The sequence below is a fragment of the Pipistrellus kuhlii genome, unplaced genomic scaffold, assembly GCF_014108245.1.
Source record: "Pipistrellus kuhlii isolate mPipKuh1 unplaced genomic scaffold, mPipKuh1.p scaffold_m20_p_9, whole genome shotgun sequence".
NCBI lineage: Eukaryota > Metazoa > Chordata > Mammalia > Chiroptera > Vespertilionidae > Pipistrellus > Pipistrellus kuhlii.
In genome coordinates, this window is record NW_023425595.1 from 56,718,911 (window position 1) to 56,863,089 (window position 144,179).

The 144,179-nt window shown below is 38.8% G+C and overlaps 3 protein-coding genes across 8 annotated transcripts; all 3 read right to left on the minus strand.

The window, feature by feature from the left end:
- Positions 1 to 9,609: 9,609 nt before the first annotated feature.
- LOC118712751 (caspase-13-like) lies at positions 9,610 to 28,621 on the minus strand. 4 transcript variants are annotated; one of them, XM_045577516.1, is made up of 8 exons: positions 28,531 to 28,621; positions 22,558 to 22,809; positions 18,555 to 18,661; positions 17,514 to 17,687; positions 15,950 to 16,184; positions 14,962 to 15,105; positions 13,300 to 13,409; positions 9,611 to 10,900 (listed from the first exon to the last, which is right to left on the minus strand). In XM_045577516.1, exons 1-8 carry the CDS (start codon positions 28,535 to 28,537, stop codon positions 10,802 to 10,804), a joined length of 1,128 nt encoding a protein of 375 aa, XP_045433472.1. In that variant the 5' UTR covers positions 28,538 to 28,621; the 3' UTR covers positions 9,611 to 10,801. The 4 variants fall into 4 exon arrangements, with proteins under 4 accessions (XP_045433473.1, XP_045433472.1, XP_036282729.1 ...); XM_036426836.2 differs by having other exon boundaries at positions 18,555 to 18,670; XM_045577517.1 differs by lacking the exons at positions 22,558 to 22,809; positions 28,531 to 28,621 and adding an exon at positions 25,741 to 25,746 and having other exon boundaries at positions 9,610 to 10,900.
- A 6,201-nt stretch (positions 28,622 to 34,822) lies between these two features.
- On the minus strand, positions 34,823 to 48,198 carry LOC118713780 (caspase-1-like). 3 transcript variants are annotated; one of them, XM_045577513.1, is made up of 9 exons: positions 48,114 to 48,198; positions 47,294 to 47,557; positions 45,429 to 45,535; positions 44,407 to 44,580; positions 42,856 to 43,090; positions 41,828 to 41,971; positions 40,174 to 40,283; positions 37,715 to 37,818; positions 34,823 to 35,084 (listed from the first exon to the last, which is right to left on the minus strand). In XM_045577513.1, exons 1-8 carry the CDS (start codon positions 48,121 to 48,123, stop codon positions 37,720 to 37,722), a joined length of 1,143 nt encoding a protein of 380 aa, XP_045433469.1. In that variant the 5' UTR covers positions 48,124 to 48,198; the 3' UTR covers positions 34,823 to 35,084; positions 37,715 to 37,719. The 3 variants fall into 3 exon arrangements, with proteins under 3 accessions (XP_045433469.1, XP_045433470.1, XP_045433471.1); XM_045577514.1 differs by lacking the exon at positions 34,823 to 35,084 and adding an exon at positions 35,460 to 35,565; XM_045577515.1 differs by lacking the exons at positions 34,823 to 35,084; positions 37,715 to 37,818 and adding an exon at positions 35,460 to 35,565.
- Positions 48,199 to 62,020: 13,822 nt separating this feature from the next.
- Positions 62,021 to 94,103, minus strand: LOC118713781. Its single transcript, XM_036428667.2, has 19 exons — positions 93,975 to 94,103; positions 93,124 to 93,385; positions 90,169 to 90,236; positions 87,142 to 87,257; positions 86,350 to 86,523; positions 85,720 to 85,954; positions 85,170 to 85,313; positions 81,791 to 81,900; positions 81,227 to 81,322; positions 80,436 to 80,457; positions 79,071 to 79,154; positions 74,152 to 74,403; positions 72,327 to 72,442; positions 71,307 to 71,480; positions 69,885 to 70,119; positions 68,853 to 68,996; positions 67,226 to 67,335; positions 63,843 to 63,969; positions 62,021 to 62,127 (listed from the first exon to the last, which is right to left on the minus strand). The coding sequence occupies exons 1-18, from the start codon at positions 93,982 to 93,984 to the stop codon at positions 63,871 to 63,873; spliced, it is 2,451 nt and encodes an 816-aa protein (XP_036284560.1). The 5' UTR covers positions 93,985 to 94,103; the 3' UTR covers positions 62,021 to 62,127; positions 63,843 to 63,870.
- Positions 94,104 to 144,179: the final 50,076 nt, after the last annotated feature.

Sequence of the window (144,179 nt, forward strand, 5' to 3'; positions counted from 1 at the left end):
TTAAGATTTATTAAACAATCCTATATAATAAAAGCCTAGATGGCACCATGCATGACAAGATGGCTGTCACTACATTGTTACAAGATAACCGCTATGACATAGTCGCAAAATGGCCATCTCAACACCATCACAAGATGGCCACCACAAGATGATAATCACAAGATGAGGGCAGTTGCGGGCAATCAGGCTAGCAGTTGGGGCAATCGGGCCTGCAGTGGAGGGCAATTGGGAGTGATCTGGCCAGTAGGGGAGCAGTTAGGCATCAAGTAGGCCAGCAGGGGAGCAGTTAGGAGCCAGAAATCCTGTATTGTGTGAGGGATGTCTGACTACCCTGTGGGATCAAGCTTAAAACCGACAGTCAGACATCATCCAAAGGGTACCAATTAGAGAGGGTGCAGGCTAGGCTGAGGGACACCCCTCCCCCATGCAAAAATTTTATGCACCAGGCCAAATGACTGGTCATTATAATTTGCCCCAATTGGGGCTGTTTGGCCAGAACCCACCCATGCAGAAACTCATGCACTGGGTGACTAGTTACTTATAAACATACATAGAATAGTGCCTAATTTATAGTATTTGATGAAACAAGATAGTTAATTTTCCCCTACTAAATAAACTTAAGCCAACCTTTTCCCTCTTTTTCTTGATCTTCTTAGTTATCAGTTGTGGGCATTGTTTATCTATGTATTCATGTGTCTGTTTTTTAATTTTTATTTTATTTGTTGAATGTACAAAGGACTTCTATTTCATTAAAAATAATAGCTTCCCATTAAATTTAAACAATAGGAAAATTTAAAAAATAGAATAAGATCATCCACCTTTAATTTTACACTACAAAGGTACCACAATTATATGTTTTGTTTGCATATTTGTTATTTTTTCCTCTGCTTTTAAAAGACACTTAGTACTGATTTTAGATAGCCCAGTCCTTGACTTCCTTGGATCTATACTTCTGACTATGGACTGGCATTATAACTTGGTTTTGGCGAGCATGATGCAGTGGAGGGACTTTGTACAATCTGAGCCCAGGTCTTTGGAAGCTTGATGAACCTCTCCCTCATGGACCCCTGAGCCATCATGTGAATAAGCCTGGGCTAGATAGCTAGTGGATAAAAGATCACATGGAGAAAAGCCTAGTCATCTCTGCCAAGGTTATCCTAGACCAGCTTCAATTCAGATATTATTCCAATTCATGAGAGATCCATCCCCGCAGTGTCAGTAGAGATGACTACTCTACTTGCAGGTGGTCTTCGGTAGATGAATAGTCCCAGAAACAAGAAGAACCACCCAGTTGACTGATTGACTTGTGAACAATGGTAAGTGCTTATTGCTGTAAGCTACTAAGTTTTCAGGTACTTTGTTACTTAGCAATAGATAACTTACAAATTTGTGTTTACCTATACATTTTCCCCATATTATTAATATTTTTTAAATTTGGCGACAGATGACAAATATTTATAAAAGTCAACACTTTAAGAACTATCTCAATTTTTGATGATTGTGTAGTATTAAACCTATTGATACATTATAATTTTAAAATGTTTGGTCAAAGTAATAGATAAGGCGGCTTATCCAGTAGTACTGAATGGCATATAATGAAAAGTACATCCTTCACTATAACCCTTTCTATTTTCAAACCCACATGCACATGCTACTTATCATTTCTTTAAAACATTTTGGTTTTGTTTTCTAGTGGTAATTTTCAGAACTCTCAATAACATTCCTATTTTATCCCTCTATTCCTTAATATTAAATTCAAGCAATGCCTTTGATTACTTCATATAAAAAGTGAGATATAGTTTACTTATATTATATTACCTCAATTCTACCAATTCTGCCTAATATTTTATTATATGGCTTTAAATTATTCTTTTAATTAATTGTTCAATATTAAATACTATTTGACCCTTATTTCTTCTGTCATCAGTGTTGTTCAATAATAGTTCTCTATGTGAATTGATGATAATTATTAATAAATAAAAAAGTAATAAAAAATTAAAAAAATTAAAAAGAAAAATAACTAAATATTAAAAATAAAAAATAAAATAAATTTTAAAAAATGAAAAAATAAATAAATTGATGATAGATGGCTTCATACAGTTCCTTTCATTTTTCCTCATGTCCAATCATACCACCATTTTAACCTATATTTTTCTTTTACATTGTCTAAGTTATTAAAATTTTCATTCACTTTTGTATCCACAACCAAGTCTTTTGTGCTTTGTCCATGAAATAACTAAATATTAAGAAGATATAATAAAAGCATTTATATTAGTACTAGAGGCCTGCTGCATGAAATTCGTGTACGGGTAGGATACTTAGGCATGACCAGTGATTAGGGCTGATCTGTGGGTCGACTGACAGCTTGATCAAGGCCCCTGCTCCCACTCAACTTGGACTGGTGCCACCCACTTGATGACCCCATCCCACCACTGCCACCTGTCGGGCCTGTGGGCTGGAGACAGCTTCTGCATTGAGCATCTGCTCCCTGGTAGTCAGTGTGTATCATAGTGACTCGTTGTTCCACTGGTCATTTGCTGTTCCATCAATTTGCATATTAGAGTTTTATATAGATAAATTTGCTATGTATATACCTACCTAGCAAAATTATACTTTGGGTCTACATTTCCATCTCTTTGGGCCTGATCTCACAACAAATAATTTTCAATTCAGAGAAGATTCTTTCTAACCTCAAGATCTACCAGCTCACCATTATCAGGTCTCATATAGTTGGCTTAAGCTCCTAAAATTTTGTCAAAGGCTAAGCCATTGATTTTTTCTTCTAGTCATTCATTCTCATCTGGTGAAAGACATTGTTTAACAGTAATCCAATTTCTCTTCTACATGATTCATTTTCCCTTTTAATCATGTCATTATTATAACCATTAAAAACACAATAATTCCCCTTTATTAAAAAGAACTCTCTTGATTCTACTTACCCACAAATCATCAAAAGCATTATTCATCCTTACTTTTCCCAAATGTGTTTTTTTTTACTTTCTTCAACAAGTTCCAATTACTCTTTTGTTTCTACCCCTCCATCAAAACAATTCTTGTTAATGTAATCAGTGACTTCAATGTTGCTAAAATTAAGTATTTAGTGATCAATTATTTTTGACCTATTAGAATAATTTCACAGTGATTTTTGCACCTTCATCTGAAAACCCTCATTCATTTGTTTTTAAAATCACATCTTTATCTTGATTTTTCTGTTACTTCATTGCTTGCTATTCACATATTTGATCTTTGCTTTATTTTTCCTCACTTATCTAGCAGTGTTTCCAGTATCTTGGTTTTCAATACTGTGTGTGTGTGTGTGTGTGTGTGTGTGTGTGTAAAGACACTAAAATTTTTAGCTTCCAGCTTATGTCTGTTCCCTTAATGCCATTCTCATATAACCAATGTCAACTGGGTATCTTTTGAATGTCTGGCAGACATCTTATTTTGACATTTCAATCTCTCCAAACCTAACACCTCTGGAAGTGTATCCTATTTTATTATTTGAGTTATTAAAGCCAATTTTATGTTTCCAGTTATTCAGAGTAGAACACAGTTCTTTCTTTCCCAAAACTTCATTTAGTTCCATTGGCTATCCCTACAAAACTTGAAGGCTGCTCACTACCCTCTCTTCTATCATCCAGATTTGGACTACCATCAACTTTGAATTTTTGCAATACCCTCTAAGTGCTCTTCTGCTTCAACTTTGGCCCAATCATCCTCATTCTCATCTTTCCCTATGGCCAAAGTGACCCTCATAAACATAACTCTGAAAATTAAATTTATTATTTTCTCATAATTTTCTAATAGCTTCCTATCTTAGAGTAAAAATGAGAGCTATTTTATAGTAATGCCACCTTGTATAATTGGATTCTTGGTCACCTCTGCAATTTCATGTCCTAAAATTTTACTATGTTTGCCCTGGGATTCTAGCCATATTAATTTCCTTGTTAATCCTCAAACATACCAAACACATTTTCTTCTTTTATTATTATTATTATTAATTCTCACCTGAGAATATTTTTCATTGATTTTTTTTTTTTTTTTTTTTTTTTTTTTTTTTTTTTTTTTTTTAGAGAGAGAGAATGGAAAGGAAGGAAAGAGACAGAGAGAAACGTCCATGTGAGAGAGACACATTTCATTGATTGGTTGCCTCCTGCACACACCCTGACTGGAGCAGGGGATTGAGCACAATACTGAGGAACATGCCCTTGACTGGAATTGAACCCATGACCCTTCAGTCCAAGGGCCAATGGTCTAACCACTGAGCAAAACCATCTAGAGCTCAAGCACATTCTTATATCAGGGCATTCTTATTTACTTTCACTTTCTGGAATGTTCTATCTTAACATAGCTGGCTCTCTCTCTTTATTCAGGTTTTTTTTTTTCTGATGATAAATTATGTGTTTATTTTATTTATGATTATTATATTTTTCTTTCATATTAGACTACATGTTTTCATTAGGACAGAAACTTTGTTTTATTTTCTTTTAGATAGTCAATGTCTGGTGCAGAGTCAGGTGTTTTTTTTTGTTGTTGTTTCTGTTTAATCTCACTTTCCCTGGGCTTTTTTTGCAGAGAGGGAGAGGGAAAGAGAGAGAGAGAGAGAGAGAGAGAGAGAGAGAGAGAGAGAGAGAGAGAGAGAGAAAAGTAAAAGTGAGAAACATTGATCAATTGTTTCCCTTATGTATCCCAACCAGGGATTGAACTACAACCCAAAAATGTGCCCTGACTGGGAATCAAACCTGTGACATTTTAGTTCATAGGATGACATTTCAACCAACTGAGCCTCCAGAGCTAGGCTAGAGTCAGCTTTTGTTGTTTTGTGTTTTAATTTAAGGCTGATTGAATGAATGTATTTGCTGATCATGTGCATTGTAAAAGGTTCTTCCCCTCATTTCTGTAGCTTGTCTATTTTTTCTTTCTATCATCTACGAATTCACTTTTATTTATCATTTAAGTTTTATTGAGGTATAATCCTATATAATAAAAGCCCAGCAATCCAAAGGGCGGCACAACAAACAGAACAATGGGACCAGAATGACCAGAGACCAGAACAACTGCCACCTCTTGCCCTGGCTGCCCAACCCCCAAGTGGGAACACTGCAAAACCTTCACCAGGGCTGGCCCCTTCCCTCAGTAGGGACCCCCACCCCAATCGAAGGCATAGCCAGCCTGCAAAATGCCTGATGCCCCACAACCCAGGCATCCCCACTGGCCAACAGGAACTTCCACCCTGATCTGGGGCCCCCTCAGGGCAGGCCAGTTGGCCCCCACCCATGCACTGAGTCTCTATCCTATATAATAAAAGGTTAATTTGCAAATTGACCCTAACAGCAGAATGATCAGAATGACTGCTTGACTAGTCACTGTGAAGTGCACTTACCACCTATTGGTCCCCTTCCCTGGCCTGCATGCTCTGATAGCCCAATGGCAAACAGGGAACCGGGAGTGTGTGTGCGGGGATGCGGGTGGCACCAAGCCAAGGCCCCTGCCACACCAGTTATCCCACACAGATAGGGCAACCAGGGCAGGGGGGTGGGGCCATTGAGTGGGCAGAAAGGCTCACCTCTTGGTTCTTCCCCCAAGCCAGCAGGCTCCGATCACCCAATGGCAAATAGGGTCCTGGGGGTGGGTGGTGGCAGGGGATGGGGCTGAATGTGGGCAGCTGGGGAAGATGGCTGTGATAGCAAGACAAGCCTAGGGACATACTCACACACAAACTTTGTGCACCAGGCTTCTATTGTATTTATTTAATGTAGTTCTTTGATGAATTTAGAAATATACCTATACTCATGGTACCATCACACAAAGTCTAACATTGTACACAGTGATCTAAAATTTTATATTCAATTTATTCATGTTTCTAAGGCAGTGTGCTTTCTGAATCTTGTTGAAACATTTTCCTACATAAATATCATAAATATATTGTTCTATATTTTTTCTCTTAATAACTTGAAAGATACTTTTTACATTTAGGACTTTACTCCATCTGGTATATTTATTTGTATATGGCTTCAGGTACAAAATGTGTGTGTGTGTTTGTGTGTGTGTGTGTGTGTGTGTGTGTGTGTTTCTATAAAATAATTTCTTGAATCACTCATTATTTTACCTCTGCAACTTGACATATTTTATGTTGTTCATTTTGAGCCTTTGTATGATTTTCTGTGTGTCTATTTGTATACCCACGTACCAACTGGATTTCATGATCTGTGTTCAGGCAGTCTCCCAACCACTTTTTAATTATTTTTCCTTAGATATTCTTACTACTTGACCTTTTAAACAAAGAGTATAAATAATGTGTCAAGTTAAAAAAAATACCTGGTTAGATTTTCTTTGGTATACTATTGTGTTTATAGATTAATTTGGGTAGGAAAAAAAGATAAAAATATCTGAAAAATGATAATCTATCCTATATAATAAAAAGGTATTATGCTATTTGACCATCACTCCAACACACAAGATGGCTGCCCTCATATGGTCAAATATGGCTGCCCTCTGTGGACATAAGATGGCCTCCACAAATTTGCCAGCAGGGGAGGGCAGTTGTGGACAATCAGTCCAGCAGGGGATGGCAGTTAGGGGTGACTTGGCTGACAAGGGAGGGCAGTTAGGGGAGACTGAGCCAGCAGAGGAGGAGAATTTGGAGGAACAAAGCCTGCAGGGGAGGGCAGTTGGGAGGACCAAGCTTTCAGGGGAGGAAAATTGGGGTGAACCAGGCCAGAAGGGGAATGAAGTTAGAGGTGACCAGGCCTGTAGGGGAAGGCAGTTAGGAGTTTCTAGGCTGGCAGGGGAATGCAGTTAGGGATAAACAAGCCTACAGAAGAGGGCAGTTAAAAGCAACCAGGCCAGCAAGAGAGGGGAATAAGGGGTGACCAAGATGACAAGTGAGGACAGTTAAGGGTGACCAGGCCAGCAGGAGAGAGAAGTTAGGGATAGCCAGGCCAGCAGGGGAGGGCAGTTAGGGGCAATTGGGCTGGCAGGGGAGTAGTTTGGCAAAGATCAGGCTGGCAGGGGAGTGGTTAGGGGGTGATCAGGCTGGCAGGCAGGCAGGTGAATGGCTGGGAGCCAGCAGTCCTGGACTGTGAAAGGGATGTCTGACTACCCTTGAAGGATTCCAGATTGGAGAGAGTGCAGGCTGGACTAAGGGACACCCACCTCCCATGCACAAATTTCATGCATCAGGCCTCTAGTGTTTATAACATGCCAGTAACCAGGAACATTTTAATGAGCAGATTGACTAGACGTTATGTTGCCCACTGTAGCCAGTGAACCAGCCCAATTGGGAGGTTGGGCCAACCAGCCAAACTCTTGTGGCCCCTTCTCCCAGAAGGCCCAACCCCTTATCAGCCTCTCTCACCCTGACCTAGGAAGGGCATTCAGCCAAACCTCTACGCAGCCATTCCTCCTGGCTGACATTGCCCCTGCATATGTGAGTGTTTTTTCCAACTGTGTGGTGATGTGTGAAAAACTTTGTTATTGGCTTTTTAATATTATCTCTCAGTAGTAGAATTAATTCTCTATAATATATGCTTTTGGATCTTTGTGTTGTGTCTCATGTTTCTATACAAACAGTTAAGTACAGAAATATAAACATTATGAATCTTTGTAGTATAAGTTAAACATTACAATTCAAAATTCAGTTAAACCATATAATTCAGAACTCTTATAGTTTCTGCATTTCATGGCTTTGCAAAGACAATGCTCCACAGTGGTCAATAACTCAGATTTCAGAGAAAGTCAAATTGAGTTCAAATCATGGTGTATCCATGTTTTAACTGAGTAAATTTGGCAGTCATTTAAACTCTGTATTCTTTTGTTTTATTATATTATAGGTAGAAAGGAGATATAGATAGTAATTACATTATAGTGTTGCTGTGATGGTTAAATTGATTTCTTATATACATAAAATTCTTTAAAGTAATCAAAATATACAATTAATATTGTTTTAATAATATTAAATATTATTATTAACAATTATGTTAATAAATATTTATGATTATGTTTATATATGAAACCTAGATCATCTTATTTAAATTAATTTCAGCAATGTACTCAAATATTTACTCAATATTCTATGTATATATAACAGAAGTAACACATATCTTTACTTAGTAACTATCTGATCAGCATGGTGACAAAATTCCTCTCCCAATATTCACCTTTTCAGAAATTTTAATATTCCCTCTCCCATTGCTGACACTCCCCATTCTCTTTCCATTTTTATCTGATGATATTTGTATTTCTATACAAATACAGTAAGTTTGTCCCATTTTGAACCAAATTCCAAGTTATTTTAGACAATATCCAAGAGCTTGTTAAAGAATAAAGTTTTCCGGAAGTTTGGAAATACGCAATCATATGGAAAGAAAATAAGAAAGTTAATATATTGATAGAAAGATATATAGGACTAATTTTGTAAATTCATGGTTTAGTGATGAAAAATATTCTCTGAATCTATGATGTTGGTTTAATAATAAATTAAAAACTTCTCTGAACCACACTGGATGTGGATTGGATGAGGATACAGCTGAGGTGCTGACCAGGTTACAGTTCCTGTCTTCCACCTAGGCACAGCTGCTGAGGGACAGACACAGCCAGCTCTCTGCACTCAGGGAAATGCAGGGAGTGCATGAGTCCTAAGCTGGAAAATGCAGATAGCTCACTCCACTTCATTTCCATACACCCACCTTTTCATTGAAATGCTAGTCTATTAAAGGACCCAAAGATGCAGTTTATGTGTCTTCATTTTTTATTTAAATACAAATGGTTAAATATTCCTGTCATACTGAGAAAGGTGCTTCTAGAATTTGCTAAAGAAGGGCAGGACTGCCTGTAATTCCATAAAGAAGGAAAACAAAAAACAAAAAAAGACAAAAAATAGGAGGTGAGGATAGTAATTCCCAGAAGCCTTCAATCTGTCCCTGACCAACATTCCTCTTTCATCCTCTTCCATGTGCTTTTGCCACTAGTTTTGACCTCTGTGACCCTTGCAGTATAATCACCAAAAGTTCACAGGGTGATGTTTGTAAAACCTAATTCATTCTCATTTCTCTGTTCATAAACACTCAAATGGTTTCCTATCTCACTCTGGACCACAATTTTAGAGCAGTTACCATGTGATCACCAAGCCCATGTGACCAGACTTTTCACCATTTTCTGAATGTGTCTGCCATTCCCCCCAATGCACTGCCTTTTGGCAGGTCTTTAAAGATGTGAAGCACATTTCTGCCTCAGGGCATTTTTACTTGTTAGACCCAGGGGTGCTAGAACACTGTTCTGCAGAGAAACACAAGGTTCACTACCCCACTCTCTGTTCTGATTTATTTTATCTCTTCAAAGGAATCTTTCTTGAATAATATATCTATTATAGTAAGTACAACAACCATTTCTTTCATCATTTTATTTTATTTTATTTTATTTTATTTTAAATATATTTTATTGATTTTGTACAGAGAGGAAGGGAGAGAGATAGAGAGTCAGAAACATCGATGAGAGAGAGTCATCGATCAGCTGCCTCTTGCACACCCCCTACTGGGGATGTGCCCGCAACCAAGGTACATGCCCTTGACCAGAATCGAACCCGGGACCCTTCAGTCCCCAAGCTGACGCTCTATCCATTGAGCCAAACCGGTCTCGGCTCTTTCATCATTTTAACCTCATTTATTTTTCTTCTTAGTTCTTATCAGTCTCACATATATTTACTTGTTTGTGTATTTATAGTCTGTCTCCACTTACTAGAGTATGAGCTTTCTGAAACAAAGCTTTCCATTTATTTTGTATACTTGTATATTTCAATATTCTAGAACAAAACTTGGAATATAGTAAGTGCTTGATAAATATTAGTCAAATAGGTCAATCCCTAATGTGGTTCTCTAATACTAATTAGGCAATAAACACTATTCTGATGAACTATTTATGCAATTATTCCACCTGAAAATCACAAACCAGGAGTAGAACATGGTGGGTAAAGACTTAAAGTAGTGAGATAACTTTTACTATAAAGTATAATTTTAATCATGCTGTTGAAAGAGAGATTAACAATAGATTTACAATACAATGTGATATACAGCTCTTATGAGTGAGTAAATAATAAATAAGTCTAAATTCGTTGAACCCATTCTAAAATATATTTACCAAAACACAATAAATGTGTGTTAACATGGGTGCTTGAAAGGATTCAGAGCAGTAATTAAGGATCTGAGAGCACACTCTAAAATCTACTTTATGTGAACTGTCAGGAAGACAGAATCTGCATCAATACAAGAATTACAGTATATTTTATACTGTCTTGGTAGTTGTAGCTTAAGTTCAGTAATGTGACATCTGCATTTAAAGGACCAAAGTCTTGCTTCCTTCACAGTCATCTCCTCTATTTTCTGTGTTTTTGTTTTTATTTTATTTTTGCTTTTCAGGATCTAAGGCAATGTTTGGTAACTTGTGTGTGTGTGTGTGTGTGTGTGTGTGTGTGTGTGTGTGGTGAGAAAGAAATATAAAGTAATAGTGGAAGCATGAGTACATTTCTGTTTCATTAATTACTACATTGTGTCCTTAATTGTTTATTACTCCCTGTCTTAGTATGGCTTATCTCCTTGATTGGCTGACTGATTAATTGATCATGGAGATGAGGAGGATCCAGATTCATATAAGTAGAGAAAAAAATAACATCTAGTCACTAAACTATATCAAGAAGCAACATTAATTTGACTACCCATGCAATTGACTGTCATTAGCTGTTGAACCTCACCACCAGTATGACTTTCCCCTTTATTCTACGTGACAACAGCTTTGATCCTTAGTATTTTCAATTGCCAGGAAAGAGGTAGAAATGTCTTGACATGGATACTCGTTCAATGGTGGGCATCTGGGCTCTAACATCTGGCTTTTCGAATGATAGTTGTACCTTAAAAAAAAAAAAAGGAAAAAAAAGAGGTTCTAGATGAAACTTAAATCTTATCCACGCTCAGAAAACAATTTGCACCATGAGCCAAAACAATTCTGGGAATGATGGGACCAAGCCAATGGATATTCTAACTCTCTGTCACTGTTACCCTACTGTTTAGAAGTAGCTCCCATGTCAGAATTACTCTTTAACTCCGAATAAGCACTTCATGCCTAACCCAAGGCCTTTCAATCTTCACTTTTCTATTTTGGGTTTCAGGTTTACAAATCTTAACTGATCTCCTCCTGGAGTCAATTAATGAGAACTGGATCTCAAAAATGCTCTACCTTCAACATGAAAGGTTAATCCTGAATTCAGTAAGGCACAAACTCAAATATTGTTTCTAAAACTGAAACATAACAACTTTCACATACTAACCAACAAACTGACCTCTGAAGTTTTTTGTGATGGACAGATAAATGAGATTCTATTAATACCATTGAAATTGGCTAGTTATTAACAATAGAACAGGAGTAGAGGGGAGAGACAAGACACTTTAGGCATGTTATTTGGGCAACTTCACCAGAAAGCTGCAATTCACAGGCCCATTCCCTGTGGACCCCTGGGGGAAGGGAGCTACCAAATGGGAGATGAAGGCACACACAAGCAGTTGACATTACAAGGGAAAGAGCCTGTCAGTCAAGCCTGGGGAGCAATGGCTTTGTATAGACTAGCCAGGGCCATTGCTAGCCTTCACAAATTTGGGAATACATAAACCAGCTGATAAGAAAGCTCCCTCACTTGTGTGGTTCTCACGCTCCTTGGGCTTTATTCCTGTCCCTGTTGTCTCCATAGCTACATGTCCCACAGCCATGTGGACCTCACATGTAATGGGCTATAAATGGAAACAAAAATTAAGGTAGCTTGTTGCTCTATTTGATTGTGGAGACATGTACCAGAACTTTGGACACTGACCTTGATTTCAGAACTGCTGAAAACAAATGGTACTTCTTTCTTGGCAGGACAAAGGGAAATGGGACTTTGGGAACTCAGGGGTATAACTGCACTGAAATGAAGCTTCCTATAATGTATCACCTTACCATGTGAGTCTCAGAAATTTCCTTCTCTGAGGATATTGCAACAAACCCACTCCCACCAACAAGTGGTGACGGCGAAGACATCTCCCCACTGATCACACTATTCCTAGACTTCTCCTAGCAATGCTTTTGGAAGTACAATGTCTAATTCCTACTCATCCAACAGGACTTAATTTCCAAAGCTCTCATTCACGGAGATCCTTACTCATGTTACAATGCAATCTTCTCCTGTTTTCTAAAGGTGGGTTCCTCTTTGCCAATATTACTACTATTCTCTACAGTTTTCTATTTAAAAACAACCATACAGCCCTCGCTTGTATGACTCAGTGGATAGAGTGTGGCTCTGTGGACTAAAGCATCATCTCTCATCATTGATGCTTCTATCTCTCTCTCTCCCCTCTCCCTACTCTATAATATTAATAAAAATACATAAAAAGCAGCCCTACTGCCCCATCTTCTTAATATCCTAAAGGGACATAGGTATTGGTATTCATGCACTGATTTATTGAATGAATATTAATTCCTATGTGCCAGCATGTTGAGGTGTTGAGCAAATCCATGCCTTCATGAAGCTTGCATTAAAATGAGTAAGTATAGGTAAAAGCAAACAGAATGTATGCCTAATGAGTGGTGGTCAGAAAAATGGAGGAACCAAATTAGGAGGGAAGGGGGAATAAGGAATTGCCTGAGGTGGAAAAGGAATTTGGTCTTCCTTTCTGGACGAAACCATTCAAAGAATCCCTTCTCCCTCTCTCTCTTTCACCTGCCCTAGGTCTTTTGTTTGGAGCCTCTCACAATCTGTGAAGACAAATGTGTTTGCTGGTCTACTTGTTTAGTATCCATCTCTCTCACAAAATGGTCCTGAGTAGCCTTATGACACATATATGATTTACACTGGTGTCACAGAATAGCAATAATTACCAAGTACAATAACATGCAGTATGTGTTGTGTGTTTTTTCAATAAAGTAAGCCATACAAATCACCTCAAAATACTTTCCATTCTTTGACTTTAAATATATGTATAGCCCATAACAAATAAGCTTACATGTTATATTATTTTGTTCTATTTGGATTTCATGCAATTTTGGGGTAACATCTTTTTTTCCTAAATCAGATGACAACCCCTGGATAATGGAAACCAGGCACTGTTCTACTTTTCTTTGCCTGACAAAGCCTGTTATTGTCATTTAAAATAAGAATAAGAGCAAGGCTTTCTGCACACACACACACACACACACACACACACACAAACAGACACACACACACACACACACACACACACACACACACACGATTAGAAAAGGCAGAGGAAAAAAGCTTACCTTCCGAAATACTTCCTCGAGGTGAAGGCGCCAAGAATACTCTTTGAAGCATCTGATTAGCTGTGCGATGAAGGCAGAACCTGTACTAGGGTCTCTCCAGGATATGTTATCTAGGAAGATAAGGGATGGTCAGCCTTGGACTGTGCCTTTGAATGTTTTCTTTTATCACACATTTGTTTTATGTAGTTTTTGTGCTTTTTAAGCATAGCTTAGGAATTAACTTGACATGTTATAAGGAAACACTTATATCTTTACATTAACTAATTTTCCAAAAAGAAGAGAAAAAATATCAAAACACTGGCAAAGATTTAAATGAAGGGGTAACTCACCAGGATTTCACTAATGATTGCATTATATTCTTAGAACTGACTCTTACTATGTGCTTCATATTCATTCCCTTGGTTTTGAAAAGGGGCTTGAGAGATAACTGAAATGATCCCATTTTACAGAGGAAATAATAGATGCTAAGAGGATTAAATAACTTTCCCACGCTTATACAGTAAGTGACAAAAAATGGGTCCCTGTCTTCCAGGTTGTTTACAGTGTATACAGCAGACTGTCTTTCACAAGAGTATAAGCATGGTAGGTGAATAAATCCAAAGGAAGCTTTGAGAGGGGCATATAACTATGGCATAGATTGTGATGATGGTTTCACTGGTGTATATTATATGCAAACTCACTGTGTTATAGACATTCAGTATATACAGCATTTTGTATGTCAATGAAACCTCCATGAGCAGTGACTGGCGTTGCTCATTTAGAGCATAGTCTACACATTGGAGAGTCTCGGGTTTCATTCCTGGTCAAGGGCACATACCTGGGTTGCAGGTCAGATCTCTTCACCTTGATCAGGGGGAGTGTGGGAGGCAACCAATTGATGTCTCAGTCACATGGATGTTTCTCTCTCTCTCTCTCTCTCTTCACTTCCCTCCCCTATCCCTCCTTTCTACTATTTCAAAAATTAATGGGAAAAAAAAACTCTCACTCCTTGGGTGAGGATAAAAAGAAAATAAAAGAAAACAAAAATAAAACAAAAACCTCCATGGAGTTGTTACAAAAAGAAAATATTTAACACAAAAATTTGCAAAGTAGAAACATTCAAATGTCAGAGGCTTCTTAAGATGACTACCTAGAGGTCAAGGTCTAAGCACTGATCCCTATTGTTAGGCCTGCTAAGCCCAGAGTATAATTTTCTACCTCCTTTAAAGGATCTCCTCCTGCAGAGCCATGCAATGGCTCCCTCTAAAGAGCATCTAATGAGAACTAAGGAGAAAAGGAGCTGCTGTTGGTAATTTAAGGAGGGCAGCCAGTCCCAGGATCCATTAAAACCCCACTCAAAATGTTAAATAGATTTGATATAAAAAAAGAATCAAATTTGTTTTTTAAATGGTGTATGGGGATCCAGTTCCTTGTATTGGGTTGTTCTAATATTTGGTTTAGCTTTTACCATAAAGTGCAGCACTTGTAATAAAAGTACAGTTTTAACAAGTGGAAAATACAGATCCTCGGTTTCCATAGAATAGGTCAGTTAAATGTAAGTGGTTTTGAAAGCCCTCATAAAGTGTCTTATGTCTTTGCTGCATGGAGTGTATCTCAATATTCTAGACTCATTCCCAGGCTGCCATAAACCCACAAACCCTTGTCCGTAACTGGAAGACCTACGTGGGGTTGAGGAGCAGAAAGCAATGAAGTCCTTCTCCACGTGAGCTTTGGAAATGGCCTCTTCTTCCATGCTATCAGCTGACTGTAAAGGGTTGTCCATCACGGCTACTGGAGAGTCACTGACCCAAGTTTCCCCGCGGTTTTCTGTAGAGACATTAACTTTGTGCAAACTGTGTGCCTGCCTCAGTATGGCTGTCACATGGTCTACCTCAATCTTTTTAAATGTTTACTCTCACCAATTTCACACACACACACACACACACACACACACACACACACACTAAACCCTTGCCCGAAACACATATCTTGGCCTCTCTCTAGTGTCTTTGCCCAATGTGCCAATTAATAGCAGCAGCATCTTTTAAGCAAACAGTGATAGTACCAGCAAACTGGAAAAACCCCTTTCCTAAGAAGAGCAAAGGACATTAAAACCATATCTGCGTAATTTCAGAGCCTCCTTACCATTTTTTCCAGCTAGGCTATTTCTGCTTTTTTCTCCTAACAGTGCTCCATAATACTGAGGACATTGGAAGTCAGCAAAAACAAAGGAAATGTTGACAGCAATGCCAAGTGCCCACATCTCCCTACTCACTTCCCTTTCAGTAAACACCTGAGCAGAAAGGGTGCTGCTCCTATAGAACAGTCCCACTTTCCAAGGGAATTCTTCTCAAGCCAGAGAATGTAAGACATTGGCCAGTAGGGCTGTCATTAACATGACCTTATTCATGGTTTAAATATTTGTGTTCAGCTTTGATTTAGGGATTCTAAAGATTTCCTTCACCATTACTTTGGGTTAAATTGATTAGATATTTCTTAGCAGAAAAAAACAATTTCTCATGATACCAACACCCTGTGGAGTTTCCCAAGAATTTGACTCACTTCATTTGCCCTGAATGGGGTCTAGGCTTGTTTCCCCCACAAGCAAATCATACATCACAAAGCATTGCAAACCCCTCATACCCTTTGGATTTTCCCTGTCAGAACTCACCACCTCTGCAGGCCTGGACAATGATGACCTTCGGCTTGTCCTTGAGACTGGGGCAGTTGCGATTGTTGAATATCCGAAAGATGGTGTCATAAGGCAGCACATCTGGGTGTTCGTCGCTATGCCTAGTCCCACAGAGATAATCCAGGAGGCCATGCGACATGAACACCAGGAATGTGCTATCTGAGGTACTGTGCTCTTTTTGGGAAGCAAATGTCACCAGCACTGACTCCATCTCCTGAAAAAGGCCACAGAATGTTATTCTAAAAGGACCAGCATTACCATCAAACTGACCACCCATTTGTCCTGAGCAGTATAAATGTCATATAAAATGTTCCAGTCACTGTGCTTCAGATAGTGGTACTCAATGATAGTTTTCTTTGTCTTCCCACAATAGAGCTGGGGTTCAAGGACCTGCTCCTGCTAATATTGTATGAGCTGCCCTTTTGATGTATTTTACATTTGTTTATTTTCACTTACATACTTTTTTCTTTCTGTCTCTGTATTTTGTCTAATTAATTAATAGGAGGCATACATCATAAATGTATCATACCACTTCCCTTAAACAGCCATTGCCACTGTACTTAGAATAACATCAACCTTCTGACATATATGTACTCCTTCCTGCCACCCTCTCTAGGCTCTCCTTAGTCTAATCTTTTTGTATATTTCATGTGCCAGTTCCATATGTAGTTCAGACTTCTCATGGTAGTCATCCCTATTGGAATGTACTCCATTCGCATGTTCCCAGACATGTCCTGTTTCTGGTAGTCATCTGTGAGATCCCATACTGTCTCCTGACAATGCTTTTCCTGACAGTTCCATCAAAGCAATTACTCCCCATTCACCAATGCACTTTTCTGTTGTCTTTTCTTTTTCTATTTACTTTTAATTTCATTTTCACTATTACAGAAAGACACAAGACACATCAAATCTAAGGTGACCAGATGTCCCACTTTTGGCGGGACAGTCCTGATTTTTAATAATTTGTCTAGATTTGGGATTTCTTTGAAACACTGCGGGAAGTGGGGACAGATAGTTAAAAATTGGGATTGTCCCACTGAAAGCGGGATGTCTGGTCACCTTAATCAAATCTATGAAATTTTCTGTTTGGCATTTCATATGCTTGCCCCCACCACTAAATCTAAATCAATTTGAACTTGGGATTTGCTGTCTCATTCACAGATCTGGGTCCAAGTCAGGACTCAGTATTTACATGGTGAGTAGATTCCTTTTGAACATTCATTACTGTAGAATTTCCTGGGAATATTGGGTCTGAATCCCAATCACCTCACTTTTTAAATAAGAATTATGTGTATATAATTGCATGCCAGTCACTTTGTGTCTAGTTTTATGGAATTGAGGATATTTGGAGCTCAAAGGAGACAGAGAGTTCCCCTGTCTAATAATTTCATTTTATAAACACACATACTCACATGCGTGTGCACACACAGAGAGATATGTGGCCTAAGGTTGGTAAAGTATCTGGCTATCCTTATAAAGTTAATTTGTTAGCAGGAGGGTGTGTAGAATATGTGCTTGTTTGGGGTGGGTGAGGAGCCCCTACCTTGGCTGTGAGGTTCTCTTCCACAGTCACACTGTAGCCGAGGCCCACAAGCAACTCTTCCATCCCTGTGATGTCAAGTTCAGCCCCCTGCCTGGGCTGAAGATGACCAAACTCTCTGTTGCATATGATGAGAGCCAGGCGAGTGCGGCTTGTTTTCTCCTTTATTGGATAGATCTGCAGGAAATATAATAGATATGCAGTGAGTTTGATTTACCTTAATCTCTTTTAAACCTTCATATACTAATCTATGTTGCTTTGTTACAGGCTCATGGATCTGCAGTGTCCCCTGTACTATACCCGAGAACTGATTTTTTTCTTTGTAATGCATTGAACTGAAATAAGAGAGATGTGAGAATTGAAAGTGATTTAGAACTCTCATATTATATAAAAATAAAAAAGACTGAGAAACAACAAAAAAATGTTATTTATTTTCCAAGAGCCCAGAAGGGGACCTAGAACATATTTGGGATACTTTTCCAAGAAACTTGAAGAGACTAGCACAATTCCAGCCATAGCTTTCTCCTCACTCTTCTCCACCTGGACAAATAATTTTCAGTGTTCAAGGTTCAGATCAAATTTCACAAAAATCAGGAGACATTTGCTATTGACTATAGCTAAAAATAAATACATCAAAGATGCTCTGCTTTTGGTAACATCATTATTTCAGTATTATTTTTAACACATAAGATAAAATAGGTTTCAAGTTTTAATCATATTTAAGACATGTTTTGTGTCTAGGCTTTTCAACTAGTATGGAAATAATTACTAAATATTTTGATATAATTACTAAATATTTTGATACAGCTATAGCTTAATTGTAATAAATCTCAAATAGAACAAATAACTGAAGAGAGATCTGTATTTTGTCATGGGGTTGAAAGAAAATTAGAATCGGTGTGAGGTTACCTGAGTTCCTCCTTGCTCAAAACAGCTAATGAAAAAGATTGTCCCTGTCTCCACCCTACCACTCTGCAATTAGTGCTTTAGGAAATCCTGTCCTTAGTGAAAGTGTTTCTCTATTTTATGGGTAGAACACAGTACCTCTTTAGCCCTTTCTTTACACACTTTCAGGAAATCTTCATGAGGACAAAGCTTGAGGGTATCTGTAGTTTCTGCTGACTCAGCTGGCCCAGTCATTTCTGGAGGAACTGTAGGATATATCACATGGCATCACATGATGTAAATTTTAATATCTGCATCTGTTACCCATGATAACCTAAGACATACTGACAGAGAAGGTAAATCATGAGTTTTTAAAACACTTTTAAATGTAGAAATTTTCCTTGTATATAACCTCTGATATGAAGAGGTGTATTGTGATTGAGAAAGAAGAGGGATATTCTTGGTAGCAGATCCATCTATAAATGTAATAATAGATGATGATTATAATGAGAAAAACATCTTCCCTGGTGATTTGGGCCAAACTTAGCCATTTATATTCAGCTAAAACACCTTGAGTCTTGAAATATTTTACTCTAGAGCACTCACTCATCTAGGTGGATGGTTTCTTGTCACTGAGCAAGAGTATATTGAATAAATATTTAATAGAGGGCTATTCATTAGAAACATAATTAAGTCACATGTGCAATTAAATTTATTCTACTCTTTGAATTAAAAAGGAAAAACAAACAGATGAAATTACTTTAAATAATATTTTATTTGACATAATATATTCAAACTACCATTTTAATGTGTTAGTAGCCACAATTCAAGCACTCTATAATCACAATGTGGCTGGTAGCTATTATATTGGCTAGAGGCCTGGTACACAGATTCCTGAAAAGGTGGGGTCTGGCTGGCCCACCCTGATCTAGGGCAATTGGTCTGCCCAGCTGGGGGAGGGGGGAAGGGGCCATGGGCCCCATTCAGTTGTGGAACTCCCAGAGGAACAGACAATTTGCATATTAGCATTTTATTATATAGGATGGTATAACATCCCAAGCCTGCTCCTAATATATACAGAACACAGACACAGACACAGACCCACACTAAGCACCTAAAAGAATCCTGAATCCTGTACCATCCAGGCATTTTTTATTTTTAGGGACCTCAGCCTGAATTCTTAATTGTCCAGAGGAGATGGACTTCTAAGATTCCTTGAAAAGCTGGGGTTGAAAGAAATGATAACCAGCCACCAGAATAATGATTCCAGGGTCAGAGGGAGAACATTTTGCTCAAAGATTCTAACATGCACTAGATGCCCTTGCCTTCAAAGTTCTGATCAACCAGCACTAAATTTTCAACCCAACTTTTAAAATGTGAGGGAAGAACTCCTTCCTTTTGAAGAAATTTGTTTCTGACTCATCCTGACTCAATCCTTACAAAAATTTAAGTATATCTGTCACAGCTTGGCATCACTTGACAAATTTTGCAAGAGACTGGGAAAGTCTAGCACTCCTCCTTTCTGAGGAAGGAGTAAGAATTCATAAACAATAGTGGAGAGGTTTGACAGATCCAATTAACAAGATATTTGTCCAGGAACAAACCTTGAGATTTATTTACATGAACCAACCAAGGTCCTCCCTGATTTATTTATATTTTTACTTAAAAGAAAAAAAAAGATATTACCCTACATGAATGTTTTAGTTTCTATATTATATAACTTTTCTTATTTATTCCATTAGTTTTTTTCCATAATATTTTTTATAAACGTCTTTCTAAGACACTGAACCTCTGGAGATGCAGCAAATTTCTAGTCTCTAAGGAAACCAAGCTTTCAGAATATCTTTATAGAATAAACAGAAGCATGCTCTCCCTTCTCATTTCAGAAGATTCTGGTAGTATAAAGAAACCCTAAGTCCTGGGATAGTCCCTCATTAGAGGGGATATTTCTCAGCAAATTCCTCTTCTTTTTCCAGGTTATCTGCAAGTTTGGTGAATGCTCTAACTTAAGAAACATCATCTCCCAAAGATCGTTGTGTCTCTATATAAATATAGTGTTTGCAGTTGAGTTTGGCAATTAAGATTTCTATGTTACATCTAATAATACAAATTAGCATGAAAACAAATACTCTCATTACAATATAATAGATATTATAGTAGGGCCTGTTGCCCCATATGAGTTTCTAGCAGCCTGGGAATGGAGCAGAAAGTAATGGGAGAATTAGGAGTTTAGATAAACTTTAAAAAGCTCAGTTTACCCGTGACCTAAGGACATATTCAGGAAACCCCTTCAAAGGATATAAAAAAGGAAGGGACTGGTATGGGATGAGACAAACCCATATCCCTTGGTGGGTAGCAATTTGAGTGCTTATCTCTCTGATTAAATAGCAATTCTTGGTATATAGTATGTGTCTATATATGAGTTTGTTGAAATAAAATAAGCAATCAAATACCTTGTATTCTTTCTATCTCCCATACCTTACCCTCAATATTATACTAGGGACCTCAGAATTATACTATGTCCAAACTGCCTGGCCAGGACCTTACTTGTTCTAACAGCCCACCTCACCCAGCTCCTGGTCTGCTAGGTCAGCGGCCCTTTGTTGTCCTAGGGTCACCTTGAAGGCTCCAGGTGCAGATAGCGCCCAGGGAACCACAGAACACATCATCACAGGGTGTGTGCCTGCCTCTCGCCTGCCACTCACTATCTCTGACGATGAAGTTGTTTATCTCAGCTTGGTTTGATGCTTATTGTGATTCCTGTAGTTGCTAAAATTATTTTATAATTTATATTATTCAAATGTGACTTCTGTTTGCAAATGTTTTATTTTGGAAAAAAACAAACATCCAATTATTCCTACCTGATCCCAGATTAAAGAGAAAGTAAGAAACCTGCACAAGGAGCAGTGTGAATACTGAGAACACAGCTCAGGCCACAATGTTGGACATCTCCCAGACAAGTGTGTCCTTCCTTTGGGGCAGAATGTTCCTTCCACCTGGAGAAGGGCTTCTTTCAAAAGCTTGTACACATATGCACATGACCCATGGACACAGACAACAGTGTGGTGAAGGCCTGGAGGATGGAGGGGGAAAACGGGGCATATGTAATGCTTTCAATAATAAAGAGAAAAGGAAAAGGAAAAGGAAACAAAGGCTTATGTGTAATTGTGAGGGCTCTATAAGATATGTAGCCTTTTGTGCATTCTTTTTTGTTACTATTTATGAACTCTGTATTCAGGGTTGGGATTCTGGGTTAAACTGCAGCAGGCAGAGTCGGTCACTGTTGAACTTGGGCCTGAGGACATGTAGTCTCTAGTAGCATTCTTAGTTCAATCTAGGTCAAAATGTTTGAAAGATTTCAAAATATTTGAAACTTTTTAAGTATTACTGGAAAATTCCAAATATTACTATGATAATAATGATTATTAATATTTATTGCAAGCATGGTCTTAGTGTGTCTACTCATCTTATATTTATTATGTGCCTGCTTTGTGCCTGGCACAAAGAGCTCTTACTCATTGGTGAAGAGAACAGCTGCACTCTGGATTAAGAAAATTCTTGGATTATAGTTCCAATGAGATACAAAGAGAATAGATTTGATTGGGGGGCATGAGTGTATAATTTCCTTTATCTTAGGTGTGTGAAGCCAGGGGAATATTTGAGTGGAAATGGAGACCATGCTGCTAGAGGTCAATGTAACTGGAGCTCAGGGAAGAGTGCTGGATGAGAAATAAAATCTTAGGAGCTGTCAGCATATGCATACCACTCTGTTCTTAGCCTGATGAACCTTGCAAAATTCCTAAAATTGCCCCCATTTCACAGATTCTGAGACTGATGTCTAAGGAGGTAAAGAAACTTGAAGGAAGTCATATATATGTAGTGTCCAAAGAGACAGAACCAGCGCCCCAGATCAGGTATCCCTAACCACAAATTCTCTAAGTGAGCTATTTCCATGAGCAACCTAAACACAAACACTCATCTTCTTAGCTAATCAGAAACCAAATCTCCTCTCACAAAGGACAAGGAAACCCCAAAAGAAGGCAAGTGAAAATAAGATTTTAGGAATTAAGAATGGGGAATTACAGAGGACACAGGAAGGGCATTGAAAATAAACACATTCCAGATAATTTGAGATATTTGTTGTAAATGTCTCTATTCTTACCTTCATTGCAGATGGCATTTTTGTTTGTATTAACAAAGGCTTTGACAAGGATTTGACCTGCTTCAATGCGTTTCTGTCCCACAGCATCCAGTACAACCTGGATCTTGTCTCCAGGCTTGGCATCATTGAATTTTTTCTTGTCAGTTTCCTTCAATTTCAGAACATCTTTTGTCACCAACATATCCAAAACTCCAGCTAAGATCTCTTTCCCAATAGATTCCAAATCCTGAAATGGGTTTTTGTTGTGTCCATCTGTCAGAAATACAAAGACTCCTTCAACTATGGGCAAAATCTAAAGAATTTTGTACTATATCTAGAGAGCTCCCTAAAATGTGAAGTACTATTGAAATATCCTCTGACTATTTCAATGTTTCTTCATTAAAATACAAACCTTTTTCATTACCACCTGGGATGGTTGGAATTTTTATAGAGGAATATAAAAGTCAAAGTGATAAGTGATTTTTTAAGACTACAGCTATGACTTTGACATAGATAGGAAGGCAGGATATCTCATCAATTCTCAATTAATTCTAAGATAATTATTCAGTCCATCTAGATATAAGGATAGCCTGGACATAAAAATGACACTTTCTAAAGAAAATGTGCCAGGACATTGAACAAGAACTTGAGCCTAGAAACACTAGCCTCATTCTCCATGTCATCTTGAATTATTTCAATAAATGTTTATTTAGTAGCAATTATGAGAAAGAAACATGGAAATTACAAAACATAAATTAAATGTTACCTTATATCAATTAGCTTAATTGCAGCTAACATCTCTTGTCCACTTAAATTTATTGAAAAAGAAATACATATAAAGCAATGTAAAACATCATCATCACTATTATTATTATTATTATTATTATTATTATTATTATTTACATGACACTGTAGTAAATACAAACATTAATATGCCATAGCCTTACAATAATCTAATGAGATAGCCATTATTTTTCTCTATTTAAAAATCATTTGCCCCAAATCATACAGATTGAGATTCAAATTCTATTTTTATAGCACGACACCAGTAATAATAATTCATATTTATCAAGCCCCCACAGGTGCCTAGTGCTATGCCTGAATCTCCTCTCTTAAACTCTACCAAAACTCCATCTAACCAGAATGTTAATAATTATATTATATAACAAAGAAATGAGACACAGTGATATTGCTTAAGCAAAGAAATGAGACACGGTGATATTGGATAAGTAATTGACACAAATTGTATGTTTAGTGCACAGTATGTATAGTAAGTGGAGGGAAGGGAATCAAACTCAGGGGTTCAAAGTCAGTGGTTCAAAGCCTTCACACACACACACACACACACACACACACACACACACACTTAAATCATCAAACTACATTACTTGTTATTTGGTGAAGAATTACTTAAAATAACGCAGTGTTTCAGGGACTCAAGGAACACTGGGTAAATTTCTGCAGGTGAGACCACAAAGACTCGTTATAAAAGGTAATGAAAACATGGAGATAAAACATAGTATACAGATGATAGAACAGAGAGTTTGAATAATTGCAAACAGCATACAGTTAGTGTATGGAAGATTTAATCTACCTGAGTTCTGGGCTTCAGTTTCATTTATCTGTGCACTCAAGAAGGTTGTATAGTGTTCACTGAATGAATGGCATGGGGAGAAATGTGGTAAATAATACAACCAAAGTTTTGTCTTAGGTACTCTTTTCATCATCTCTACATCCTCATGGCTTCATTAGACATTACTTCCAAATTTATAGATTCAGCCCAGATGTGGATATTAAGATGTGGATATTCAGCCCATATATCTACCATACTTCCTCTCAATATACCAAAAGATATTAAACTTATCTTCAGAAAATTGATTTTATATATATATATATATATATATATATATATATATATATATACACATATATACACACACACACACACACACACACACACACACACATATATATATATATATATATATATATATATATATATATATATATTTCCTATCTAATACAAGAATAATATGCAAATTTACCATAACTCCAACATACAAGATGGCTGCCCCCATGTGGTCAAAGATGGCTGCCCCCATGTGGACACAATATAGCTGTCACAAGATGGCCAGCAGGGGAGGGCTGTTGGGAGTGACTAGGCCTGCAAGGGAGGGCACTTAGGGGTGACCAGGTGGACAGAGGAGGGAAGTTAGGGATGACTGGGGCCTGCAGGGAAGGGCAGTTTGGGGGACCCAGGCCTACAGGAGAGAGCAGTTATGGGAGACCAGGCCTGTAGAGGCAGGAAGTTGTGGGGAGACAAAGCCTGCAGGGGAGGGCAATTAGTGGTGACCAGACCTTCAGAGGACGGCAGTGAGGGGCAATGAGGCTGGCAGGGCAGCAGTTAGGCATGAGGCTGGCAGGGGAGTGGTTAGGAGTTGATCAGGCTGGCAGGCAGAAGCAGTTAGGAGCAATCAGGAATGCAGGCAGGTGAGCAGTTGGGAGCCAGCTGTTCAGGATTGTGAGAGGGATGTCACACTGCTTGTTTAGGCCTGATACCGATTATCTGGATACCAATTATCTGGGACCCCTCAAGAGATGTCCGACTGCCCTTTTAGGCCCGATTGTGAGAAGGATCCCAGATTAAAGAGGATGCAGGCTGGGTTGAAGCTCAGGCCCCCCTCACACAAATTCCGTGCTCCGGGCTTCTAATATATATATTTGAGGCCCAGTGCATGAAATACATGCAGGGGGTGAGGGGTGTCCCTCAGCCCAGCCTGCACCCTCTCCAACCTGGGATCCCTCTCACAATCCAGGACTGCTGGCTCAAAACTGCTAGCCTGCTTTCTTTCCTGATTGCCTCTAACTGCTTCTGCCTGCCAGCCTGATTACACCCTAATCACTTCCCTGCCAACCTGATTGATGCCTAACTGCTCCCCTGCCAACCTGTTTGCCCGAACTGCCCTTCCCTGCAGGCCTGGTTACCCCTAACTGCCATCCCCTATAGGCCTAGTTCCCCCAAATGCTCGCCCCTGAAGGTCTAAGTCCTCCCCCACCTCCCACAACTGCTCTTCTCTGCAGGCCCAGTCATCCCCAATTTTCCTCCTCGGGTGGCCTAGTCACCCCTAACTTCCCTCCCTTGCAGGCCTGGTCCATCTTGTGGTGGCCATCTTGTGTCCACATGGGGGCAGGATCTTTGACCACCTGGGGGCAGCCATCTTGTGTGTTGGAGTCATAGTCAATCTGCATATTATTCTTTTATTAGAGTCCGAGTGCATGGGTGGGGGCCTTCTGGTTTGCCCTGAATGGTGTCCTGGATCAGGGTGGAGGTTGCCTTGGGTTGTGCGGAGGCCTGGGCAAGGGGCATGTGGTAGTTTTCAGGCCAAAGCGGAGGCCCTGGTATCTGGGATTTATTTATCTTGTACAATTTAAACTTTGTAGCCTGAAGTGGAGCCAAGACAGGCAGGGCTGCAGAAGCTTGGCTTTCTCCATCGCCAAGGCTATCCCTAGCCTCCTGCTCTCTCCAGCTCCATGGCTGCCACCATTTCTGTTGGGATTTTTTAATCTTCTATAATGAAACTTTGTAGCCTTGAGTGGAGGCCTGGGCCCGCCAGGGTGTGTGGAAAGCTTGGCTTGCTCCATCATGGGGGAAACTCAGGCCTCCCTACTGCTTGCTCCTTGGCCACAGTCATCTTGCCAGGGGTTAATTTGCATATCCACTCCTGATTGGATGGTGGGCTTGGCTTGTGGGTGCAGTAGAGTGATGGTTAATTTGCATATTACTCTTTTATTAGATAGCACGATAGCAGGATAATATACCTGCTTTGTCCCTTTTACTAGTAAATGATATCTAAACACCAAGTTCATCACATAGTAATAGTGAATCTCTCCTGTTTTCTGAATAACTTATTTTCCATCTCATGTCAAATTGTATTGATTTTCTCTGCTAAATATTTACAGAATCTTCCCACTTCTCTCATTTTTAATTGCACATTATTACATTTCAGGCCAACATTCTTCCTTTTCTTAATTACTTCAGGAGATTTATAAATCTACTTTTGGATTCTTCTAATCTGTTCTCCACAATGAAGCAGAGTTAGGGTGCTAAAATCTAGATTTGATCATGAAACCTCTGAGCTTAATCTAATGTAGGTCTTCTCATTCATTCATCCTCATCTTCTGTCAGTTGTCCACCTTGCTCCTTACATTGTTTCCAGAAGGCCCTTACTTAGGAAGCTCTATGTGCGCAGTCTCCCACCCCCACATTCTTTCCTATTTCTCCACTCCTCCCTTAATCTTTATATCTCAGATGAGATGTCACTTCCTTTGGGAAATGATGCTCCCAAACTAGACAGAGTGTCAGAGGTATATGTTCCAGATGCCTTGTTTCTCAGGAGGCTAGCAATTTATTCATTGTCCTTGTTAATTGTATAATAATGGCTCACCACATTTGGTTGTTTATATTTATTGGGCCATTTATTTGTTTTTGTCTCTTGCCTTTCACTTTCTTACATCTATTATCTAATGATGCCCTGATTCCAATGTAATAATCACTGAGGCCATCCTGTGTGGCCAAAGTCTTATTATAGCAATGAGTGTGAGTTTTGCTCACTACTCTCCAGCCAAAGGCTTCATGAAGAAGACAAGAAATGAAATCCATCAATTTTGTATTATAGGAACTTAAGTTAAATGCCAAGAGATGAGTCATAAACTCTGGAGAGATTATACTATGAAGAGCACAATATTTATACTAGCAGCCCTGCACACAAATCCATGCTCCAGTAGTCCCTGCCACCCTCTTGTTCCTCCCTAGTCCCCACCCCTTCTCCTATCCACCCTAATAGCTCGCTACCCTGCCCCCTCCTGTCTTCTCCTCATCCAGCTTGTAGTTCATTGCCCCACCCTCCTGCAGATCTACAATCCAGTCATTATACCTCATGGTGTAACAGATAATTAGTATATTTCTCTCTTCTTATATAGGAGAGAGGTTAAATACAGTAAATATAAAATTTGCTTGTGAAGTTGAATTCATAGTTTTGTATTTTAGAGAGAGCAGTGGAAAAATGGATAAACATATGTTAAAAGGTGGAAAAACTTTTCTGAAATGTTCAGTCATTTTTAAAAAGGCAATAGGGAGCCTCAATGTAGTTTTGAGTAAGGAAATTGCATGTAGAGATATGAGAACTGAGAGACAACTAGTTACTCTTCCTAACTGTCTATTTAAGTTCCAGAAATTCAGGGGCAGGATCACATGAACATTTAAAAATGCTATAGATAATTCAGATTTGTTATGAAGTTTAGAAACTGATGACCTAGTTGAACCCCTTCCTTTACGATGAGGAAAATGAAAAAGGCTATGATGTGTTTGACTACTAGCTGCAAACATAGCTCATCTCATGCTTTTTCAGCTTCTGTGTATCAGCAACATGATGCATTGGAGGGTTAAGACCTGGAGAGAAGAAGATCCGATCCCTTAAAGAACTGTGACAATGATCTAGGAAAAACTGCACCAGAACTAGAAAGAAAGGGGGCAAAGCAGTCACCTCAAAAGACCAAGTGTGTAATTCAAGACAGGAGATGGCAAAGGAGCAGGAGTTCAAAGTTGGCCTATGGGATCCTGGGAGCAGTTTGTCATCCAGATAACTAATTTGGAAACAGCTAGAAGCCAAAATATTTCAGAGGGCATTTAGACTTTTCAAGAGTTGCCTCACACAAAAATAACTTACTCTGTTTGTCTTCTCCCTCCCCTTTATTACCATGAGCTAAAAGGAATTAATTTTTCCTGGGTCTAAAATACCTGGAAACCTTGCTCTCCACCTTTCTAAGGCAATGTCCCTGGATGATTCAAGTTACACAAAGCTAATAAGGGGAAGAATTCAGCTTGCAAACCACAGACTCCCGTTTCCCTTTTTGTTATTTCTGTTTGTCAGGAGCAATAAATAGTTTCCTAAGACCCAAGCCCCTGACCCTTAGTCAGAAAAGACCCCTACTCACCAGCCATGGGTGCCACCAGCCTCAGCCCCTTCCTGCTGCTGGGAAGCAAGACACAAACTCAAAAATGAAAGTTTCTGGCATCTCCTCAGTGCAGGGGGTGGGGGAACTTCTCAGACATTGGACAACTGGTGGCCTATGAGATCCTGAGAGCAGTTTGTTACCCAGATGACTATTTTAGAAACAGCTAGTAGCCAAAAGGTTTCAGAGGGCATGTAGACTGTTCAAGAGTTGCCTCACTCAAAAATAACTTACTCTGTTTGTCTTCTCCCTCCCCTTTATTACCAATGAGCTGAAAGAAAAGAATTAACTTTTCCTGGGTCTAAAATACCTAGAAACAGTGCTTAAAACTTTGAGTTCACAAGTCTGTTCAGAAAAATCCCTTGGGAAGAAAATTTTCTTCCTTTCATTTTGGGAAAATAAATGTAAATGCTGAAACATTTTCCTATTGGCTGGCACACCTGACTGTTGTTTTCCCTTTTCCTTCTTTCACTTCATTGCCCTCAGACCTCCTTCTCTCTGTCCTTTTTCTGACCCCTCCGTATTTCTCCTCTGCTCACTTAAACCTCATAAACTCATGAAGGAGTTAAAACTAACAGATCTTATTGTATTTCCAGATAAGAATTATGCAAAATAGCTTCTGTTTTCTGTTTCCACTGTGCTGGTATCATCCCCTCCCCGTCTCCCTGTGATTTTGAGATTTTATGAATAAGGTCTGAAGAAATCTGCATCTCCACTGGCCTCATACTTTTCTGTAACTGCCTAAACCTGCCTGCATGATTAATTTTCACTGAGGAGGATTTCTCACTACCATTTTTTTTTTAATATTCTCAGAATAATGAGTCATCAGAGAAGCTGTCTCAGGCTGCAGAAGAACAAATGCATGGTAGTACAGAAAAGGTATGTACAGAAGATTAGTTAGTGGGAGAAAAAAACGACATTCAACTTGTCAGGTTTTCAAAAGTTCAGAAAGCCACCTCAACTCCTAATGGATTAGGATTAGGAAGGGCTCAAATTGAATGTGAAAGGTAATATTTTCAGTCCTTCCCAAGTCTAGCATTGTAGACTGGAGGATTTTAACTCAAACTCAAACTCATTACCAATGCACCTCACAAGAATATTATTTTGTATACAATACATGTGATGTCATGTATGGTAAGCTAATTGTTTTGTGTTTGTTGGGTTCTGTTCCAAATAGCTCTGTACACTGTGAGCTGCCTGGAGTTGAGTCAAAATTACTTTGCAGGCCTAAAATATCTTAAGAAAGGATCAAAATATGGAGTTTCTGGCAGTGGTAAACTCTAGCATTTTGGATACATCACTTATTATACTCTGCATCCCTCCTGGTGAGCAGCAGATTCTTTGAAGTCAGGTAGCTACTGATTTTAGCATCTGTATCCCTATAACTGAAAGCCCAGAGAATGGTTTCTAGAAAAAATGAATGGTGCTATTAGGTTGTTCATTGATCGTGGATCAAATATAAGGTCTCCAGATCCATTATAAGCTCCAAATCCCACTCCATAACTTCTCAGAGTAGAAAAACAGCTTAACAACTTTTTCTAAATTTCAGATTTATTAAAAAGTTGAAAGAAATGCATGTTTCCTGCAGACATAATTCCAAAAATGACAGGATCCTGGTTTCCTACAAGAAAACACACACACACACACACGCACACACAGACACACACACACACACACATATTTTAAAAAAGTGTTCTGCTAAAAGAAATGCAAGTTAAAAGATCACTCTACTCATGGGGACAGAAGGAAGAGACCAGGCTATGTCTAAATATTGCCCTACTGTGTGAAAGAGAGAGACATCTAAAACCAAACTTTCATCATTTCATGGCCACATCTCAGTCTATATCAGCTGACCCTGAGAAAGGGACATCTGATTGCTGAACTTTGAGACAAGAGCAGCATGCTCTGCAATGAACCAGCAGAAAGCATCCTTTAGTAGCTCCCATTTACTATGTGAGGCCTTGAGTCCTTGATAAGGATGAAGTTGAGGTTTTCTTTCCCAACCTTGCCCACCCTTTGCACATGCACATACGCACACACAACTGTCCATTGACACTGGAATCTCTCCCTGTCCCTAATTTTACTTTTCTGTAAATACATGCTGATGTCCAGGCAAATTGAATTGCTGATTGATCTCAACATTGCATACCTTCCCTACGTGAAGTCAGCTTCTAATTTACTTCAGCATAGATATTTCTCATTTGATCCCAAGCAGTTTCAGGAAACTATTTTTGCACCATGGGAGTTTACTAATTACTAATTTAGTGAAAGTATATGTGATCTCTGTGGGTACGGATAATTGATAATTTAAACTAGGAGGACTGCTTTAGTTGTTCTTCTGAAGTGTCATAGAAAGTTCAACAGACACCCATTCACTGCAGTGTGTGTGTGTGTGTGTGTGTGTGTGTGTGTGTGTGTGTGAATTTCTGTATTGGCAATGCCCAGAAAGGTGTCCTACACAGGCACCCATTACCTGGTGTTGAAGAACAGAAAGCAATAAAATCCTTCTCTCTACGGGCTTTCTTAATGGCATCATCTTCAAAATCTTCTGGAGCCAATGAGAAGCTGTTTCCAGAATCTTTTGCTGAATCTGTTAACCACACCACCCCTTCATTCTCTAGAAAGACAAGATTTTATATCTTGTTACTACCAAAAGCCAAAAGATTTATTTTCTCCAGTAAGCCTCTGTTCAACCGTATTTACTAACTCATTTGTACTATGAATCAAACATAAATACATTTGGGCATGAACACTTGAATTACAGCTCTGTGATTTTAATATCAAAAACGTTTTCTCGTGTGTGTGCGTTTTCACTACAGATCCCTTGCTCTGGATTACATTTTGAAAACTGCCTATTACCAATAACGCACCTTTCCAGGTATGCTTTTAAGAAACATATGTACTTATGCACACAAAGATGTATGCACACTTTTTCACGCACAAATGTCCACCTGATGCCTGCGCCGCCCACGTATGTGTGTCCGCACACCCTGTGCCCCGCATGAACAGGCTGCTCTGAACACACCAGAGCCCTGGTGGCCTCCCCAGCAAAGGTAACGGGCATCACTACACTGACTGTAGCAGGAACCTCTCCACCCCTCCAGGGCCTCCCCCACCGAGCTGTTAAGGCTGGGGCTCTGCCTAGGGCTCCTCATAGGGTTGGGGTGAAGGCCGGGCAGCCAGTGCAGGGAGGCACCTTCTAGCACCAATGGGTCTGTCTTTATTTTTAAAAGACTGCACTACACGCCCAGCCCTCAGCACCAACTCTGCCTTGGTGAGGGGCCGCCAGTGCTTTGCAGACAGGTCAAGCTCTTGTTTATGGCTGGTTCCCCTCTGGGGTGCTGGGCTGGCCCAGGTGAGGGGCTGCTCTCGGTTTACCAACAGGCCATAGCCCAGATTGTGACAGAGGTCCCCAATGGTTACTGGTTGTTTGGTTGTTTTGGTAGGGATGCCTCTTGGCCTTTTATTATTGTGTGTGTGTGTCCCTCAGCCCAGCCTGTACTCTCTTCAGACTGGGACCCTTGAGGGATGTCCCACTGGGATCGGGCCTAAACAGGCAGTCAGACATCCCTCTCACAATCCTGGACTGCTGGCTCCCAACTGCTCACCTGCTGCTTGCCTGATTGCTCCTAACAGCTTCTGCCTGCCAACCTAATCATCCCAATCACTCCCCTACAAACCTGGTCAACACCTTACTGCTCCCCTGCCTGATTGCCCCTAACTGCCCTCCCTTGCTGACTTGGTCACCCCTAACTGTCCTCCCCTTCCAGCTTGGTTGCTTCTAACAGTCCTCGCGTGCAGGCCTGGTCACTCTCAACTGCCCTCCCCTTCTGGCTTGGTCACCCCTAACTACCCTTCCCTGCTGGCCTGGTCACTTTTAACTGCTCTCTCCTGTAGGCCTGGTCCCCCCCCAACAGCCATCCTCTGCCGGCCCAGGAACCCCTAACTGCCCTCCCCTATAGACCTGGTCTCCCACAACTGTTCTCCCCTGCAGGCCTGGGTCCCTTCCAAATGTCCTGCCCTGCAGGCCTGATCTCTCCCAACTGCCATCTTTTGCTGGCCTTGTCACCCCTAACTGCTCCCCCTTTTAGGCCGGATCCCTCCTAACTGCCCTCCCCTACTGGCCTGATTGCCCACAACTTCCCTCCCCTGCTGGCCTGTGTCCCGCCGAACTGTCCTCCCTTGTAGGCTTCATTTCCCACAACTGCCTTTCTCTGCCACCCCGGTGGCCCCTAACTGCCTTCCCTTGCTCGCCTGACCATCCATAACTGCCCTCCCTTTGCAGGCCATCTTGTTGTGGTGGCCATCTTGTGTCCACAGGAGGAGCAGCCATCTTTGACCACATGGGGGTGGCCATCTTGAGTGTTGGAATGACTGTCAATTTATATATTACTATTTTATTAGATAAGATAATTCTGTAATATTTCTGCACAAGAAGGATATATATATAGGGTTTCCCAAAATGTGTACACATACTTTGAATAATTATACAGGCAATGCTTATTAAAATATATTTCATTTTCAAAATTGAGCTATCAGATGTTATTGTAATATACATTTTTGAGGGACCCTTATTTTCTCATATTGTTTTTTTCTCTATTCTTATTTTACTATTAAGCTTTTATTATGTACATCCTGTTAATTTTAGGAATTGCTTTTCTTCCTACATATCTAAAGTTTAATTTTAAATCACTAAAGAATTTTGAATATTATTAAATGCTTTCTTAAACATTTTAAAATATATTTTTCCTTTAATCTCTTAATTTGAGTATTGCAACCATAAATATTTCTGTTATTCAACTATAACTATATTCCCAGAGCAAATACTATCTAAAAATTATTATTTTTACAAACATGTGGCTGTATTGGTTTTGTCAACACTTTATTTAGAGTATTTACATCAATGTTCCTGAGAATCAGCCTATGTTTTTCTAACTTTGCCTCCATTCTCTAGTTTTGTATCAGTTTTGTACTAGCCCCATAAAACAATTTAAAGATGTTATTTCCATTTTTATTATATGGAAGTATTTATATAAAGTTATTCTCAGCACTTTCTTAGAAGTTTTACAATATATTTAATTATTATTTATTTATTTATATCTGTTATACTTTTGCAAGTATATATACAAAAAAATAAGCTGTTTAATGTTTATTGATACATTTGTCTTTTTATTTCTTCATGGATTAATTTTGTTACTTTACCTTTTCTAGAAAATCATTTATATTATGTATGGAGACAATTTTATAATTTTACTATATTTATTTTATTTGTATTTATGGTTCATTTTTATCTAAAATATTGTGTTTCTACTAATTCTTATTTTTCATACTCAAACTTACTGAATGTCGGCTATTAGTATTTTTTAAAGACCAGATTTTGCTTTTCTTGATATGCTCAGTATATTTTGTTTGTTTGATTCAGGACATCTCAGTGATTTTTTGTGTTTAAGTTCTATTTCCATTTTTCTATTTCTTCATCAGTTCACTATTTTTATGACTTATCAAGTCTAATGCTTAGTTTATTTTTTTTATTTCTTGTTTTTATATGCTAACATGTGTATGCAGCTAGTATATGCATATGAGATATTAATATATATTTGTATGTGTGTGCATTTTTTCCAACTGTATTGTGATGTGTGAAAATCTTTATGTTATTGGATTTTTAATATTACCACACAGTAGAAGAATGAATGCTCTATCATATGTGTTTTTAGATCTTTGTGAGGTGTCTCATGTTTCTACACAGACAGCCAAGTCCAGGAATATATGAATACATTGTGAATCTTTGTAGTGTAAGTTAACATGACAATTCAAAATTCAATTAACCCTTATAATTCAGAACTCTGATAGTTTATGTTTTTCATGGCTGTGCAGAGACAATGCACAACAGTGGTCAATAACTCAGATTTTAGAGAAAGTCAAATTGAGTTGAAATCATTCTGTAACAATCTACTAACTGAGTGGCTTTTGGCAAGTCATTTAAACTCTATATTACTTTATTTTAGTAGAGGTAGAATAGAGATATTGATAGTAATTACATTGCAGGGTTGCTGTGATGGTCAAATTGATTTCTTAAATATAAAATCCTTTACAGTAATCAAAATTATTAAAAATAATGTTAATATAGACTTAAATTATACAGAATTAATATTAAATATTATTGTTAAATTATTTTTAATAAATATTAATGATTATTGTTATATTTGAAACTGAGAGCATCTTATTTTTAATTCATTTCAGCTATGTACTCAAATATTTACTCAACATTATATGTGTATATAACAGAAGTTGTACTTACTTAGTAGCTCTGATAGCCATGGTGGGAAAATTCCTCTACCAATGTTCACCTTTCCAGAAATTTTTATATTCTCTGTCCCATTGTTGACACTCCCCATTCTCTTTCCATATTTTATCAGATAATATTTGTATTTCTATACAAATACAGTAAGGTCATCCCATATTGAACCAAATACCACATCATTTTAGACAATATCCAAGAGCTTGTTAAAGAATAAAGTTTGGAAATATGCAATCATCTGGAAAGAAAATAACAAGAAATTTAATTAATTGATAAAAAGATACATGGGAATAATTTGCTAAAATAATAGTTTACTGATGAAAATGTTATCTGGATTTATGATGGTTTAATAATAAATCAGAAAACTTCTCTGAACCACACTAGACATGGGTTGGATAAGGATACAGCTGAGGAGCTGACCAGTTTATGTTCTTGTCTTCCACCTAGGCACAGCTGCTGAGGGACAGTCAAGGCCAGCTCTCTGCACTCAGGAAATGCAGGGAGTGCATGAGTCCTAAGCTGGAAAATGCAGATAGCTCACTCCACTTCATTTCCATACATCCACATTCTTCACTGAAATTCTAGTCTATTAAAGGACCCAAAGACGCAGTTTATGTGTTTTCATTTTTTATTTAAATACAAAAGTTTAAATATGTATTCCATACTGGTAAAGGTGCTTTGAGAATTTGGTAAAGAAGGTCAGGACTGCCTGTAATTCCCTGTAAAAGAAGGAAAAAAAAAATCAAAAAACAAAACACAAAATACAGAAGGTGAGGATAGTAATTCCCAGAAGCCTTCAATCCGTCCCTGACCATCATTCCCCTTTCATCCTCTTCCATGTGCTTTTGCCACTTCCTTTACTCCAGTGACTGAAATATGGTAGCAACCATACTTGGTAGCAACCATAAACTGCTGTTTGAATGTTAACCCTGCTATTCTGGCTTCTGCACTTGCTTAAAGGTAGGGTAGTTGCCTCAGCTTCCAGGTTGAAACCTGGAGGCTAAGGCAATTTTCCTACAGGAGATTGATTCCCACTGACTCAGTAGCTTCAGGAGTAGAAACTGCAGATATCCTTTACAGATTAACTGCTGAGCTCTGCTTCTGTACTCTCTGCTATCACAAGGTAGGGCTACACTCCAATACCCAGCAGGATATGCCTGGGAATAACCCTGCGGGCTGTTCCCAGCCTTTAGAGTTTAGAATTTAGAACAAAGGAAAATTCTTGTGGTTTGGACCTTTAAAAGGACTGCCTACACCTGCAACAGCGCAGTCCTGTGGACTCCACCTGTGTGTGGTGCTCTTGAGGCCCTCCTGGCCAGTTAAATAAATCCTTGTGTGTGTTTTTTTGTGTGTGTTTTTTATTTGTTTTTTTTTTTAATCATCAGCCTCCGGTGGTCTTATTTTGAACCCAGCATTTGACTGCACAACAGTGACCCTTACAGTATATTCAGAAAAGTTCACAGGGTGATGTTTGTAAAATCTAATTTGTTCTAATTTATCTGTTCACAAGAACTCAAAGGGTTTCCTATCTCACTCAGGATTTCAGGATTACAGGTGATCACCAAGCTCATGTGACCAGACTTTTCACCATTTTCTGAATATGTCTCTGCCATTCCCCCCAATGCACTGCCTTTTGGTGGGTCTTTAAAGATGTGAAGCACATTTCTGCCTCAGGGCATTTGTACTTGCTAGTCTCAGGGGTGCTAGAACACAGTTCTGCAGAGAATCACAAGGTTCACTAGCCCACTCTGCTCATGCCCTGTTCTGGTTTATTTTATCACTTCTAAGGAGCCTTTCTTGAATAATGTATCCATTATTAGTAGTACAAGATTCATCTTTTTCATCATTTTAACCTCATTTATTTTTTTTTCTTACATATATATAGAGAGAGAGGTAAGAGCTAAGAAAAAAAATAAGAAAACTATATATATATAGTTTGTGTATTTATAGTCTCTTTCCACTACTTTATAGTCTCTTTCCACTTACTAGAGAATGAGCTTTCAGAAGCAAAAGCAAGATTTAAAGTAGTGAGATAAATTTTACTATAAAATATAATTTTAATCATGCTGTTGAAAGAGAGATTAACAATATACTTATAAAATATCACATGATATTAAGCTGTTATGAGTGAGTAAAGTAATAGTTGGGTCTAAATTCCTCAGACCCATTCTAAAATATATTTACCAAAAACAATAATTGTGTGTTAGTATTGCCATGGGTGCTAGAAAGGGTTTCAGAGCAGTAATTAAGGATCTGAGAGCACACTCTGCAATCTACATTTTGAGAAATATCAGAAAATTAGAATCTACATCAACACAAGAATTACAGTCCAGGGTGTATTTTATAGTCTTGATATTAGGAACTCAAAGTCAGTAATGTGATATTTGCACTTAAAGGAACAATATCCTGCTTCAGTCTCAGTCATCTCTATTTTATGTTTTTGTTTTTTGCTTTTTCAAGATCTGAGGCAATGTTTGGTAACTCAGTGTGTGTGTGTGTGTGTGTGTGTGTGTGTGTGTGTGTGCGTGTGTAAGCTAAGAGAGAGAGAAATATAAAATAACAGTGGAAGCATAAGTACATTTTTGCTTTATTAATTACTACCATGTGTCCTTGATTGTTTATAACTCCCGGTCTTAGTATGGCTTATCTCCTTGATTGGCTGACTGATTAACTGTTAATCAAATGTGGAGGATTCAGGTTCATATAAGTAGAGGAAAAAAATACCTACGAGTAACAACGAGTCTCTAAACTACATCAATAAGCAACATTAATTTTTCTACCCAAGCAATTGGCTGTCATTAGCTGTTGAACCTCATCACCAGTATTACGTTCCCATTTATTATACACATCAACAGCTTTGATCCTTACTATTTTCATTTGCCAGGAAAAAGATAGAAATATCTTGACATGGATAGTCGTTCAATGGTGGGCATCTGGGCTCTAACATCTGGCTTTTCGAATGATAGTTGTACCTTAAAAAAAAAAAGGTTCTAGATGAAACTTAAATCTTATCCACGCTCAGAAAACATTTTTCATCATGAGCCAAAACAATTCTGGAATGATGGGACCAAGCCAATGGATATTCTAACTCTGTCACTGTTACCCTACTGTTTAGAAGTAGCTCCCATGTCAGAATTACTCTTTATCTCCAAATAAGCACCTCATGCCTAACCCCAGGACTTTCAAACTTCACTTTTCTATTTTGGATTTCAGGTCTACAGATCTTGGCTGATCTGGAGTCAATTCATGAAAACTGGATCTCAAAAATGCTCTACCTTCAACATGCAAGGTTAATCCTGAAGTCAATAAGGCACTAACTCAAATATTGTTCCTAAAACAGGAACACAACAACTTTCACATCGTAACCAACAAGTTGACCTCTGAAGTTTATCCTCATGGACAGATAAATGAGATTCTATTAATACCATTGAAATTGGCTAGTTATTAACAATAGAACAGGAGCAGAGGGGAGAGACAAGGCGCTTTAAGCATGTTGTGTGGGCAGCTTCACCAGGAAGCTGCAATTTCATGGGCCCATTCCCTGTGGACCCCTGGGGGAAGGGATCCAACAAATGGGAGATGAAGGCACACACAAGGAGTTTGAGTTACAGGGGAAAGAGCCCATCAGTGAAGACAGGGGAGCAATGGATTTGGCTAGACTAGGCAGGCCAATTGAAGCTGGCTCAAATTTGGGAATGCATAAACTAGTTGGTAAGGAAGTTCCCTCACTTGTGTGGCTCTCTTGGTTCTCATGCTCCTTTGGCTTTATTCCTGTCCCTGTTGTCTCTATAGCTGCATGGCCCACAGCCATATGGACTTCACACATATTGGGCTATAACTGGTAACACAAATTAAAGTATCTTGTTAATCTATTTGATTGTGGAGACATGGATCAGAACTCTGGACACTGGCTTTGATTTCAGAACTGCTGAAAACAAAGTGGTACTTTCTTTCTTGGCAGGACAAATGGAAATGGGACCTTGGGAAATCAGGGGTATAACTGCACAGAAATGAAGCTTCCTATAATATATCACCTTCCCATGTACGTCTCAGAAATTTCCTTTACCCAGGATATTCAACAAACCCACTCCCACAAGCAAGTGGTAAGGATGATGAAGTCTCCCTGCTGATCACACTATTTCTAGACTTCTTCTAGCAATGCCTTTGGAAGTACAATGTCTAATTCCTTCTCATCCAACAGGACTTAATTTCCAAAGTTCTCATTCATGGAGACCCTAACTAGTGTTACAATGCAATCTTGTCCTGTTTACTAAAGGCAGGTTCCTCTTTGCCCAGAGTGATACTGCACTCTTACAGTTTTCTATTTAAAAACAACCATACAGCTCTAGCTGGTTTAGCTCAACAGATAGAGTGTGGGCCTGTGGACTCAAGCATCCTCTCTCATCATTTTTTCTTCTATCTCTCTCCCCTCTCCTTTCCTCTTCAAAATCAATAAAAATATATTTTAAAAAATAATAAAAAATAAAAAAACAGCTCTAGTGTCCCATCTTCTTAATACACTAAAGGGAAAAATGTATTATACTCATGCATTGATTTATTGAATAAATATTAATTCCTATGTACTATCCTGTTGAGGTGTTGAGCAAATTCCTGTCTTCATGAAACTTGCGTTCAAGTGAATAAGTACAGGTAAAAGCAAACGTAATGTATGGCTAAAGAGTGGTGGTCAGAAAGATGGAGAAAAACAGATTAGGAGGGAGGGGGAATAAGGAATTGCCTGAGGTGATAAAGGAATTTGGTCTTCCTTTCTGGACCAAACCATTCAAAGAATCCCTTCTCCTTTTCTCTCTTTCACATGCTCTCAGTCTTTTGTTATGGAGCTTCTCACAATCTGTGAAGACACATGTGTTTGCTGGCCTACTTGTTTAGTATCCATCTGTCTCATAAAATGGTCCTGAATAGTCTTATGACACAATATGTCATTTACACCGGAGTTACAGGTTAGCAATAATTAACGAGTACAAAAACACCCAGTATGGTGTTTTTTTTCAATAAAGTAAGACATAGAAACCACCTCAAAATACTTTCCATTCCTGGACTTTAAAAATATGTATACCCCATAATAAATAAGCTTCATGTTCAATTATTTTATTCTATTTCTATCTCATGCAATTATGGGGTGAAATTTACTTTTCCTAATTCGTATGTCAACCCTTTCATAATAGAAAGCAGGCACTGTTCTACTTTTGTTTGCCTGACAAAGCCTGTCATTATTATTTGAAATAAGAATAATAGTAAAGCTTTCTGAACACACACACACACACACACACACACACAATTAGAAAAGGCAGAAGAAAAAAGCTTACCTTCCTAAATACTTCCTCGAGGTGAAGGCAGCAAGAATACTGTTGGAAGCATCTGATTAACTGTGAGATGAAGCGAGAACCTGTACTAGGGTCTCTCCAGGACATGTTATCTAGGAAGATAAGGGGTGGTTAGCTTTGGGCTGTGCCCTTGAATGTTTTCTTTTATCACACATTTGTTTTATGTAGTTTTTGTGCTTTTTAAGCATAGTTTTGGAATCAAATTGACAATTTAAGGGAAACACATGTCTACATCAACTAATTTTCCAAAAAGAAATATATATATATATATATATATATATATATATATATATATATATATATATATATATATATATTTGCTGGCAGAGATTTTACTGAAGGGATAACTCACAAGGATTTCATAATGATTGCATTATATTCTTGGAACTGACTCTTACTAGATGCTTCATGCTCATTCACTAGGTTTTAAAAAGAGGCTTCAGAAATAGCTAAAAGTATCCTATTTTACAAAGGAAATAATGGATGCTCAGACGATTAAAGAATTTCCCCATGCTTATACAGTAAGCAACAAAAAATGGCTCCCTGGCTTCCAAGTTGTTTACAGAGTACATAGAAGACTCTTTCACAATAGTATAAGCAAGGTAGGTGAACAAATTCAAAGGAAGCTTTAAGAGGGGGATATCTTTATAGCATAAATTGTTGTGACCTGGTATAAATTATATGCAAACTCACTGTGTTATATACATTGAGTATATACAACATTTTGTATGTCTATGAAAACTCCACGAGCCCTGACTGGTATTGCTCAGTTAGAGCATGATCTGCACACTGAAGAGTCTCAAGTCTAATTTCTGGGCAAGGACACAAACCTGGGTTGCAGGTCATATCCCTGCCCCCTGGTCAGGGGGCTTGTGGAAGGCAACCAATTGATGTGTCTGTCACATGGATGTTTCTCTCTCTCTCCCTTCCCTTCCCTAACCTTATTTTCCACTGCCTTTGAAAGTAATGGAAAAAATATCTTAACTCCTTGAGTGAGGGAAGAAAATAAAAAATAAAAACCTCCATGAAATGGTTTCAAACAGAAAAGATTTAAAACAAAATTTGCAAAGTAGGAACATTCAAATGTGAGAGCCTTCTTAAGATGACTACCTAGAGGTCAAGGACTAAGCACTGATCCCTATTATTAGGCCTGCTAAGCCCAGAGCATAATTTTCCTCCTCTTTTTAAGGATCTCCTCCTGCAGAGCCAAGCAATGGCTCCCTCTAAAGAGCATCTAATGAGAACCAAAGAGAAAAGGAGCTGCTGTTGGTAATTTAAGGAGGGCAGCCAGTCCCAGGATCCATTAAATCCCTACTCAAAATGTTAAATAGATTTGATATAAAATAGAATCAAATTTGTTTTTTAAATGGTGTATGAGGATCTGATTTCTTGTATTGGGATGTTCTAATATGTGGTATATCTTTGACCATAAAGTGCACAACTTATAATAAAAGTACAGTTTTAAAAAGTGGAAAATATAGACCCTCTGTTTCCATAGATCAGATAAATGTAAATGGTTTTGAAAGCCCTCACAATATGTCTTATGCCCTGCTGCAAGGATGCTATTGCATTATTCTAGACTCATTCCCAGGGGGCCATAGGCCCACAAACCCTTGTCTGTAACTGGACAACCTACGTGGGGTTGAGGAGCAGAAAGCAATGAAGTCCTTCTCCACATGAGCTTTGTAAACAGCATCGTCCTCCAGGCTCTCAGCTGACTGTGAAGAGCTGTCCATCACGGCTGCTGGAGAGTCACTGACCCAGGTTTCCCCGCGGTTTTCTGTAGAGACATTAACTTTGTGCAAACTGTGTGCCTGCCTCAGTATGGCTGTCACATGGCCTACCTCATTCTTTTTAAATGTTTATTCTCACCAGTTTCACACACACACACACACACACACACACACACACACACACACACACACAAACACACACACACTAAATAAACCCTTGCCCCATACACATACCATGACCTCTCTCTACTGTCTTTGAACAATGTGCCAATTAATAGTGGCAGCATCTTACCAGCAAATAGTGATAGTACCAGAATACTGGAAGAACTCCTTTCCTAAAGAAGAACAAAGGACTTAAAACCATATCTGCATAATTTCAGAGCCTGGTTACCACTTTTCAGGTAGGCTAAATCTGCTTTTTCCTCCTAACACTACTCCTAAATGCTAGGAGGATATTGGAAGTCAGCAAAAACAAAGGAAATGTTGACAGCAATGCCAAGTGCCCACATTTTCCTACTCACTTCCCTTTCAGTAACACCCGAGCAGAAAGGGTGCTGCTCCTATAGAACAGTCCCACTTTCCAAGGGAATTCTTCTCAAGCCAGAGAATGTCAACATGCCTGTGATACATTGGCCAGTAAGGCTGTCATTAACATGCCCTTATTCCAAAGTTTAAATATTTGTGTTCAACTTTGATTTAGGGATTTTGAAAATCTCCTTCACCATTACTTTGGGTTAAATTGATTAGATATTTCTTAGCAGAAAAAAAAAAAATCTCTCATGATACCAACACCCTGTGGAGTTTCCCAAAAATTTGATTCACTTTATTTGCATTGAATGGGGTCTAGGCTTGTTTCCCCCACAAGCAAATCATACATCACAAAGCACTGCAAACCCCTCATGCCCTTTGGATTTTCCCTGTCAGAACTCACCACCTCTGCAGGCCTGGACAATGATGACCTTCGGCTTGTCCTTGAGACTGGGGCAGTTACGATTGTTGAATATCCGAAAGATGGTGTCATAAGGCAGCACGTCTGGGTGTTCGTCGCTATGCCCAGTCCCACAGAGTCTATCCAGGAGGCCATGAGACATGAACACCAGGAATGTGCTATCTGAGGTGCTGTGGTCTTTGTGGGAAGCGAATGTCACCAGCACTGACTCCATCTCCTGAAAAAGGCCACAGAATGTTACTCTAAAAGGACCGGCATTACCACCAATCTGACCCCCTATTTGTCCTGAGCAGTGTAAGAGTCACCTGAAATGTTCCAGTCACTGTGCTTCAGATAGTGGTGCTCAATGATGGTTTGGTTTGTCTTCCGACAGTGGAGCTGGGGGCTCAAGGACCTGCTCCTGCGAACATTATATGAGCTGCCCTCTTTCTTCTCACCAATTTCACACACACACACACACACACACACACACACACACACACACACGCTCTCACACACAAACACGCACATATTAAATAAACCCTTGTCTCACACACATACATTTGATGTCTTGATGTCTTTTACATTTGTTTATTTTCACTCACATACTTTTTTCTTTCTATCTCTGTCTTCTGTCTAATTACTTAATAGGAGGCATACATCATAAATGTATCATACCACTTCCCTTCAACATCCCTTGCCACTGTACTTAGAATAACATCAACCTTTTGAATTATGTATACTCCCTTCTGCCACCCTCTCTAGGCTCTCCTTACCCTGATATTTTTGTAGATTTCATGTGCCAGTTTCTTATGTAGTTCAGACTTCTCATGATAGTCATCCTTATTGGAATGTACTATATTCACATATTCCCAGACCTCTCTTGTTACTGGTAGCCATCTGTGAGGTCCCATACTGTCTCCTGACAAGGCTTTTCCTGACAGTTCCATCAAAGCAATTACTCCCCACTCACCAATGCACTTTTATGTTGTCTTTTCTTTTTCCACTTACTTTTAATTTCATTTTCACTCTTATAGAGAGAAACAAGACACATCAAATCTCTGAAATTTTCTGTTTTTCTTTTTATATGATTGACTTCTGACCAGTAAACCTAAATCAATTTGAACTTGGAATATCCTATCTCATTCACAGACCTATCCTCAGCACCAAAAATAGACCCTGGGACCCAGTTAGGACTCAATATTTACATGGTGAGTACGTTCCTTTTGAACATTCATTACTGTAGAATTTCCTGGGAATATTGGATATGAATCCTAATCACCCCACCTTGGATATAAGAATTATATAGGTATGAATGCCAGTCATTTTGTGTCTAGTTTTATGGAATTGAGGATATTTGGAGTTCAAAGGAGACAGAGAGTTCCCCTGTCTAATAATTTCATTTTATAAACACACATACTCACATACATGTTACACACAGAGAGATATGTGGCCTAAGGTTGGTAAAGTATCTGGCTATCCTTATAAAGTTAATTTGTTAGCAGGAGGGTGTGTAGAATATGTGCTTGTTTGGGGTGGGTGAGGAGCCCCTACCTTGGCTGTGAGGTTCTCTTCCACAGTCACACTGTAGCCGAGGCCCACAAGCAACTCTTCCATCCCTGAGCTGTCAAGTTCAGCTCCCTTCCTGGGCTGAAGATGATCAAACTCTCTATTGCATATGATGAGAGCCAGGCGAGTGCGGCTCGTTTTCTCTTTTATTGGATAGATCTGCAGGAAATAGATATGCAGTGAGTTTGATTTACCTTAATCTCTATTAAACTTCCATATGCTTATCTCTGTTGCTTTGTTATAGGCTCATAGATCTGCAGTATCCCCTCTCTTATACCAGAGAACTGATTTTTTCTTTGTAATGGATTGAACTGACATAAGAAGCGAGAATTGAAAGTGATTTTGCACTTTCACATTACATAAAAATAGACCGATAAATAAAATAATTTATTTTCCAAGAGCCCAGAAGTGGACCTAGAACATATTTGGAATTTTTATGCAAGAAACTTGAAGAGACTGGAGCAATTATAACCATAACCTTCTCCTCTCTCTTCTCCACCTTGACAAATCATTCTCAATATTCAAGGTTCAGATCAAATTTCATAAAAATCAGGAGACATTTTATACTGACTTCAGCTAAAAATAAATACCTCAAAGATGCTCTGCCTTTGTAACATCATTATTTTAGTATTATCTTAACACTAAAATAATACTAAAATCAAGATAAAATAATACTAAAATAGGTTTAAAGCTTTAATTTTATTTTAAGTCATGTTTTGTGTCTAGGCTTTTCAACTAGTATGAAAATAATTACTAAATACTTTGATCTACAGCTATAGCCTAATTGTAAAAGTCTGAAAGAGAGAAACTATATTTTTTTCAGGGGATTGAAAGAAAATTGCAATCTGTGTGAGGCTATCTGAGTTCCTCCTTGCTCAAAGCAGCTATGAAAAAGATTGGCACTATCCCCACAGTACCACTCTGTAATTAGTGCTTTAGGAAATCATATACTTAGTCAAAGCAAGTCTTTCTCTCTTTTTCTCTATTTTATGGGTAGAACACAGTACCTCTCCAGCTTTTTCTTTACACACTTTCAGGAAATCTTCATGAGTACAAAGCTTGAGGGTATCTGTAGTTTCTGCTGACGCAGGTGGCCCAGTCGTTTCTGGAGGAACTATAGGATATATTACATGGCATCATATGATGTAAATTTTAATATCTGCATCAATGCATCCTATGAGGTCACAATTCATTATGCTTGTCAATTTCAAGAAAAAAAATTAAATTTAAGGTCCTTTTGCCTGCTCTGAATGAGGGAGAGCCATAGGCTGTCCTTTTGCCTGCTCTGAATGAGAGAGAGCCATAAGCTGTCCTTCAAAATGCTCAGCCCAAGAGGACAGACAGCAGCTTGTCCCACCCTTCCCATCCAGACTGCTGGACTAACTAACCATCAATAAGTTCAAAAACATTTTCTGGAGAGGGCCTGGTGGTGGCAGGCGTGTACATGTCAAGAACTTTTTTTCAGAAAGATCTCTCCCATTAAAGCCATTCAAATAAGTCATCTAATTACCAAATTATGTGGCCTGGAAAACAATTGCCAAGTAAATGAGAAAGAGACAAAGGCATGACAGTCTGCCTGAGGAGCCATCAGCTGGCCAGCAGCTAGGCGATGCCTCCTGTTAGCTTCATTCTAGTGGTTTGTCCAAGTGCCTCTAGAACTCAAGGACTATGACCTGAGAGGAGTGGGGCAAGGAAGAAGAAACTTTGGCTACTATACAATTACTCCCACAGCTTATTGTTAGTTATTGATTATCTTTAATTTGGGGGAGTGTTATATGGAATAAAAGGTATTAAAAAAAAAACACAGAAATTTGTATGCATGCCTATAAGCATAACCAATGGACACAGGCAACAGAGGGTGAGAGTGAGTTTAGGATTAGGGTGTTGGGGGGGTGGGGGCAGTGGTGAAATAACCACACATTTGTATAATAATACATTAATTAATAATAATAAAATAAAACATAAAAAGGAAAACAAGGAGTTACCCAGAGATGAACTTTGTATGTCAGTAAGACAGGCATAGGCTTCCCCTAGTCCCTGAGAAAAAGATGTCTTGCTTTCAAAGATCTACTTTTTCCTCTGATTGGATTGGGAAGCATAAAAGAGACCAGCAGTTGAGTGTTGCCAGAGCTCCCATCTCGGCTGTGGGGGGACTTAGGGACTATGGAGAGAAGGGGCAGGTCAGATGCCTGTCTGTCTTGTATCAGGGCCTTAGGAAGATGTGAGTTCAAGGTCGAGCCTTACACAATGGTCTGCAGCCTAGTTCCAGGCTAGTGGAAAAAACATGCAAAAGAAAATGCAAGAGGGCAATCAAATAAAAGAGTCCACATTTAAAATTCTAGCTTTTCTGGTCGGCATTGAAATTATTCTCTGAGTGCTTCACCATCATTGAAATATTTTATTCTTCCTGGAGAGCAAACATTTGGAGAGAAATTATAAAACTACTCAATGATAGACTTTAAGTCTTCATCTCAGATAATTATATATTTTTCTAGGGATTCCTAGACTTAAGTAACTAGCTGACCAATTAACTAACTAGCTAACTAAATAAATAAATAGGTAAAGTGCCTTGCCAGGAGGACTAGAGAACTGGTATGAAATTTATCAGACTATTCTATAAATTTCAACAACTGAGTTACCATATACTCAGGATGGGATGTGAGGTTTAATTCAAAGAAAGACTCTGAGGCTAAAGGAATAGGAATAAAGAGTGAGGAGACAGGGCATAGACAATAATGTCACTGACTTAGAAATGGAGCCCTGAAGCCAGAGGTAAGGAAACTGTCTGCAAACTAATATGACCAATGAAGACATCCTATGTGGGTCAAAGACACGTGGCCTGTGTGGACTTTAGTCGAATTGTAGGCCTTACCTGGGAGCTCCATCTTCTCTGCAAGGTTGGAGTCATTTCCACAAATGAGAGTGATACACACTTGGCTTGCCTGGGGCCCTTTCAGACTGACTGAATCAATCAAAGCTCGGGCCTTATCCATAACTGTGGCATTTTCCTTTCTTATTTTCTCCATCTCCTCCAGGTTCAGCACTCTTTTATGAAATAAGTTATCCAACAAGACATTTATCATGGCCTCGGACACTGATTCGACAAAAACCTTCCTCTTCTTCTTCAGGTCTATGTCTGTTTGAAGCACAAGAATTCCTCAAGTCACTAAACAGCCTCATTTTTTTTCTTAAGTTAGCAACAGGGAAGAGCCTCCTTTAAACTTAGTCCATACAATGTCCCTCCCCATGCAGTTAAGTCATCCTGAGCTACCCTCATCTCTCACTCTTCCCTCTGTGTTACCCATGTGCTCACTGAGTGCCTGAAGTCTGAGATTTACTGTGGGTGACTCCTGTTTTTTTACCTCTGCTTAATAAAAGAAGGAAACAGTGGGGGGCTATTTCCCTTGTGGACAGCAGCTGCTGGTACCCATCTCAGGGGCATCCTGCACCCTTTGTCAGAGTACTCAGTTAAGTCTTTGGGGTCCCTTCTCTACTTCCCTTTCTCATCCCTCCTCTTTCTTCTCCCTCTGTTTTATTCTCCTAGTTAACCTAAACATTCACAGAATCTAATTATGGCTTCCTCAAAAGCCAGCCACTTTCAAAAATTTTCCCCAAGATGTATCCTTTTAGAAAATAACAACAACCACAACAACAACAACAACAAAAAACACAGCAAAACCCTCACAACTCACCGGCCTCCATGGCTTTTCTCTCCTAGCCTTGGAGTGCAATTTGAAACTCAAAGCATGTTCCACCTTCCTTGTAAGCAGGGCGTATACATATTAGGAAATACCAACTCATTTATATGCATGCCTTTGTTTTTTCTTCAAAGTAATAATCTTATTGCTTAACTTTGGATTGCATCAGTGTTTATATCCTGGAAAATTTCTTTCACCAGCACTGGATGAGGCTGGGCTAGGAAGGGAGTGAGCCTAGAGAATAAGAAAGTAAGGGAAAAGTATGCATTTACTTGAACTCAAGCAATGATGAATCTCTCATTCATGAGGAAGTGTGATCTGGAAAGTAACTTCTTCTTTGGTGTCTTGGTCCATGCATGGTACTGCCAGACTGGGTGACTCATCAACAAGAAGACTTTATTTCTCACAGTTCTGCATCTGGAAGCATAAGACCAGGTGCCAGCATTGGTGGATTGTGGTGAAGGCCCTTTTCTGGTTTGCAGACTGCTGACTTCTTACCATGACCTCACATGGCAGAAAGGGTTAGACAGCTCTTTGGAATCTCTGTTTTAAGGACGTCAATCCATTCATGAGGCTTTTGCCCTCAAAATAAATTCAACTTCTAAAGACCTCAACTCCTAAAACTGTCATCATGGGCCTTAGGTTAGCATCATCTGAGTATTGCAGGGACATATACATTCAATCTATAGCATTTGGAGAAGTAGAACCATTGTGATCCATGTCCCCTTCCTGCAGATCTGCTATGTCCTCAGAGCTATGTGTTTCTGAGAAGCAGTTCTGCTATTAGGAGTGGAAACATTTTTCACCAGAATCAAATATTTTCTTATCTACCACTTTTTCTTTTCAGATGATTCTGTTTTGTGGGATACTGCAGAGACTAATGGCTCAGACACTGGACTCAGAAAGTCTGGTAGCACTTTAACCATCCTTTCTTGGGCAAGGTATTGAATTTTCCCATGCTTTTGGTTCCTCTATTGGTAAAATAACTAATAGTACATACCTACACACCTTTGAACATTAAGTGAATGAAAATGTGGAAATTGCAAAGCACCTAATTAGCACACTATGTTATTATTTGTTATTAATATTATTTTTAATTGAAATATTTCTAAACTAGAGGCCTGGTACACAAAATTGTGCACTGGGTGGTGTCCCTCAGCCCAGCCTGCCCCCTCTCACAGTGTGGGAGCCCTCAGAAGATGTCCTACTGATGGCTTAAGCCTCCAACCTATTGGGAGCAGGCCAAAGCCACAGTCTGGCCAAGGTGGCTAGGAGCGATGCTCTCTGGCAAGACTGGCCTCAGACTTGGCAGCACCACACTCTGCTAGGGGCCTTGTTCCCAGGGCAAGAAGGCTCCCAGTGCAGGCTATGTGGTGTGTTTGCCTGAAAACCTTCAGCAGGAGTGGCCTTTGAGCTGGGTTGCACCAGGGCTGGATCCAAGACTGCTCAGAGCTACTCCCAGCCCTGGAGTGTGGTGTGTGTTCACTGGAGCTCAGGGCATGCTCTGAGCTGTTCGTGAGGCAGCCTCTTGAGCTGGTCCTGATATCCTGGCCTAATTTGCATATTTCTGTTTTATTACATAGAATTAAATAGCCAAGGTTAGTTAGTTATTTGCATCTAGTTAAATTTCTCTCTTGGGAGAATCCTCCTGCATCTCATTCATTCATTCACTTAGCTTATATATCTGGATGACCTACTCCATGTTAGACACTCCTCTAGGTTCCAGGGGTTCAGTCCACACAGCCAATGGTAACTTGCCTCATGGCTTTACATTCAAGGTGAGAAGACAAACATGAAACCGATGTATACCTGGGATAGTGTGAGAGTATAGGAAGTGCTAAGGAGAAGTTAATTAAGAAAGCAATTGATGAAATATGGAGGATGTTAAAGATGAAGACAGAAGAACATAGAAGGCCTAAAGAAGTCACTGCTTTTTGTAAGCACATATTTAATTGCTTGACTCAAAATTAACTCAACATAACCAATTTATTTTAGAAATCCGGTTGATGGAAGATAGACTAATAAAATGCCTATTAGTCTTTCAAAGTTATCAATTTATTTACCAAAAATATCAATGGGAATATTACTTTAGTTTCTTAGGAGAATAATAACCCAGAGTTCCTAAAACATTCAGCATTGTGTGTGTGTATGTGTGTGTGTGTGTGTGTGTGTGTGAGAGAGAGAGAGAGAGAGAGAGAGAGAGAGAGAGAGAGAGAGAGAGAGAGAGAGAGAGAGAAAGCAAAATGCAGGACATATCTAAATCAAATGTTATTAGCTGCAATAGTGCTGTTTTACTATTAGAAGCAAACTTACATTTTGACACATGGGCCATCAGTTTCTTGCTGTGATCTAGGCTACTTGTTAAATTAATTTTTTTCATTAAAAACACCTACTGTGTAGATTTTAATCTAAGACTTGCATCACTGTGTTTTCATTTTTACTTTGCTACTTACTCAATCCATTATGCAGCACAATCTTGTGACCCTTGGCACAGGGACACAGGGAAGCTTGTTGTAGGGAAGCAGCAATTGCATGTGTTTCATTTCCTGTATACATTTATATTTATTCATTTATTTCTGAAATGCCTTAAGGATTTCACATGAGGGTTTCTCTACAAGCCAGAGCTATACACTGATGAGTTGAAATATGCTGAGGTAGCATTTCAGCCAGTGAGCCTCCCTCACCCCCCCGTAGGAACCCCCACCTCGATTGGGGGCATGACCAGCCTGAAAACCCACCATGGCCCCTTGCCACAGCTGGCCCAGCTTTCCAAGGGGACCTCCACCCTGATTGGGAGAATGGCCATCCTTCAAAACCCTTATTGGGCCAGCTCTCAGCACAGCAGGGACCCCCACCCCTATCCAGGAACCCATATGGATGGACCAGCTGGCCCCCAACAGTGCATTGGGACTCTATCCTATATAATATTATAAAAGGTTAATATGCAAGTTGATCCTAATGGTGGAACAACCAGAATGACTGCTCCTCCAGTCACTATGAGGTACATTGACCCTTTTGGTTTCTTACCTAGGCCAGCAGGCCTCAATCACCCAATAGCAAATAGGGAACCAGGATTTGTGGTGGGGGACATGGGTGGCACCAGGCCAAGGTCCCGAACCCACCAGTCAACTCACACACAGAGGGAAACCTATGACTGGGGCGGGGCTGGCGAGGGGGTGGAATGGCCCACCTCTCAGTTCCTCCCCCTGGCCAGCAGGCTCTGATTACCTGATGGCAAATGGGGAACTGTGGGTTGGTCACAGTGGGGGTCGGGGCTGGCTGAGGGCACCAGGGAGGATGGCAGTGGTCCAAGGCTAGGCCTTGGGACCATACCAGCTTAAGAATTTCATGTGCTGAGCCTCTACTTTATATATAAAACATTGCATTTATTTAATGTAAAATTTTTGATGCATTCAGAAATATAGCTATACTCATGGTACCATTAATACAAAGTCTAACATTGTACACAGTTCTGTAAATTTTATATTCAATTAATTCATCTGTTTCTTAATGTGCTTTCTGAATCTTGTTGAAAAATTTCCCTAGCTAAATATCATAAATACTAGAGGCCAAGTGCTTGAAATTCTCACACGGGGGAATGTCCCTTAGCCCTATCTGCACCCTCTCCATCTGGGACCCCTTAAGGGATTTATGGATCAGACCTAAACCAGAACTTGGAAATCCCTCTCACAATCCAGGACCACTCACTCCTAACAGCTCTCCTGCCTGCCTGCCTGATTGCCCCTAAACACTTTGCCATGTAGGCTTTTATTAGTATAGATATTTTTCTATATTTTTTCTCCTGATAACTTGAAGGATTTGCTATTTATATTTAGGTCTTTACTCCATCTAGTATATTCTTTTGTGTATGGCTTCAGATACAAAGTGTGTGTGTGTGTGTGTGTGTGTGTGTGTGTGTGTGTGTGTGGGTGTCTATAAAATAATATCTTCAGTCCCTCATTATTTTATCTCTGCAACATGACATGTTTTATATTATTCATTTCCAACCTTTCGTATGTGTCTATTTGTCTACCCATGTGCCAAGCAGATCTTATGATTTGTTTTCGGGCAATCTCCCAACCACTTTTTAATTATTTTTTTTTCTTAGATATTGTTACTACTTAACCTTCTAAACAAAGAGTACAGATAATTTGTCAAGTTAAAAAAAACACATGGTTAAATTTTCTTTGGCACTCTGTTGTGTTTATAGATTAGTTTGCATAAAATTAAAAACATTACACTTTTCTTCTTAATGATGTGGCATATCCCTCATGCTAGCTAAATCTTTACCTATGTCACTCTAATTTCTTAAAGTAGTTTTCCATATATTCTTTGTAACTATTTGTTTACAATTTCTTTAAGTACTTTGTAATGTTTATTGCTATTGCAAATAGAGGCTGAAAAAGCAAAAATAATTTCTACTTGTAAGTCTTTTGAATAGAAAATGGTATTAATGTTATATATTTATCAAAATTCTTACAAATGTGGGGACTTTATTATTAATTCTAAGAGATTTCAATAAAGAATTCTGATCAAGGTGGCCACATAGGTAAATGTGGTTCTCAAATCCTCCCACAATCACATAAAATTACTACTAAACTACAGAACAACCATCATTCAGAGCAATCTGAAATCTAGCTGAATGAAAATCCTAAATTAGGGGTTTAAAGAAGAACCACATCAAGACTGGTAGGAGCGGGCCTGGTCGCATTCCCACACAGAACAGGCTGGTCGCATTCCCACATAGAGCAGATGAGGAAGGATATCTGTCTGCAGAGGTCCGCTCTGAGAATCAAGGGGTCCCGCGGACATACCAAGGCCTGCAGCCCAGGATTCCAGTGGCAAGAAGAGACGTTCCCCTTACTTCAGGCTATGAAGTCCAGTGGAGATTGTGGCTGAATGACATGGAGGGCTTCTGGAGTCCTAAGCAGTTCCTTTTAAATGGACTGTGAGTAACCCTACCAGGATTCACTGGTTCTAAATTTTCAGGGACAACAGCTTGAAAGTCATCAGGGACATACAGGAAGGAACTGAATTGTCTGGCATCAGAGTGAGAGGTGTGGGCAGCTTTCTGCCAGAGGAAGCACTGGCAGAGGACATTGTTTCTTTTCTGAGACCCCTTCCACAGAGCCTGCAGGCACCATATCTGAATCTTCATTAACCCGCCTCACACTGTCTGCCCTGCCCTGTCTATTCCCTTTATCTCACCATACCCAACTTCTGCCAGCGTCCCACCCCCATGTCATTTCTAGTGGCTTTTCCTTTTCTTTTTTTTAAATATTTTTATTAAATTATTATCTGTGTACATATCTTAACATTGCCCCCCCTCCCATACATACCCTCCCTCCCCAGAGTTTTGTGTCCATTGGTTGTACTTATATGCATGTATACAAGTCCTTCGGTTGATCTCTTATCTCCCCCAGATATCCCTACCCTCCCAGCTGTAATTTGACAGTCTGCTTGTTGCTTTACTGTCTTTTTATCTGTCTTTTGGATCATCAGTTTATAATGTTCTTTAATATCCATAAATGAGTGAGGTCATGTGGTATTTCTCTTTCATTGACTGGCTTATTTCACTCAGCATTGATGTTCTCTAATTCTATTCAGGTTGCTGCAAATGATGAGAATTCCTTCTTTTTTATGGCAGCATAGTATTCCATTGTGTAAATGTACCATAGATTTTTTATCCAATCCTCTGCTGACGGGCACTTAGGCTGTTTCCAAATTCTAGCTATTGCAGATTGTGCTGCTATGAACATAGGGGTGCATATATCCTTTCTGATTGGTGTTTCTAGTTTCTTGGGATATATTCCTAGGAGTGAGATTACTGGGTCAAATGGGAGTTCCATTTTCAGTTTTTTGAGGAAACTCCACACTGTTCTCCACAGTGGTTGCACCAGTCTGCAGTCCCATCAGCAGTGCACGAGGGTTCCTTTTTCTCCGCAACCTCGCCAACACTTGTCATTTGTTGATTTGTTTCCAGTGGCTTTTTCATAAATGTGTCCACTTTTGTCTTATGCTTCAGACATTTCTAACAACTCTCTAATAAGCAGCATCATGCCTCTGCATACACTGTACCACTTTATATGTGGCCCCAGGCCTAGCACTAGCAATAGCTGGCCCTGGTTCACATGTGCCCTCTCTTAAGCACCTTCAAGCCCAGCACAAGTAACAACTATTTGCAGATTATTCTGTGGCATGTGTTGGGTGGCCCAAGGTAGGGCAGAGGCAATCACTGATTTTGCATCTCTTGGGAGACCCTAGAGCCAGTGTACCCAGCCAACAGCTTCAAACTACACTGGCTTACAACACACTCTACTCCATAAGGGACACAATCACCAGCAGACTTAGTGGGCACCAAAGCCTCACTGAATGAACTCCTATTCTGTAGGATCCACACCTCTGCTATAGTGGCAGCTGGTCCTCTAAGGGGCAACAAAAAGTAATTAAGACTCAACTTTAACTGAAGAGGTGTGTACTTAGAGCACCTATCTTGGGTTACTGTGGAGGCAGTGCCACTGGACCTTACATGACAACTACTATACAACACCACTCTACTAATTACAGCTCTACCTAAAACATAAAGAGAAGCAGCCAAAATGGGGATACAAAGGAACAAATCACAAGTAAAATTACAGGAGAAATATCCAAGAAAAGAACTAAATAAATGCAAGCAAGCAAACTACCAGATACAGAATTTAATACAATGCTCTAGAAACTTAGTGAGTATAAGGAACTTAGTAAGAACTTAAGCAGCATGAAACACACACACACACACACACACACACACACAAAAAAAACAACAACAAACAAACAAAAAATACACAAACAAAAAACACAAAAAAACATGGAAAAATGAAAAAAATCAGGCAGAAATTAATGTTACACCAACTGAAATTACATGATTTACACCACATGTGTCAAACACAAGGCCCGCGGGCCAAATCCTTCCCGCCAGGCCTTGCAATGTGACCTGCACCGTGCTGTCATCACTGCACTCCGCTGCATTTCCATCACAATGACAGTTTATGACTGTTCAGTAAACCATTCGGCCCGCGATTTAGGCTGGATTTTAGATTTTGACCCCTTCTCTGATTGAGTTCGACACCCCTAATTTACACGAAATCAGCTGTGAAATAGATGAAGCAGAGTATCAAATTGTCAATTTGGAATGTGAAAATAGAAAAATAAACACCCAATCACAACAGTAAAAAAAAAATCAATTAATTAATTAATATAATAAAATATAGGTACCATCTCAGAAAACTTCAAGTGTACCAACATTCACATCATGGGGTTTCAGAAAGGAAAAAGGAGAGAGAAAGAAATTGAAAATCTTTTTGAAAAAGAATGACAGAAATATTTTCTATCCAGATGAAAGAAATAGACATACAAGTCCAGGAAGTACAGAGTCATAAACAAGATGAACCCAAAAGGCCCACCAAAACACATCATAATTAAAATGACAAAGGTTAAAGATAAAGACAGAATCTTACAACCTGCAAGAGAAAAGCAATCCATTGCCTACCAGGGAGCTCCCATAAGATTATCAAATGATTTCTCAATAGAAACTTTGCAGGCCAGAGTGGATGGGCAAAAAATATTCAAAATGATGAAAACCAAAGACTATAACCAAGATTACTCTATACAGAAAAACTATCATTTAGAATAGAAGGACATACACAGTGCTTCTCACATAAGAAAAAGCTAAAGGAGTTCAGCACCACCAAACCAGTAAGTATTAAGCAAAATATTGAAGGCTGTTTTTTAAAAAAGAAGAAGAAAACAAGATAAAAATATCTGAACAATAAAATGACAATAAATACATAATTATCAACAATTGAATCTAAAATAACAGAATAAATAACAAGGCAGAATTAGAAACAGACTTATAGATATAGAGAACATTTTGATGGATTCTAGATGGGAGGAGGTTTTGGGAATGGGTGAAAAAGGTGAATTGATCAGGAAGTACAAACTGGTTGTTACAGAAAAGTCATGGGACATGGGATGTAAAGTACAGCACAGGGGATATAGTTAATAATGTTATATTAAAAATATTTTAAGTCCTCATCTATGGATTTTGTTTTATTCAATTGCTTTTAGAAAGAGTAGAAGAGTGGGAAGGAGAGGACAAGACAGAGAGAGAGAGAGAGAGAAAGACAGAGAGAGATCAGTGTGAAAGAGACACGTTGATTGGTTGTTTCCCATATAGTCCCTGACTAGGGCCAGGGATGAACACGCAAGCTAAGTATGTGACCTTGACCAGAACTGACCCTGAGACTGTTTGGTGCTCAGGCTAACGCTTTATCCACTGAGGAACACCAGCAGGGCTCAATAATATTCATGGTATCATAAGGGAGTGATATTTATTGGGATTATCACTTAGTAAGTTATAGAATGTCTAATCACTGGAGTGTACTCCTGAAAGCAACATAATACTGTATGCCAACTGTAATGAAAAAAATGATTTAAAAAAATTTTAAGTGAGATATTTCAGTGAATCCATACATGTTTTCCAGGAATAATGGAAGGACATATAAAAATACTGGGAATCAACAGTAGAGTAAATACTTTCTTGTGCTCTAAACATTTTTATTTTACTTTTAATTTTATTTTCTTGGAAATCTAGTGCAACATTTAAAACAGCTATTTTTTTACATTTTATTTAATGACTTAAGGCCTGGTGCATGAATTCACGCATGGATGGGGTCCTTATGCTTGTCAAATGAAAAGGGTCGATATGGCCCTCTAGCCCAGATCAGATTGGGGCTGGGCTGGCTTGAGGGGAAAGACTATGGGAAGTTGCCTGGCCAACTGGGGGGAGAAACCAACTGGAGGGAGGGACCAAAAGAGGTTGGCCAGCCCTGATCTCCATGGATAGAGGCTGGCTGGCCAGGGGGATGGTACAACCAGGAGGAGGGACTGGCCAGTAAGACAGAGTGTGAGAGGGTGGCTGGCCAGCCCCATTTGGACTTGCTGGGTGAAGACTCTGAGAGGTTAGCTGGCTGGCTGGGGTGGAGGGACTGAGGGAGGTTGGCTAACCATGGAGAGGGACTGGGGGAGGTTGGCAAACCACAGGCAGTTGGCTGTGGGAGTACACTGACCACAGGGGGTGGCTTCTGCATTGATCATCTGCCCCCTGGTGGTCAGTTCTCATCATAGTTACTGCTGGACAAGTCATTCTGGTTCTTTGGCCAACAACAAGGTAGTCCGCCATCCCGCCCACCTGTCCTCCACTACTGGCATTGTTTGAACTCTCTTAAGAGTGATTGGGAGGGAGTTTCCAATCCCACTCCTTTTCCTCTAATGGTTTTCCTGCCCCTCCCCCCTTTCCCTATGCTGGTCAGGAAAGCCTCTGGCTGCTCCCCCCTCAAGGGCTAATCAGGGGAAAGAGCCTTTGACCTTGGCTATAAAAACACCTGTCTAATCACTGAGCTTATTAGGCCACCCAGAGTCCAGATGCATAAGTTACTTCAAATAAACATTTTTGGGGTGTGTGTGAAAATTTAAGTGTCTCATATTGAGAAAAAAAGCTATTGTTTAAGATGATGGCACCTAGTTCAAATACTGTAGCAAAAGTATGGACAAAAACAACCCTCACATAAAAATGCTGCAAAAATGATATTTTACTTTGAAGACAGTGATAACTGAAAATAACAGGTTTCCTTTAGGCCACATCCTAAAAGGGTAGCTGCTTTTTTATGTCTTGGGCCTCTGCAAAGGTCTGAAAAGACCCCTGACCCAGCCTTCTGAAGATTTTAAGTTAACACATTTGTCTTAAAATGTAAGGTGCCTATTTTTTATAAACAACCGGTCACTCCCTCTTCCTCAACCATATTGTCACATCATCCAAGTTATACTTTGTAAACAGTCTTGATGTGCTACACACGTGCAAAAAATACACAAAAAGGTAAACTACTTTTGCTTAAAAGTATATATTTAGTAATCACATAATTACATCATTTTATTTTTGTGTAATGAGTAGTGATTGACCAAACTCTTCGAACAGACTCACCAGACAGTAAATATCACCATGTTTGATAAACAGTACATTTGGGCATGAACACTTCAATTATAGCTTTGTGTTTAGTATCAAGAACCTTTTCTTGTGTGTGTGTTTTCACTACAGATCCCTTGCTCTGGATTCCATTTTGAAAACTGCCTAATACAGATAAAGCACCTTTCCAGGTAAGCTTCAAAGAAGTATTTGTATTTATGCACACCAAAATGTGTGCAAACCTTTTCATGCCCAAATGTCCATATGATGCCTGTTCCGTGCTCCCAGCACATGCCCCCCATGTGTGAGTGCCCGCACACCCTGGTCAGGGCATAACCAGGCTGCTCTGACACAGCAGAGCCCGCCGGCCTCCCCAGCAAAGTTAACTGGCATCCCTACAGTGGCTGCAGGGGGACCCACTCCACCCCTCCAGTGCCTGGGTCTGGGGCCACAAGGCCCTCACCCACCAAGCTGCTAAGGCTGGGGCTCTGCCTGGGGTGGGGGTGGAGGCCAGGCACAGTGCAGGGAGGCACCTCCAAGCACCAGCGCATCTGTCTTTATTTTTAAATGATTGCACCACACACCCAGCCCTCAGACCCGCCCCAGCCTGGGCGAGGGGCCACCAGTGTTTTGCAGACAGATCACGCTCCTATTTACAGTGGGGGTTCCCTCTGGGGTGCTGGGCTATCAGTGTATGGACCAGCCATATCACCAATTATGATGGAGGACCTCTCATGATTACCAGTTTTTTGGTTGTTTTGGTAGTAACTCCTCTTGGCCATTTATTATTATGTGTGTGTCCCTCAGCCCTGCCTATACCCTCTTCAATCTTGGGTTCCTTGAGGGATGTCCCATCCGGATTGGGCCTAAATGGGCAGTCAGATATCTCTCTCACTATCCTGAACTGCTGGCTGCCAACTGCTCACCTGCCTACTTGCCTGATTGCCCCTAACTGCTTCTGCCTGCAAACCTAATCACCCCTTAATCACTCCCCTGCAAACCTGATCAACACTTAACTGCTCCCCTGCCTGCCTGATTGCCCCTAACTTCCCTCCCCTTCTGGCCTGGTCATCCCTAACTGCACTCCCCTGCTGGCCTGGGACTCACATAACTGTGTTCCCATGCAGGCTTGGTTTCCCCCAACTGCCCTCCTCTGATAGCTCAGTCATCCCTAACTGCCCTCCCCTATAGGCTTAGTCCTCCCCCCAACTGCCCTCCCCTGCAGGCCTGGTCTCATCCAACTGCTTTTCTCTGCCAGCTTGGTGACCCCTAACTGTCTTTCCCTGCTGGCCTGATAGCCCACAACTGCCCTCTTTTGCAGGCCATTTTTTGGTGGCCATCTTGTGTCCCCATGGGGGGAAGACATCTTTGACCACATGGGGGCAGCCATCTTGTGTGTTGGAGTGACTAGATAGGATAATTCTGTAATATTTCTGCACTAGAAGGATATATATATATAGGGTTTTCCCAAAAATGTATACACATACTTGAACAATTATAAAGGCAATGCTTATTTCATTTTCAAAAGTGAGCTATCAAATGTAAATATACATTTTTGAGGGACACCCTGTATTTTCTCATATTGTTTTTTCTCTTTTTTTTTTATTTTACTATTAAGCTTTTATTAGGTACATGCTGTTAAATTTAGGAATTGCTTTTCTTCCTACATATATACGGTTTAATTTTAACTCACTAATGAAATATGAATATCATTAAATGCTTTCTTAAACATCTTAAAATATAGTTTTTTTTCTTTAATCTCTTAATTTGAGTATTGCAACCATAAATATTTCTGTTATTCAACTATAACTATATTCCCAGAGCAAATACAAACTGGCTCAAAATTATTATTATTAAAATATTTGGCTCTGTTTTGCCAACACCTTATTTAGAATGTTTAGATCAATGTTTCTAAGAATCAGATTATGTTTTTCTAACTTTGCCTCCATTCTCTAGTTTTGTATCAGTTTTGTACTAGCCTCATAAATGAATTTAAAGAAGTCACTTCTATTTTTATTACATGGAACTATTTATATAAAGTTATGCTCAGAACTTTCTTAGAGGTTTTACAATATATTTAATTATTATTTATCTATTCATGTCTGTTAACTTTTTTTTTTTGCAAAGATATATACAAAAAATAAGTTGTTTAATGTTTATTGATACATTTGTCTTTTTATTTCTTCATGGGTTAATTTTGTTACTTTACCTTTTCTAAACATTCATCTATATTATGTATGGCCGACAATTTTATAATTTTACTATATTATGTTAATTTGTATTTATAGTTCATTTTTATCTCAAATATTGTGTTTCTACTAATTCTTATTTTTTATACTCAATCTTACTGAATGTCTGCTATTAGAATTTTTTTAGATCAACTTTTGCTTTTCTTGATCTGTTCAAATTTTTTGTTTGTTTCAGGACATCTCAATGATTTTTGTTTTAAGATCTCTTTTCATTTTAGTATTTTCCTATTGGTTCATTCAGTATTTTTCTAAGTCATCATGTCTAATGCTTATCTTGTTTTTATATGCTTACACGTGTATGCAGCTAGTATATATATGCAATATTAATATATATGTGCATGTGTGTGTGTTTCTTCCAACTGTATAGTGATGTGTGAAAATCTTTATGTTATTGGATTTTTAATATTACCACACAGTAGAAGAATGAATGCTTCATAATATGTGTTTTTAGATCTTTGTGTTGTGTTTCATGTTTCTATACAGACAGCCAAGTCCAGGAATATAAATATTATGAATCTTTGTAGTATAAATTAACATTACATTTCATAAGTCAATTAAACCTTACAATTCAGAACTCGTATAGTTTCTGTTTTTCATGATTTTGCAGACATAATACACAACAATGGTCAATAACTCAGATTCTAGAGAAAGTCAAATTGAGTTCAAATCATGGTGTATCCATCTACTAACTGAGTGACTTTTGGCAAATCATTTAAACTCTGTATTACTTTGTTTTATTATCAGTAGAATGGAGATATTGATAGTGATTACATTACAGGGTTGCTGTGATGGTCAAATTGGTTTCTTAAATATAAAATCCTTTACAGTAATCAAAATTATTAAAATTAATATTAATATAGAATTAATATTAAATATTATAGTTAAATTATTAATATTTTAATATATATTAATAATTATTGTTATATTTGAAACTGAGAATATCTTATTTTAATTCATTTCAGCTATGTACTCAAATATTTACTCAATATTCTATGGTTATATATAATAGAAGTAGTACATATCCTTACTTAGTAGCTCTGATAATCATGGTGGGAAAATTCCTCTACCAATGTTCACCTTTCCAGAAATTTTAATATTCTCTCTCCCTTTGCTGACACTCCCCATTCTCTTTCCATTTTTTTATATGATGATATTTGTATTTCTATTCAAATACTGTATGGTCTTGCCATCTTGAACCAGGTGCCAAATTATTTTAGACAATATCCAAGAGCTTGTTAAAGAATAAAATGTTGCAGAAGTTTGGAAATACGCAATCATATGGAAAGAAAATAAGAAAGTTAATATACTGATAGAAAGATACATAGGACTAATTTTGTAAATTCATGGTTTAGTGATGAAAAATATCTCTGAATCTATGATGTTGGTTTAATAATAAATTAAAAACTTCTCTGAACCACACTGGACGTGGATTGGATGAGGATACAGCTGAGGTGCTGACCAGGTTACAGTTCCTGTCTTCCACCTAGGCACAGCTGCTGAGGGACAGACACGGCCAGCTCTCTGCACTCAGGGAAATGCAGGTAGTGCATGAGTCCTAAGCTGGAAAATGCAGATAGCTCACTCCACTTCATTTCCACACACCCACCTTTTCATTGAAATGCCAGTCTATTAACGGACCCAAAGACACACTCTATGTGTTTTCATTTTTTATTTAAATACAAAAGTTTAAATATGTATTCCATACTGGTAAAGGTGCTTCGAGAATTTGGTAAAGAAGGGCAGGACTGACTGTAATTCCCTGTAAAAGAAGGGAAAATAATTAAAAAACAAAACACAAAATACAGAAGGTGAGGATAGTAATTCCCAGAAGCCTTCAACCCACCCCTGACCATCATTCCCCTTTCATCCTCTTCTATGTGCTTTTGCCACTTCCTTTACTTCTGTGACCCTTACAGTATATTCACCAACAGTTCACAAAGTGTTGTTCGTAAATCTAATTAATTCTCATTTCTCTGTTCACAAGAACTCAAAGGCTTTCCTATCTCATCCAGGATGACAATTTTAGAAGTTACCATGTGATCACCAAGCCCATGTGACCAGACTTTTCACCATTTTCTGAATGTGCCTGCCATTCCCCCCAGTGCACTGCCTTTTGGCAGGTATTTAAAGATGTGAAGCACATTTCTGCCTCAGGGCATTTGTACTTGCTAGTCCTAGGGGTGCTAGAACACTGTTCTGCAATGAATCACAAGGTTCACTGCCCTGCTCTCTGTTCTGATTTATTTTATCTCTTCAAAGGAGTCTTTCTCAAATAATCCATATATTACAGCAAGTACAACACCCATCTCTTTTATCATTTTATCAATTTATTTTCTTCTTAGCTTTTATCATTCTCACATATATTTACTTGTTTGTGTATTTATAGTCTGTCACCACTTACTAGAGTATGAGCTTTCTGAAGCAAAGCTTTCATTTATTTTGTATACTTGTATATTTCAATATTATAGAACAGAATTTGGAATATAGTAAGTGCTTGATAAATATTAGTCAACTAGCTCAATCCCTAATGTGGTTTTCTAATACTAATTAGGCAATAAATGCTATTCTGATGAACCATCAATGCAATTATTCTACCTGGGAATCACAAACCAGTAGTGGAAGATTGTGGGTAAAGATTTAAAGTAATGAGATAAACTTTATTATAAAATATAATTTTAATCATGCTGTTGAAAAAGAGATTAACAATATACTTACATTATAGTGTAATATTAAACTCTTATGAGTGAGTGAAATAATAGCTGGATTTAAATTCCTTGGACCCACTCTAAGATATATTTATCAAAAAACAATAAATGTGTGTTACCATGGGTGCTTGAAAGGATTTCAGAGCAGAAATTAAGGATCTGAGAGCATACTCTGCAATCTACATTGTGAGAACAGTCAGGGAGTCAGAATCTACATCAACACAAGAATTACACTTCAGGGTATATTTTATACTGTCTTGAAAATAGGAGCTCAAACTCAGTAATGTGATGTCTGCACTTATAGGACCAATGTCCTGCTACCTGTTCGTTATCTATTTTTTTTTTTGTTTATTTATTTATTTATTTATTTATTTATTTATTTTTGTTTTTCAGGATCTGAGGCAATATTTGGTAACTCAGGGTGTGTGTGTGTGTGTGTGTGTGTGTGTGTGTGTGTGTGTATGTGTGTGTGTGTGGTGAGAGAGAGAAAAATATCAAGTAACAATGGAAGTATGAGTATATTTCTGTTTTATTAACTACTAACCTGATTGTTTATTACTTCCTGTCTTAGTATGATTTATCTCCTTGATTGGCAGACTTATTAACTGATTATCTAGATGAGGATGATCCATATTCATATAAGTAGAGAAAAAAATAACATCTAGTCACTAAAGTACATCAATAAGCAACATTAATTTGACTACTCAAGCAATTGGCTGTCATTAGGCATTGAACCTCACCACCAATATCACTTTCCCATTTATTATACATGTCAACAACTTTAATCCTTACTATTTTCAATTGCCAGGAAAGAGGTAGAAATGTCTTGACATGGATACTCGTTCAATGGTGGGCATCTGGGCTCTAACATCTGGCTTTTCAAATGATTGTTGTACCTTTAAAAGAAAGAAAAAAAGAGGTTCTAGATGAAATTTAACTCTTCCACTCTTGGGAAACATTTTGCACCATGAGCCAAAACAATTCTGGGAATGATGGGACCAAGCTAATGGACATTCTAACTCTCTGTCACTGTTAACCCTATGTTTAGAAGTAGCTCCCCATGTCAGAATTACTCTTTATCTCCAAATAAGCACCTCATGCCTAACCCAAGGCCTTTCAAACTTCACTTTCTTATTTTGGATTTCAGGTCTACAAATCTTAACTGATGTCCTGGAGTAAATTCATGAAAACTGGATCTCAAAAATGCTCTACCTTCAACATCCAAGGTTAATCTTGAATTCAATAAGGCACAAACTTAAATATTGTTTCTAAAACCTGAGCACAACAACTTTCACATCCTATCCAACAAGCTTACCCTCTAGTTTTTTTTGTCATGGAGATATAAATGAGATTCTATTAATATCATTGCAATTCACTAGGTATTAACAATAAAAAAGGAGCAGAGGGGAGAGACAAGATACTTTAGGCATGCTATTTAGGCAGCTTCACCAGGAAGCTGCAATTTCACAGGCCCATTCCCTGTGGACCACTGGAGGAAGGGAGCTATGAAATGGAAGATGAAGGCACATATGCACAGTTGGTATGACAAGGGAAAGAGCTTGTCAATGAAGCCTGGGGAGCAATGGATTTGGCTAGATTGACAGGGCCATTGCAAGTCTGCACACATTTTGGGAATGCATAAACCAGCAGATAAAGAAGCTCTCTTGTGTGGCTTTCTTTGCTGTCATGCTCCTCTGGATTCATTCATGTCTCTGTTGTCTCCATAGCTCAGGTCCCTCAGCCATGTGGACCTCAAATGTAATGGACTACAACTGGAAACAAAAATTACTCTATGTTGATGCTCTATTTGACTGTGGAGACATTGAATAGAAACTCTGGACACTGGCTCTGATTTCAGATCTGCTGAAAACAAAATGGTACTTCTTTCTTGACAGGACAAAAGGAAATGGGACCTTGGAAACTCAGAGGTACAACTGCACAGAAATGAAGCTTTCTATAATACTAGAGGCCTGGTATATAAAATTGGTGCATGGAGGGTGTCCCTCAGCCCAGCCTGCAACCTTTCCAATCTGGCACCCCTCGAGGGATCAGGCCTAAATGAGTAGTTGGACATCCCTCTCAAAATTCAGGACTGCTGGCTCCCAACTGCTTGCCTGCCTGCCTTCCTGATTGCCTCCAATCACTTTCTCTACCAGCCTTATCACCCCCTAACCACTCCCCTGCCAGCCTGATTGATGCCTAATTACTCTCCTTCCAGCCTAATTGCCCCTAAGTGTACTCCCCTGAAGGCCTGGTCACCCTAACTGTTTTCACCTTTCACCTGCAGACCTGGTTACCCCACCCAACTGTTCTCCCCGACAGGCCTGGATCCCTGTGCAACAGCCTTTCCCTGCAGACCCAGTTGCCCTCAACTTTCTTCCTCTCCCAGCCTGGTCACTCCTAACTGCCGTCCCTTGCTGGCCTGATTGCCCACAACTGCTCTTCTTTCCAGATATGGTCCCTCCACTGCTGGCCATCTTGTGGTGGTCATTTTGTGTCCATATGAGGGCAGCCATCCTGTGTGTTGGAGTGATGGCCAATTTGCATATTACTCTTTTATTAGATAGGCTAGAGGCCTGGTGCATGGGTGGGAGCCCTATGGTTTTCCCTGAAGGGTGTCCGAGATCAGGGTGGGGGTCCTTTGTACATGGGGTGGCCTAGGTCAAGGATCTGTGGTGGTTTTCAGGCCAGCCATGCCCCCCAGTGACCTAAGCAGAAGCCCTGGTATATGGGATTTATTTATCTTCTATAATTGGAACGTGTATCCTTGAGCAAAGGCCTAGGCATGCCAGAAAGCTTGGCTTCCTCCATCACTGGGGTATCCTATGCCTTCTGCTCTCTCCAGCACCATGGTGGCTGACATTTTTGTTGGGATTTATTTATTGTGTATAATTGAATCTTTGTAGCCTTAAGGATACTGGGTTAAATTTCAGGCAATGCTCAATACCCAGTTGGGGGAAGGGGGGCATGCAGGAAGCAGCCAATCAATGATTCTCTCTCATCATTGATATTTCTATTTCTCTCTCCATCTCCCTTCCTGTTCAAAATCAATAAAAATATATTTTATAAAAATAAAAAACAGCCCTACTGCCCCATCTTCTTCTTCTTTAATATATTTTATTGAGTTTTTACAGAAAGGAAGAAAGAGGGATAGAAAGCTAGAAACAACCATGAGAGAGAAACATCGATCAGCTGCCTCTTGCACACCCCCTACTGGGGATGTGCCCACAACCAAGGTACATGCCCTTGACTGGAATCGAACCTGGGACCTTTTAGTCTGCAGGCAGACGCTCTATCCACTGAGCCAAACCGGTTTTGGCTGCCCCATCCTCTTAATACCCTAAAGGGAGAGAGGTCTTGATATTCATGCATTGATTTATTGAACTAATATCAATTCCTATGTGCCAGCATGTTGAGGTGTTGAGCAAATTTCTGCCTTTATGAAGCTTGCATTCAAGTGAGTAAGTAAAGGTAAAAGCAAACAGAAGTTTTTGAAGAATGAGTGGTGGTTGGAACCATGGAGGAAAACAAATTAGGAGAAGGGGGAATAAGGAATTTCCTGAGTTGAGAAAGGAATTTGGTCTTCCATTCTGATCCACTTCATTCAAGGAATATCTTCTCCCTTTTTTTCTTTCACCTGCCCTAGGTCTTTTGTGTTATGGAGGCTCTCACAATCTGTAATGACTCATGCGTTTGCTGGCTTACTTGTTTAGTATCCATCTCTCTCTCACAAAAAGGTCTTGAGTCAATTTATGACACAATATGCCATTTACATCAATGTCACAAGTTAGCAATAATTACCAAGTACAATAACACCCAATATATATTTTTTTCAATAAAGTAAGCTATACAAATCACCTCAAAATACTTTCCATTCTTTGACTTTAAAGAAAATGTATAGCCCATAACAAATAAGCTTACATGTTACATTATTTTGTTCTATTTTGATCTAGTGCAATTTTGCATTGACATCTTCTTTTCCTAAATCAGATGTCAACCCTTGGAAACCAGGCACTATTCTACTTTTGTTTGCCTGACAAAGCCTGTCATTGTCATTTGAAATAAGAATAAGAGTAAGGCTTTCTGCACACACACACACACACACACACACACACACACACGATTAGAAAAGGCAGGGGGGAAAAAGCTTACCTTCCGAAATACTTCCTCGAGGTGAAGGCGCCAAGAATACTGTTGGAAGCATCTGATTAGCTTTGTGATGAAGAGAGAACCTGTACTAGGGTCTCTCCAGGACACGTTATCTAGGAAGATAAGGGGTGGTCAGCCTTGGGCTGTGCCCTTGAATTTTTTTTTTTTTTTTTTTTAATCACACATTTATTTTATGAAATTTTTGTGTTTTTTTAAGCATAGTTTTGGAATCAACTTGGCAGGACTAGGGGAAACATATCTTTTCATTAGCTAATTTTCCAAAAAGAGAAGAAAACAAAAAACTGGCAGGGTTTTAACTAAAAGAATAACTCACCAGGATATCACAATGATTACACTATATTATTGGAACTGACTCTTACTATGTGCTTCATGTTCATTCGCTTGGATTTGAAGAGCAGCTTGAGAGATAACTGAAAGAATCCCGTTTTACAAAGGAAATAATAGACACTCAGCAGATTAAAGAATTTCCCCACACTTATACAGTAAGCAAGAAAAATGGCTCCCTGGCTTCCAGGTTGTTTACAGGGTATACATCAGACTGTCTTTTACAATAGCATAAATAAGTTAGGTGACCAAATCCAAAGGAAGCCTTGAGAGGGGCATATAATTATGGCATAGATTGTGGTGATGGTTTCACTGGCTTATATTATGTGCAAACTCGCTGTGTTATGTATATTGAGTATATATACAGCAGTTTGTATGTCAATGAAACCTACATGAGCCCTACCTGTTGCTGAGTTACAGCATGGTCTGCACACTGGAGAGTCTCAGGATCCATTCCTGGTCAAGGGCACCTACCTGGATTGCAGGTCTGATCCCTGCCCCCTGGTCATGGGGCATGTGGGAGGCAACCAATTGATGTGTCTCAGTCACATGGATGTTTCTCTCTCTCTACCTTCGCTTCTCTCCCCTCCCAGTCCTTTCTGCTGTCTCCAAAATTAATGGAAAAAATATCCTAACTCCTTGGGTAAGGGAAAATAAAAAATACCCATGAAGTGGTTATAAAAAGAAAAGACTTAAAACAAAAATTTGCAAAGTAGAAAAACATTCAAATGTAAGGGGCTTCTTAAGACAGCTACCTAGAGGTCAATGACTAAACACTGATCCCTATTATTAGGCCTGGTAGGGTATAATTTTATACCTCCTTTCAAGGATTTCCTCCTGCAGAGCCCTCCAGTGATTCACATAAAGAGCATTTAATGAGAACCAAGGAGAAAAGGAGATGGTGTTGGTAATTTACAGAGGGCAGCCATCTCAGGATCCATTAAAACCCCACTCAAAATGTTAAACAGATTTGGTAGAAAATGGAATGTAATTTGTTTTTTAAATGATGTATGGGGATCAGATTCCTTGTATTGGGTTGTTTTAATATCTGGTATACCTTTGACTGTAAAATGAACCACTTATAATAAAAGTACAGTTTTAAAAAGTGGAAAATATAGACACTCTGTTTCCATAGAATAGATCAAGATAAATGTAAATGGTTTTGAAAGCCCTCACAATGTGTCTTATGTCCCTGCTACAGGGATACTATTGCATTATTCTATAATAGACTCATTCCCAGGGGGCCATAGACCCACAAACCCTTGTCTGTTACTGGACGACCTACGTGGGGTTGAGGAGCAGAAAGCAATGAAGTCCTTCTCCACGTGAGCTTTGTAAACAGCATCGTCCTCCAGGCTCTCAGCTGACTGTGAAGAGCTGTCCATCACGGCTGCTGGAGAGTCACTGACCCAGGTTTCCCCGCGGTTTTCTGTAGAGACATTAACTTTGTGCAAACTGTGTGCCTCCCTCAGTATGGCTGTCACATGGTCTACCTCATTTTTTTGAAATGTTTACTCTCACCAATTTCACACACACACACACACACACACACACACACACACACACATACACACACACACACTCACACACTAAAGCCTTGCTCCAAATACATACCATGGCCTCTCTCTAGTGTCTTTGCCCAATGTGCCAATTAATAGTGGCAACATCTTTTAAGCAAATAGTAATAGTATCTGTCAACTGGAAAAACCCCTTTCCTAAGAAGAGCAAAAGACTTAAAATTGTTATCTACATAATTTAAGAGCCTGGTTACCATTTTTTTTTTTTCTAGCTAGGTTATTTCTGCTTTTTCCTCCTAACACTGATTCCAAAATGCTAAGAGGCCATTGGAAGTCAGCAAAAACAAAGGAAATGTTGACAGCAAAGCCAAGTGCCCACATCTCCCTACTCACTTCCCTTTCAGTAACACCTGAGCAGAAAGGGTGCTGCTCCTATAGAACAGCCCCACTTTCCAAGGGAATTCTTCTCAAGCCAGAGAATGTCAACATGCCTGTGAGACATTGGCCAGTAGGGCTGTCATTAACATGACATTATTCCAAGGTTTAAATGTTTGTGTTCAACTTTGATTTAGGGATTCTGAAGATCTCCTTCACCCTTACCTTGTGTTAAATTGATTAGATATTTCTTAGCTGAAAAAACAGTCACACGTGATACCAACACCCTGTGGAGTTTCCCAAGAATTTAATTCACTTCATTTGCACTGAATGTGGTCTAGCATTGTTTTCCCCAAAAGCAAATCATGCATTACAAACCATTGCAAACCCCTCATGCCCTTTGGATTTTCCCTGTCAGAACTCACCACCTCTGCAGGCCTGGACAATGATGACCTTAGGCTTGTCCTTGAGACTGGGGCAGTTGCGATTGTTGAATATCCGAAAGATGGTGTCATAAGGCAGCACGTCTGGGTGTTCAGCACTATGCCCAGTCCCACAGAGTCTATCCAGGAGGCCATGAGACATGAACACCAGGAATGTGCTATCTGAGGTACTGTGCTCTGAACGAGCAGCAAATGTCACCAGCACTGACTCCATCTCCTGAAAAAGGCCACGGAAACTTACTCTAAAAGGACCAGCATTACCACCAATCTGATCCCCCATTTGTCCTGAGAGTATAAGAATCTGCAATGTTCCAGTCACTGTGTTTCAGATAGTGGTGCTCAATGATAGTTTTGTTTGTCTTCTGACAGTGGAGCTGGGGGTTCAAGGACCTGCTCCTTCTAACATTATATGAGCTGCCCTCTTGATGTCATTTACATTTGTTTATTTTTACTTACATACTGTTCCTTTCTATTTCTGTCTTCTGTTAATTACTTAATAGGAGGCATGCATTATAAATGTATCATACCATTTCCCTTCAATAGCCATTGCTACTGTACTTAGAATAACATCAACCTTCTGACATATGTGTACTCCCTCCTGCCACCCTCTCAAAGCTCTCCTTACACTGGTCTTTTTGTATATTTCACATGCCAGTTCCATTTGTAGTTCAGACTTCTCATGGTAGTCATCCCCATTGGAATGTACTGCATTCACATGTTCCCAGAGCTCTCTTGTTACTAGTAGTCATCTGTGAGGTCCCATACTGTCTCCTGACAAGGCTTTTTCTGACAGTTCCATCAAAGAAATTACTCCCCACTCACCAATGCACTTTTATGTTGTCTTTTCTTTTTCCACTTACTTTTAACTTTATTTTCACTCTTACAGAGAGACACAGGACACATCAAATCTCTGAAATTTTCTGTTTTTCTTTTTATATGATTGACCCCTGACCAGTAAACCTAAATCAATTTGAACTTGGAATATCTGGTCTCATTCACTGACCTACCCTCAGCACCAAAAATAGACCCTGAGATCAAGTTAGGACTCAATATTTACATGGCGAGTACATTCCTTTTGAACATTCATTACTGTAGAATTTCCTGGGAATATTGAGTCTGAATCCTAATTACCCCACTTTGGATACAAGAATTATGTGGGTATGAATGCCAGTCACTTTGTGTCTAGTTTTATGGAATTGGGGATATTTGGAGCTCAAAGGAGACAGAGAGTTCCCCTTTCTAATAATTTCATCTTATAAACACACATACTCACATGCATGTGCACACACAGAGAGATATGTGGCCTAAGGTTGGTAAAGTATCTGGCTATCCTTATAAAGTTAATTTGTTAGCAGGAGGGTGTGTAGAATATGTGCTTGTTTGGGGTGGGTGAGGAGCCCCTACCTTGGCTGTGAGGTTCTCTTCCACAGTCACACTGTAGCCGAGGCCCACAAGCAACTCTTCCATCCCTGTGATGTCAAGTTCGGCCCCCTTCCTGGGCTTAAGATGACCAAACTCTCTATTGCATATGATGAGAGCCAGGCGAGTGCGGCTCGTTTTCTCTTTTATTGGATAGATCTGCAGGAAATAGATATGCAGTGAGTTTGTTTTACTTATCTCTTTTAAACCTTCACATACTAATCTCTAGAGGCTCATAGATCTGCAGTGTCTCCTCGCTTGTACCAGAGACCCTGTTTTTTCTTTGTAATGGATTGAACTGACAAAAGAAAGAAGTGAGAATTGAAAGTGATTTTGCATTTCCGCATTATAGGAAAATAAAAATAGACCAAGAAATAAAAGAATGTAATTGATTTTCCAAGAGCCCAGAAGTGGACCTAGAACATATTTGGGATATTTATGCAAGAATCTTGAAGGGACTAGAACCATTCCAACCATAACCTTTTCTCTCTCTTCTCTACCTAGACAAATCATTCTCAGTGTTCAAGGTTCAGATCAAATTTCATAAAAAGCAGGAGACATTTTCCAATGACTCCAACTAAAAATAAATACATCATAGATGAAGTTCATTTGGTAAATTCATTATTTCAGTGTTATTTTTAACACACTAAGATAAAACAGATTTCAAGCTTTAATTATATTTAAGTCATGTTTTGTGTCTAGACTTTTCAACTAGTTTGAAAATAATTACTAAATATTTTGATCTATAGCTATAGCTTAATTCGAAGAAGTGTCAAATAGATAGAACAAATAAATGAACAGAGAGATCTGTGTTTTATCATGGGACTGAAAGAAAATTGCAATCTGTGTGAGGCTATGTGAGTTCCTCCTTGCTCAAAGCAGCTATGATAAAGATTTTTGCTGTCCCAACCCTACCATTCTGCAATCAGTGCTTTAGGAAATCCTATACTTAGTGAGAGCAAGTGTTTCTCTCTCTTTCTCTATTTTATGGATAGAACACAGTACCTCTTTAGCCTTTTCTTTACACACTTTCAGGAAATCTTCAAGAGGACAAAGCTTGAGGGTATCTGTAGTTTCTGCTGACTCAGCTGGCCCAGTCGTTTCTGGAGGACCTGTAGGATATATCACATGGCATCACATGATGTAAATTTTAATATCTGCATCTGTTACCCATGATAACCTAAGACATATGACAGAGAAGGAAAATCATGAGAAAAATTTTAAACACCTTTAAATGTAGGAATTTTCCTTGTATGTAACCTCTAATATGAAGAGGTGTATTGTGATTGAGAAAGAAGGGGGATATTCTTAGTAGCAGATCCATCCATAAATATAATACTAGATTATGATTATAACGAGGAAAACATCTTCCATGGTGACTTGGGTCAAACTTAGCATTTTTATATTCAGCTAAAACAGCTTGAGCCTTGAAATATATTTTTTAAAAATATATTTTATTGATTTTTTACAGAGAGGAAGGGAGAGAGATAGAGAGTTAGAAGCATCGATGAGAGAGAATCATCGATCAGCTGCCTCTTGCACATCCCCTACTGGGGATGTGCCCGCAACCAATGTACATGCCCTTGACCGGAATCAAACCTGGGACCTTTCAGTCCGCAGGCCGACGCTCTATCCACTGAGCCAAACCGGGTTCGGCGAGCCTTGAAATATTTTACTCTAGAGCACTCACTCATCTAGGTGGGTGGTTTCTTGTCACTGAGCAAGAGTATATTGAGTAAATATTTAATACAGGGCTATTCATTAGAAACATAATTAAGTCACATGTGCAATTAAAATTTTTATACTATTTTGCATTAAAAAGGTAAACAGATGAAATTACTTTTAATAATATTTTATTTAACATAATATATTCAAACTATTACCATTTTAACATGTGTTAGTAGCCACAATTCCAGTACTCTATAATCACAATGTGGCTGGTAGTTATTATTTTGGACTAGAGGCCTGGTACACAAATTCCCGAACAGGTGGGGTCCGGCTGGCCCACCCTGATTCAAGGCCAATTTGTCTGGCCAGCTGAGGGGGAAGGACCATGGGCTCCACCCACTTGTGGAACTCTCAGTGGAACAGACAATTTGCATATTAGTCTTTTATTATATAGGAGGGTATAACATCGCAAGTCTGCTCCTAATTTATACAAATCACAGACACAGACAGAGACCCACACTAAGCAACTAAAAGAATCCTGGATCCAGTACCATCTAGGCATACTTTTTTTCAGGGACCTCAGCCTGAATTCTCAACTTGTCCAGAGCAGATGGACTGCTAAGATTCCTTGCAAAGCTGTGGAGTCAGCCATGTCAAGGAGAAATACTAACTTGCCACCAGAGTACTGATTCCAGGGTTAGAGGGATAACATTTTGCTCAGAGATTCTAACATGCACTAGCTGTCCTTGCCTCCAAACTTCTGATCAACCAGACTAAATTTTCAACCCAACTTTTAAAATGTGAGGGAAGAACTCCTCCCTTTTGAAGAAATTTGTTTCTGACTCATCCTGACTCAATCCTTACAAAAATTTAAGTATATCTGTCACAGCTTGGCATCACTTGACAAATTTTGCAAGAGACTGGGAAAGTCTAGCACTCCTCCTTTCTGAGGAAGGAGTAAGAATTCATAAACAATAGTGGAGAGGGTTGACAGATCTAATTAACAAGATTTTTGCACAGGAACAAACCTTGATGTTTATTTACATGAACCAATCAAGGCACTCCCTGATTTTTTTTATTTATTTAAAAGAACAATATTACCCTGTATAAACAGATTCCAGATAGTTTGAGAAATTTGTTGTAATATCAGCTCTATTCTTACCTTCATTGCTGATGGCATTTTTGTTTGTGTTAAGAAAGGTTTGGACAAGAACTTGACCTGCTTCATGGCTTTTCTGCTGCACAGCCTTCACCAAAACCCGGGCCTTGTCTCCATGTTTGGCATCATTGAATTTTTTTTTGTCAGTTTCCTTCAATTTCAGAATATCTTTTTTCACCAATACATCCAAAGCTCCATCCAAGAGTTCTTTCCCAATAGATTCCAAAGCCTTTAGTGGTTTTTTGTTGTGTTCTTCTGTCAGAAATACAAAGACTCCTTCAACTGTGGGCAAAGCCTTAAGAGTTTCACACTATATCTAGAGAGCTCCCTAAAATGTGAAATACTCTTGAAGTACCTTCTGACTATTTCAACATTTCCCCAATAAAATACAAACCTCTTTCATTATATACTAAGCATTTTTTAATGAATCATTGCCACTTAAGATTTTTGGATAGCTTGTTATCTTCTTTTTCTGACATTGAGCTTAATGTCATCCACTCATCTTATATTTCTCTTTCTATTTTTTAATCCCATAGTAATGATATATATACTCCAAGAAATATCCATGCTCTTGTCTCATTATACCACAGAATTTATTATCTCTGTAATTAGTTTTCTTGGTGAAAGCACTATGTTTTTGAATCCACAATTTGCATCCACATCTCTTAGTTACATCTTTGTGCTTAAAATCTTAAAAGTACTTTAAGCTTGCTGAAAACATGAAGTAATGAATAAGTGAATAAATGCCTCTAGGTTCCTAATACTATAAAATCTTATCTCAATCAAAACTTAGAGTTGAAAATAATCTGATGACTAATTTTTCAATATGGTGGATTAATTTGAGAATTGGTTAATTTATTACCACCTGGGATGGTTGGAATTTTTATAGAGGAATATAAAAGTCAAAGTGCTAAGTGATTTTTTAAGAGCACAGGTATGATTTTGACATATATGGGAAGGCAGAATATCTCATCAATTCTCAATTAATTCTAAGATAATTATTCAGTCCATCTAGATATAAGGATAGCCTGGACACAAAAATGACACTTTCTAAAGAAAATGTGCCAGGTCATTGAAGAAAAACGTGAGCCCAGAAACACTAGCCTCATTTTCCATGTCATCTTGAATTATTTCAATAAATGTTTATTTATTAGCAATTATGAGAAAGAAACAAAACATAAATTAATTGTTACCTTATATCAATCGCAGCTAACATCTCTTGTCCACTTAAATTTATTTATTTATTTATTTATTTATTTTAAAATATATTTTATTTTATTGGGTTTTATAAAGAGGAAGTAAGAGGGATAGAGAGTTAGAAACATCAATGAGAGAGAAACATTGATCAGCTGCCTTCTGCACACTCCCTACTGGGGATGTGCCCACAACCAAGGTACATGCCCTTGGCTGGAATTGAACCTGGGACCCCTCAGTCCGCAGTCCAACGCTCTATCCACTGAGCCAAACTGGTTTCGGCATACTTAAATTTATTGAGAAGGAAATACATATAAAGCAATATAAAGCATCTTTATTATTATTATTATTATTATTATTATTATTATTTACATGTCTCTGTACTAAATACAAACATTAATATGCTATATCCTCCCAATAACTTAATGAGATAACCATTATTTTCTCTATTTAAAAATCATTTGCCCCAAATCACACAATTTGGGATTCACATTCTCTTTTTATAGCACAGCTTCAGTAATAATAATTCATATTTATCAAGTCCCCACTGGTGCCAAGTGTTATGCATGAATCTTCTCTCTTATATTCTACCAAAACTCCATCTAACCAGAATTTTAATAATTCTATTATATAAAATAAGGAGATCCAGAGAAATTGGTTAAGTAATTGACACAAATTGTATGTTTAGTGCACAGTGTGTATAGTAAGTGGAGAGAAGGGAATCAAACTCAGGGGTTCAAAGTCCCCCTGTCACACGTGCGCACCTGTATACACACACACACACACACACACACACATACACACACTCTTAAGTCAGCAAACTACCTTACATGATATTTGTGGAGAATTACTTAAAATAATGCAAAGTATTTCAGGAATTCAAATTTCTTCAGGTGTGACCACAAAGGCTTCTTAGAAAAGGTAATAAAAACATGGAGGTGCAATATAGTATACAGATGATAGAACAGAGAGTTTGAAGAATTGCAAACAGCATACAGTTAATGTATGGAAGATTTAGTCTACCTGAGTTCTGGGCTTCAATTCATTTATCTGTGCACTCAACGAGGTTGTATAGTGTTGACTGAATGAATGGCATGGGAGAAATGTGGTAAACAATACAACCAAGGAGTTTGGCCTTAGGTACACTTTTCATCATCTCTACATCCTCATGGCTTCATTAGAAATTACTCCTAAATTTATGGATTCAGGCCAGATGTGGATACTAAAATGGAGACTCACATATCTACCTCCTCTCAATATACCAAAAGTTATTAAAATCATCTTCAGAAAGTTGATCTTTATATACATAGATCAGTGAATGGTTCAATGTGGACTGAGAGAGGACTTTCCAGGACTTGTGATTAAATACTTCAGTCTCTATGATTTAAAAATCACTAAATTAAACCTATATGTTTTATTCCCTTTACTAGTAAATTATATCTAAACACCAAGTGCATTGTTCCCTTTAGTAGTGAATTATATCTAAACACCAAGGGCATCATGTGGTAATAGTGAATCTCTCCTGTTTTCTGAGATGCTCATTTTCCATCTCATGTCAAATTGTATTGGTTTTCTCTGCTAAATTTTACAGAATCTGCCCACTTCTCTCATGTTTAATTGTACAATATTACATTTCAGGCCAACATCCTTCCTTTCTTCATTACTTCAGGAGATTTATAAATTTACTTTTGGATCCTTCTAATCTGTTCTCCACAATGAAGTAGTGTTAGGGTGTTAAAATCTAGATTTGATCATGAAACCTCTGAGCTTAATCTAATGTAGGTCTTCTCATTCATTCATCCTCATCCTCTGTCAGTTACCCACCTTTCTTCTTACATTGCTTCTAGAAGGCTCTTACTTAGGAAGCTCTATGTGCACAGTATCCCACACCCACATTCTTTCCTGTTTCCCCACTGCTCCCTTATTCTCTATATCTCAGATGAGATGTCACTTCCTTCGGGGAAATGATGCTCCCAAACTAGACAGAGTATATGCTCCAGATGCCTATTTCTCACTAAGCTAGCAATTTTTTTTCCTTGTCCTTGTTAATTGTATAATAGTAGCTAACCAAATTAGGTTGTTTATATTTATTAGACCATTTATTTGTTTTTGTCTCTTGCCTTTCAGTTTCTCACATCTATTGTCTAATGATGCCCTGATTCCACTGTAATAATCAGTGAGACCATCCTGCCCAGGCAAAGACGCAGCCCTGAGTGTGAGTTTTACCCACTACTCTCCAGCTTCATGAAGAAGACAAGAATACAATCAATTTTGTATTATAGGAACTTAAGATAAATGCCATGAGATAAGTCATAAAGTCATAAACCCTGGAGAGATTATATCATGAAGAGCAATATATATATATTAGTAGCCCTGCACATGAATCTATGGACCACTAGGTCGCTGCCACCCTCCTGTAGTTTCCCCCACTCCCTTTTTTCCTCCCCTCACAGCTTGCTGCCCTGCTCCCTCCTGTAGGTCTCCACGGCCCACTTATAATTCGCTACCCCACCCTCCTGCAGATCTGTGATCTGGTCATTACAAGGTCGGTCATTATGCCTCAGGGTGTAACTGATATTTAGTATATTTCTCTCTTATTATATAGTAGAGAAGATACATACATTAAATATATTTGCTGTGAAGTTGAATTCATATTTTCATAATTTAGAGAGAGTAATGGAAAAATGGATAAACATATTTTGAAAGGCAGAAAAACCTTTCTGAAATGTTCAGACATTTTTAAGAAGGCAACAGGGAACCTCAATGTAGTTTCTGAGTAAGGAAATTGCATGTAGAGATACCTAGAATGTGAGAACTGAAAGATAACTAATTACTTTTCCTATTGATTCTAATCTGCAAACAAACACGTGTCAGATCAGTTATATAAGAATTATCGGCAAATCTTTATAAGGCTAGAAATGCCTACTGTCTAATTAAGGTGGAGAAATTCAGGGGCAGGATCACATGAACTTTTAAACATGACTATACATTATTCAGATTTGTTATAAAGTTTAGAAACTGATGACCTAGTTGAACCCCTTTCTTTCAAATTAAGAGAATGAGACAAACAAACAAAAAGTGTTATGACGTGTTTGACTATTAGCTGCATACATAGCTAATCTCCTGCTTTTTCAGCTTCTGTGTATTATCAACACGATGGATTGGAGGATTAAAACCTGGAGAGAGGAAGATCCGATTCCTTAAAAACCTGTGATAGTGATCTAGGAAAAACTGCACTGGAGTCCTTAGCACAAGGACTAGAGAGAAAAGGGGGAAACAGTCACCTCAAAGGACCAAGTATGTAATTCAAGACAGGAGATGGCAAAGGGGCAGGAGTTCAAAGTTGGCCTATGGGATCCTGGGAGCAGTTTCTCACCCAGATAACTAATTTGGAAACAGCCAGAAGCAAGAAGATCTCAGAAGGCATTAAGACTGTTCAAGAGTTGCCTCACACAAAAAGAACTTACTCTGTTTGTCTTCTCCCTCCCCTTTATTACCATGAGCTGAAAGAAAGGAATTAACTTTTCCTGGTTCTAAAATACCTGGAAACCTTGCTTTCCATCTTTCTAAGGCAATGTCCCTGGGTGATTCAAGCTACACAGAGCTAATAAGGGGAAGCAAGCCACAGGCTCCTGTTTCCTTTTTTGTTATTTGTGTTTGTCGGGAGCAATAGAAAGCTTCCTAAGACCCAAGCCCCTGACCCTTAGCCAGAAAAGACCCCTACTCACCAGCCATGGGTGCCACCAGCCTCAGCCCCTTCCTGCTGCTGGGAAGCAAGTCACAAGCTCGAAAATGAAACTTTCTGGCATTTCCTCATTGCAGGGGGTGGGGCAACTAACCAGACATTTGGCAACTGCATCTTAGAATTTTGAGTTCACGGGACAGTTCGGGAAAATCCCTTGGGAAGAAAATTTTCTTCCTTTCAGGGAAAAGAAATGTAAATGATGTAACATTTTCCTATTGGCTGGCACCTCTGTTTCCCTCCCCCCTTTTCCTTCTTTCACTTTGTTTTCCCCACACTTCCTTCTCACTGTCCTTTTTCTGACCCCTCAGTATTTCTCCTCTGCTCACTTAAAACTCATAAACTCATGAGGGAGTTAAAACTAACAGATCTTCTTGTATTTCCAGATAAGAATTATGCAAAATAGCTTCTGTTTTCTGTTTCCACTGTGCTGGTATCATCCCCTCCCTGTCTCCCTGTGATTTTGAGATTTTGTGGATAAGGTCTGAAGGAATCTGTGTCTCCACTCTCCTCATGCTTTTCTGTAACTGCCTAAACCTGCCTACATGGTTAATCTTCATTGAGGGTGACTGCCAGGGCCAGCCTGACAGGTTGAACCTGGCTGAGGTAGGGAGGTGAGAATTGAGAAAAGAAAGAAAGACAGGAAAGCTGGATCAGGAGGACTACAGGTAGCCATTGAAAGGTTGCTCTCATTGTACTGATAACCGCTATCCAAACAAGCCTGGGAAAACTGTGTGGGTAAGGGGCTAGCCTTGCTAGTCCCCTTGATTGCAAGGTGACTTCTCACTACCATTTTTTTTTATATTCTCTGAACAATGAGTCATTAGAGAAGCTGTCTCAGGCTGCAGTAAAACAAATGTACAAAAGATTAAGTTAGTGGGAGAGAAAAAAATTTGACATTCAACTTGTAAGGTTTTCAAAAGTTCAGAAATTCACCTCAACTCCTAATGGATTAGGATTAGGAAAGGCTCAAATTGGATGTGAAAGGTAGTCGTTTCAGTGCTTTCCAAGTCTAGACTGGAGGATTTTACCTCAAACTCATTACCAATGCACCTCATAAGAATATTATTTTGTATACAATATATGGGGTGTCATATATGGTCAGCCAATTGTTTTGTGTTTGTTGGGTTCTGTTCCCAATAGCACTATAAACTGTGAGTTGCCTGGAGTTGAGTCAAAATTACTTTGCAGGCCTAAAATGCCTTAAGAAAGGATCAAAATATGGAGTTTCTGGTAGTGGTAAACTCTAGGGTTTTGGATACATCACTTATCATACTCTGCATCCCTCCTGCTGAGCAGCAGATTCTTTGAAGTCAGGTGGCTACTGTGATTGGCATCTGTATCCCTATACCTGAAAGCCCAGAGAATGGTTTCTAGAAAAAAAAAAAAGAAAGAAAAAAGAAAAAAGAATGGTGCTATTAGATTGTTCATTGATCATGGGTCAAGTATAAGGTCTCCAGATCCATTATAAGTTCCAAATCCCATTCCATATCTTCTCAGAGTAGAAAAACAGCATAACAACTTTTTTATTTTTTAAATTTCAGATTTATTAGAACGTTGAAAGAAATGTGTGTTTCCTGCAGTCATAATTCCAAAAATGACAGGATCCTGGTTTCCTACAAGAAAACACACACACACACACACACACACACACACACACACACACACACAGAAATATTTTTTAAAAGTGTTCTGCTAAAAGAAATGCAAGTTAAAAGACCACTCTACTCATGGAGACAGAAGGAAGAGACCATGCTATGTCTAAATATTGCCCTACTGTGTGAAAGAGAGAGACATCTAAAACCAAACTTTCATCATTTCATGGCCACATCTCAGTCTATATCAGCTGACCCTGAGAAAGGGACTTCTGACTGCTGAACTTTGAGACAAGAGCAGCATGCTCTGCAACGAACCAGCAGAAAGCATCCTTTAGTAGCTCCCATTTACTACCTGAGGCCTTGAGACCTTGATAAGGATGAAGTTGAGGCTTTCTTCCCCAACCTCACCCACCCTTCCCACCTGTGCGGGCCCATGTTGGCACGCGCGCACACGTGCTCACACACGCACATCCACACACACACACACACACACACACACACACACACATCTGTGCATTGACACTGATACAACTTACTTATATTAATATCCTGGGAAGAGGTAGAAACATCTTGTCAAAGTCACTCTTTCAGTAGTGGGCATCTGTGCCCTGCCATCCGGGGACTCAAATGAAAATCGAACCTAAAGGGAAAAGAGAACCTATATTTTTCTTTTCTTGACGAGAAGAACCTTCACTTAAGCTTGAAAAATTACAGAAAGTAGAGTGAAATAAATCACGAAAGCAAAAAGATTGTGCATCTGTAAGAATCATAATAATATACATATCTAAGCATGGAATGACCAGACTGTTGAAATCTGTTTCTGGATCTGAAAGCTATGGACACGAGGAAATCAAAGTCCAGTTGTTTGTCTACTTAGGGTTTGATGGGAGTTAAAAAATCAATTATTATTTTCTGGGTGTTGATTTCTAGATCATAGCAAATGGGATCTGCCTTTCAGGCTTGCTGACTCAGCAAAGAAACTCCAAGCTAATTTGGAAAGAAGAACGTTTCTGAAAGATAAACCTGTCCAGAGGTGCTCCCTAGGTTTCCATCTGGAATAGTCAAGTATCCAGGGAAATAAGAGTATGGAAAACATTGAGAGCCTTACCTTTCGGAAAATTTCCTCCACGTCACAGGACCAGGCATGTTCTTGCAAAATTTCGATAAGTTTAATAATAAAAAGAGAGCCCCGTTTGGGATGTCTCCAAGAAACATTATCTGTGAATAAAGCACATTCCAAATCTCATGCAAAACTCTTGTCTGGCCCAAAAGATAGAATGCTAGGATTTTCACTCCAACTGAGGAAGCATGTTGAGTTCATGCTGTTTTCTATACACTGTTGGCCATCATGCAATGATATATCCAATGTGTAATGAGTATATTTTTACTGATACTTGACGATTGTTAATGCCATATATGGGGCAGATATTAAGTTGGTATCATCTTAGGATTCACGAATCTATAAATCTGGTAAATATGGAAGTGAGGGCAGAATGAGGTAGATGGAAGTGATTGGGCCTTAGGGAAGACATACCTGAGTGTTAATCACAAGATTATTTGTTTACAGACTCTAATTTAAGTTATCTATAAATTCTGAAATGCAATGGCCTTGATTATAAAGTGTAGGGAGGGTAAAATTTTCTGCCACAAAAATATATTGAAAGACTATAAGTGTCTAGGAAATATAGGATGTGTTATACCCAGTCCATATAGAATAATTATATTAATAACATTTCAAATATTGACCATGTAAATAATTTAATTAAAATAAAATACTATTGATCATAAAGTATTTGTACAAAGAAATGTTAACTGAACACGAGAATGCTACCAATGTAAAAGAAGTGCAAACCTAAATAAGGTGTAAGAGAGAAATATCGTATTCTACTGGAGGACAAAACAGCCTTATGAAAGAGAAATTTTGAAGAATTATATTAATTATATGAATAGTAGACACATAAAAATCATTGCGCCATTTTAAAATTTTACAAAACAATGTATAAGAGAAAAATTATAAAGCTCTGTATATAATCATGGACACAAGCTTGAACAAAACATTTTAGCCAATAATATTGACAATAAAACATATAATAGTTATAGGTTAAAGTTATATTTAAAGCCACAGGTATTTTATGGAGCTGGTTCCTATTAAACAAAGAGGATGGAAAGAGGATAGAGGCAAAAATCTCCACACGTCCTTTGTGAAATTAAGGGAGCAAATGGCGCTGTTTGTTCGTTCAGGAGAGAACTACAACATGCTTGCAATTAGCACCAGAGAAAGGAATGCTAACTTTACTAGTGGCAAATAGCTAACTGAAAATACCAGAGATGAAGTTTTTAAGTGTCAACTGCAATGGAGGGGTGAGGAAAGTAAAAGAAAACAAGAAAGAACTCAGCAAGATGAATGTTGAGAAGCCAGGGGGGTCTGTCTACAAAAGACTACATAGCCAGAGGTAGATCTTTTTGGAATGCTGGGATTAAAGGGGTTTAAAGAAAAAATATGTAATAATACCAAAATCTGCTAAATCTTTTGTAAATGTATGAGACTTTTTGCCTCACATTACTGTTTTTAATTTTTTGGGGATAATATTATAGATTTCTACATTATGACATGGTCAACTGACACACACAAAAAAATGTGAATTTCAAGAAATTTCAAAATATAGTATCCTACCTAATAAAAGAGTAATATTTAAATTAACTGTCACTATGCCACAGCCACCAGCCACACCCACCAGCCAATCAGAGTGAGTATGCAAATTAACCCCAACCAAGATGGCTGCAGCCACAGAGAGCAGTTGAGAGGCTTGGGTTTTCCTGGCAATAGAGGAAGCCAAGCTTTCCACACACCCTGGTCGGCCTAGGCCTCCCAACACTCAAGGATACAAAATTTTAATTATAGAAGATAAACAAATCCAAACAGAAATAGCTGCAGCCATGGAGCAAGCAGGAGGCTTGGCTCTGATCTAGGCTACAAAGTTTCAATTATAGAAGGTAAATAAATTCCAGATACCATGGCCTCTACTTGGGTTGCCAGTGTGCATGAACATCCTGCAAACCACCACAGGCCCCTTGCTCAGGCCACTGCTCACCCCAAGGGGACACCCCACCCTGATACAGGACACCCTTCAGGGCAAACCAGCTGGTCCTCACCCATGAACCAGGCCTCTATCCTATCTAATAAAAGAATAATATGCAGACTGGCCATCATTCCAACACACAAGATATCTGCCCCCATGTGGTCAAAGATCCTGCCCCTATGTGGACACAAGATGGCAACCACAAGAAGGCCACCTGGGTAGGGGGAGGTAGTTAGGAGGGACCAGGCCTGCAAGGGAGGGAAGTTGAGAGGGACCAGGTCTGCAAGGGAGAGCAGTTGGAGGGGATCAACTCTGTAGGGGAGGGCAGTTAGGGGTCACCAGACCAGCAGAGAAGGGAAGTTGGGGGCAAACAAGCTGGCAGGGGAGCAGTTAGACATCAATCAGGCTGGCATGGGAGTGGTTAGGGGATGATAAGGCTGGCAGGCAGAAGCAGTTATGGACAAGGAAGGCAGGCAGGCAAGCAGTTGAGAGCCAGCAGTCCTATATTGTGAAAGGGATGTCCAACTGCCCATTTAGACCCAATCCAGGTGGGTTTGGGTATAAATGGGCAATTGAATATCCCTCGAGGGGTCCCAGATTGGAGAGGATGCAGGCTGGGCTGAGGGACACTCCCCCCACCACCCAGTACAGGAATTTCATGCACTGTGCCTCTAATATATATATATATATATATATATATATATATATATATATATATATATATATATATATATATATATAATGTCAATGAGGAATTCAAAGAAAGCCCAGAGAGGCTGAATAACTAGGACTACTTTACAAAATATTAAATGGATGTCAGGGTCAGAATATAATTGGCAGTATTCTTAATCCATAGCCTAGGTTTAGAAGTCATTATGTTGTTTTTTTCTTTTTCATCCACTCTATATTTCTAGTTGAAAACAATTTAACTTAGAGGTTCAATATGCCTCTTATGCTTTTTTATCTCTCCCTGCCCCTATATTTATAATACTTCTTTTCTGTAAATACATGCTGATGTCCAGGCAAATTGATCTGCTGATTGATCTCAACATTGTAAACCTTCCCTAAGTGGAATCAGCTTCTAATTTACTTCAGCATAGATATTTCTCAATTGATCCCAAGCAGTTCCAGGAAACTATTTTTGCACCATGGGAGTTTACTAATTACTAATTTAGTGAAAGTATATGTGATCTCTGTGGGTACGGATAATTGATGATTTAAACTAGGAGGACTGCTTTAGTTGTTCTTCAGAAGTGTCATAGAAAGTGCAACAGATACCCATTCTCTACAGAGTGTGTGTGTGTGTGTGTGTGTGTGTGTGTGTGTGTTTGTGTGTGTTTGTGTGTGTGTGTGTGAATTTCTGTATTGGCAATGCCCAAAAAGGTGTCCTACACAGGCACCCATTACCTGGCGTTGACGAGCAGAAAGCAATAAAATCTTTCTCTATATGGGCTTTCTTAATGGCATCATATTCAAAATCTTCTGGAGCCAATGAGAAGCTGTTTCCAGAATCTTTTGCTGAGTCTTTTAACCACACCACGCCTTCATTCTCTAGAGAGACAAGATTTTATATCTTGTTACTACCAAAAGCCAAAAGATTTATTTTCTCCCGTAAGCCTCTGTTCAACCATATTTACTAATTCATTTGTGGCTATCTTGCATTCACATTTGTGTACACACATACATCCCAGGAACTATCTTCTTAACAACCTTTATTTCTACTAACCCTAAATGAATTATATTGACACTGAAACATCCAAGTCTTGAGACTAAAAGGGATATCTCTTTAGTTGAAAGTAGAATAAATATCTACTAACCATTCATACAACTCACAGAAGCTATAGCTTTGTTTGGTGACAGTAGGTATTCTTTGATATTAAGGAGCAGGCACAAAACATGTATAGAAATGATGAGGTCAACACTTGCATATCTTGTGTTCTAACGCAACAGCACTCACCACCACGGCAGGCCTGGATAATGATCACTTTGGGTTTGTCCTTCAAACTTGGACAGTTATAAGTGTTCAAACTTTGAAAGATGGTGTTGATATCTAATAAATCTGAGACTTCCTCGGAGTGTTTCTTCCCACAAATGCCTTGTCGAATACCGTGAGACATAAACACCAGGAAAGTGCTGTCAGAGTTCTTGTGCTCCTGGCGGGCAGCGAAGGCCCTCAGCTCTGCAATCATGTCCTGGAAGAGACCATGCCATTACTTTTGGACCATGAGATCCATTACCATGGCACCTGGGAAATTCAATAAAAAGACACTTAAGAACTTCCTGGATAATATAAACATCAATGGGGTACAAAAGATAACTTAAGTTTCAATTCAAACATAGATGACCTAGGGTTATAGAATGTCATTTGGGGATTTCTAGTAGAGAGGAAAGGGTATTTTTGTTCACAGAGCAATTCTCAAATAAAAGTTTCACCAGAATTTTTTCTAGTTAGGAGGGGTGAGAAGCACCTCTAAGGGCAAATTTAAATTTTAGATTATCAAGAAGTTATGTTTCTGGTGCTCCAACCAAAAGTTATTTAGGCAAATGAAAGGTGTGATCATTGTCCCTACGTTCTGGAAGACCTTACCAAAGCAGTGAGGTCTTCTTTAACATCCACAGTGTATCCCAGACCTTCCAGCAGCATCTTCATACCTCTGATATCAGCATCAGCTCCAGCTCTCTTGGGAAGCTTATCAAACTCTGTGTTGCAGATAATGAGAGCAATACGTGTCCGAGTGGACTTTCCCATTACTGGGTAAATCTGTTGGAAATGCAAATTGCATAAATGGCCCTGTTCCCTTTAAATATTCATCTTGAGGATATATGACTATTTCTCCCCCTCTAGTTTGATCCAGAAACCAAATTTCATAAACCACAATTATAGGAAAGTCAAATGAATCTTACTAGAGGAGTTAAAATAGAGCTTACAAATTCCCAGATGACAACTGATTAGGATTTAATTTTTTTTTTTAAGTTAGGATTGAGAGAACATGTTTTGATGCTTATTGTTTTTGCCAAAATATTTTATCATCCAATGCACAGTTTCCTAATCTATAACATAGGCTATTATTAGGGTTCAAGGTATTATTCAAATATGTTTTCTCAACTCTGCAACTTGCTTAGAATAGTATCTGATTCATATTAAGCATCCCAGGATGTTTTTGTTGTTATTTTAAGTATTTACTCCGGGAGAGGTATCAAACTTAGAACTCAATACATAAATCTGGGAGATTCTAGGAGATAGGAATGCTTTGTGTAAGGGAAGCACCACCATGATTTTCTAGAACTTCTCTAGGAAAGTGGCTCTAAAAAAGCTCCACTGCCCTTTCAATGAGTCCAGTGTTTCTTCCACCCAGATCCTGTTTTCTGAGCACAGCACCTCCGCTGACTTTTCATTCCATATCCTTTGGACTATGTCTGGCGGGCAGAGCTTGAGGCTCCCTCCTGGTCCTGAAACCACCAGCTGAGCTGAGTTGTCTTTCACTGCCTGGGGAGCTGCAACAGACAAGAGGCATTATGAATAATGGCATTCCTGGGTGTCCTGCCTGGTGCTCCTCACAGCATGAGCTGCATGTGAAGCCACAGAGGAGGGAGTGAATCCTTAGAGGAAAAACCCTGGGATAGATGCCAGCACCACTGAGTGAGTCACTGCTATGGGAACACATTCCACACCAGAGGAGGCTTCTAGGGTTGCAATACAAGAATCAGCCTTTATCTCTGAGGACCAGCATTTTTACAAAAACTTTAGATTAGACGAATAAAAGGGGAATTTATTCAAGGCCATGCCTGATATAGCTCTCAAAAACAATATGTTAGATAAAATGTTTAGAATATGAATTTATTTCAAATGATTTAAAATGGATAATAAAATTTAATTGAGGCAGAGTTTAATCACTCTATTTCAATGTTTTTAGAATACATGTGTTTATTTTTTATTTACTTAAGATGCATTAGAGATAAAAAGAAGGAAGGAAGGGAGGGAGGAAGGAAAGAAATAAGGAAGGAAGGGAGAAAGGAAACAAGGAAGGAAAGAAGGAAGGAAGGGAGAGAGAAAGGAAGAAAAGGAAGGAAGGAAGGGAAAGAGGAAGAAAGGAAGGAAGGAAGGAAGGAAGGAAGGAAGGAAGGAAGGAAGGAAGGAAGGAAGGAAAGAAAGGAGAAAGGGAGGGAGGGAGGGAGGAAGAAAGGGTGGAAGGGAGGGAGGAAGGAAAGAGGGAAGGGAAAGACAAAGGAAGGAAGGAAGGAAGGAAGGAAGGAAGGAAGGAAGGAAGGAAGGGAGGGAGGGAGGTTGGGCTTTTGTTCTATCCTCCAGGATATCTCTAATGTGAGTATGTATGGGGAGGAGGAGGAGGAATACTGAATATATTAACTAGAATGACTATGAGATAGAATGATAAATGCTAAAATCAAGATGCATATTAGATAGATTCATGGCACTAAACAATGATTACATCAATATATGAGGACGAGTTTTAACAGTCATTTATGTGAATAAAGCCTTTACCATCCAGCAGTGTGATGTACTTGCTAAAGAAATAACATAATGTCTTTTTCAAAATAATTATGTTTTCTCAATATTTGGAAGATCTATCAAAAGCTAAATTATTCAAACAAGAGAGTTATATTCAATTTTGAAGGAAAATTTGAAGACATTATTGTGCATTTATTTAGGCAAAACAAGGCAGGCTGAAATGTGTTTACTGTGGGTAAAGTAAAAGTTAATTAGAATTAATTTATTAAAGAAAACTATAGAAATCATTACTAAGTGAAAGAAATATTCTATTTCTCCATACATTGTATCTGAAGAACAATGGCAAATATTAAAGAGGAATATTTGATTACAGAAGAGCTACTAACTTCTAGTAAAGAAATAGGCATTTGATTATATAGTGAGTATCTCCATCCCATGAAATATCTAAGAAAAATTCATGGATAACCACCCTTAATAAGTTCACTACAGCAATTTATAAATTTGTTGAACTATTTCCATTTGTGGCTCTAACTATCTTGCAAAATTTAGAGAAAAGAATAACTTTCAGATGAAATACTTCAAGAACTGAGAGTAAAACACTGTCCCGGGACAAATAAAACACTGATTATTTTATATAATAAAGAGGTAATATGCAAATTGACCATTACTCAAACACACAAGATGGCCATTTCCATGTGGTAAAAGATGGCTGCCCCCATGTGGACACAAGATGGCCACCATAAGATGGCTAGCATGGGAGAGCAGTAGTGGGTGATCAGGCAAGCAAGGGAGGGCAGTTGAAAGGGACAAAGGATGCAAGGGATGACACTTGTAGGCAATCAGGCCTGTAGGGGAAGACAGTTAGGGGTGATCAAGCCTTCAGGGGAGGACAGTTAAGGGGAGCCCAGACCTGTAGGGGAGGAAGTTGTGGTGGGAACTAGGCCTGCAAGGGAGGGCAGCTGGGGGGGGGGGGAACCAGGATGGTAGGGGAGGGCAGTTAGAGGCAATAGGGCCAGCAGGGGAGAAGTTAGGCATTGATCAGGCTGGCAGGGAAGTGGTTAGGGGGTGATCAGGCTGGCAGGAAGAATTTGTTAGGCACAATCAGGCAGGCAGGCAGGCAGACAAGCGGTTGGGAGCCAGCAGTCCTGGATTGTGAAAGGGCAGTCAGTCATCCTTTGAGGGGTCCCTGATTGGAGAGGGTGAAAGCTGGGCTGAGGGACAACTCCCCCCCCCCCCCCTTGCACAAATTTTGTGCACCAGACCTCTAGTTTAGCAAATAAGAGGCTGGACTTATAAAGCTTAAAGCCCAGTGGGAAATAATAATGGATTTATTTTTAAAAATACAAGAAAAATATAATGAGATTATGGCAGGAGAATCAGAGAGAACTATGGGAATTGGAGCTCTGAACTATAGTAATACAAAGAGAAGTGGCTAGACAGATCTGGACTTGAGAGAGGAATCAATAAATCTCAGATACTGTTTGAATGGGGGAACTGAGGGAGAAGAAAGAGCTAAAATTGAATTTCCGGTTTCCGGTTTGAGTAACTGGTAATGGAGGCACCATAACCAAGAAAGAGAATGAGAACCAATGTGTGAAGGAAGGCAGATGGCAAGTTTAACTCTGGGTAAGCAGAGGAAAGGGGGCTGTGGGAGATGCCAGTGCCTATGTTCAGATGGCTATGGGATAATGAAGTGTGGCGTTCAGGTGAGTATTCAGAATTTGAGACACATATTCAGAATTTGTTGCTATAAATATGCAAGTGAAACTGCAGGAATGCCCTCTGCTAAAGCAGAATGGATTGAAAATAGCAAAAGACACAGGATCAATCCAGGAGAACTGCCCATTGCCTCCTCACCCCATATTTATCCCATGAATCTGTAGTTAATGTCAAGAAAGTTGGGGTTCAAAAATGTTCTTGCCTTGAACATGGCATTACCTGTGAAGGGAAGAAGTCTTGCTTGAGAGTCGTGTGCATTTTGATCATTGTCTGATTTCCCACCTGAGGAGAGATAAAGGCCATAAATGAGTCACTTTTTTCTGTTGGAAACTCCCTGGTGAAAACAATGTCCACAAGCTTTGATCTGTTCATCCACACTGGTCATTGAGAAACAAAAGCCTGTCCACACATGTATTACTGGGCATTAACATTGGAGGCAGAAGAGAAGCGTGCCTGCACCTGCCCCTTGATTTCTGCTTTCTATGATGAGATTCCATCAGCTACAGAAGTTAAGAGTGCTCTTAATATGTGTGTTTCAAGGTGGCTCCTGAGGTGCCCACTACTGCTTGGCAGGTACATGCAAAGTGAGGCTGTGTAACTTCGAGCTGACCTAGATTTTAGAGAAAACCAAGGAAAGGCTGGGACAAGTACTCTGCCAAGTTCTGTCACAGCAGAAAATGACGACGAGGTGACTCATTTCTCTACCATCAATCAGGGTGCAGTTAATCTCAGTGCCACATAGCAGGAAAGAGGTAGAGTTAGCGTATAAACACAAATCTAGGCTCTGGTGTACTGAACCACTCTGCCAGCCCACAAAGGGCATTGTGGGTTCATGTATGTGACAGGGGCTCTGGCTGCAGGCTCTGTATTCTGCATTTGCCCTACTCAGTGGCACACCCCTAGGGACAAAAACACAAACAAACAAACACCGAAAAGCCTGTTGCACTGTTTGGGTGCATAAAACAACTCAAGCCTATCAAGGCATCCTCTGAGGTCACCATTCATTATGCTTGTCAATTTCAAGGACAGAAATTAAACTTACATGTGTGTTTTTTTAAGCCTTTATAAGGATCTTAATATAACAATACACAGCTTAGAAGCTTAATCCAAAAACTTTTAAGAGTTGGTGTGAGCTAACATATATGAAATACCCTGAGTTTTCATCCCATAGTAACTTTTGAAGTCAATATTCCCATAGAAAAATATGATCCATTTGCCTGCTCTGAATGAGGGAGAGCCATAGGTTGTCCCTCAAAATGCTCAGCCCAAGAGGACAGACTGAAGTTTGTCCCGCCCTTCCCATCCAGACTGCTGGACTGACTAACCAGCAATAAGTTCAAATATGTTCTCTGGAGAGGGTTTTGTGGTGGCAGGCGTGTACATGTCAAGAACTTCTTTTCAGAAAGATCTACCTATTAGAGTCATTCAAATAAGTCATCTAATTATTACATCATGTGGCCTGGAAAACAATTGCCAAGTAGATGAGAGAGACACAAAGCCATGACAGCCTGCCTGAGGGTCCATCAGCTGACCAGCAGCTAGGAGACTCCACTTGTAAACTTCATTCTAGTGATTCGTTCAAATGCCTCTAGAACTCAAGGACTATGACCTGGAAGGAGTGGGGCAAGGAAGGAGAAATGTTGGCTACTATAAAATTACTCCCAACCCTTATTGTTAGTTATTGATTATCTTTATTTTGGGGGAGTGTTAAACAGGGGGAAAAAAAGGTATTCAAATGAAAACAGAGACTTATGCATGCTTATAAACATAACCAATGGAAACAATGGAGGGTGAGAGTGAGGGTAGGATTGGGGCAGTTGGTGTGAGCAATGGGAAAATAACCACACATTTGTAATACCTTAATCAATAAAGAAAGAAAGAAAAGAAAATAAATAAATAAATGGAAAACAAGAAATTACCCAGAGATGAACTTTGTATGTCAGTAAGCCAGACATAGGCTTCCCTCAGTCCCTGAGAAAAAGATGTCTTGCTTTCAAAGAACCACTTTTCCCTTTGATTGGATTGGGAAGCATAAAAGAGACCGGCGGTTGCGAGTTGCCAGAGCTCCCATCTCGGCTGTGAGGGGACTTAGGAACTATGGAGAGAAGGGGCAGGTCAGATGCCTGTCTGTCTTGTATCAGGGCCTCAGGAGGATGTGAGGTTAAGGTTGGGCCTTACACAATGGTCTGCAGCCTAGTTCCATGCTAGTGGACATCACATAAAAGAAAACGCAAGAGGGCAATTAATAAGTGAAAGAGTCCACATTTAAAATTCTAGCTTTTCTGTCAGCATTGAATTTATGTTCTGAGTGCTTCACCATCATTGAAATATTTTATTCTTCCTAGAGAGCAAACTTTTGGAGAGAAATAAAAAAGATACTCCATGGCCGAAACCGGTTTGGCTCAATGGTAGAGCATAGGTCTGCGGACTGAAGGGTCCTAGGTTCGATTCCGGTCAAGGGCATGTACATTGGTGGCGGGCACACCCCTGTTAGGGGGTGTGCAAGAGGCAGCTCGTCGATGTTTCTCTCTCATCGACATTTCTAGCTCTCTATCTCTCTCCCTTCTTCTCTGTAAAATATCAATAAAATATATATTTTTTAAAAAGCTACTCCATTGACAGACCTGAAGTCTTCATGTCAGGTAACTATATAAGTATCTAGGGATTCCTAGATTTAAGTAACTAGCTGAACCCTTATTGTTAGTTATTGTCTTTAATTTGGGGGAATGTTATGTGTGGGGGGGGGAAGGTATTAAAAGATAAACAAGAACTTACCCAGAGATGAACTTTGCTATGTTAGTAAGACAGGCATAGACTGACTGACTAACTAACTATATAAATAATAAATTATAAATAAATAAGTAAGTAAGTAAATAAATAGTAAATAAAGTGTCTTGCCAAGAGGACTAGATAATGTGGTATGAAATTTATCAGACTGTTCTCATAAATTTCAACAACTAAGCTACCACATATTCAGGAGGGGAGGTGAGTTTTAATTCAAAGAAGGACTCTGAGACTAAAGGAATAGGAATAAAGGGTAAGGAGACAGGGCATATATAATACTGCCAGACGTAAAGAAGCTTTCTGCAAACAAACATGACCAATGAAGACATCCTATGTGGTTTAAAGTCAGGGGGCCTCGGTGGACATTACTCCCAATTGCAGACCTTACCTGGGAGCCCCATCTTCTCTGCAAGGTGGGAGTCGTTTTCACAAATGAGAGTGATACACACTTGGCTTGCCCGGGGCCCTTTCCGATAGACTGAGTCAATCAAAGCTCGGGCCTTATCCATAGATGTGGCATTTTCCTTTCTTATTTTCTCCATCTCCTCTTGGTTCAGCACTCTTTTTTCTAACAGGTCATCCAACAAGCCATTTATTATACCTGGGGTCACGGATTGGATAAAAACAGTCCTCTTCTCCTTCAGGACTTTGTCTGTTTGAAACACAAGGATTTCTCAAGTCACTAAACAGCCTCGTTTTCCTCTCAAGTCAGCAACAGGGAAGAGCCTTCTTTAGACTTAGTCCATACAATGTCCCTCCCCATGCAGTTCAGTCATCCTGAGCTACCCTCATCTCTCACTCTTCCCTCTGTGTTACCCATGTGCTCACTGAGTGTCTGAAGTCTGAGATTTACTGTGACTGACTCCTGTGTTTTCACCTGTTTCCCTTGGGGACAGCAGCTGCTGGTACCCATCTCAGGGGCATCCTGCACCCTTTGTCAGAGAACTCAGTTAAGATTGCAAAATGACAGAAAATACCACTAAAGCTCAGTTCCTTTTCGGCCCTCGCCTGGCCTTTCTGAAAGCTGTGAGCATTTGGGGCCCCTTCTCTACTTCCCTTTCTCCTCTCCACTTTCTTCCCTCTCCCTCAGTTCTGTTCACCTAAACTGTCATAGAACCTAATTATGGATTTCCCGAAAGCCAGCCCCTTTCAAAAAAAATTCCCTAAGACATATCCTTTTATAAAGTAAAAAAAATAAACAAAACAGAGCAATAACAACCACAACAAAACCCCAAACTTACCGGCCTCCATGGCTTTTCTCTCTTAGCCTTGGCTTGCAATTTGAAACCGAAAGCATGTTCCACCTTCCTTTTAAGCAGGGCGTATACATATTAGGAAATACCAACTGCTTAATCATATGCATGCCTTTATTTATTCTCCGAAGTAATAATCCTATTGCTTAACTTTAGAGAGCTTCAGGAGCAAATTACTGATACATGTAACAGTCTTGATGAAAATACTATGCTTGTATTATGAGTGAAATAAGCCATATATTATACAATAGAATACATACCCTATGATTCCAATTATATACAGTTCTAGAATGCAAAAATCTAATGTGTTTACATACAAACCAAGTCACTGGTTTCCTGAGGAGGAGGAGGTGTGAAAAAAATGAGTGCACAGGGTATAAAGAAACATTTTGGTGTGATGTAATTGATCTGCACCTTGTTATTCTATATCGGACCTTTATAAAGAATAATCAGATGCAGTCCTTAAAAGGAGTACATTTTATATTATGTAAATTATACCACATAATGTTAATTGAAAAAAAAACCCTGAAATTAATGTTTGTAATAATACACTGATTGGAAAGTATTATCTGTCTTGTTTACGAATATACACTATCCTCAACAAATGAGTTGAAACTTAGTGACTAAAATGGAATTTCCTACAGTTAGATGAACAGAATGGAAATAAATTTTAGAAATGATAAACATGTGAACTCAGCTATGCATGTAGAAAAGTGTTACACAGACTGTTACATAGATAAAATCATCATAAAATAAATTAATGGAACAGTCCAAGTATAAGTCATTTTTGAAAGAAAGGTTACTGATTTAAAAATCCTCATGTCAGGTGAAACCATGATGGTGGCATAGGTAAACACCTAAACTGCTGTCTCACACAACAATTTTAAGACTACAGCCAAAACCAGTTTGGCTCAGTGGATAGAGCATCGGTCTGTGGACTGAAAGGTCCAGGCTTCAATTCCGGTCAGGGGCATGTACCTTGGTTGTGGGCACATCCCCAGTGGGGGGTGTGCAAGAGGCAGCTGATCGATGATTCTCTCTCATCGGTGTTTCTGGCTCTCTATCTCTCTCTCTTCCTTTCTGTAAAAAATCAATAAAAAATATATTTTAAAAATATTTTAAAACTACAACTAAAAGATAAAAGCGACATTTTTGAGAACCACAGGAAGACTGGCTGAGTGGAAATTCTACAACTAGAAGGAAAGAGAAAAGCACACTGAGACTCCGAGGAGCTGCAAGAGGCAGAGGTACTGAGACCTTTGCATGGAGAAGACTGGCAACTGAGTGTGCAGCTGGTTTTCTCAAGCAGGAGGGAGATGAAAGCTCCTGACTGTGGAGAACTCCAGTTCAGGGTGAGACTCTGGGGACCCAAAGTCATACGAATGAACCTGGACTGTCAGGAAAGAGAAAAGCACACTGAGACTCAGAGGAACTGCAGAAGGCAGAGGTAACGAGTTGCTTGCAGAGAGAATGAGCAACTGAATATGCTGCTGGCTTTCTTATGTGGAAGGGAGACAAGAGCTCCAATTTCATTGAACTCCAGTTCCGGATGAGACTCTGGGACCCAGACTCATTTGGGGAAAAACTGGACATTCTGGCAGAGGGTGGAATTCGAGGGCGGCTTTCTTTCAGAGGTGCTTGCAGCGATTACCCTGGGACATTGAGACACAGAAGCCTATTAGGGCAGGGTTGACAGGAAACCAATGCTGACAATTCTGCCCTGAGACTCTGCCCCATCCAAGCTGAGCACAGAGGCTTTTGCAAGTTTTGTCTGATAAAGGTGTCTCTAGCACAGAAGTTCTCCCAGCATAGACACAGCTGATCCTCACAGCCAATTGGCCTGGAGGTCAATTACTTCCAGTAATACCAACAACAATCAAGGCTTGTTCACACAGCCCACAAAGGGTTGCACCAAGAGTGTCCACCTCAGGTAACTGGGGAGGTTGAGCTACTGGGCCGAATAGGACACCTAGCACATCCTTTGCCTTACCTCCCACTGTCCTCATCCATAGGTGTACAATTTTTGTCCAGTCTCTTCCCACCCCCACACCTTTTCTCCCTGAGAATTGTCAGTCCACTCCCTTTCTATGTACCATGTCACAGTGCTTCCTATCTATTCAAGTCATGAGCCATAATTCAGAAGCTAGGAATGTCAAAATATGCTTTGTAAAGTGCTTATCAATTGTTCATATGCTTTATTTCATAGCCTGTCATGACAACTGTGCAAGTTAAACTGGTTAAATAAGTGGTGATTCCATTTTATGAATAAGAAGACCCGATTTAAAAAAAAAATTGGTTCAGAATCTTGGAAATCAAAAATTGAAGAACGAGGGTGAGAAATGTGTTCCCCTCCTTGTTTGTTATAGTCATGTGCCACATAACTGAGCCAAACCGGTTAGGGCTGGCTCCCCCCCCCCCCCCCCCCCCCGCCCTGAAGATTTCTCCTGTTTTGTCACATAGGTCCTATTCCTTTCTCTTCTCACTTGGCGGCTTTCTTGTGTTCGTTTCTATGTATTAGCTCGAGCTCTGATTATCCCTGTCTTGTTAGAATGGCCTTATGTAGAAGTGTTCTTTAGGGGCCAGTGGCACAATCTCCCTTCACACTTAGACTCAACATTCCAGATGCACCATACATGGGCTTTGTACACTGTTCAGTTGTAGTTGAGCCTTGACTGCTTTTGTTATATTATTGGGGGGACTGAACCCCAGGCTGATTGGCTATGAGAACTGACTGTGAATACAGAGGAGGAGCTACATTGCCAACTCCATAGAGCATATTTCAGTCAGGTTTTTGTGCCTCCCAAGTCTGCCATTGAGTGCATTACTTGTGGAGGTGGCTAGGTTGTAATCTGATGTGGTCTGAAGTCTGTCAGATGCCCTGCCTTGGGGCCACCTGGCATGAGCAAAGGACTGCTACTTGTGTTGGACAAGGAGATGCCCAGGAGAAGCCAAGCCATGAACTGAGGCTGGCTGCCACTAGTGCCAGGCATGGGGCCATTTAGCAAGATGTATGTGTCATAGAGGCCAGATGCTTCTGGTTTGAGAGATTTTAGGAAAGTTCAAAGCCTGAGCCAAGAAAATCCCTTTGTATGGAAAAGACATTGGACACAGTTGGGTGGACTGGAGTCTCAAGAAATTACCAGGGCAGGTAAATAGTGTTAGCCAGGCTGATGCAGGTTCAGATATGGAGACTGACTGACAGCTCTCTGGGGAGAAGGTTCAGTGGTCTCTGCCAGCACTTCCATCTTGTAGAAAGTTGTCCCTCCAGTCCTCATCCTGAAGCCAGATAATTGAGCCCTCATCCTGAAACCATGTGTTCTTAGTGCCTTTCAATCTCCTGCCCTAGAACTTTGAGCAGTGAGAGATCAAGTCAGTCAGTGTGAGGACCCTTTAAGAGGAACTGCCATGGGCTCCAGCAGCCCTTTCTCTCATTTAGCCACAATTCCTGCTGGTTTTCTCAGCCAGAAGTTATGGGAACTTATCTTCCCTTCACTAGATTATGGTGTGGGACTCAGACCTCTGGCTCCTCAGTGGGGAGCCTGCAGCTGAGTTATCCTTCCCAATTTTTAACAGCCACACATGGATTTGAGACCAGCCTGTTCTGTGTTTGTCCCTCCTACCAGTTTCAACATGGCTTTTTCTGTATATCCTTAGTTATAAGACTTCTGTTCAGCTAGATTTCATGTGGTTCTGAATGGTGGTTGTACTTTAGTTGAGTAATAATTTTGATGTGGTTGTGGGAGGCTCTGAGTACTCTATTTGCTCTGCTGCCACCTTAACCAGAAAAAAATATGTTTTTATTCTTTCTCCGACAGGAGCCATATCTGTGGAGCTTTGCAATTGGCTTCTTCTCACTGATAGCACCTGAATTGTGGGTGGACAGATTATATCTCAATTAGTCAGCCACTGACCTGTTTTAACACAGAGAAACCTGACTCCTCAGTGTAAAATATTCAAGGTACTGCATTTCTCCCAGATTTAGTCTGATGGTCCTCAGAGTTCATTGTGAAAATTCTTTGTTAAGGACCTAAGGTCCTATACAAAGAAACAGGTCCACAGGAGCTACCTTAACAGGTAGTAAATGCCACTGCCACTTTAGTAAAGGCTTTCTATGATAGTGTGGAGTCAGCCTATCCCTGAATTTTGAAAGTATTTCAGGTTTCAATGGTGTAAAACATTGGTAAATTCTTCTCTTCACACCCCTCAACACTCCGATGACTTTAATGCCAGAGTGAGCCCTCTGTGTAAGATAGGGTCAATGGAACCAAAAACAAATGTCCAAAGTCAAAACATTGAACCCTCACTGTTCTATACCCTCTACATGTTAAATATCCTTTTTTTTAAATGAATACCACAGTTTCTTAATTTAACCACTGCTTTAAGATGCAATAACCAAAACCACATTGCATGACAATCCCTATGTCCTTTCATCTCTTCATCTTGAGCTATTATTCTCAGTGATCCTCAGCCCACCTTTTATCCCATCCTGGAAGTCACTATCATGCAGATCTATGTCTTATCCATCCAATCTCTCCTTGATATTTCCAATCAATCAATCCAGTCCACATTTTTGTTATAGAGCAGTGCTGACAGTTTAGAAGTTCTATTTCAGACGCTGTTGTGAGGCGATGTGCATAAAGTCCACAGTAGTGCAGGGTAATGTCCTATGCAACATCCTATGCAACACTCACATCCATGCAACACTCACTCACTGACTCACCAGAGCAACTTCTAGTCCAATAAATTTTATTCATGGTAAGTGCCTTATACAAGTATACCATTTTAATATATCTTTTATTCCATTACTGTACTTATTCTATGTTAAGATATAAAAATACTTAATATTATGTTACAATTGTCTGTAGTATTATATTTAGTACAGTAATACGTTGAACAGGTTTATAGGTCAGTAGCAAGAGTCTATACCATGTAGCTTAGTTGTGTAGTAGGCTTGTGTGAGTACACTCTATGAACTTCAGAAAATGACAAAATCATCTAACAACACATATCTCAGAACTATCTCATTGTTAAGTGATGTATGACTGTACTTGGCTCCATGTGCTACTCCACAGCCAGGCACTACTTTAAGAAATGTGAGTATAAAAGCAGAAAATATAACTAGGCATTTATTTTTTTTATTGAACTGAAGATAATTAATGAAGATAAAACAGCCACACATAGATTTGAGAATTGCATTCTAGGTAAATTGCATTCTAGGTAAATTGTTTAAAATATATCTGAGATTTTATTATGTTCCTTATTTGAACTCCTCGCCCACTGCCATTCTACACCCTTATTTGATTAGTCCTACATTTGCTTAAATGAATTGTAGCAATGAGTGAGGGCATAGTTGAAAGTGCTGTGAGATATCAGAAGTCAGTCAATTAAATATAATCTTGATCAGCCAGGGAAGGGCACACAGGCTGGCACAGCATACTCTAACTGCAGGAGGCTTGGTGTTTGGATTGGTGATGGAGGAAAGAGAAGGTAACCAATTTATTGAGATATTCCTGTATTGTAGGTACTAAGATAGGTCTTTTCACCCACTCAACAGAACTGAAAAATGAAGCCTGATTTTAAAGATAAAAAATTGAAGCTTTGGAGTATATAAGTCCCTTTCTCATTAGCAGAGACATAAATACAGAGTGTAATTGGATTTCTATACTTTAAAGTCAGTGGTTTTATTTGTTACTTTTGAGGTGAAAACAATCCAATAAGTAGAATAACAGAAACAAAACACCAAGGCTGGAATCAATGACTAGAATCATATAAACAAAATGCTGAGGCCAAGATGATCTTCTAAATGCTTATGGGAATTAGTGGAAAGTGTGTTCTGAGAGACAGATTGGGTCAGACTATGATGATTTACAACAGTCAGCCTCAGTTAAAAATTTAACAGGTAAAATAGGAAGCTTCTTGAGTAGATGACTCATGTGAATGTGCCTCTAAAGTAGCTATTTTGTATTGAATGCGTCATGAGAACTAGACTCCAGAATAAGTATCTAAACTACATTGGTTCTGCAAGTGAAATCTTTTGAAAGTACTAATATTCGAGCTTACTCCAAAATATTAAACCAGAATATCCAAGAGTGAGACTTAGGGTTATGAATACATAAAACTAATCATAGGTATCTTTATGTATATACTCTATTGAATATCACTGCTGAATGTGTCAATCTATTGTAAGGAATAACCAGGAGCTGTCTAAGACCATCCGTGCACCATAACACTGTGAATTTATGAAGACATGTACTTTGGGGCACTGCTGGTTCTATATGAACCCGAACCTGGGCCCCAAGTGGCCAGGGTACTGAGATCAAGAAATGTGATTGGAGCTCCTGGGAGTTAGGGTGGCTGGAGGAGAAACTTCAGAAGTTGTGAGCTGGAGGGGAGCAGCAAAGAGCCTGTCCAGACCAACTGGTAGCCAGGAGAGTTATAGTCTTTGTGCATTGGATTTCTATATCAACACTATGATAAAAAATACCAGCCTACGGGACCTCTGAAGATAGAAAGGCTGATATTAGAATCACATTGCTGCCAAATCTTTGAGGAGGGATTGATAAAATCTTGAATTTGGACTGTCACCTCCCAGGAGAAGTAGAAAGAATGAATTTTATAAACATAGTAAAAAACAAGCCACTATGAGAATATGCAGAAGAAACAAGAAATTGCAAATTGATGTCTCTAAGAATAAGCAAATGTAGGACTAATCAAATAAGGGTATAGAATGGCAGTGGGCGAGGAGTTCAAATAAGGAACATAATAAACAATTACTTTATAGTAAGGAGTAATCAGAAAAATTTAATGATGGAAGTATATCAGTTGTAATTGATAGTGGTTAGGTTAAAAAGTCAGACATATAAAGTTTGTGGTAACATAAGCAATGTCAGATATATTTTAAACAATTTACCTAGAATGCAATAAACAGAGATGAGGAGCAGGGGAATTTGAAAGAGGGGTTTAGAGATATGAAGAACATAATGAGAAGTTCTAATATGTATCTGATTAAAATTGCAGAAAGTCATAATAGAAAAAACGAAAGTGAGAACAATATTGAAGAAAAATTTTCCAGAACTGAGAAAAATATGAACCTACTTAATGAGGAAAAACAATGCACCCCAGAAAAGATAAATCCAAAGAATAAAAGCTTTATAACAGCCCCTGGGAGTGAGCCATTGTTATGAGTTAAATTGTGTTCTACAAAATACAGGGACAGGCAAAAATAGGTATATAGTTGTTTCTATGGGGGGAAAAAGGCATTATAATAATACTCATTAATATAATGAGAACTGTGTTTCACATACAAATATAAACCTACTTTTGCCCACACCTGTATATAAGTTGAAGTCCTAACTCATAGTAACTCAGAATATGCCCTTATTTGGAAAAAAAGAGTTCTTGCAAATGTAATTAGTTAAGATTATGCTACATTGGAATAGAGAGAACCCCTTAACCATCATGACTAATATACTTATGAACAGAGACAGAACAGAGACAGACAGAAAGAATGACATATAAAAACATAGACATACATAGGGAAGACAGCAATATGATCATGAAAGCAAAGATTGGAGTTATTCAAAGAATAAATCAAGAAATGTCATGGATTGATAGCAACAACCAGAAGCTGGCAGAGAGAGCATGGCCCTGCTCACAGCTTGTTTCAGACTCCCAAAGTCTAGAACTATAAAAAATATATATATGTTTCTGTTTTAAGCCTCCCAGTTTGTGATATTTTGTTTCAGCAGCCCTAGGAAAGAAATACAGGCATTATTGGTTTCATTTTGCAGATTAGTTGCAGAGAGATGAAGTACTTATCAAAGTGACTGGGGAGAAATCTCAGACTCATGGGTCTGTCATGTAACAGCAGTAGGGCAGAGACCATATGGGTTAGAACAGAAGTAAAACATTGGTGACCCACAGACTCCCTCATAAACGAAGATGTGTTTTCTTTGAGCCTCACAGCTATAAGTTATTTTGGCATTTTTTAGCAGAAATTAAAAATTATAAGATTTCAAATAAAATACTGGATGAGAATTCTCTCTTGCCTGAATTTTCATATGACAACAATTAATCTGAATCTGAAATCATAATGCTACATTCGTGCATTTATATACTCTCCCATTTTTCCTGTCCCCACATACCTTGATTAACTTATGTATGTTTCTTGGCAAACCTGTAGTGTGTTTACATTTGTGGCCTCTGCTGGGGAGATTAAAGGCCAGACTTTGGTCTTGACTGTTTAATACTATCAACACTTTACAATGATATAATTATCTACCTGATAGGTATCCAACTCAAGTGTCAATTTCCCTACTGTAAACTACCTGCCTTGGAGAAGCTGTTAATTACAGTTAATGTTTGAAAATCAGTTTCACCTTTTGAACAGCAGGCATTCAGGAATGTTAATTATTACTTTAGTATAATTTTCAAATATCTTTAATGCTTGTAGAATATGAGAAGTGTCTTAAAAGAAAAATTTTCGTGAGAAAAAAAAAGCTTATTTCCACAATCAGTTTTTAAAAGAGTAGAGGGAGACTGGAGTGACATGAAGATTATCTTGATTTAAAAAAGAAAGAAAGAAATTGAATACATAAATAAGTTAATAAGCAATGCAGTGTTTGCTGTTAATTTGTACTATGCATTTAAAAACCATCATCATCACATGCCACAGCCCATTAGCCCACCTGAGAGTAGTCCCTATATGTGGGCAGTGTCCCACATCAAGCTACTGTGCCTCAGGCTTTTTTCATTTTCCTTCCCAGGGATGTTCACCAAAGTAATGAGAGCTGCTCAGCTGTGAGCATGGACACCCAGAAAATTAGGCTTGGGTAAGGGCCCAGCTCCGGGGCAAGCTTCAACCAAAGGAAGCCTGTAGTCATTTGATAAATGCCCGTACCCCCAATTCTCCATCTTCTAGAAAAGTAGATTGTACACAATTTTAGAGGATCCCCAGGAAGATTAAAATCTATTTGCTAGGAGCAGTAATGAATTAATACAATTTTGAAGATTAATTTTTCTCCTTCACTCATCACTGTTTCCTGGAGGACCTCTTTTAAATAAGCTACCTCCATGCAAGTCCCCAACTCTGCCTCTGCTTTCAAGAGCATCTAAATTGAGACCCTTAAGATCATCCCCACCATTATCATCAATCACCATCTTCTTTTCTGAGTACTCTCTGTGTGGAAAGCACTATTAATTTACTACATATATCACCTCATGTAATCATTAATACACTGTGAACTTGGTAGTATTAACTCACCTCACAGATAAAAATTTGTAGCTAAGATTAATTACACATATAACCACACTTCTAATAACATGGATGAGGCTAAGGTGGATCTGAATACATGCCCAGATTAGCTTAATTCAGCAGGGCTAGGAGCAAAGCCAGTCCCAAACTTTCCTTTCTATGGTGAAGTTGGGTTCAGTTTAGTATTAATCTAGTTGCAGTCCATAATTCCATTGTGTATAATCAACATGGCTGTGGGCCTTGTGGGTAGATGCAGGGAGCCAGAATAGTACACCCTCTGCAGCAAGAATCCAAAGAGAACCAAGAGAGGGAGAGAGCAAGCTCCTTTGTTTAGGAGTTTAAGTATCTCAAAAATCTTCCCAGGCTTACAGTAGCCATGCCTACTCTGGCCAATGACCTGTTCCCAGGTGCAACTGACAGGAAAGTAGCTTCCCTATGTCACCCAGACTTTAATTGGCATGTGTCAATTTCCCCTCATCCAGTCTCTGGGGAGTGTTAAACTGTAGCTTCCTGGCAAAGCTGCCCAAATGACATGTCTATAATATGTGGCCTTCCCTTTACTCCTTTCCAGTTACATAATAACGGGCTTACATTACAATAGTATCAGTAATACTTCATTATTCATTACTATTCGCACAAGGAAAACACAGCTTAGGCAAAATGAATGGCCATTTACCTGCTCTGAAGGGTGCAGAGCCATGGCATGCCATGGTGCTATGGTGATTCCACAGATCTTCATTCCTCAGGTAGCAAGCCACATCTTGTTCCACCCTGCTCATTTGGGTCGGAAAGGCTGTATGTACTAGCAGTACTTTCATGAACATTTCTTAAGGAAGCTTGGTTTCTAGCAATGGAATAGCTATCTGTAAGGTTCCAGCTGAGAGGTTTGCAACGCAGAAGCAAGACACGGAGTCCAGGGGATTAAAAAGGGGTGAGGTTTTAATCTGTGCTCCCAGGAGAAGCCCGCTGGTCTGGGGTGGGCCAGGGAAGTTCGGGCTAAAAAGTGGCATAGGTACTTCTTTTATATGGCTGTTCAGTGAGGGGAAGGTTGAAGGGCATGAGAGGTGTGGAATTCCTGCCTCAGGCCATTGGTCTAGGAAGGCCCTAGGAAGGCGCCAGCTAGCCAGCCTTTGTCACCATCCACCTTGCAGATGCTTGCATGGGCTCTGGGCTTCCCCCCTGCCTCGACCTAACACTACCCATGGATTTTTCTCTAGTGTTTTCTAGCAAAAAAGTTTTGTTTATTACATTGGCTAGTTGCTGAAAAACTAGCAAGAAGATGAGTACAATATGGAGTCAATGCTATTGAAGATTCTGACTGAGGGTTTCATTTGTTTCTCATCACAGCAGAAACCAAAGTGAGCTGTAGGTGTGTCTATAACATTGTAAGGGAATGGAACAAAAACCAAATAGAGAACAAGGGACAATCTTAGTTAAATTACAATAATCCATGGTCTTCATTATTAAATGGGTTATCATTGGTTGGGTTGGGGAAGAGGCGAATAAGAAACAAGCAACTTGAAAGGGGTGAGAGATTTATTAAAAATAGATGCCCACTGGGGACATTAATCATCTGTAATAGAAACAGACTTTTTTTTTTCCCACTGTAACTAACAGTTTCTCCCTCTGAAGTGGCTTGGAAAAGTGCTGGTATTTCTAGTGCTGGTCATTCACCAGAGAAGCCATCTTCACTCTGAGGAGGGAGCAAAGGGTTATAAGAATGGGCCAGCTCAGATATCAATACCTGGAACTGGGTCTTAGGAAGACTTAGGTAGCACAGGGGGCTACCCACAGACTGGTATATGCTAGTAGACAATACTGTCCAAACAACAAGCAAAGAAGTTGACTAGAAAACAGAACTCATGTGTAATTTAATGCAAATGTAATTATTTAATGCGCACTTAATTTTATACTCAATTTGCTCCCTGACAATCCCACTATCACTTTATATTTTGACACATCAATATAAAGATGAGATAAGGCAGAACAAGAGTTATTGTTTCTCTACAGAGGAGAGATTATGCAGTAGGGCCACATAGAAATTGGGTCTGAGGCTAAGATGATAGGAAGTTTATTCTAAACTGACAAGACAAATGAAAATAACAGCTACCTGACTCAAGATACAGGGACTAATAGGACTTTAGGATGAATCATTGGCCCTTATCTTAGTGCAGCCCGATCTTTAATGCAGGTTGATGGTCTTCACCGAGATGTACTGTAATACATTTCTGGCAGGCCCAGCATCCTTTCTCCAAAATAAGGTCAGTCAACACGGGAGCCTTATCCATGACTATGCCATTTCCATCTCTCACCTTGTTCATCTCCCCCTGGCTGATCACTTTGTACTGTGGCCCACTGAATAAATAAACAGCCTCCTCTTCTGAATCAAGACTTGATCTATTTGAAACAAAGATTCCGTAAGTAATGAACACAGCTCAATTTTCCTCTCCCCTCATCAACAAGGAAGCAATCATTTCAGTCTTACTCAACCAAACTTTTCTCTCCATGGGGTTCATTAGTGTTGAGAAAGGATCTTTGAATCTTGCAGCATCTACTCAATGTAATTATTTCTGATTCTAGCATTACCTGCATACGGTCACTGAGTAGCATAAGAGAGTTGATTCCATGAATTTCTGTTAGCTTCCTGAAAATCAGAGGTCATTCTGCTCTGATGCACTTCCATTTCTCAAATTCCGAAGAGGTCTGACGGGTTGTTTCCTTCGGAAACAATAGCTGCTGATATGTATCACATGCCCAGGTGAGTCAGTTTCAAATTCAGATAAGACTAGCAAAATACCAACAGAATTCCAGATTCTTCCTGGCCTTTACTGTTTATTTCAAACATACTGTGAAAGGCAGTCCGAGCTCCTTTCCTTCCTCCTTCTACCCTCTGGCCACACAAGCCTTTGAGGTTTACGTTGCTCACACAAACCTTCACCAAACCTAATGAGGAAGTGAGCCTTTTCCCAAACTATGTCTTCCCCATGAACTCTCAGATTAGAAAAGGCTTACCAGCCACAGCTCCCCACACTTGCCTGGGGTGTGCAGTTGAAACAGCAGGCAAGTTGATGCTATCATTTTATGTGGATATGTAGGGTGTGTGCAGAGATTAAGTAATACTAATTAAACCTACCTATATTTGTTAATAATGATTATTTCTTAAGTTTTTCATGTTTAGGGAATAATTATTTGAAGGAAATAATAAATGACAATCATTTCCCAAGATGTTTGTAGGTCACTGAACTTTAGCTTATAGCAGAATTGTGCTAATAAGACACTTGCTTTACCCTTCCTTGGGAACTGATAAATCTATATACATAAAAGCCTAAGAGACCATTATGACTGAACGACAGGAACAACCAAAACAAACAGCTGACTGTTCACTAGGACGGGCTCTGACCACCTGGGAGCAGACATTCAATGCAGGAGCACCCCCTGGTGCTCAGTACGCTCCCACAACCAACCTCCTGCAGCCTCATCCCTGCTGGCCAACTCCCCATGGTCCCTTGCCCTGGCCAGATCACCCAGATTGGAACCTCCAGTGGCCCCTTCCCCTGGCAGCCAACCTCCTGCACCCTTCCCCCACCCTAACCAGTCCCAATCAGCCCTGATCACTGATCAGGCTGAGGGACCCTGCCTGTGCATGAATTTGTGCACCAGGTGTCTAGTGAGAATATAAAGGAAGAGAGAAATCACGTATAGGATTAAATCTATGCAATTAAAATAATCAATTCACTGAAGTTTAAATAGAAAGTCAAAACAGAGTATGGGATGCTTTGCCACTAAATCGAGTACATACTAAGAGATTTTTTAAATTGTGGTAAAATGAATTAATTTTACCAATTTTAAGTGTTCATTCCAGTGGCATTAAATACATTGTTTTGCAACCATGACTTCTATACTCTTTTCATCTGCAACTGAAACTATACCAATTAAACCATAACTCCCCATTTCCCTCTCTACCATTTGGCAACCACCATTTTACTTTCTGTCTATGAATTTGACTACTTTAGCTATCTCATATAAGTAGAATCATGCAGCATTTTTTGTTACTGACTTATTTTACTCAACATGTCCTAAAGTTTTATCCATATTGTAGAATGTTTCAGAATCCCATCCCTTTTTAAAGATGAATAATACTGCCTTGTGTGTGTGTGTGTGTGTGTGTGTGTGTATACATATAAACACATATTGCTAATATTTTATTCATTAGTGGGCACTTGAGTTGCTTCTTTTTTTTGCTCTTATGAGTAATACAGCTGCAAACATAGGTGAACAAATATCGCTTTAAGTCTCTGCTTTAATTTTGTGGATGCATATACCCAGAAGTGGAATTGCCAGATCATAATGTAATTCTATTTTTATTAATTTTGAAGAATTATAACTTTTTTATAGCTACTACACCACTTTACATTACCATCAACTGTGCACATTCTGGGTTTTTGTTAGATGGTTTGTTTGTTTGTTTGTTTGTTTGTTTCAATGTGTCCATGCTGATATGTATGAGATGAACTAAAATTTCTTGACTCTTTTCCATGTTTTTGCCCAAGCTCTGGGCCACTTCCAGCCATATGAATGTTCTGTGTCCCTGTGAAGCATTTTTGCTTTTAGGGATGAAAATGACATTTTTATATAAGGCTCTTTCTCTTCAATTTTAGGGGTATAATATACGGAAGAGACAGAGAATGCAGATTCTGAGGGCAGATTATATAGTTGAATTAACATTTTAATTGCTGATCTCAAGCAAGGAACTTAACTATGCCTTGGTTTCACCATGACCAGAGAATCACATTTTTCACTAATAGTTTATATGTTGAAAATAACTTGATATGTACCTGGGTTCTGGGCCAGTTGCCACATGTTTATCTGATGAAAGCCCAGGAATTTACCAACTGCCCTGAGGCAGGTTGGAGTGGGGAGGTGTGTGCCCACCTGGGGAGGCTCATCTTCTCTGAAGGGCAAGGGTGTCTCAGACAAACAGATTTTGCCCAAGAGAAATATGATTCAGTTTATTCTATTTTATATTTGTGTGCAATATATCTCTCATTTAATCTTTTTTTCAACTGGGTTACTGTTGTTTTGAAACTCTGTGCAGATCAAACAAAGCCTGCCGGTGGATCACATTTAACCTGCAGGCCACATATTTGCCTTGTGTGCTTTGGGCAAATTATTGCATCTATATTCTTGGGAAAAGGACCCTCTGTTTAAGCAATATGTAGTATAAAATTGTGCTCATTTTAATCTATTGCTTATTAAAGCATGTTTACTCCCCCTTCCTAGCTTCTTAACCAAGCTTGTAGCAGGCTCTGTGTCTTGCTGTCATAGGGAATAGTCATGGCAAGACAGAAATTAGAAATGGCCAGAAAGGCACTAGGATCTGGAGAAAGCAAAAGGGACACACACACACACACACACACACACACACACACACACACACAAAATGGGAATGTTACTGTAGAAAATGCAGAGAACATTAACTTTAAATAATAGAGTTTCCTTCTCATGGACTGGGTGAAGAGGCAAGGAGTTTGAGTTTTCCAGCTGGCCAGGACAACAAACCAATACCCTGAAGTGGTGTCCTGACCACAATCAATGGCCAAATTGAATTTCTTGAAAGCAAGACTGTAGGTATCCGGCTCCCTGAGTATCAGTTTTCTGGAAGCCAAATAAAGAGTTTCTAAATAGGCAAGTCCATTACTGGCTTTAGAAATGAAAATGTCAATGATTATAATATTTCAATAGAAAAGATATAATTTTCTTTTTTCATCTTTCTGGAGACTACTCAAGCCTGTATAAAGAGGATGAGGCTCCTATAATAGATAAAATTGGAATTACCACTCTGTTTGGTTAAAGATTCAGAATATAATTTGGATTCAGATATAATAAATATAAAATAAGTGAATGATAGACTAAATGGTATGCAATGTTTAAAATGACAGGTAATGACAGGAAAAGTTAGATCAGGTCCATATCAGATTACTGGAATTTGATTTGCTGCTAACAATTCAGATTTGTGATTATGATAGTGGTGTGGGTGCAGAAGGCAGATGTGCTTAGGAGGCAGGATATTCTTAGATGTGTACCTCTGAGAGACCCAATTTTTCATCTATCTTTCATCTACCTATTCTTAAAGACATTCTAGACTAGATTTAGTAAATATATCACTAATAGAACACTAATTCCATATATATTTATATATATATATATATATATATATATATTTTCTTTTGTAGTAAACTTCCCTCTTCTGAACTAGTTAACATAAGCTTATTTCCTTTTCTTTATAGAATCATCTCACTTCAATCATTTTTATTGCCTGGACTTGTTTTGATGATTTATCATAGTATTTATAAAACTGTTGCCTAATCATAATGAAAGTGATGATTAGCAATAGTCTTGAAGGAAAGTATCCCCGTACCTTACTTTTTTTTTTTTCATAAAGTGCTTATTAGTTTTTTTCTATTCCTCACTTCTTTTAAGAATATATATTAAGAAAAATATACCTATATTTTATAAAGAAGGATACTAAGTATTGGCGGCTCAGAAACTTGCCCAGCTCTAGGGCTGTTCATTTAACTCTAGGCTCAGTGTGATATGCTGCTTGCTCTCCATCCTGTACTATGGTGGGAGACATAGAGGATAGGTAAGATAGAACTCAAACCCTACTTGTAAGAAGTTTAAAATAATTTGGTGGTGATAAAGCACAAGCATAGGAAAATATTGCATGATGGTATAGACTAAAAGTGCTATTTGAGAAAAAGGGGAATCTGAGGTTCTGGCGCAGACAGAAAAGATTTCACTTAGGTAGTAGGACATGCTTGCTCCTAGAATCTGTGGTGAAAATTTCTGTGTAAGTACTGGGAGGAGAGAGAAGGGTAATAATTTGATTACAGCTTAATTTTTGTTTTAGGTGCTGTAACAGATTGTTTAACCCACCCAATAACACAGAACATGGCATGTGTACACCACCTTTGCAAATAAGGAAACTGAGTCTTTCAGAAAATAAACCTCTTGCCCAAGATTAAATAGCACCAGTGAACATGGCTTTAGGCAGATTTGATATATACTGCTGTTGAAAGTCACTGTTTGGGTACCTACTTCTGTAATTGGGAATGAAAGGATCCTCTCTAGAACTTTTTTATGCTCCCCCAAAAATCCAGATGTTAATAATTCACTATCTCTGAGCAATCACGTTCAGTAGCTGGGTCTGAATGGCTGGAGCATTGGAGTCCTAAAAGATTCGGAGTGGGCCGGGATGATGCACCTATGACATGATGCCATAATGTATCAAAAAAACTTTTATTTCAGGTACCTAGGTGCAGGTGGGCTGAATCCAATAAAAAGGAGTCAGTTCCATCTGAAGGGGAAGGCAGGCTTTTATTAACTTATATTGGCTGCAAGCAGTTCTGCTAATGTACAGAGCTTGACTGACAAGTCCAGTCCTATCCTTGGTTCCTCCCAAAACTTTGCTGAAGTGAATGATACTTCACTTTTTTATATTTTATTTTAAAATTTGTTTTCTTTAATTTTTGTATCACTTTTTATTCTTTCTATTTTTATTTTTTATTGTCATTTTATTTTATATACTAGAGGCTCTGTGCACAAAATTTGTGCATTCAGGGGGGTGTGTTCCCTCAGACCTGCCTGCACCCTCTTGCATTCCAGGAGGCCTTGGGGCCTAAGCCATCAGTTGGACATCCTAGCACTGCCACAAAGGTGGGAGAGGCTCCAGCCACCGCCACTGTGCTGGCCAGCCTTGATCCCAGCTTCTGGCTGAGCAGCGCTCTCCCTGTGGGATTGAGCCCACAACCCAGGCATGTGCCCTTGACCAGAATCAAACCTGGGATCTTTCAGTTCATAGTCCGATGCTCTATAGACTGAGCCAAACTGGCAAAGGTAGGATTTTTTTATTTTTTCCCCCACCCTCTTCTTTATCACATCTCTCTCTTTCATCATGTTTTCCTTTCTCCTGTCTCTGTTTTAGTTTTTCTTTTTTCTTTCTCTTTATCCCTTGTTAAAAATTAATCTTCTTTATCTGCTTTGTTGGTATGTTATTATTATTGTATGGGCAGTTGGGAGGGACACAGGCCTGCAGGTGAGAACAGTTGGGGGGTGACTAGGCCTGCAGGAGAGGGCAGTTAGGGCCAAACAGGCTGGCCAGGGCACAGTTAAGCATCAATCAGGCTGGCAGGGGAGTGGTTAGGGGGTGATCAGGCTGGCAGGCAGAAGCAGTTAAGGGGGAATCAGAAAGGCAGGCAGGCGAGCAGGTGGGAGCCAGCAGATCTGGATTGTGAGAGGGATGTCCAACTGCCCATTTAGGCCTGATACTACCGGGATCAGGCCTAAACAGGCAGTCAGACATCCCTCTAGGGATTCCACATTGGAGAGGGTGCAGGCTGGGCTGAGGGACACGCCCCCCATGAATAAATTTTGTGCACTGGGCCTCTAGTATTCATTTAAGTTCTTTAGTTACTTTCATCCCACCCCCTAGCCATAGGTAAAGTGTGTTCATTTTAGATAGGATGGAACTGTGTTTTACTTTTTTATTTAGGCTAAAAATCTATGTTGTTTACTTAAAGTGCATAGAAAAATTATAATTATCTGTATTGAATTACAAATTTAAATTTTATTTAATATAGTTCAGTTTGAACCTAACATCTTGCTAGTAGTTTTCTATTTCTCATCAGTTCCTTTTTCTTCTTTTTTTCAATTAGATGATTATTTCTTATTAGTATTTAATTTATTAATAGTAATACCACTATTTTTAGACATTAATATAGAGTTTATAATAGGAATCTTTAATTTATTACATTCTATCTTAAAACTATTCTTACTTACATTTGACATACTAGTAAATGGCTTGTAAAAACATACTTCCATTTCCCCAATCCCTTGTGTTATTGCTATCATAAATTTAAATTCTTAATATGTTTTTAGATTCAATTGTTGATGGATATGCATTTATTGTTTTTTCATTATTCATATTTTTTATCTTTATCTTCTTCTTCCTCTTCTTAAAGAATAGCTTTCAACATTTCATGTAATACGGGTTTGGTGGTGATGAACACCTTTAGCTTTTTCTTGTTTGTGAAGCTCTTTATTGGATCTTCAATTCTAAATTACAACTTTACTGGGTAGAAGGTAATCTTGGTTGTAGGTCCTTTCTATCCATTACTTTGAATATTTCTTGCCACTCCCTTCTGGCCTGCATAGTTTCTGATGACAAATCAACTGACAGTCATATGGGCACTCCTTTGTAGGTAACTAACCGCTTTTCTCTTGCTGTTTTTAAGATTCTCTGTTTGTCTTTAGCCCTTGGCATATTCATTATGATTTGTCTTAATGTGGTCCTCTTTGGTTTCCTCTTGTTTGGGACTCAGTGCTTCCTGGATTTGTAAGGCTATTTCTTTCACTAGGTGGGGAAAGTTTTCTGTCATTATTACTTTAAATAGGTTTTTAATATCTTGCTCTCTCTTCTTCTGGTACCTACTTAATGTGAATGTTTGTACACATACGAGATTCAATGAACAGAATAAATTGGTGAATAAAATAGAATCAGAGGCATGGAAATGAAACAGACTAATGATTCTCAGGAGGAAGGGGGGCGGGAAGACATTAAACAAAGATATTACATGTACATATACATTGCCTATGGATACAGACAATAGGGGGGCAAAGGCCTGGGGCAGGGTGGGAAATGGCTGGACAGGGCCAATGGGAGGAAAAAAAGAGACATCTGCAATACCCTCAACAATAAAGAGTAAATAAATAAATAAATAAATAAATAATTCTTAATAGGTTCTAAATTGTACAATGGATCATAATTTTAGTTTAAATAATTATGTTTTAAATAAAAAACTGATGAAAATAAAAAGCCTTTGGAAAGCATGGGACTTCTCATTCTGCATATTTTAATCTCCTCTGGTTCCATTTTTATTGCACCTGAAAAATTATCTTTGAATTCTCATTTCATTTACTTACTTGCCATAGTGTGGATTACTAGCTCTTATTTCTTGGTTTTGTAAATTTATTTCATCTGTATTTGTTTAGTGATAGTTTAGCTGGAAATAGTGCTCTATACTTTCAATTTGTTCTTCTTGGTATTTTAAAAATTGTCATTTCACTGTATTCTGTGTTGCAATGTTTCTGAAAATAGTTTATAGTCATTTTTATTTTTGTTCCCCTATATGTAATTTGCCATCTTCCTGTGTTTTAAAAAATCTTATGTGGTCCCTAACTGTCCTCCCCTGCAGGCCTGGTCTCAACCAACTGCCCTCCCCTATCGGCCATCTTGTGGCAGCCATCTTGTGTCCTAGGGATAGCCATCTTTGACCATCTTGTGTGTTGGAGTGATGGTCAATTTGTATATTAAGCTTTTATTATATGGAATATGCATAACCCATTGACACAGACAATAGTGTGGTAAATGCCTGGGGCAGGATACAGAGTGAGGTAGAAGGGGTTAGTGGGGGAGAAATGGGGACATCTGTACTACTTTCAACAGTAAATTTTAAAAAGTTATATATTATAAAACCTGAATTAACTACTAAAAAAACAAAATTGGAAATTATCACTAATAATCTAAAAAGGATATAAAACAAAATTATAAAAGTACTCAACTTAAGTGACAGCAGAAAAACTAAAAGAGGGGAAAAAATAGATAATACAAATTTTAAAAATAGCAAAATTTAAACCTAACCTTACCAATAATCATATTAAATGCAAATGGTCTAAATTCACCAAATAAATGTTAAGTATAATATTATGAGACTACATAAAAAAAGATAAATATAATCACCCTACATAAAATACACTATAAATAATGAGTCAAATAGATTAAAAAGGCAATAATGTGAAAGTGTGTTGTGTTAAAATTAATCAACAATAAATTGGAATAGTTTATTAGATTCAGATAAAATAAATTTCATTTCAGAGAATATTAACAGAATAAAATGTAAATAACTATGATGAGATTAATTCAGGGGAAAGGCATAACAATTCTAAACATTTATACAGTTAAAAACAATTATCAAATATAATATGAGTAATATGCAAATTGACCCTAATGGCAGAATGACCGGGAATGACTGGTTGCTATATAGAACTAATAGTTTATTTGTGCATAACTTGTCACTATTCTGTTCTCTACTCTAGTCAATTTTCAGGTCTTTTAACATCAGCTATGGGTACTTATTAACATTAAATGTCTGGAAAGAGGTAAAAATATCTGGTCATAGTTTTTCTTTCAAGTGTAGGCATCTGAGCTTTAACACCTGGGTCTTCAAATGATCTTTGAACCTAAAAATAAAAAGTAAGTTTTGGGTCCTTCACCTTGGGCAGAATGAGAGAACCAATTACAGCATTTGCTGATGAGGACGGTGGGAATCCAGGCTATTTATAGAGAGGTCAAGGATCTATAATGGTCCTAAAAATGAATCAAGCCTTTAAGTATGCTGTCAACTCCCCATTCACACTCATAACCTAATACCCTACGTAACAGCCTCAAATTTACCATTAACTTAATTTCTGATCCCCACTTGAAAAAAAAAAGATCATTATATGACATATAATAACCTGCACATTTTAAAAATGAACAACCTGATAAATTTTGACATATAGGTGTACTGGTAAATCATTGCCACAATTAATATAATTAACATGTCTATCACCCTCAAGTGTTCTCATGTTCTTTTATAATACCTTTCTCTCCAATGACCCCTCATTTTCAAACAAGTAATGAATGCTTTATACACTATTAGAAGCCTGGTGAACAAAATCATGCATGGATAGCGTCCTTAGGCCTGGAAGAGATCAAGGCCAGTTGGGGCCTTCCTTCATTTGATGCTACCTCCTGGTGGTCAGCTCATGTTATAGAGATCAATTGAACTCCTGGTTGGTCTCCCATTCAAACTCCTGAGGGAACAATTTACATATTAGACTTTTCTATCCTATCTAATAAAAGAGTAATATGAAAATTGACAATACCTCCACTATACCTACAAGCCACACCCATAATCAGGAGTGAATATGCAAATAAACCCAACCAAGATGACCGTGGCCATGGAGAACAGGAGGGAGGCTTGGGTTTCCCTGGCAATGAAGGAAGCCAACCTTTCCACCTGCCCTTGCCAACCCAGGCATCCACTCAATGCTATAAAGTTTCAATAATAGAATATAAATAAATCCCAACAAAAATGATAGCACCCACAGAGCTGGAGAGAGCAGGAGCTTGAGTTGCCCCCAGATATGGAGGAATCCAAGCTTTCCACACACCCTGGACAGCCCAGGCCTACACTCAAGGCTACAAAGTTTTAATTATAGAAGATAAATAAATCCCGACAAAAATGGGCCACAGAGCAAGCAAGAGGCTTGGCTCCACTCCAGGCTACAAAAGTTTCAGTTATAGAAGATAAATAAATCCAAGATACCAGGGCCTCCACTTGGGTCACTGGGGGAGGGGGATGGCTGACATGCAAACTATCACAGGGTTCTCACCCAGGCCACCCCATTCCCCAAAGGAACCCCCACCCTGATCTGTGAGATTCTTCATGGCAAACCAGCTGGTCCCTACCCGTGCACCAGGCCTCTATACTATCTAAACCTATCTAATAAAAAAATAATATGCAAATTGACCATTACTCCAAAAGACAAGATGACTGTCCCCATGTGGTCACAAGATGGCCTCCATAAGATGGCCAGCAGGGGAGGGCAGTTGGGAGGGACCAGGCTTGCAAGAGAGGGCAATTGGAGGTGATCAAGCCTGCAGGAGAGGGCAGTTAGGAGCAAACAGGCTGGCAAGGATGCAGTTAGGCATCAATCAGGCTGGCAGGGGAGTGGTTAGGGGGTGATGAGGCTGGCAGGCAGAAGCAGTTAGGGGTAATCAGGAAGGCAGGCAGGTGAGCAATTGGGAGCCAGCAATCCTGGATTGTGAGAGGGTGCAGGCTGGGCTGAGGGACACCACAGTCCTCCGCCCTCCTTGCACTAATTGTGCTCTGGGCCTCTATTATATGTCATTATAGGTTAATTTATATTTAGAATTTCATATAAATAAAATCATAAAACAGTTTTTATTTCACTCTTTTACTCCAGCATACTAATTCTTTTAATTCACCTATGAAGATATATGAATTAATAGTTTATTCCTTTTTATTCCTGAGTACTATTCTACTATATGAACACACTATTAATTATTTGTCCTTCCCACTGTTGATGGATATTTAATTTGTTTCTAGTTTTCAGTTATTGAAAATATAGCTGTTAATAAATATTCACATTCAAGAACCTAAATGTGACCCTATACTTTCATTTGTCTAGGATGGTAGGTATAGGATTTGCTATTGATATTTTCCAAAATGAATTTGTCATTTTATATTCCCACCAGCAGTTCGTGAGCTTCAGTTCCCACACGAATACTCCAATATTCAATATAGTGAGTCTTTTTTATTTTATTTATGAAAACAATATTTATTATTAGCCATTTTCATTGTAATGTGTTATTTTCTCATGACTTATGAATATCTTTGCATGTACTAATTTGCTATGAGTTTTGTGTGTATGTGAAGTGTTTGATCAAATTTTTTTAGTTTTATTTTTTCTAATATTTGAGTGTTGAGAGTTGTTTATATATTATGAATAAAAACTTTTTGTAATAAAGCTTTATATATTATGAATAAAAGAATTTTTATATTATGAAAATAATCAGATATTTTATTCTAATATATAATTATCCCTTCAATTTCTTAAATGTCTTTGGAAAAGAGACATGTTTATTTTTGATGAAGTCAAATTATTTTTAATGGCTCATGCTTTTGGTTAATAATTTTATAACCCAAGGTCACAGAAAAATTATAAGTTTTTCCAGAGCATTTATAATTATAGGTTTTATATTTAGATCTCAAGTAGATTTGGAGTTAGTTTTATATAACTCTAGGGTAATAACAGTTCACTATTTTTACATATGGATACCCAATTTTTCTTGTACCATTTGTGGAAAACATTCTATTCTCCGCTGCATTGCTTTCACAATGGCGCAAAAATCAATTGGCCATAGATGTTTGAATCTATTTCTGGGCTTTCCCCCAAACCTGTTAATTATATGTTTTTGTGTCAGTCATGCAGAAAATTTGAAAAAAGAAGTACAATAAACAACAGTATGTTCTGTAGGAATCTCTTTCACGACCCATGTGGAAAGAGTTCCAATTCAAGGTTCAGGTTCTGGAGAAGGGCCACACACAAATGAAGAGACTTGAGACTTGAAGAAATTCAGCGTGGTGATATGGGGGGCCAGGCAATAGTCCAACTCTAGAGGGAGAACTACTCCTGCTCTGGCCCTGCCGTCCCTTTTATTGAGGCTTTGGGGAAAACATCTTAGGCAACATAAACAGAAATTTACATGTAGCCCTTAGGTAGGAAATAACAGAAACTTACACGGGACAAACAAGGTGGAGGCTGCTTCAGCAAACAATGTCTCAACTAAAGGGTGAGTGGTTAGAACAATTAAGGTTGTTGACCAGCCTTCCTGGCTTCCTGTCAACGTCTCTTTTTAGTGAAACTGATTTGTTTTCCAGCATCTGTTCAACTCCAATTGAACATTATTATAGTTTAAGTTAACATATAGTTAACATTTTACTATATTTTCTTTATCTAAGTTACTTTTCTGTATAACTGTCCCCAAACCCCCATAATTGTGCAGTCTGCCATCAGCTTTACTTTCTTGAACACTTTCTATGTATATCTCATTAAATCCATATCTCAACTCTCCCAAACAGAATCTACTGTTATTTCTATTTTTACAGAAGAGGTTTAGACATGGAGATATGTCATTCCTCATCTTAGGAGATAAACATTAAGTCTTTTGCCATTAAATATGATATTAATTGTAGAGTTTTCATAGATATTCTTTATCACAATATTTCAAATATTTGGGGATTACCGAAACCAGTTTGGCTCAATGGAGAGAGCATCGGCTTGGGGACTGAAAGGTCCCGGGTTCGATTCTGGTCAAGGGCGTGTACCTTGGTTGCGGGCATATCCCCAGTAGGGGGTGTGCAAGAGGCAGCTGATCAATGACTCTCTCTCATCGATGTTTCTAACTCTCTATCTCTCTCCCTTCCTCTCTGTACAAAATAAATAAATAAATAAATAAATAAATAAATAAATAAATAAATAAAGTTATGTTCAAATATTTGGGGATTTTCTAGAGACCTTCTCAGTACTGATTTCTAATTTGTTTCTATTTTGGTTAAAGAACATATTCTATATGACTAGACCCATTGTAAAATCATTGAGACATGTCTTATGGCCCAGATGATGGCTTATTTTGGTAAATATTCCATGTACAGTTGAAATGATTGTGCATTCTACTATTGATTGATTATTGTATCTATACCAGTTGAGTCAAGTTGTTTGGTCATGCTGTTCATATCTTCTCTAGCTTTTTTGGAGTTTTGTGCCCTTTTTATATCAATTATTCAAAGATGGGTAGTAAAATATCTGGCTGTAGATTTGTCTGTTTCTCCATACAGTTCATTCCATTATTGTTTCTTATATTTGACTGGAGGCCCAGTGTATGAAAATTTGTGCACTTGGGTGGGGGAGTCCCTCAGCTCAGTCTGTGCCATCTCACAGTCTGGGAGCGCTTGGGGGATGTCTACCTGCTGGCCTAGGCCCACTCCCCAGGGTACTAAGCCTGAGATGGCAGTCAGACATCCCTCTGGTAGCCTGGGAACCCTCAGAGGATGTCCACCTGCCAGCATAGGCCCATTACCCAGGGTATTTCTCTGGCAGTCCAGGAGCCCTTGGGGGATGTCAGACGGACACCATAGACCCTAAGCTGCAACTGGACATCCTTAGCACTGTGGAGGAGGCGAGAGAGGCTCCTTCCACCGATGCTGCACTCACAGCCTTCAGCCAGGCTTGTGGCTGAGTGCTGCATTGATGTCTTTCCCCTGGTGGTCAGTGCACATCATAGCTACCCATCATTCTGCCATTAGTGTCAATTTGTATATTGCCTATTTTATTAAATAGGGTAATGTTTTCAAATGAGTAAATGTTTAGAATTATTATGCCTTTTCCCTGAATTAATCTCATAATAGTAATACACATTTTCTTCTGTTAATATTCTCTGATATGAAATTTATTTTATTTGAATCTAATAAACTATTACAATTTATTGTTGATTAATATTAACACAATACACTTTCCAATTATTACATTTTTTTTTTACTTACTTATCTCATTATTTATAAGTGTATTTGATGTAGGGTAATTATATTTATCTTTTTTCTTTTTCTTTTTTTAATGTAGTCTCATAATACTTAAAATTTGATTGTTGTATTTAGATCATTTGCATTAAATACGATTATTGATAAGGTTAGGTTTAAATTTGGCTACTTTAAAAATTTGTATTATCTGAGAGCGTCGGCTTGCGGACTGAAAGGTCCCGGGTTCGATTCCAGTCAAGGGCATGTACCTTGGTTGCGGGCGCATCCCCAGTAGGAGGTGTGCAAGAGGCAGCTGATCGATGATTCTCTCTCATCGATGTTTCTAACTCTCTATCCCTCTCTCTTCCTCTCTGTGAAAAATCAATAAAATATATTTAAAAAAAAAATAAATAAAAATTTGTATTATCTGTTTTTTCCCCTCTTTTCAGTTTTTCTGCTGTCTCTTGAGTATTTTTATAATTTGTTTTGTGTCCTTTTTATAATAGGTTATTAGCTATAATTTCCAATTTAGTTCTTTTAGTAGTTAATTCAGGATTTATAATACATAACTTTTTAAAATTTATTGTTTAAAGTATTACAGATGTGCCCCTTTCTCCCTCATTAACTTCTTCTAACCCTCACTGCCCTCTGCCCCAGGCATTCACCACACTATTGTCTGTGTCCATGGGTTATGCATATATGCTTATAAGTTCTTTGATTGATATCTTCCCCCTCTTCCCTTCCCCCACCTTTCCTCTGAGATTTGACAGTCTTTCCATGCTTTTATGTTTTGGAATCTATTTTGCTCATGTGTTTGTATTCATTAGATTCCACATATGAGTGAGATCATGTAATACTTGTCTTTCTCTGACTGGCTTATTTCAGTTAGCATAATGCTCTCCAGGTCCCTCCATGCTGTCTCAAATGAAAAGAGATCATTATTTTTCACTGTTACACAGTATTCCATGGTGTAAATGTATCACATATTTTTTATCCACTCATCTACTGATGGACTTCCAGATCTTAGCTATTGTAAATTGTGCTGCCATGAACATAGGGGTGCATATATTCTTTCTGATTGTTGTTTCCAGATTCTTAGGATATCTTTCTAGAACTGGGATCATTGGATCAAATCACAATTTCATTTTTAATTTTTGAGAAAACTTCATACTGTTTTCAACAGTGGCTGTACCAATCTGCATTCCCAGCGTTCTCTTTTCTCCACAGAAGACATTCTTTTGTCTTTAACTACTGTTTTCTAGCATGAATTGTTTCTGATAATTAATCTGCTGCACTCTTTATTCTATTTCTCTCTCTCTCTCTCTCTCTCTCTCTCTCTCTCTCTCTCTCTATATATATATATATATATATATATATATATATATATATATATGGCATTTTTTACTCATTTTTTACCAATAATTTTGAGAATTTAGACTAATATGAGTCTGTTGTATTTATTCTACATTTTTAATACTTGATGTTTGTTACCCTTCTTAAATCTATAGATTTGTAGATTTTATTACATTTGGAGAAAATTTGGCTTCTATTTCTTCAAATATTATTTTGTTCCTTCCCTTAAGGACTTAAATGTATTGTAGGCTTTTTTCAATTGATCTCACAGTTCACTGATGCTTTGTTTATTTTTCAGTGGTATTTTTGTTGTTTGCTGTGCTTCATCTTGTATAGTTTCTTCAAGTTTATTATTTTTTATTTTTACAATATCTAATCAGCTAATAATCTAATTCAATGTATTTTTCAGCTTACACATTTTAATTTATCTATCTCAAAATACAATTTAGATTTTTTAATATCTTCCATGCCTTTACTTAATTATTAGATATAATAAATATTATTTATTGTCCTTCCTGTTAGTATCTGTGCCAGTTATGATTCAGTTTTGATTATTCTGTTGATAGTGTGTTTTATTTTCCTGATTCTTTACAACCCTGATAATTTTTACTCTATATCATATATTTTGAATTTTATATTTTCAAGTGTTTTTGTATATAATCTTGTGCTTTGTTCTTGAATGCATTATATTACTTGGGAACAGTTTGATCTTGTGTTTTCGTTTTAGATCTGTTGAGAAGGACCAGAAAATTATTTCAGGGTCCTTTATTACCTACAACTTAGGTAAGACCCTTCTGAGTAGTTTGCAGGCAAATTATGATATTTTTCCAGGCTGGCTAGTGGCAATAGGCACTATTCCAGGCTTGGTATGGGTACATATTTTTCCCTGTAGTCCCTTAGGGTTGCTATTTCCTCTGATTCAGCAGTATACACACACACACACACACACACACACACACACACACACACACACACTGAGCATACTCTGCTAAATACATCATGGGGACCCTCTGAAGATTTCCAGAGTTCTCTCTTTGTGTAGGTCTCTCTTCTTTGATATTCTGTCCTGTGAACTCTAGCCACCTTGTTCTCCCTGGATTGTCAGTTTGGTCTCTTCATTTGTGGGAGTCCACCAGTCTCTGCCTTATTTCTGCCTCCATGTGCAGTAGCCTGGAAATTCACTCAAGATAGTAAGTTGGCATGTGTAAGTAAATATTATTCCCTACCACATGTTATCCCCAAAGGTCATACTCATTTTCTATAAAGTTTTGTATTTAATATTCTTTTTTATCTCTTCCTTATCTTCAATGTTTTTAATATTTTTAATATTAACATACATTAACTTTCTTTGCCTAATAGAGCTTAGTTCTTTGGAAATAATTAAAAAGTAAGGTGCACTACAGTGTGAATAATACTCCATCATTTGTGTAAAATATGCAGCTGGGTTATTTATTCTATAACATTTTTTACTTCTATGAATAAATGAATACTATAGCAGATAATATGCTACTTACCATCACAAATATTTTTGTCATGCGAAAATGCCTAGAATATTTTTGAATATAATTTATAAGTTGTATGATAAAGAGAGAACCATTTGCTCTTCTCCAAGAAACATTATTTGTGAATAAAGGAAATGCTAAATTTTGAGTTGCTGCCTTCATCCTTACAAAAAGGTCATAAATTGCAAATACCTCCAGACAGACCTATGCATGTAGAAAAAATAAGGACTCAGATTTTTGGGCGTGCCTTTACATACAAAATGACATGGTGCACTTAGTTTGAACTATAAACAACATCATGTAAGGGTTATAGCATTTCAGATGAGAAGTAAAGTTCTAGAACCACAGTTCCATGCTTCAAAATCTAAAACCAATATATTTAGATCTTATTTCCTAGCAAATATTTTCTCACTTAATCTTAAAAAATTTAAGGCCTAAGAGCTACAAATAGATAACACAATTATTGAACCCACATTTGTCTGTTTGTCTCAGAAGATGCTTCAATATTAGACCATAATGTCCTCTTCCAATAAAAGACCAGCCAGCAAGAAATCCAAGGATGCTCTCTCTTAGTTAATACCTGTTGGTTCAATTCCTAGGTCAGTTGTGCAGGGGCAGAGACAGCTTTTGCTAAGACTGCCATATTCTGATAGTTCAGTAGACCTGGGCACAAAAGTCTTCATGTTTCTCACTCTGGAAGGGTCTACATGTTTAAATAATATAACTTTTCTATTGTTTTTGTTGAGTTTGCTAAAATAGCCTAAACTTTTCATTCAGATTAACTTGGGTTCATAACTGAATACTACTAGTGTTTATTCAGGCAATTGATATGATTTTTGTGAACTTTAGTTTCCTTTTTTGGGGTGAATGAGATGATAATATTTAGATGTGCTAGAATATCTCAATCTCTATCTCAATCTCTATTTCTATCACCTATATCATCTGTATCTAAAAATCATCTAATCTATAGATATAGATATATAGATATACATGTTTTGATAAATTAAATTAAATATAGTAAGTAAGACTAAGCTTCTGCTTCAACATTTTTAAAATTCTATCTGCCTTTATACAGGCCTGAGAATTCTCTTCTTTCTACTATACTATCTTCTTTTTTAAATGATACCACCTTAAATATGCTGATTTGGGGAATTAATTCTTTAAACCTCATTACTACCTCAGGTTGCAATATCACTTTACCATGTGCTTCTAATTATTTAATTATCTTTTAACAGCATTTTATACCTCAATTTCTTGTTTTCCAAACTATAATATATGCTTTCTGCAAAGGAGCTTACACCCTCTTTTTCTTTTAATACTTTCTTCAGCAGTGAAAACAATGCTATTTTGCACATTAGACTCACTACATCAATATTGCTGTGTACCTACTGATCGCTTATAGGATATGCGACACTAGCATCTGGGTGGATGTAGAACCTGAGGGAGACTGGATGACCAAAGGAAACTACAAAAGGAGACTTCAGAAATGTTGAAAGGTTCTTCTTTCCTTTATAAATTCCTCCCAAACATGTTTAGTCTGTGTTCTTTCCTGAAATATTGAGCCAAATTATGATGGCAGGCATTCCTCATCCCTACAAAGCCTTACCTACAAATGAAAGACACATATGTGGTGAGGAGCAGAAAACAACAAAATTCTTCTCCCCATGGGTCTTGTGGACACCATCTTCCTTCAAGCCCTCTGGAGACTCTGCAGAGCTGTCTGCTGAGGCCACTGGAGAGTCACTGACCCACATCTCTCCGAGGTTTGCTGAGGGATCACCACCTATTATATTCTTCACTGCTAAGCCCATGCTAGCAATCCTTTGGCAACCAAATAAATAGGGTGCCCTTGATTAAAGTGTTCTAATTAACCACACACACACACACACACACACACACACACACACACACACACAGTACAGAGCTAACACAACATTATCTATACTCCAATTTAACAGGATGTCAATAAATAGCAACTACCACCTAGACCTGAAATGTACCTATTGATCAGGGAGAGTAATGGTGCTATAAAATACTATTGACTATTCCTGAGTAACCAGTTTTTGGTTTAATGACAGTAAAATAACATTGCAATGCCAAGAAAGGAAATATCTGCTTAATTCAATAACAGACATAGGATTCTAAAACAAAAATTTTCCCCTTTCCCATTGCTATTTATCCATTCCCCAAATGATATAAGTATCTTAAAGTTTGAATTAAAAATATGAAAAAGGAATCTCATAATTATTTATTTATTTATTTATTTATTTATTTATTGTTATTTGAGGTATGATGATTTACATACAGTAAAATTCACTTTTAATTGAGTTTATTGGGGTGACATTGGTTCACAAAATCATGCACGTTTCAGTGGACAACTCAACAAAACATTATCAGCACATTGCATTGTGCTCCCATCACCCCAAGCAAAGTCTCTTTACCCACCTCCACTTCTCCCCACCCACTTTCTTCCTATCACCACACTTTTGTTGGTATCTATGTATTATATAATACTTTTTAAATAATCACTTCACCTTCTGTCATCCAGCCAGAGATAATAAAATTTTGATTCATAAATGTTGAAATTAAAGCTATTTATATGTTACAGTTTTAATAGTTCCATATAAAAATAATTTAGAGTTAGCTTAATATCAACATCACTTGTTATGGTCCACTGAGAGTGAATAGAGTTTATATTTCTTTGTATATCAATTTCCTTGTTGTCATTGCTAGGTATTATTCACAAAAATGTATAGTAGGTATAATTGCAAAAGTAAGGCAGGTTCAGGGTTATTTTCACTAAATATAAAACACCCAGTAAAATCTTGCATGATACACACCTCCCTGACCTCCCAATCCCATCAGAACTCACCATCTTTGCAGGCCTTCTTGGAGGATGATGACCTTGGACCTGTCGGTTAGATAGCAGCAGTTTCGATAGTTGAAAATCTGGAATATGGTGTCAGAAGGTAGCACATCAGGGTTTTCATTGCTATGCAGAGTCCCACAGATTACATACAGGAGGCCATGAGACATGAACACCAAGAACGTACTATATGAGGTCCTGTGCTCTGAGTAGGAAGAGATCAACCACAGAACTTGTAGGTATATACGCATAACTGATGGACACAGGCAATAGGGTGGTGGAGGCCTGGGGAATGGGCAGGGACAGGGGCAGGCAATAAAGAATCAACGGGAGAAAAATGTGGACATATGTAATATTTTCAACAATAAAGATTTTTTTTTTAAATTCATTTACAATTTTTTTGAAGATTAAATACATTCTCCACCTACTTCAATCTACATTGATCATAATTAAAGTTTCATGCCCTTTATATGGACACTAGAAGCCCAATGCATAAAATTTGTGCAAAGGGGCTCGGCCCTCACTGCCCTGGCTTCATCTGGAAAGTCGTCCGGAAGATCTGCTGTTCAGTCTAATTAGCATATTAGCTCTTTATTACATAGGATTATTTTTAGCACACACACACACACACACACACACACACACATATATATATATATGTGTGTGTGTGTGTATATATATATATATATATATATGTATGATTTAGTATCTATATGTAACATGTTGCAGCATTATTTATTCATTATTGCCAATCTAATTCTCTTCATAGAATAAATTAACTAACTATCTATAGTTACTTATTAATTACTATTTCCCAAATATCCTCCTAGGGGTCCCAGATTTCAAAAGGGTTCAGGCCAAGCCAAGAGACCCCACTGGTGCATGAATCTATGCAGCAGGTCTCTAGTATGTATATAAGATCTTTGGTCACCAAAACCAGTTTGGCTCAGTGGATAGATCATCAGCCTGCAGACTGAAAGGTCCCAGGTTGGATTCCAGTCAAGGGCATGTATAATACCTTGATTGCAGGCACATCCCCAGTAGGGAGTGTACAGGAAGCAGCTGATTGGTATTTCCCTTTGATTGATGTTTCTAACTCTCTATCCCTCTCCCTTCCTCTCTGTAAAAATCAATAAAATATATTTTAAAAATATATGTATTTGATTAATCTCTCCCTACCCTCACTCCTCCCCACTTCCCTCTGAGATTCATCAGTCTGTTCCATGTTTCCATGCTTATGTTTCTGTTCCTGAATTGAGTGTCTGTCCACTGGTGGTCAGGGTACATCATAGCTACTGGTCAGTCAGTCGAATGGTTGACCTGTCAGCTGGTTGCTTAGGCTTTATATATATAAATTGTTAAATCCAGAGTCAAAAAGGTTTGTAAACAAACCTTGTAAGGCCTTTACTAATTGACTATCTAAACTCAATCTTTGCTCAGATTCTCTTGAGAACTAGGTTTTTTTATTTTGTCAATTTCTCGCAAATTTACTGTTTCTCTCTCTAAAAAGTATCACAGGTGTCCAGTTTGATCATTTCTTTGAACCACATTTTATGATCTGAACATCATGTTTTGATTCTCCTGTGCATAAATATTTAATTGTGTGTTTTTTTCTGTTAATATGGTTTTGTGTCAATATTATTAATCTAACTATAAGAACTAAAAATGAAGGGTAGAAGGTGGGAATAATTTTTATTCAATGACAGTGTCATATCCAAAGAGTCATTGCAAAAATCAATGTCAATGCGCTCTTTCTGTACATTTTCTTCTAAGAGTTTGATAGTTTCAAATCTTGCATGTAGATCTAATCCATTTTCGAGTTAATTTTTGTGAATGATGTAAAATAGGAATTCAATTTAATACTTTTACATATCTAGTTTTCCCTATTTACTTATTTTTGCTTAGCCATTTGTATTTTTATTGAACTTTCTGAATTTTTAAAAAAATTTCTGTCCAGTTATGACAATTAAATGGAAAGCCACAATTACAATTCACAAACTATGGCCAGAAAAATAACGCACAGCCCACCAGGAATGACACCAAACTCTTTCCATTATATTCATTCAAAACATTCCAGGGCACAAGTGTCACTTTTTTCTCAGAGGAGGAAGACTGTTTATTCTGGCAGTTCTTCACACTTTCAGGAAGTGGTTTTGACACCACAAGTTACATTAAGCGAGACCATAACAAACTTGAAGGGCATGATTTTGTGAGGCCAGCGGCTACTTGCCTGGAAGACTGCTCTTTTACCTAGTGAATGGCCTGTCAGCCCCAGCTGGCTGAGTCTACCCAGTTGTTGAAACAGGAAACAGACTTTCCTACATAGAAAATTTCTGTGGAGCAGAGTGAGTGTTTTCTGTGTTTTCAATCCTCTCCCCACCTCAAAGCAAGTTTTCAAGCTTTCCTGAAGCTGCTTTCGGTTACATGATCCTCTATCACAATGACCTTTTCCTACAGATTTATTAAAGAGACTGTCCTTTCCCATTGAGTATTATTGATTTCCCTTTTACATGTTAGTTGACCAGATGTGCCTGGGCCTGGATTCTTGTGTCTATTTTATTGATTTATATCTGTTTTTATGCCAGTAGCATACAATTTTTATTACTACAGCTTTGAAATATAGTTTGAAATCAGGAAGTGTGATCCCTCCAGCTTTGTTATTTCCCAAGATTGCTTTGGCTACTTAAGATCTTTGTTAATTAACCCCTTTAGTTAAAGGGATTAATATCTAAAATATATAATAAACTCAAAGAAATCCAATTGCAAAAACACAAATAATGTGATTTTAAAATAGGCAAAGGAGCAGAAATGGCAGGGTTTTTTTTAAATGCCATATATAGGATCTGCATGTATATAAAAAGGTCTTTGATGACATTAATCCTCAGTGAAATGCAAATCAAAACAACAATGAGTTATCAACTCTGCTAGAATGGCCATTACCAAAATGACAAGAGATAACATGTAGAGAAAAGCCTGCATATGGGGAAAAAAAACCTTGTTGTGCACTGTTAATGGGACTGTAAATTGGTACAACACTCTGGAAAACAGCATGGAAGTTTCTCAAAAAACAAGAAAAGAAAGAAAATAACTGTCATGTGACTTAGCAATCACATTCCTGGGTATATATATCTAAAGGCAATGAAATCACTATCCCCAAAAGATATCTGTACTACCTTATTTATTGTAGCATTATTTCCAATGGCCACACATGGAAAACACCTGTATCCTTCAATAGTTAAATAGATTAAAAATATCCATGAAAAAGAAGGAAATTCTGCTATTTGTGCAATGTGGATAAACCCTGACGGCATTATGCTAAGTAAAACAAATGTTAGGCAGAAAATCAAGCAATAAAGCAAATACTGTATGATCTCACTTCAATATGAAATCTAAAAATGCTGAGCTTATAGACATAGAGACTAGATTGTTAGTTCCTATGTTTAGGGGGTTGGAGAAATGAGGTAAAGACTTCCAGTTATATGTCAAATAAGTTCTAGGATTTACTGTACAACATTGTGGCTATAGTTAACAGTATTCTATCAGATACTTGAAAGTTGCTGATCTTAAACATTCTTACCATAAAAGAATAAAGAGAGAGAGAGAGAGAGAGAGAGAAGAGAGAGAGAGAGAGAGAGAGAGAGAGAGAGAGAGAGAGAGAGAGAGAGAGAAATGCCTGGTCGGTGTGACTTAGTGGTTGAGCATGGACCTATGAACCAAGAGGTCAAGGTTGATTTCTGGTCAGGGAACATACCCAGGTTTTTAGCTCAATCCCCAGAAGGGGGCATGCAGAAGGCGCCAATCAACGATTCTCTCTCTTCATTGATGTTTCCTTCTCTCCCTTCCTCTCCCTCTCTGAAATCGATAAAAACATATTAAAAGGAAAGAATGACAGCTATGTGAAGTGATGGATGTTAACTAAACTTATTGTGGCAATTATTTCACAAAATATACATATATCAAATCATTATGTATACATCCTAGACTTATACAATATTATATGTCAATTTATATCTCAATAAAGCTAGGAAAAAAATAAAGTAGCAGAATTAAACATTGACCTGGGAGATTTCTAAACTGAAAGTGAAATCAGTCGATTTTATTGCAAGCTCTCAAGCCCATGGGAACCTCCTCTCAGCTTTGATGGCAGCTGGCCAGCCACCACAGACAGAGAAAGACTCCAAGAAGCACCTGCCCAGATCCTTTCTGCTCCAAACGTCCCCCAAACTAAAGCTCCTTCTCTTCCAAAGGCTCATTTTCACCTTGTGAGTAGACAGACTAATAAGTGACTTCTCTTGCCAGTTTAATAAGTTGTTGTCTCATAGGAGGCCCATGAAACAATTTCTGTTATTCATCTCCTCCACTCATATACACTGAGTGGCCAGATTATTATCATCTCTGAATGCATAGCAATTTGGCCATTCAGTGTATATCCTATTGAATAAAAGACTAATTGAAAATTGTCCTCTCGACTAGGAGTTCGACTAGCAGGCAGGTCGGCCAACTGGCCATGTCCCCTCCCCCTGACCAGGCTGGCCAGACCTCATCCATGCACGAATTCATGCACAGGGTCTCTAAATATACCACACACACACACCCATACACACACACACACACACACACACACACACACACACACACACACTGAGTGCATTCAGAGATTATTATGATCTCTGAATATGCCACTCAGTGTACATATTCTAGTTATTATAGAAAATAGATTCTATGATGTCATTCAGTTCCGTTTGCAACTCTAGTGAAAAGGGTTATAAAAATATTACAAAATAATGTTTGTTCTTGTCTTCTGTCTTTATTTTAGCAGTAAAACACCAAAAACAATTATGAAAACAACTATAAGATGAGTTCTTTAGATGTGTATGGTCCCTGGCACCATAGATGACTAGGAATGCCTCTATAGACACAAAATGATTTGATGGCTCCAAAGACCACTTATCACACAAGATCAAGTTCAATGATTTTCTGTCTATGACTAGTCATTGGCTTTCTCTTTAATCATAGCTCAGTGTTCTTATTCCCAATTTCTCAATCAATAAACTAGGGGCTATTAGAGAATGTAAAAAGCCATTGGCCAGTGAATTATGATATTTTTGTATACTAACACTAGTTTTTTCAACTCTCCAGCTCAGTGACTGTGAACAAATAAGTTAACCTTTCTAAGTTCCATTTGGTAAATTGTAAACAGGTGTATTCTATGTACCACCGATTCATGGAGGTTTTTGTAAAAAGCTAATCATGTACTTTATAGCTAGCAAGATTTAGCAAATAATGCATTAATCCTGGTTTAAAATGTCACATGTTTTATGGGGCACATTTATCTAAATATTTATGTTGCAGAGGATTGAGTTGATGAGATGCCTCCACTGCTAGTGATATCTTTGAAAAAGGAATTCTCTAAGACTCAGATGAGAGAATGAATTATTTTTATTTGCATAGTTACATCCCTAAGTTGGTAAAGTCCCATTGTCTTTAGTTCAGTCCTGATAAAGGTGTAGTTGGAACTCCAGTGCAGCCAAAAGTAGGGTTGGTGTCTGGAGTTTCCGTTCCACGGTGGAGCTGTGTTCAATGCAGCATCAGGGTAGTTAGTTAAAACCCATAGGTACGTTGTATAGAGTCCACATGGCTGTAAACCATGTGGGCAATGCAGAGAAGTGAGCCCTCTGCAACAGGAGTCCCAAGAGAGCAAGAAGGTCTCCAGGAAAAGAAAGAGAGAGAACTCGCTCTATCCAGGAGTTTAAATATCATAGCCATGCCTATTTTGGCCATTGACAGGTAAGTATGTTCCCAGATCACCCAGGCCTTACTGGGCATGTGTCTATAATCCAGTCCTTTCCCTCACGAGTCTGCAGAGAATAGGCTTGGAGAGTGTCAACTGCAGCTTCTGGAAACGCTGTATAATTGACATGCCTGTATTACCTAGTTTCTCCTTTTCTCCCTCCCTGTTGATAATAATCAGACTATTAATGACAGCATTTGGATCTTCTTTATATTAAAGAGTTTATATGTTATTTAACTGAAACTTAGATTTAACTGCTGTTGAGTGTTTTATCTGGCAAGACTATTAATATTTAGGGCCAGATAACACTTTGTTGTAGGGAGCTGTCCTGTGTATTGTAGAATGTTCAGCAGCATTGCTTGCTTCTACCCACTGGCTTCCAATAACACTGCCCCCTTGGTGACTACCAAAAACAGCTTCAGACTTTACAAAAGTCAGCCCTCTCCCACCCTCACTTTACAATGAACCTTTCTAGATTTTCAGGTAGATATAGTGGGTAAAGTCTCTGCTCTCTCGCAAGTTGTGTTACATTGGGCTTAGCCTCAGTTGCTTTAACATTACAGTAGGAATAATAATATCATGGTTGTGTGGATTAATTGATGAAGCTTGTTTAATACACATTTATATAGTGCCTTATAAAATTGTTTCAATGGTTTATTAATTTACTACACAGGATGAATATATGAGGTGGTGACTTTAAGTTCATTTTATAGATGAGAAAACTGAGGCGCAGAGAAGTTAAATGATTGGCCCAAGTCCAGACAGCAAGTAAATGGCAGAGCCATGATTCAAACCCAGTTGGCTTGACAGCAAAACCTGGTTTTTGTGATGCCAGGCTGCCTCTCAGAAACGGGGCATGGATTGTGTGGCAGGTGTCTGGTACAGAACAAGAGCTTAGAAGTCTGCATGGATTGTAAGAGTTAGGTTAGTGTTATCATGTTATACAGCCCTGAAGGCAGGTGCTGTTTTGTAAGTTTCCTTTTGACCTTTTTACACTGCGTCCTTACAACCACCTTTCAAGCTAGACAGGAGAGTCAATAGCAGCAACTTTGTCTGATGAATAATACTGAGCCTTTCACTTGCCAGAGAGATGAGATTGTTATCATAGTTAGCTAATTATTAATAAGGGAAAGAAAGGAAAGCCAGACATTACTAAGCAAGGGCCAGCTGGGAATGCTGAGTCTGGGGATCTACAGCTTCATACACACTCCAGGGGATTAATGCCCCTCCCTTCCCCTCTTCTAGATTGTTTGGGAGAAGGAGGGGGAAATAAGAACATGCACAATAAAAATCTGAATGGTTCAGGGGAAGGTACTTGACTGTAGAGGTCTATCAGTCTAACCCGGGGAAATAATAAATTGATTAGGAACCCCATCAGAAGCCCTCAGAAGCTTGGGAAGGTGATTGGTTATTGTGAAAAACCTCCTGGTTTCTCCCAAGCCTGAAAACACAGAATCCCTGGTCACCAAAGAAGGTTTCTTTCTCTTGCTTGGTGACCACACTAGTCTGTTCATGTATGTGTGTGCTTTCTCTCCTGGCAGCACAGGACCATGACTCCTATACCGGTTTAGCAAGCACTGGGCTGTAGACTGACTGGGCTCTGAAGGGACTAAGCTTCATTTGAAGCAGAAGCCTTGGACATTGACGTTTTTCTGGCCCCGCTGAAGATGTGATTGCACTTTTTCCATGGGAAGAGGGAATGAGCTGGATGGGACATTGGAAAGCCAAGAGGGGGCCTCTGATTTTTCACCACCAAAACACCTAGCCACACCACACTCTCACATGCATGGATTCTTGAAATACTTTTCTCACAAGCCCATGGAAAAGCCTAATTTCAACCACCAACAAGATGAGTTTGATGAGAATCCAGTTTTTCTCAACCCTGGACCAGCTTTCTCTAGATTCATCTTGAGCATCATGCCAAACTTAAGATAGTCAGGGGGACAAAAGTATAAGATAAAAACAAACAATAACAAAACATACAATAAAAGAGAGTAGATAATCCACTAAATGGTAGGACAAACCTGGAGTGCCAGATTAGAGTTTGAGAAAAGGATGGATTTAAAAGTGCTCTGAGCTTTAAAGAATGGCAAGGCCTTCAATGTGCAGGTACAAACAGAAAGGGGTGGTATTTTGAGAATTTACTAAGTTCTGGCATTGTTGTGGATGCTCTACAACAATAAAATACTGTTCGCTAACATCCCTCTGAAGGAATGTTAGTGTTATATCTCCATTTTACAGATGGATTAAAGCTCTAGTTTAAGATTCTTTCAGGCAGTCACATCATTAATACCTGCTAGAAATAAAATTTAAATGTACTCTTCCAATTCCAAAACCTAAGCTATTTCATGTGCAAATAGTAGAAAGGAAAGGTAAAGGTGGGGAAAAAAAGATATTTCATTTTAAAGAGAGAATGCTTGTTAAAGAACAATGCACAAAGTTCTCCTTCAGTCCTATATCTACACATCACCTAAAACAATTGCTACCCAGAAGGTAATCAGTGTATATTATAAAATATAGATAGGATGAAAGAAGAATAAATGTCAACATAGCAAATTTGTGATTGAAAAATAATTTAGAAAAATATCTGGTAATATAGATAAATCATTTTTTGAATTAAACTGTGAAGATATTTTCAGGAAAGATAAATATGAATTGAGAATTTAATCATAATATGTTTCTCCATTTATCTTCTTCATTAAGTGCATATTTATAGACTGTCTAATAAATGGCAGACACTGAATTATGATCTAGTAATTCAAAACAAGAATAAAGCATTGTCCTTGTCCTTAAATTTTTTTATTGACTACTCAGGAATTCTGATATGTGAGTCACTCATTTGTATTAAAAAAATTAAAGTTTGCACAAGGTAGGTAGTAAAGAGGTGAGAAGAACAGGTTGGGCTGTAGCATTTGTGTAGAATAAAAGTCCTGGGCTATTTTGTTCTCATAAACTCAATGGGTGCTAGAACAACTAAATGCAGTCTTAAATTGCATAAATCTTTATTCAGTTTGGCTCAGTGGATAGAGCGTCAGCCTGTGGACTAAAAGGTCCCAGGTTTGATTCTGTTCAAGGGCATGTACCTTGGTTGCAGGCACATACCCAACAAGAGGCAGCTGATCAACGTTTCTCATCTATGTTTCTATCTCTCTATCCCCCTTCCTTCCTCTCTGTAAAAAATCAATAAAAATATGTATTTTAAAAATTATCAGTTTATTCAATCACTCAGTTAATAAAATTAGAAGCCAAGGAATCATACTTGGGCTCCCTTCTCTGGGCCTGGGCCTCTTCATTTATTAAGTGGGATCGAGTGAAAGATCAGTAGTGGACAAATTTTACTGATCAACCATTAAATTCCTTCAGAAACATCTCTGTGTTTTCAGGTTGCCCTCTGAATACCTTACTCTTTCACTGACTTCCAAAACCCCTCCCCAAAGCTAGCCCAAATGGCGGGAGAGTCTTCCCTTCTAATCTACCACTGTGGCAATTGACATCATGGTAGACTGAGAGAATAGAAAGGAGAACAGAAAGACAGAGACCCAGTCACTAGAAAGGAGGCCCAGGAATCGGGTCAGAACTTAAGAAAGAAAGGGGGCTACACAGAATAAGTCGGACACAGTATAGCTCTATCCTGGCCCCTTTAGTTATGTGTCCTATCAGGAGGCCACAGGGCAGCTGAATCTCTCCTACCACTGCCTTTCCCAAGCTTACAACACTGTGTGGGAAGACTTAAATGGATAAACAGGCACTTGAGTTCAATAACGTGAGCCTGTGGGCAGACAGGGTTCCCTGGACAGCTAGAGACGGAGCTCTTGTTAAGGGCCACCTGGCCATGGTGCTGCTTTTCCTCTGGAAGCAAGTGTGATTGGAGAACAAGAAGCTCTTTTCTTGCCTTTGCCATTGTCTTCTCCGTGTGTATCTCCTTTGACCACCCCACAGGAGGAAGGTGTGTCAATATTGTTGGGAGCACTCAGGCATTCTTGTTTCTTGTCTATCAATACACAATTGTGTTAAAATTACAAGGAACATTCCAATACATATTGAAAACTAAGCATTCTTGCTCTAACTGGTTTGGCTCAGTGGATACAGCACCGGCCTGTGGAATCAAGGGTCCCAGATTAGATTCCAGTCAGGGGCAGGTACCTTGGTCGCGGGCACATTCCCAGTAGGAGGTGTGCAAGAGACAACATCTCTCTCATTGATGTTTCTGGCTCTCTATTCCTCTCCCTTCCTCTCTGTAGAAAATCAATAAAATATATACACACCCCCCCCCAAAAAAAAAAAAGAAAAGAAAGAAAGCGAAGTATTCTCTTAGCTAAAATAAGTTCAGAGTGATTTTATTCTTCATCTTTTCAGATAAATATACTCTGAGAGAAATTCTAGGTAATCCCTATGTAGCCCTCTATTTTGGAAACTTCCTATGTCAGGAACCTTAAAACTTCTGAAGGAAAACAATTTATTGCTAAACATGTCTAACTGTAAGAAAGATGGTTTGCCAAATATTTGGCAAGGTAGACGTGCTTCAAATAATTCAGGCAACTAGATCCGTGTTCTCTGGGTTCAGCACTACAGGGGCAGAGTCACATGGTGAGAAGGGTGTGGTGATAAAATATCGATAGAAGTAAAGATCATCTGAGTCCTGGCCAGGTACTCTTTCTATGATCCCATGGCTTCTCTGAAGAAAGTGAGCATCCTGCTTCTCTCTCTCTCTGTTTCTTAGTGTGGTAAAGAGGGCCAGGTTTAAAAGAGTTTTCTTGTTAAAGCACCATTATTTGTCAAGAAAAAATAACAGCTGGATGATTTCATCATGATTTCCTCCATGTTTGGGACCCTGAGAACAAGCAAAGTATTGCAGTCTCTGGTCCTCACTGTGCTGGAACCTCAGCTCTTGGTGACAATATTTAAGTTGTGACAGTTATGTGGTTTCTGACTCCAAACTCAGCCCTGAGATATAAATTACATCTCAAAACACTGAGGATACAGTTCTTAAATTATTTTGAGGTTGAATTATGACTGGCCACAATTGACCCTTCATTATTATCATTATTACTAGAGGCCCAGTACACAAAATAGGGTCCCTAGGCCTGGCCAGCGATCAGCTTCGGGCTGCCAGCCCAGGCCTTCCTTCCTTCTGTGCCTCCCCCTAGTAGTCAGTTCATGTCATAGTGAGTACATGTCATAGTGAGCGGTCAAACTCCTGAGGGGACAATTTGCATACTAGCCTTTTATTATATAGGATTATTATTATTATTATTATTATTATTATTATTAAACCCTAGAATACAATTTGGAAAAGGATTAGAATGTAGCAGCCTCTAACATAGTATGCTCTGTGTTGGCAACTGAGCTGGAATTGGCTGGCACCTTTATTTATCCCGATAAGTATGTAAGGGAAGCAGCTAGGTCAGAATTCTGTCTCTCTCTCTAACAAGAGGACCAAAGTGAAGGCACATCATACACATTCAGCTGCTGGACAAAGCTTGTGTATCAGGGCTTCAACAAGATAGAATTTCAGGGCTAACGTGTTGGGATTCTGGGGATCCAGGCTTATAATATCCAATCATGGGTTAAGGTGATGCTTCAACTTATGCTAATTTGCCTGCATTCCATTCTGAAGGAGCAGAGCTAGGAAAAGGGGAGAATACATTTCATTTAAGTACATCAATAGACATAGCATATGTTGTGGGGGGCGGGGTGAAATTCTCCCTTCTACCCTTTAGTTCTTATAGCTGGACTAATGATAAAAACAAAAAAAATTTGACACAATACTAGATTGAAAAGAGAAAAATCAGTTTACCACCTGTGGATGGGGGAATCATGATATGATACCCAGGTTATAAAATGAGGCTCAAATAAATGATCAAATGAGGCACCCTTTTAGACCTTTTTAGACAAATAATAATAATAATAATAATTGTGAGAAACTGACAGGACAAAGATATTAATCCTAACGAGAAAGAAATCTAAGCAAGGTTTAGACTTAGGAAGGAAATTAGGAAAGGCGTTACTAGGTTTATTTATACAGGCTTTTCAACTCTGGTTTTTCTGAGTCTGTGATCAGGTTGCCTCTCAGCCCTCAGGAGCGCGAAGGGCACCTCTCACATGGACTTATTTCCTGCTCTGATAGAGACAGGAGCGACAGAGAGCTCCTCCTGCTTCTGCTGTTTCTCAACTGATTTTAACTTGAAATAACTTAAAATCATTTAAATTATTGTATCATTACCAATACAACATTGTGGGATCTCTTGAGGCTGCCTAACCTGGGTCCAGACACACAGACATTTCACTTCCCTTTGGACAAAAACCTAATCATTTGGCCAAAGGTAGCTGCAAGAGAGCTGGGAGGGAAAACAAAGGAAACATATAAACTTTAGCTGGACTAACATGGGTTCAGTTGAAAGGTCCATTACCGCAACAGAGTGGAGATAGATGCTGATTAATAGTCCCCTTTGCAGCCTCTGAGAATGCCTCAGAGATTTATGCCTGGAAACCTGAAGTGGCATCGGGCTATCAGGTAACCTTGTCACCCAAAGTTCTCTCCCTTGGTGTTCTCATTGTGCCAGTTTGGGCCCCATGCCCATTCTGTACTATGTCCTGATGTACTTGTCCTCCTGATGTCCTCCTAGGCTAGCATGCATTTTCCCTCTCAACGTATCCCAGGTTAGCAAACAAACCATCTGTGAACTCCATGCAACCCTTTGTCCTACAGCCCTGACCTCCCATCCCAGTCCCAAGCTGGGAGGGAATTCTACCATAGACTGGTGTGGAAGAAAAAACAAAAAACAAACAAACAAAAAAACTTCTATTATTTCTAGGTTTTGGGCTGGCCTAATAATTAAAGTGACCTCAAACTAATTAACAGGAGAAAAAAAACCACACACAAACATTAATATGGGTGCATGGGTGAGAGTCAGGAAAAACTGAGTAAGTCCCTAAAGGGACTGAAGCCACCACCTTACCTACAATCTTCAACAAAAACTCAATAGGATATTGGGGGTGGCGAGCCAGTTATGACATTACCAAAAACAACCCGGTAAACAAGGGTGAGATTGTTTTTACAGATTTAAGCTTTTGCCTTCAGTATTGATAAGAATGTCAAGAGGTAAGTTCATCCTTCTCTTCCTGGTACAACTAGGGAGATGTCCTTCCAAATAGAGATTTCCCTGGAACTAAGTAAATATCTCTTGCAAAAGGATAACTTCTACTCAGTTTGAGAACTTTTTCTATGCCTGCAATTTCATAAAAATGAACAGCCTAAAAGAATCCTTATGTCAAAGCGATTTATTGGGAGTTGCAAATTTTGTTCCCTTACACTAGAGAAAAACCCGAGGGACAATTTCCAGCTCTGACCTGAGATGTATAACTTCTTTCCAATAAGAAATTCCCTTTGTAGGTGCAGAAGTTAGCAGAAGTCTGCACACAGTGGTAGGCACCATGAGGCCCCATGATAATTTTCTTCTTGAGCCATAAACGTTGCGAAGTTTTAAGAAGGTAAGTCTTAGAATAAATTGTTGGTTCTGTTCCTTCTTTAAGTCCCATAGCTAGTGTAGTTTATTTCTTTCTGGCATTTACACTCAGTGTTCCACTGGTAAATTGTTAACTCTGTGATGTGATATTCTTGCAGTTGCATCTGAACTAAAAATTCTTAATTCTGCTTAGCATTGGCAGTTTAGTTGTTTCATTATATTCTTTCTTTTACTGCTATACCATCAAAGAAATCTGTCAACTTTATCAATACTAGAAGGATTTTTTTTATACAATCTTTGGTGTTATAGGAATTCAGATCTCACCAAAATGTGTCAATTTGTCATGTGAAGATCTTGGGGCTGAAGGCAATCAAGACCCTCCAGAATCAGAAATGTTTATCTCTCCCTTAAAGAATTTCAGTTAGGGGCCTTGCCCATAATAAGACTTAACAGAAATAACTTTTTATGACCTACTTACAGGGAAGGGCAAACTACTATTAAATATCTAATTGCTTTATTGTCTGCAATAACCTTCCTCACCTATTATATGAAGCTTCAAGGCATCTTATGTCATCCTGGGTTCAGAACACCCTACATAACTCATTTTCCCTTTCTGTCTCTGACTATCTCATGTATGTGGGATTTTCCTGCTTCCATATGGAAATACATTTAGTTTTTTTCCCTCTTATCAATCTGTCTTGTATAGATTTAATTATTGTTTGAAAGAACCTCAACAAGATGAGGCCTTCAGGATATCTCCAAGATTTCCAAAAAGGAGAGATGTCAGAGAGAATTCAGGCCTTTAGCTGTAGACATGCTGCAGAGGCATGTCATAGGAGCAAGGGGGACATGGAACAGCTTATCTCAGAGTCTTGAATGTAGGAAGTAGGGTCTGAGAGTAAGAAATGCTGGATGAAACTGGGCTACTTGTCTGAGAGCTGATAGCAAATGAAACCAGAGATTAGGTTCTGCAGTACAGTGGCTACATCATCCTACCTGGAGAAGAATATATTTAAATTTAGCTGGAGAGAATTCTAGATTGCTGGCAGGATATGCGTCCCTGGTACATTGTAGTTGATAACATTTGGCTAGCTGCTGCTTTTTCCAAGTGATAGTGTTAATCAGAGGTCAAGCCAGGTCTATTTCTGTATCATTTCCATCTCCCTCTATTTTCATCTTCTCCTGATTTAGCACTCTGTCCTCCAACAAGCCCCTGAGTATGTCCTTGCCCATTGATTCAGAAAAAAAAAAAAAAAAAAAGCACCCGATCTGCTGAAAACAATAGATTGCCAAAAATCAGAAGTATGATGGGAAATGACCACCCATTCCCTTCCCATGGTGGTTCAGGCATCCTACAAAAATGACCCTTTGGTAGTTGAATTTCTTCCCGTTTTCTTTTCTTTTTTTTTTTAATATATATTTTTTTATTGATTTTACACAGAGAGGAATTGAGAAACGTCTGAGAGAGAAACATCAACCAGCTGCCTCCTGCACACCCCCCACTGGGGATGTGCCCGCAACCAAGGTACATGCCCTTGACCGGAATCGAACCTAGGACCTTTCAGTCCACAGGCCGATGCTCTACCCACTGAGCCAAACCGGCCCCGGCAAATTTCCCCTCTTTTTCATTTCTTTTCTGCTGATGAACCTTAGTGCTGTCAGAACTTTGAAGCTGTGTTTATACACGTGTGGAATCTTCTCTGTGAGTCATTTAATTAGTCTTTAAGAATGCAGCTCCCAATTTTCCCTTCAGAGAGCCCTCGGTTTACAAGAACCAGTCCTAACCCCCAAACCTTTCTCATGAAGCCAACAGTCCAGCCTGCTCTTTCCTTGCAAAGACAGGCAACCTCAGTCAAATCCGGCCCACTCAGGGAATGAGAGGAGTTAGAAAAGAAGCACAATGCATTAATAAAGACCCAGATCCTTCCGGACTTTTTCATCTCCTTCCAGAAGCCCAGGGGACGTTTGGCTTGTCATCGCATCCTCTTTTCACTCATAAAAGGAAGCAGAGCTTCTGGCTGAAGAAGCAATGCTAGTTGGGCAATTTTCTGCCAGTGAGGGAGCTTTCCTTCCTCTTTTTTGTGTCTCTCTCTAGTACCCTCATTCCAATTCTCTGCAACTTAACTAAAATAATGAAAATTTTGAAAACATATCATCTTTGTCAAAGTTGTCCTCAAATGTCAGCCTTTTTTTTTTTTTTTTTATGGTAAAAGCTCACTCTTCATGGCTCTGTCCACAAACTTTTGGAAACTTAAAAGAGAAATAAAAGAAAAGCTTATTGTCCCTTTCTTTTTTAAATATATTTTTATTGATTTCAGAGAGGAAGGAAGAAGGAGAGAGAGATAGAAACATCAATGATGGGAGAGAATCATGGATTGGCTACCTCCTGCAGCCAATCATTGACTGGCTGATCCACTGGGGATCGAGCTCGCAACCTGGGCATGTGCCCTTGACCAGAATCAAACCTGGGACCCTTCAGTCCACAGGCTGATGCTCTATCCACCAAACCAAACAGGTTAGGGCTGTCCCTTTCTTTCTCTTCCTTCCTTCCTTCCTTCCTTCCTTCCTTCCTTCCTTCCTTCCTTCCTTCCTTTCTTTCTTTCTTTCTTTCTTTCTTTCTTTCTTTCTTTCTTTCTTTCTTTCTTTCTTTCTTTCTTCTTAAAATCAGGGTTTGTATATAGTCTTTAACTTTAGATCTGTGAAATAGAAAACTAAACAAATCCTACCAACTTTCTAATTACCTTGAGCATGCTTCTGGTCTCTCCCAGGCTCAGCCAGAGATTTCCTGAGATGTGCAGTTTTCCAGTGTCATTCCCCCTGCTATCTGAATAAGGTATGGGGAGATCACTTCCTGTAACCCAATGAGAAAAGAGGGGAAGTGGAATACCTAGACCCCAAGAGACTGTTATAGTTAGCTGATTAATTCCCCTGACACATAGGAGAAAATTGAGTTGGGAAGTTACAGAGGTGGGAAAATAATACTGTATTTTTTTAATACACACATAAAGAACAGGTTCGACTAAAGAAGACTGATCAGGGCATATTGGCAGACACATGTATTGATTTCAGGTGATGAGGGATGGAGCCAAAAGGAGAACTTAAGTGGTAAATCTGAAAACTCATTTTAGTTATTGTGTGAATAACATGTAAGATTAAGAGGAGGACAAGTCCAGAAAATTATTAGACTTTCCTCTTGGCTTTGCTGAGTGAGATGTGTTAGACCTTAAGATGAATAAGAAAACGAGGATGTGAATGTTGCGCTGGGTTTTCAAAGGCCACAACTACCTGGCAGACACCTACATGCACCTTTAACCAGATGAGAACATAAGGATTTATGCTGTGGATGTGGGAGCCAAATTGGTCTGAAAGGCTACTAATATTTTCTCCAGGGAAAATGAGTTAACCTGCTTGATTGCAAACAAGGCTACAGTTCCTTTGATTCATAAATATAATTCTTTTTTATCTTATTTAACATAAATTGACATGTTAATATGTTTTTCCAGGAACATACGTGAGTCCTGATAAAACTTCTCCTGTGTAAAGTGGAATGTGAAATATGTAATCAATCATTTGAACAAGGTGTTCCCTTAAAAACAACTGCGATTCCACATCTCATGGCTGAGCAGCGTGACTGGCAACAGGATTTTGTTCCTTTCTGCTTCTCAGTGATACTTTCAGAAGTCAGAAAATTAAATCCATCTGGCGGGTGATAACTACCTGTCCTTGCTTTCTCTACTTAGACAATGACCACGCTCAATATTTTACTCCTGTCTAAGGTGCCCTGCAAAATACCTTTTGCTGCGTCATTTGATAAATTATCTAATATATAAGACATCCTGGGATCCATTCTGAGTTAACTTTTGTGTACAGTGACAAATACCAGTCTACTTTCATGCTTTTTTTTTTTTTTTCATGTGGCTCTCCAATTTTCCCAGCATCATTTATCAAATAGTTTTGTTTGTTTGTTTGTTTGTTTTTATTACCTATTGTGTGTGTTTGGCTTCTTTGTCAACAATTGTTACTGGTGGAAGTTGAGTTCATCGGCTAACATGAGGAAAATAATTTCCTGAGGCCTCTGTGGTAGGATGTGGTTTCTATGGAAAGCTTTATGATGACGTAAAATTAAAGGGATTCCCCACCAAAAGTCCCTTTTCTGTCCATTTCACAATGGAAGTAGCCCAATCTTTGCTTCTAATGGGGCTAGAATTAAGGCCACTGCTCAGAGTTTCTGTTCCACATTAAAGTCCAGCCTGGTCCAGCATCTGGCTAGTTTATCATGTGTTCCCAGCTGCAGCCCATTGTTTTAGGGGTCCACAAGGCCATGAGACATGTATGTGGTTGCTTAAGGCCACTTAGCTATGGAGAGGGAACAGGTGGACACATAGCAAAGGAAGAGCAAGATCAAAGGTTTTTAATCAAGAATTTATTCAAACTAGCCAATTAACTTTTCAAGATCTTACTCACTTCTGATGGGGTCCACCCCAACCCAATCCATTGTTCCCCAGGCTACACTGACAGACTAGCACCTCACCAACTTCTACTGTGCATGTGCCTATCACACCCTTCTCCCCACAACAACCCATACCCGATGAGGGAAGGGAGGGGTGTTAACTCCCTTAGAGAAGCACTGCTGGTGAAGTTTAGTTTCCTAGGTGACCACGCTTACAATGTCTGACTTCTCTTTGATTTCTTTCCTTTATTAATGTTAATTAGCTAAATGACGATAACAAAACCATGTGCCCATATAGATGTGGGTTGGGTTTTTTTTGTTGTTGTTGTTGTTTTCCTAGGCTCTCAATTATGTTCCATTGGTCTGTGTGTCTATTTTTCTGTCAATATCATGCTGCTTTGATTATTGTCACTTTGTAATATAATTTGAAGCCAGGGAATGTTATACCTTTGACTTGGTTCTTTTTTCTCAAGATTCTTTCTCATCATTGATGTTTCATTCTCTCTCTCTCTCCCTCTTCCTTCTTCTCTCTGAAATCAATAAAAATATATTTAAAAAAAGAAATTAAAAAAAAAACACATGAGTTTCTACCTCACACCTGTTAGAATGGCTATTTTCAACAAGATAGGAAATAACGTGTTAGAAAAGAAAGGAATACTTCTGGTGGAAATGTAAATTGATATAGCCACTATGGAAAACAGATGTTGGGTCCCCAAAAAGTGAAGAATAGAGCTACCATACGGCCCAGCAATCCTTCTTTAGGTATTAGCCTGACAAATTTGAAAACATTTATCCATAAAAATATATGTACCTGCCCTGTTCATTGCAGCATTATGTGAAATAACTGAACTCTGTTTTGACGGATAATTGCTTAAAGAAGATGTGATACATAAATACAATGGGACACTACTATATGAAAAGATGAAATGCTTCCATTTGTGATAACATGGATATATATTGAGAATCTCATGCTAAACATAATAAGTCAGATAGAACAGGTCAAAACAGAAAGCAACAAATGAACAAACAAGACAAACTAACAAAGTATTTGTTAGTCTTATTTGTTAGTCTTAATGGTATAGTGGTTACCAGAGGGAAATGGATGTGAGGAGAGGTAGAAGAGCATAAAGGGGGTCAAATATATGGTGACAGAAGGAGACTTGACTTTGAATGGTGAGAACACAATACAACATACAGATGATGTATTATAGAATTGTACACTTGAAACCTATGTAATCACATTAACCAATGTCATCCCAATATATTTAATAACATTTAAAAATCATATCCTGATAAAAATCATGAGCGAT

What these genes read in the sequence shown, in the direction of transcription:
- LOC118712751 (XM_036426836.2), bottom strand. An exon ending in GTAAAGAAAGGGCTAAAGAG is followed by an intron (nt 17,688 to 18,554) that starts GTACTGTGTTCT and finishes TATTTCCTGCAG; the next exon opens with ATCTATCCAATAAAGGAGAA. An exon ending in AAGAGAACCTCACAGCCAAG is followed by an intron (nt 16,185 to 17,513) that starts GTAGGGGCTCCT and finishes GGCCTTTTTCAG; the next exon opens with GAGATGGAGTCAGTGCTGGT.
- LOC118713780 (XM_045577513.1), bottom strand. An exon ending in AAGAGAACCTCACAGCCAAG is followed by an intron (nt 43,091 to 44,406) that starts GTAGGGGCTCCT and finishes GGCCTTTTTCAG; the next exon opens with GAGATGGAGTCAGTGCTGGT. An exon ending in TTTCTGCTCCTCAACCCCAC is followed by an intron (nt 40,284 to 41,827) that starts GTAGGTTGTCCA and finishes TTATCTTCCTAG; the next exon opens with ATAACATGTCCTGGAGAGAC.
- LOC118713781 (XM_036428667.2), bottom strand. An exon ending in TATCCAGGCCTGCCGTGGTG is followed by an intron (nt 85,314 to 85,719) that starts GTGAGTGCTGTT and finishes TTGTCTCTCTAG; the next exon opens with AGAATGAAGGCGTGGTGTGG. An exon ending in TGGAGGAAATTTTCCGAAAG is followed by an intron (nt 81,323 to 81,790) that starts GTAAGGCTCTCA and finishes TTTTCCCTTTAG; the next exon opens with GTTCGATTTTCATTTGAGTC.